The sequence below is a fragment of the Oncorhynchus keta genome, chromosome 36, assembly GCF_023373465.1.
Source record: "Oncorhynchus keta strain PuntledgeMale-10-30-2019 chromosome 36, Oket_V2, whole genome shotgun sequence".
Taxonomy (NCBI): Eukaryota; Metazoa; Chordata; class Actinopteri; order Salmoniformes; family Salmonidae; genus Oncorhynchus; species Oncorhynchus keta.
In genome coordinates, this window is record NC_068456.1 from 5,885,153 (window position 1) to 6,029,331 (window position 144,179).

Genomic DNA, 144,179 nt, shown 5'->3' on the forward strand with positions numbered 1-144,179 from the left:
GAGAGACCGGGCAGGCACTGTGTTACGCAGTGGTGCGCACGGTGTCCCCAGTGCGGTTGCATAGCCCGGTGCGGTATATTCCTACTCCTCGTATCGGCCGGGCTAGAGTGGGCATCGAGCCAGGTAAGGTTGGGCAGGCTCGGTGCTCAAGAGCTCCAGTGCGCCTGCACGGTCCGGTCTATCCAGTACCACCTCCACACCCCAGCCCTCCGGTAGCAGCTCCCCGCACCAGGCTTCCTGTGCGTGTCCTCGGCCCAGTACCACCAGTGCCAGCACCACGCATCAGGCCTACAGTGCGCCTCTCCTGCGCTGCCGGAGCCTCCCGCCTGTTCAGCGCTATCAGAGCCTTTCTCCTCTCCTGCTCTGCCGGAGCCTCCCGCTTGTTCAGCGCAGCTAGAGCCTTCTTCCTCTACAGCACTGCTGGAGTCTCCTGTCTGTTCAGCGCAGCCAGAGCTGTCAGCCTGCATGGAGCAGTCAGAGCTGTCAGCCTGCATAGAGCAGCCAGAGCTGCCAGTCTACATGGAGCAGCCAGAGCTGTCAGTCTGCATGAAGCAGCCAGAGCTGTCAGTCTGCAAGGAGCTGTCAGTCTGCAAGGAGCTGCCAGTCTGCAAGGAGCTGCCAGTCTGCAAGGAGCTGTCAGTCTGCAAGGAGCTGTCAGTCTGCAAGGAGCTGTCAGTCTGCAAGGAGCTGCCAGTCTGCAAGGAGCTGTCAGTCTGCAAGGATCTGCCAGTCTGCAAGGAGCTGCCAGTCTGCAAGGAGCTGCCAGTCTGCAAGGAGCTGCCAGTCTGCAAGGAGCTGTCAGTCTGCAAGGAGCTGTCAGTCTGCAAGGAGCTGCCAGTCTGCAAGGAGCTGTTAGTCTGTAAGGAGCTGTCAGTCTGCAAGGAGCTGCCAGTCTGTAAGAAGCCGCCAGAGCTGTCAGTCCACATGGAGCAGCCAGAGCCGCCAGTCAGCGTGGAGCAGCCAGAGCCGACAGTCAGCATGGAGCAGCCAGATCTTTCAGTCTGCCCAGCGCCACCAGTCTGCCCAGCGACGCCAGTCTACCCAGAGCCGTCAGTATGCCCAGCGCCGCCAGTCTGCCCAGCGCCACCAGTGCCGCCAGTCTGCCCAGCGCCGCCAGTGCCGCCAGTCTGCCCAGTGCCGCCAGAACTGCCAGTCGGCCAGGATCCGCCAGTCAGCCAGGATCCGCCAGTCTGCCAGGATCCGCCAGTCAGCCAGGATCCGCCAGAACTGCCAGTCGGCCAGGATCCGCCAGTCGGCCAGGATCCGCCAGTCAGCCAGGATCCGCCAGTCTGCCAGGATCCGCCAGTCAGCCAGGATCCGCCAGAACTGCCAGTCGGCCAGGATCCGCAGGTCGGCCAGGATTCGCCAGTCTGCCAGGATTCGCCAGTCTGCCAGGATCCGCCAGAATTGCCAGTCAGCCAGGATCCGCCAGTCAGCCAGGATCTACCAGTCAGCCAGGATCTGCCAGTCAGCCAGATTCTTCCAGATCTGCCAGTCAGCCAGAATCTTCCAGATCTGCCAGTCAGCCAGGCTCTTCCAGATCTGCCAGTCAGCCAGATTCTTCCAGATCTGCCAGTCAGCCAGAATCTTCCAGATCTGCCAGTCAACCAGGCTCTTCCAGATCTGCCAGTCAGCCAGATTCTTCCAGATCTGCCAGTCAGCCAGAATCTTCCAGATCTGCCAGTCAACCAGGCTCTTCCAGATCTACCAGTCAGCCGGGATCTGCCAGAACTGTCAGTCAACCAGGCTCTTCCAGATCTGCCAGTCAGCCAGAATCTTCCAGATCTGCCAGTCAACCAGGCTCTTCCAGAGCTGCCAGTCAGCCAGACTCTTCCAGATCTGCCAGTCAGCCGGGATCTGCCAGAACTGCCAGTCAGCCAGGATCTGTCAGTCGGCCAGAATCCGCCAGTCAGCCAGGATCTGGTAGATCCATCAACCTGCCTGAGCTTCCTCTTACTCTTGAGCTTCCTCTTACTTCTGAGCTTCTTTTCACTCCTGAGCTTCCTTTTCACTCCTGAGCTTCTTTTCACTCATGAGCTACCTTTTACTCCTGAGCTTCCTTTTACTCCTGAGCTTCCTTTTACTCCTGAGCTTCCTTTCACTCCTGAGCTTCCTTTCACTCCTGAGCTTCCTTTCACTCCTGAGCTTCCTTTCACTCCTGAGCTTCCCCTCAGTCCGGAGCTTCACCTCAGTCCCGAGCTTCACCTCAGTCCCGATCTGCTCCTCAGTCTAGTGGGGTTCTGGGTGAGGACTACTAGGCCATGGTTGGCGGCGAGGTTGGACTATCCAGGGACGCAAGGAGAGGGGACTAAGACATTAACTGAGTGGGGTCCACGTCCCGCGCCGGAGCCGCCACCATGGACAGACGCCCACCCGGACCCTCCCTATTGATTTGAGGTGCGTTCGGGAGTCCGCACCTTAGGGGGGGGTTCTGTCACGCCCTGGTCGAAGTATTTTGTGTTTTTCTTCATGTATTTGGTCAGGCCAGGGTGTGACATGGGTTTTTGTATGTGGTGTGTAGCTTAGTCGGGTGTTCTAGGAAAGTCTATGGCTGTCTGAAGTGGTTCTCAATCAGAGGCAGGTGTTTATCGTTGTCTCTGATTGGGAACCATATTTAGGCAGCCATATTCTTTGGTTGTATTGTGGGTGATTGTCCTGAGTGTCTTGATGTCCTTGTTTGATGTTAGTTGACACAAGTATAGGCTGTTTTCGGTTTTCGTTTCGTTTATTGTTTTTGTAGTGTTCGTGTTTAGTCGTGTTTACGTTTGTCTAAATAAAGATGGATCGCAATCGACACGCTGCAGTTTGGTCCGACTCTTCTTCACCATATGAAAACCGTGACAGCCGCCTTTCTGGGAAGAATTTCCACTAGATGTTGGAACATTGCTGCGGGAACATGCTTCCATTCAGCCACAAGAGCATTAGTGAGGTCGGGCACTGATTTTGGTCAATTAGGCCTGGCTCTCAGTCGTTCCAATTAATCCCATAGGTGTTCGGTGGGGTTGTGGTCGGGGCTTTGTGCAGACCAGGCAAGTTCTTCCAAACTGATCTCGACAAATAATTTCTGTATGGACCTTGCTTTGTGCACAGGGGCATTGTCATGCTGAAACAGGAAAGGGCCTTCCCCAAACTGTTGCCACAAAGATGGAAGCACAGAATTGCCTAGAATGTCATTGTATGTTGTAGCGTTAAGATTTCCCTTCCCTGGAACTAAGGGGCCTAGCCCGAACCGTGAAAAACAGCCTCAGAACATTATTCCTCCACCAAACTTTACAGTTGCCACTATGCATTGGGGCAGGTAGCCTTCTCCTGGCTTCCGACAAACCCACATCCGTCTGTCGGACTGCCAGATGGTGAAGAGTGATTCATCAATCCAGAGAACGCATTTCCATTACTCCAAAGTCCAATGGCGGCGAGTTTACACCATTCCAGCTGATGCTTGGCATTACGTGTGATTATCTTAGGCTTGTGTGCGGCTGCTCGGCCACGGAAACCCATTTGATTAAGCTCCCGACGAACAGTTCTTGTGCTGACGTTGCTTCCAGAGGCAGTATGGAACTCGGTATTGAGTGTTGCAACCAACAACAGACTCGGCGGTCGCGTTCTGTGAGGTTGTGTAGCCCACCACTTCGCGGCTGAGCTGTTGCTCCTAGACGTTTCCACTTCACAATAATGGCACTTACCATTGACCGGGGCAGCTTTAGCAGGGTAGACATTTTACGAACTGACTTGTTGGTAAGATGGCATCCTACGACGGTGCCACGTTGAAAGTCACTGAGCTTGGGCCTCCTGAGTGGCACAGCGTTTAAGGCCTGCATCTCAGTGTTGTGGCGTCACTACAGCCCGGAGTTCGATCCCAGACTGTGTCACAACCGGCCATGGCTACGAGTCCACCCAAGCATCAAGATCAGGATTGCCTGATCTGTAGATGTCATTCTGTGTCAACATCAGTCTTCAGCCAGTTGTCTGCTGGCTGAAAATAATCCCTGCCCAGGAGGAGAATCAACCCCACACACGTTGCCTATGACCAAAACACTGAAATCATGACTTTGTTTTAATGACCCTCTGCGTCATAACATCTCCAAATTCCAAAGCTGTATTTCCTTCCAGATGAATGCAGCCTGTTCAGAGTAGTCAGCGCTGCGTGGTAGTGTTTAGGCCCGGCACCATGAGATAAATGTGAGATTTAAATAATTTGCGAGACTGCAGAGGAGGAGAGAGAGAGGCAGACAATTTGACTAATAACATAGGACTCTGACTGCTCCAAAGGAAACTATTTCTCACTCCAGAAATACCCATGTCCCTACCAAAAGGACTTTCATCCTGTGGCAGGGGGAGGGTTTCAATTCATTACCAGCTTTTCTTGCCCCAAAACTGGAATAAAAAATGTATTAATTGAAATAAATGACGGAGTAACATGTAAGAGAAATGTTGACTGTGAAGTTATAAATAGGGCTGTGGGTAAAATTAAGTATTTGACCTCTGGAGGAATGGACATTGCACTAATCTTCAATATTATTCTATGCCAGGGCAGATATAATGTACCTGACCTTAAAGGGGCACTATGGGATACATAAGACACCCCGCCATTTTGATCAAACAGCTGAGGAATGAGACTGGAGAATTGTAATCACTCTCAAATTCGTAGACAGATCTATGGATGAAAGGACAATTATAGTTTTAACCATGTTTTTGGGCTACACAGTGTTTGTTTACATTTACGTCGCTTACAAACAATGGGAGTAAAACAAGCTTACATTTTGGGTTCTGGTGGAGTACGACTGTTGAACTAAGCAGTCATATTGGGTATATGTCATCATACCCATTATACCAACAACAAAAAATACAATCCTGAAATGTATGTAGCAATGGCAGATTTCCCCTTTAAAGACATACTACTATGGATATCGACCTGGGAAAGGGTTTTAGTATTATTAAGGTTGGCCTATTCAGTATTTTTTAAGTCACACGCGTCATTTGAGACACCCTTGAGTGAACCCCACTGTTCGAGACAAGCAGTGTCATTTTCACAACACCGGTTATCAGAATCACTCTAATGAGGCTATTTTTGACACCCTTGAGTGAACCCCACTGTTAGAGACAGGCAGTGTCATTTTCACAGCACCGGTTATCAGAATCACTCTAATGAGGCTATTCTTTTTAATCACAGCACTTTTAACATGTACTGTTCTTGGGGTGTTTACATTAGCTAAATCCAGTCGGAGTAAAAAACCATCCATCATCACTAGGACAGCCTAGATTACAATGAATTATCTCTCAAGAGCATCGATAGGCCTACATTTGGCCACAATAAACAATAGTGATTGAGATGACCATATAATTGACAAGATACTATTTAATATTGAAGAGTTTCAATTTATTTACACAAACCTTTACATTTGAAATGGTATGTGATGTATCCGATGTATTTTTGCTCCACTGCACACAATGAAACAGCTCTTTGTAGGCAGCACAACAACATTACCAGATCAAGTCCTTCACAAATGAGCTATCCTTTGTGTATCCAACTGACATAATTTTCTTTCTTCAAATTAAAAGTCAGCTATTTCATATGTAGTCTCTTGTGTCAAACTGATAGCACTATCTTTGATTGAATACTCAACATGCAACTACTTCAACTGTATTATATTATTGTCCCCATCCATAGTTGTTTTGTCCAAGAAAAGGGCTTTGGTAGTATCACATGTCCACAAGTCCTAATTGTAGGCCGTTGTGTACTGTCAGGCTCCTGACTCCATCTAGTGATCATTTCTAAGTACTGCTGAAATTCAATAAGAAGGCCCACTGTGCAGTGTGCAGACACACGGATGGGATCACATGTAGTACAGGCCTGGTTTTGAATATATTTTCTTATTTAGAATTTCCTACAAATTACAGGGGAGGTCTTTTCTCCCAATTCCCCTTCCTTCGCATAGATACTTTTTGTTCAATGTCACACACCACTCGAACCAGCCCTGAAGGCCAATACACTGTAGGCCTAAAAACCATACCTATAAATTCACTTGAAGTGTTTTATAGCTACACTATTATACTATTTAAATCAATTGTATCTTATTATTATTATCTCTCTCTGATTAAATCAGGTAGCCTAGTGGTTAGAGAGTTGGGCCAGTTACCACAAGGTTGCTGGATTGAAACCCTGAGCTGACAAGGTAAACATTGGTTGTTCTGCCCCTGAACAAGGCAGTTAACCCACTGTTTCCCAGTAGGCAGTCATTGTAAATAAGAATTTGTTCTTAACTGACGTGCCTAGTTAAATAAAGGCTACATTTTATTTTTTATTTTTTTATCCTTGACTTCATTAAAAACTTGAAAGGCTGCTCATCTTTCCAAGTCAGTAATTTGACCCCAGCAACCAACAATACCAGTCTCCAGGAAACAAGAGACACAGAACAGTCATACCTGCCTTGACTTTGTCATAGTTAACCAACAAAGGCTCTGTGACTCAAGCGAAAGTGGGACTAATTCATGTTTTCTGTCGGTCTGTCACCCGGTGTCTGACTTGATCGATGCCTGGAGTGTGCGCTCCATCTGCGCCATCCTCTGCGGACTCGCACCAGATCAGACTTGTGCGATCAAATGTAAACTAAGCTGGTGCGAGATGGATGCAGAGGGACGATATGACTTTAACAGCTTACTAGAAAAACATAGTAATAGTAATAGTAATTTTACTATGTAATGCAATAGTAATTCCCAACATAATAAAATCTCTGGCCCAGCTATGTGCATTGTTACCCATTTTCTTATAGGCTACAGTGCATTATTACCCTTTTCCTTACAGGCCACAGTGCATTATTACCCTTTTTCTTATAGGCTACAGTGCATTATTACCCTTTTTCTTACAGGCTACAGTGCATTATTACCCTTTTCCTTACAGGCCACAGTGCATTATTACCCTTTTTCTTATAGGCTACAGTGCATTATTACCCTTTTTCTTATAGGCTACAGTGCATTATTACCCTTTTTCTTACAGGCCACAGTGCATTATTACCCTTTTTCTTACAGGCCACAGTGCATTATTACCCTTTTTCTTATAGGCTACAGTGCATTATTACCATTTTTCTTATAGGCTACAGTGCATTATTACCCTTTTTCTTATAGGCTACAGTGCATTATTACCCTTTTTCTTACAGGCCACAGTGCATTATTACCCTTTTTCTTACAGGCCACAGTGCATTATTACCCTTTTTCTTATAGGCTACAGTGCATTATTACCATTTTTCTTATAGGCTACAGTGCATTATTACCATTTTTCTTATAGGCTACAGTGCATTATTACCTTTTTTCTTATAGGCTACAGTGCATTATTACCATTTTTCTTATAGGCTACAGTGCATTATTACCCCTTTTCTTATAGGCTATAGTGCATTATTACCCCTTTTCTTATAGGCTATAGTGCATTATTACCCCTTTTCTTATAGGCTACAGTGCATTATTACCCCTTTTCTTATAGGCTACAGTGCATTATTACCCCTTTTCTTATAGGCTACAGTGCATTCGCAATATTCCTCACACAATAACATGTGGTCCTTCTGTAGCTCAGTTGGTAGAGCATGGCGCTTGTAACGCCAGGGTAGTGGGTTCGATCCCCGGGACCACCCATACGTAGAATGTATGCACACATGACTGTAAGTCGCTTTGGATAAAAGCGTCTGCTAAATGGCATATATATAAAAACCCGGGTAGTACATTCCTGAAATTCAACCCACTGGCCCAGCCATCTGCCGACAATGCTCTCTTGGCACCTTTAAAAGATGAGGTCTTGCTGATTGATTCATGCGATGGGCATCTATGGCTGCTTGTACCCAGGCAGCCCAACTCTAATATTTTTTTCCCCTCACAAATCTGACCAATCAGATCAGCTCTGAAAAAGATCTAATGTGAAAAGATCTGATGTGATTGCTGATCAAAAGACCAATTAGTGGAACAAATTGGGCTGATGTGCAGGGGCTGAGGTGGATTTGGCAACTTAAGGAAGACAACGATTTCTAGATATCCCTTATATTCCCTCTCGGTTATAGGTCGCCCCTGGTTCCAGAGAAAGGCCCCAGACACCCCCAGTCAGGCCATCATAGGGACTTGCGACCTGTCAGAAAAGAACACCTGGACATAACATTTGAATTTCAATAAATGTAAGGCTAAATGTGAAGTACATTTATAAGGCTGGTAATTACCTACCTATTACCTACCCGGGATTTCTCAAATGTATTTATTTTTGTTATTAAGATTTTATTATATGTACATTCAACATTTCACTGTAGCTTATGCCAAATAGGCTTACAGTTTCCCACACTTTAATAGTCTATAATGTCGCTATGCAACCTGGTCTCAAAGCATTTCATTTTATCACGAGACACTCCATGTAGTATGGAATAGCCCATCCGTGACAAGGATTGATAAGTTGTGCATTCCGAGGTGCCGTTTTGCACACCAATGTTGTACTACGCCGTTATTTGTCTGTTTGTGGCCAGCCTGTTAGCTTGCACAATTCTTGCCATTCTCCTTAGACTTCTCTCATCAATAAACTGTTTTCGCCCACAGGACTGCCGCTCACTGGATGTTTTTTGTTTGTCAAACCATTCTCAGTGAACCTTGGACACTGTTGTGTGTGAAAAGCCCAGACGGGTGGCCGTTTCTTCGATACGGGATCCGACGCGCAAGACACCGACGATCATGCCGTGCTCAAAGTTGTTTAGGCCTCTTATTTTGACATTCTAACGTTCAATCAAACAGTATCTGAATGCCTCTGTCACGAGTGGCGCTCGGCGGTCGTCGTCACCGGCCTATTAGCTGCCACTGGTTGTCTTTCCTCTCCCTCCTTGTATGTTTAGTGGTAGCACCTGTTTATATATGATTAGTTTGTCTTTATTAGACAGCCGGCCCGCCTGGTTGTTGTGCGGGATTATTTCAGTGTAACCTTCGGCTCTGTTGTAGAGGTACGTGTTAGTGCCTGGTCGTGACTTTTCCGTTGTACATTCTCATTCCCTGTGTTTGGGGCCGTTACTATTGTGAGCACCCTGTGGTGCGTTGGTGCTATTAAAGACGCACAGCTTTGCACTCACTGTCTCCTGCGTTTGACTCCACACACCTACGACACCTGAAGCATTACAGCCTCAATGCCAGTCCGCCTGCTTAGCAAGTAGCAAGCCGCGGCTACGTCTGTAGGAGCGATCTTTTCTTGGAACGGGGTGGTGTACCTAATAAACTGTCTGGTGAGTGTAACTAGGAATGAAATGAAACCGCAACAGGATAGACAATAAACAGTAGCAGCAGAATATGTGATGAATAAAAAGAAGTTAGTGCTAAAAGGGTCAATGCAGGTACTATTTAATGAAGCTGCCAGTTGAGGACTTGTGAGGTGTCTGTTTCTCAAACTAGACACTCTAATGTACTTGTCCTCTTGCTCAGTTGTGCACCGGGGCCTCCCACTCCTCTATTCTATTCTATTCTGGTTAGAGCCAGTTTTCGCAGTTCTGTGAAGGGAGTAGTATACAGCGTTGTGCGAGATCTTGAGTTTCTTGGCAATTTCTCGCATGGAATAGCCTTCATTTCTCAGAACAAGAATAGACTGATGAGTTTCAGGAGAAAGTTCTTTGTTTCTGGCCATTTTGAGCCTGTAATCGAACCCACAAATGCTGATGCTCCAGATACCCAACTGGTCTAAAGAAGGCCAGTTGTATTGCTTCTTTAATCAGAACAACCGTTTTCAGCTGTGCTAACATAATTGAAAAAGGGTTTTCTAATGATCAATTAGCTTTTTAAAATGGTAAACTTGGATTAGCTAACACAACGTGCCATTGGAACACAGGAGTGATGGTTGCTGATAATGGGCCTCTGTACGCCTATGTAGATATTCCATCAAAAAATCTGTCGTTTCCAGCAATCTGTCGTTTCCATCATTTCCAACATGAACAATGTCTACACTGTATTAGAGAATGTGTCTCTTAGTGTGACTGGGCTTGCTTTGGTGTGAGTCCTCTTTACTTCATTACTGTGATGAGGTGATGAGGCGGGTCCCAAGAACATGTACAGCATAGCTACAACGGGAAATGACTTCCCCTGGCTATGCAGCAGACCTCCTAGCCCCCATACACTCCCACAGCACAGTATGTATCTTCATGTACCTTCACTGATCATTATACACCACACTGCCCAATATATATACAGTATATATTTATTCACCTTTATTTAACCAGGTAGGCTAGTTGAGAACAAGTTCTCATTTGCAACTGCGACCTGGCCAAGATAAGGCAAAGCAGTTTGACACATACAACAACACAGAGTTACACATGGAATAAACAAGCATACAATCAATAATACAGTAGACAAATCTATATACAGCATGTGCAAATGAGGTAGGATAAGAGGGGTAAGGCAATAAGTAGGCCATGGTGGCGATGTAATTACAATATAGCAATTAAACACTGGAATGGTAGGATGTGCAGAAGATGAATGTGCAAGTTGAGATACTGGGGTGCAAAGGAGCAAGATAAATAAATAAATACAGTATGGGGATGAGGAAGATTGGATGGGCTATTTACAGATGATGTACAGGTGCATACACCTACAGTGGGCTACATGCGATACATGAATAATGTGCAAATGTACAAAACTTGATTCTCTAGCATTTTTGTCCCAGCCACCCCACCATCCCTTGAGACAATTGAGACATGGATTGTGTATGTGTGCCATTCAGAGGGTGAATGGGTAAGACAAACGATTGAAGTGCCTTTGACTGGGGTATGGTAGTGGGTACCAGGCACACCAGTTTGTGTCAGGAACTGCAACATGGGTCAGCTTTCAACACCGTGTAGAGGGGAGTGCAACTCAGTATTAGGAAAGTGTTCCTAATGTTTAGTATACTCAGTGTATGTGAAACAAGTGTATTTTTCCCCCCATTCACATTGGACAAGGCTTACTTACCACTATAATCCATTAGAGGGCATCCTAAACTCAATAACATAATGTGCCTCAGGCTATGACTATGACTGTAAACCCCAGGGCATCCATGGATTTGCTCGGGATTGAGAATTGACAATTCCTTGAAAACAAAGTGAACGTTTATAGGAGTGTACAACCAGCTTGTGAGGGACCTATGGTACCTTTATTGCACAAATTAATATTGTGTTTTCCCCTTGAGCTGCATCAGTTCAGAACCACAGCAAGTAACAGAAAATTATGTTTTTATTTGAATAATAATCCTGCAAAAAATCTATACATTTTCTGCTTGAAATAAATGAATAACTGCCCTAGGTTATTCTGACAGGTGTGATTCCAAATTAGTTCCAAAGTAAAAACGACAAACGTGAAATGAAAATAAGTTACATTTATGTTTGTTAGTGAACTGTGGAAATGATGTCTCAAATAGAGTTTACTGTCTTCCTTTTAATCTGAAAAAAGACATATTACAACCTATGTGTGGTGATAATTGCGTTGTTTGCTCTATAACCTGTTAATTCATATGCCTTGCAACTGTGATATATATAAGAGTAAATTCAACCACACCTTTGTTTTATCACAAAACCGGATAGCACCCTCTGCGAATGAAGTCCACAAAGCATATTGCATGTACAGTAACAGACAGCAGCTGCCCCCACTATTCCAGTACCATTTCAACTTCAACATTTCAACAACAGTGACAACTAAAAGATACCATAAACAAGCTAAATATGATGTGGCTCTCCATGGGTCTGATTTCTCTCTCTCTCTCTCTGTGTGTGTGTGTGTGTGTGTGTGTGTGTGTGTGTGTGTGTGTGTGTGTGTGTGTGTGTGTGTGTGTGTGTGTGTGTGTGTGTGTGTGTGTGTGTGTGTGTGTGTGTGTGTGTGTGTTCAGGAAAGTAGAAAACATGTTGACTCACCCTACTTGTAGAGAAACATCCTCCTCTCTTTCATGTTTTTCATGTTAACGAAACGGTCTATCACTCTGTCATACACTACATGCTTTAATTATTTGTTGTCCTAGGCTACCTGGCTAAAATGCTTGCTCGCTAGCCTAACTTCCATTCATGGGCAACGTTAGCTATTTAACATTAGCCCTCTACATCTAGCTACATATTGAACTTCCATCCTCTCAGACCAGGGACACAACAATGTATGAATTAATGGTTGGATCAGAATCATTGTTATAATCATTTGCCAGTACGGAGAATTAAGTAAAACCACAAGTCCAAATCCCTATCTCCATCCATGGCTAATTTAGTTGGAAATGGGGACCATTTTAGCTAGCTGGCTAAAGCATATATTATATTATTAACCACCAGAGGACAACAGCACAACGAGATGCAACAATTAAACTGTTTCTGTCACTGACGTATGCTCTCAATGGGATTTGATAGGAGTGATGCCAAATCCGAGCTGGCTTCCCTTGACACTTTTGTTTTAGTGTGCCAGGACCAATCAGCTCAGTGCTGATTGGCAAATTTTTTATGCTTGTTTTGTTAATGCAGGCCAGATGCTCGCTGGCTTACTTTGTCTTCAATGCTATGGGTGGCAACAATGTCATACTCGTTTGGACCAGACTGCATCAGATAGATGGCCTACAGGTACAGTAGGGAGACAGAGGGGCGCTGTTTCGCTCTCTCGGATGCTTTCTCTTGTGATACATTCAACTTCTTGCGAATTGAAGATACATTATGAAACAGAGAGAGAGACGAAAAATACATTTTTATTATGAATTATTATTTTTTGTCAATTTTTGGGGGAAGCCTGGCTTCTCTTGGCATCCATGAATATACGCCACTGGATCTAAGCAGCTAGCTGCCAGTCGTATCACACAGTTTTTTGGAATCCACAAGATTGGATCCTACATGGCTACTTCTTTATCTAATGGAGAATTTGTATATTGTCTCAAGTTTTCCAAGTCTTGTCATACCATAGCAATTAGCACAAAGCAGAGTTTGGATTTCAGAATGTTAGAAACGTTTTCCAAAGGTTCTCATGGTGTTTTTATAGCTTTCATAGTAATGTTGCCAGAACACAATCTGGATGTTTTTAGGGCCAAGTCTCTGCGTCTTTTTGTTTTTTTCCTTTCAATTAAGACCTAGACAACCAGGTGAGAGGAGTTATTTAGTCATTTGCGACCTTAATTCATCATTCAAGTACAAGGGGACGAGCAAAAACACGCAGACAAAAACAGCCCAGTCAAAACACTCTGGCCCCCTGCGTGGAACAAATCACGACGCCAGGACAGTCAATTTGACACCTGAAACCCCACCTCTTCAAGGAATTTAGGGGATAGTGTAATCCTTCTCCCCCAACAAGATTTAGATGAGTGGCTGTTCCACTGGTTGTCATAATGTATGCCATTGTTCTCTTATCCAGAGCATGTAAATGTAAATGAATGAGTTTGACCCGTGGTTTAAGGGATAGACTTCCAGTCATTGTGCTAATGCTAGTTAGCATTGCCGATCGAAACTACCTCCAACTTTCTTCAAACTGCACACAGAGACATACAAATGGTATGCACAAGTTCATTTGACTCTGGGTATGCAGAAAAATGGCTTAATTGCAAGAATCTTGCACTATCCATTTAATGTGTCCCCAATATACCTATAGAAACTATTTTTCCGGGGGGTTGTAAAAGTTTTTTTAAACAAGTTTTTTTTTTCATTTCACTTCACCAATTTGGACTAGTTTGTTTGTGTCCATTACATGAAATCCAAATAAAAATCAATTTAAATTACAGGTTGTAATGCAACAAAATAGGAAAAACACCAAGGGGGATGAATACTTTTGCAAGGCGCTATAGAGCTCACCAGTAGTGGGTTTGGCGTTGAAAAGAGAAATCATATACAGAAAAGAACCCCATGCCTACTGTAAAATATGGTGGAGCTTTGAGGTTTTGGGGCTATTTTGTTTCCACTGGTGAACGTTACCCATTACCAGAACATTTTAGCCAAAAACTTGGTTGTGTTTGCCAGGAGGCTGAAGCTTGGCCACAAGAGGATCATCCAGCAAGACAATAACCCCATGCACACATCAAAATCCACAACGAAATGGTTAATTGACCACAAAATCTAAAATTGCACTGGCAATTTTGCCTTCTCCAGACTTGAACCCCATTGAAAACCTATGGTTTTTATTGGCAGTCCATAATATACCAAAGGATATCAAGGATGTAGAAAAATGAGTAGCCTATATATTCCCATAGATTTACAAAGTAGCCTGCTAATTACCATAATTTCGGACAATTCCTGTAACTATGGTCAATTACCGGGAGTTTTGCAAACCTACGATTGCAACATTTCCTAAACAAAAGTGGCTTCCTCAAATGTCTATATTAGTCTTTCAGGAAAATTCATAGTCCATTGTTCAGATGACGTTTTGCTTCCCATGTTTCTGTTAGATCAACTGTACAAGTTAACACTTGTCAGCATTTGTGTCGCTTTTGGAAATACAGTTGGTGGCTAGCACATGACAGTGTCGCCTAAAAGACTAACAACGACAGTTGTGACACAGGAAAAACAATGGTTGACATTAGCACAGAGGGAGCAGAACCACACCGCGAAAAGAAGGAAGTCTGGGAGAAAAATCAGGAAGAAAGAACCATTCATCATACTGCCAAACGTATCCAAGTTTAACGTTTAAGCGTTTTTTAATATTTATACATACTTTCAAACTTTTTTCATCGTGACCAAAACATGTATGCACTTTGTATGTGGAAATCAACATGAAACTCAGATACACAAGCTTAAACTGTACTCAAATGACAAAAGAAGAAGGCCTGAACACAAATAATGATTAGGATTGGAACCTATACAGAAGTATCAAATGGAACATGTAGTGCACACTTTAGGCTACAATTACAAATAAGCAGAGGAAAACCATCCCCCCAAAGTCAGGGAGTCTTGTGTGTTGTCGAGGATGTAAAACCTGTTTCCTAGTTGGGCCCCAGTTGAGCGAATTTTACCGGCTTTTGGAGCACCTCTCTCCAGATGGTTGAATCCAGAGCAGCTCGTGGTAATGGTGGTTTTTCACAACCCAGATCCATTTTCCTGGTGCCCGACACCCTGTGAGATCTGTTTCCTCTACTGATTAAGCTGGCCTCCCATCTTTTTCCCACAAAAGGTTATCAGATGACTGATTATCAACGGCAACATTCAGAGGCCTCTGGACTCTGGCCTAATACTGTTGTTCTGATGTGCTTTTCCCCTCCAATTATCTTTTTACAGTTTTGCTCAATTGCGTACAAGTGAACAATGTTGCCGATTTTTTTGTACTCAAAACACAGAACTCTGTGGCTTTTTGCCAAACAGTAAATGCATTTTCAAAATGTACAGTAGTTGCCTCCACAAAACATAAATGCATTCACGAAAACTACATGATAAAGTGTAAAAGAGCAGAACCAACTCGCCTGCTTTTTACACTGATTTGACTATTGGATGTTCAATATTATTTTTTGGGGAAAAGGAATGACAAAGGAATAGTTTTACCACGCTCGAGTTCAGTTCAGGTCACAGGGTTGACCTTACACCTGAGACGTCAATGTCCAATGTTGGTGAAGTGAGGACTGTAAAAACTTAAGATGAACTCCATGTGAAGTTTTGCTTCCCGTTCATCATAACAATTGATTATCTCTTGAATTGTGCAACATTTGATTTTGTATGGTCAGAAAGAGTCACAGTTAAGGGAGTATGTGTTCGCATTCTGCTGTTTATATTATTTATGCTCTAAAACTAACTGCCTCGGTGTTGATGTGTTTCACAGGACCACTCAGGATCGACGGAATCCTCCCGCTCATGCTCGCACTGCACCCCTGTCCAGAATGGTGACCACTGTGCCTCCACGAAACCTATTTATGCACCCCACACAACCAGTGTTTCCTATCTAATGCTTCCTCAAGAACACATGAGAAATATTAAACAAAGCACATGAGAAAGTTTGGAAGGTGTCAGTGGCTCTTTTATGCCATCCAATCTGTATGTGTGAATAGATCTATAATGATGTGATGTAAATGACTGATTCTGGCTGAGTTGGAGAATAATGAGAGGCCTCATTGGCATAATATCCCTGATTTAGATGAGTGGTTTTGTGAATTCAGGGCTGTGAGCTTTTTGCTATCATTGTCCTCTTAAATTCCTGTGTGTGTGTGTGTGTGTGTGTGTGTGTGTGTGTGTGTGTGTGTGTGTGTGTCTGTGTGTGTGTGTGTGTGTGTGTGTGTGTGTGTGTGTGTGTGTGTGTGTGTGTGTGTGTGTGTGTGTGTGTGTGTGTGTGTGTGTGTGTGTGTGTGTGTGTGTGTGTGTGTGTGTGTGTGTGTGTGTGTGTGTGTGTGTGTGTGTGTGTGTGTCTGTGTCTGTGTCTGTGTCTGTGTCTGTGTGTGTGTGTGTGTGTGTGTGTGTGTGTGTGTGTGTGTGTGTGTGTGTCTGTGTGTGTGTGTGTGTCTGTGTCTGTGTCTGTGTGTGTGTGTGTGTGTGTGTGTGTGTGTGTGTGTGTGTGTGTGTGTGTGTGTGTGTGTCTGTGTGTGTGTGTGTGTGTGTGTGTCTGTGTGTGTGTGTGTGTGTGTGTGTGTGTGTGTGTGTGTCTGTGTGTGTGTGTGTGTGTGTGTGTGTGTGTGTGTGTGTGTGTGTCTGTGTGTGTGTCTGTGTGTGTGTCTGTGTGTGTGTGTGTGTCTGTCTGCCTGTCTGAAAAATAAGAGCGAGGGAGAGAGGAATAGGAAGATTTTTTTGTTGTTGCAATTTCCTTATCCTAATCGTGGGGTGAAACCGGACGCATTTAGCTTACATCATGACAACATCACATGTAGCATGTAGCCTAGCCATGTCTACACATTGCATTTGGGCAAAACAATCTGCGTTTTAACCATAAATAACATGCAACTGTTGTTTCCCTTCTCAATGATCATACAACACTGAATCCTTGATTAACACCTCATTGAAATTTGCCATGGTAGCCTGTTCCACCTCTGGGCAGCCTAACTAGCACATGTGCAGAAGGTACAATTGTTTAGCTATCGGGAAGAGGCACCCAGAGAATACAGTCAACACAGTTACTCAGAATTGGGGAAAAACTTTAATGTCACGTGCACAAGTACAGTGAAATGCCTTTCTTGCAAGCTCTTAACTCAACAACTCAGTAATAAATGTCAATGTAGTATTAAAAATAACATAAGGTAGAACAAAAACACACAAGAAATAAAAAATAAGAAATAAGAAGAACACTGAAAAGTAAGAAGCGACATACAGGATCAGTTCCAATACCATATGTACAATGTGCAGGGAAACTGTGGATATCAGTGGAGGCTCCTCAGAGGAGGAAGGGGAGGATCATCCTCCTCAGTGAATTTCATAAAAATACAAATAGTGAAATATTTATCCTTTTTAGATGAAAGTATACTAAATATATTCATGTCACCAAATAATTGTTTTGCAATGAATGTCTACAGTAGCCTCAGCAGCACTCTGTAGGGTAGCACCATGGTATAGCCGGAGGAGAGTTAGCTTCTGTTCTCCTCTGGGTACATTGACTTCAATACAAAACCTTGGAGTCTGATGGTTCACACCCCCTTCTATAAATTGACACAATAATTATGACAACGTCCGGAGGACATCCTTCAACTTATCAGAGCTTTTGCAGCAAGAACTGACATGTTGAGAAAGAGAGAGAGATTCCTATTTCGTAGTATATTTATTTTCACTTACTTACTTACTTACTTATCTACCATTGGATGCGCCAATTCTGTTTGAAAAATGCGTCTTAAACGGAAACAAACGGATTGAAACAGGGATAAAAATACCTGAATTCGTCCAATAGAAACTCTCGTTTGCAACTGCTGGACAAAGGATTACACTCTCGATCAGCTAGATGCAGACAACAGTGTGCAAGGCGGTACTGAATGTGTCACTGTCTGTCACCTTGATTACTCAAAATTCTCTTGACCTGTGCACCTACGTTGTAAACTTTCATTCATAGGCTAGGTTGTAGAAAGCTCATAATGGGTACAGGGAAAAATTGTAGTAGCCTAAACCTATCAATATTACATTGAGCTGGGTGTATGGAATATGAATGACAGTCATCCAATATGCTGTAATAGAAATAAGGTCGTGTTAATTAATGAGAATTATATTCCTCCCTCGTCGTAATAAGGATCTGACCCTTTTTTTCCCATTTTCGCCTAAAATGACATTCCCAAATCTAACTGCCTGTAGGTCAGCACCTGAAGCAAGGATATGCATATTCTTGATATAATTTGAAAGGAAACACTTTGAAGTGTGTGGGAAAGTAAAAGTATTGTAGGAGAATATAACACATTAGATCTGGTAAAAGATAATACAAAAGGCAAAAACACGTGTTTATTATTATTTTTTTTTATCATCTTTGAAATGCAAGAGTATTCAATTCAGATAGTCCGTATAACCATTTTGTTTAGCTATTTAGCAGTCTTATGGCTTGGGGATGAAAACTGTTCAGGAGTCTGTTGGTGTCCGATTTGATGCACCACTTGCAGTACAGAAGCAGAGAGAACGGCTTGGGTCGCTGGAGTCTTTAACAATTTTCCGGGCCTTCCTTTCACACCACTTGATATAGATGTATAGTGAGAGCACTAACCAAGACTCAGTTCTTTAGGAAGTGTGTCGTCTACAATGACATCCCCAAAAGTGATGACTTGTACTGTAGGTACATCATGCAGGCATACCACTTATTCAGTTAAGAGTGATACAAGGATAGGGGTTATTTTTGAAGTGCGTGCTTCGATCTGCAGTAAGATGAAAAAGAGTGCTGGTGCAGGTTCATGTGTTGACAGGAAAATGGGATGTGCTGCTTTCCTGTCTCTTCTCCATTGTCTACCTTATGTCTGCGTTTAAAATCGTCTTGCCAGGATTTGACTTAGTGAGAGTGACTCGAATGTGCATGTTGTTACGTCTCCAAAGTAGTACAAACCATCGAAAGCAGTCTGTTGCACAGGGGTAGAAGAAATTGTAGGAAGGTTTTGAAGAAAATCACTGGGAACGCACTCCTAAAAATGTTGAGAACTCACCATAAAAAACAACACACTTTTACATGTCAAACGGATTTTACTCAGTTTCCACATGTTCTGGATCAATACCACCCATGGTTATGCGCCATAATAAATGAAAATATTTTTCAATTCAATAATCAAACAGTACACAAGGATAGTTTTTGATTTAGATCCCCATTAGCTGTTGTACATGCAGCAGCTACTCTTCCGGGTGTCCACACAAAACATAAAATACATGACAGAGTAAAATAGTTCTAGACAAGAACAACATAAGATAATATTACATTAAATAAAACATTTACATTTTTTAAGGATTCATATATTGATTGTACAAAACAATAGGAACCCCTGCTCTTTCCATGACATAGACTGACTAGGTGAATCTAGGTGAACCCTATGATCCCTTACTGATGTCACTTGTGAAATCCACTTCAATCAGTGTAGATGAAGGGGGGGAGTAAGGTTAAGGAAGGATTTAAAATACTTAAGACAATTGAGAAATGGATTGTGTATGTGTGCCATTAAGAGAGTAAATGGGCAAGACGAAACATTTAAGTGCCTTTAAAAGGGGTATGGTAGTAGGTGCCAGGGGGCAATAGTTTGTGTTAAGAACTGCAACGCTGCTGGGTTTCTCAGGCTCAACAGTTTCCTGTGTGTATCAAGAATGGCGCCGGGGGAGATGGCTACCGTTTTACGGGCTCCTAACCAATTGTGCTATTGTGTGTTTTTTAGCGTTATTTGTAACTTATTTTGTACATAATTTTCTGCCACTGTCTCTTATGCCTGAAAAGAGCTTCTGGAAATCAGGACAGTGATTACTCGTACTGGATGAAGATTTTTTCTTTAACGAGTCGGACGCAAATGATTTACTTCAGACACCGGACAGGGCCCTCATCATTCGCATGAAGAAGAGACGGAGATATCAGGGACGTAGGTCAGTGTGCCTTGTAAGGATCTGACGGAGAGTGGGTAATCCACCTCTACCATCAGTCCTATTAGCCAACGTGCAATCATTGGATGTTAAAATGGATGAGCTCCGATCAAGACTAACCTACCAACGGGACATTAAAAACTGTAATATCTTTTGTTTCACCGACATGTTTCACCAACACAACATGGATAACATACAGCTGGCTGGGTTTTTCGTACATCGGCAAGATAGAACAGCTGCCTCCGTTAAGACAAGGTTTGGCGGTCTGTGTCTATTTGTCAATAACTGCTGGTGCACTAAATCTAATTAAGGAAGTCTCAAGGTTTTGCTCGCCTGAGGTAGAGTATTTCACGATAAGCTGTAGACCACACTATTTACCAAGAGAGTTTTCTTCTATATTTTTCAGTGCTGTCTATTTACCACCAAAAACTGACCGCACTCAACGAACTGTATAGGCCATAAGCAAACAAGAACATTTTGATCCATAGGCGGCGTTCCTAGTGTTCAGGGACTTCAATAAAGGGAAACTTAAATCCGTTTTACCTGATTTCTACCAACATGTTATATGTGCAACCAGAGGAAAAACAACTCTAGACCCCCTTTACTCCACACACAGAGACGCGTACAAAGCTCTCCCTCGCCCCCTAACCAGAATTCTATGCCCCGAATTCCTGCTTATAAGCAAAAGCTAAAGCAGGAAGTACCAGTGACTCGGTCAATAGGGAAGTGGTCAGATGACGCAGATTATAAGCTACAGGAGTGCTTTGCTAGCACAGACTGGAATATGTTCCAGGATTCTTCCGATGGTATTGAGGAGTACAACACATCAGTCACTGACATCAATAAGTGCATTGATGACATCGTCCCGACAGTGACTGTAGGTACCCCAACCAGAAACCATGGATTACAGGCAACATCCGCACTGAGCTAAAGGCTAGAGCTGCCACTTTCAAGGAGCAGGACTCTAACCCAGGTGCTTATAAGAAATCCCGCTATGCCCTCCGACGAACCATAAAACAGGCAGAGCCTCAATACTGTCATGCCCTGATCTGTTTCACCTGTCCTTTTGATTGACTCCACCCCCTCCAGGTGTCACTTATTTTCCCCAGTATATTTATCCCTGTGCTTCCTGTCTCTGTGCCAGTTGGTCTTCTATGTTTCCAAATCAACCAGCTTTTTTCCCTTTCTCCTGCTTTTTGCATTCTCCTTTTTCTAGTCCTCCAGGTTTTGACCCTGGCCTGTTTCTGGACTTTGTACCCGCCTGACCATTCTGCCTGCCTTGACCACGAGCCTGTCTCCCACTCTGTAATTCCTGGACTCTGATCTGATTTTGACCTTTTGCCTGTCCACGACCATTCTCTTGCTTGCCCCTTTGGATTAATAAACATTGTAAGACTCCAACCATCTGCCTCCTGTGTCTGCATTTGGGTCTCGCCTTGTGCCTTGATAAATGCAGGACTAAGATTTAATCGTACTACACACACAGACACTCGTCGTATGTGGCAGGGCTTGTAAACTGTTACAGACTACAAAGGGAAGCACAGCCGCATGACAAGAGCCTACCAGATGAGCTAAATTACTTCTAGGCTCACTTCGAGGCAAGCAACACTGAAGCATGCATGAGAGCACCAGCTCTTCCGGATGACTGTGTGATCAAGAGCTCCGCAGCCGATGTGAGTAAGACCTTTAAACAGGTCCACATTCACAAGGCAGCAGGACCAGACGGATTACCAGGACATGTACTCCAAGGATGCGCTGACCAACTGGCAAGTGTCTTCACTGACATTTTCAACCTGTCCCTGACCGAGTCTGTAATACCAACATGTTTCAAGCAGACCACCATAATCCCTGTACCCAAGAACACCAAGTTAACCTGCCTAAATTACTGTCGACCCGTAGCGCTCACATCTGTAGCCATGAAGTGCTTTGAAAGGCTGGTCATGGCTCACATCAACACCACTATCCCAGAAATACTAGACCCACTCCAATTTGCATACCGCCCCAACAGATCCACAGATGACGCAATCTCACTCCACACTGCCCTTTTCCACCTGGACAAAAGGAAAACCTACGTGAGAATGCTATTCATTGACTACAGCTCAGCGTTCAACACCATAGTGCCCTCAAAGCTCATCACTAAGCTACGGGCCCTGTGACTCAACACCTCCCTCTGCAACTGAATCCTGGACTTCCTGACGGGCCAAAACCCCAGATGGAAAGGGTAGGTAACAACACATCTGGCACGCTGATCCTCAGCACGGGGGCCCCTCAGGGGTGCGTGCTCAGTCCCCTCCTGTACACCCTGTTCACCCATCAATGCATGGCCAAACACGACTCCAACACCATCATTAATTAAACAGTGATAGGCCTTATCACCGACAACAATAAGACAGCCTATAGGGAGGAGGTCAGAGACCTGGCAGTGTGGTGCCAACATAACAACCCCCACCTCAACATGATCAAGACAAAGGAGTTGATCGTGGACTACATCACCCCTTTCTACGGGGCTGTAGTGGAGCAGGTTGAGAACTTCAAGTTCCTTGGTGTCCACATCACCAATGAAATATCATGGTCCAAAGAGGGTAGTTCGTACAGCCCAGTACATCACTTGGGCCAAGCTTCCTGCCATCCAGGACCTCTATACCAGGCGTGTCAGAGGAACCCCCTAAAAATTGTCAAAGACTCGAGCCACCCTAGTCAGAGACTGTGCTCTCTGCTACCGCATGGCAAGTGATACCGAAGCACCAAGTCTAGGTCCAAAAGGCCCCCTCCATATAGCCTCCACATTGACTCTGTACCGGTACCCCCTCCATATAGCCTCCACATTGACTCTGTACCGGTAGCCCCTCCATATAGCCTCCACATTGACTCTGTACCGGTACCCCCTCCATATAGCCTCCACATTGACTCTGTACCGGTACCCCCTCCATATAGCCTCCACAATGACTCTGTACCGGTAGCCCCTCCATATAGCCTCCACAATGACTCTGTACCGGTAGCCCCTCCATATAGCCTCCACATTGACTCTGTACCGGTAGCCCCTCCATATAGCCTCCACAATGACTCTGTACCGGTAGCCCCTCCATATAGCCTCCACAATGACTCTGTACCGGTAGCCCCTCCATATAGCCTCCACATTGACTCTGTACCGGTAGCCCCTCCATATAGCCTCCACATTGACTCTGTACCGGGTAGCCCCTCCATATAGCCTCATTTAACATACATACATTTAAGTCATTTAGCAGTCGCTCTTATCCAGAGCGACTTACAAATTGGTGCATTCACCTTATGACATCCAGTAGAACAGTCACTTTACAATAGTGCATCTAAATCTTAAAGGGGGGGTGAGAAGGATTACTTATCCTATCCTAGGTATTCCTTAAAGAGGTGGGGTTTCAGGTGTCTCCGGAAGGTGGTGATTGACTCAGCTGTCCTGGCGTCGTGAGGGAGTTTGTTCCACCATTGGGGGGCCAGAGCAGCGAACAGTTTTGACTGGGCTGAGCGGGAACTGTACTTCCTCAGTGGTAGGGAGGCGAGCAGGCCAGAGGTGGATGAACGCAGTGCCCTTGTTTGGGTGTAGGGCCTGATCAGAGCCTGGAGGTACTGAGGTGCCGTTCCCCTCACAGCTCCGTAGGCAAGCACCATGGTCTTGTAGCGGATGCGAGCTTCAACTGGAAGCCAGTGGAGAGAGCGGAGGAGCGGGGTGACGTGAGAGAACTTGGGAAGGTTGAACACCAGACGGGCTGCGGCGTTCTGGATGAGTTGTAGGGGTTTAATGGCACAGGCAGGGAGCCCAGCCAACAGCAAGTTGCAGTAATCCAGACGGGAGATGACAAGTGCCTGGATTAGGACCTGCGCCGCTTCCTGTGTGAGGCAGGGTCGAACTCTGCGGATGTTGTAGAGCATGAACCTACAGGAACGGGCCACCGCCTTGATGTTAGTTGAGAACGACAGGGTGTTGTCCAGGATCACGCCAAGGTTCTTAGCGCTCTGGGAGGAGGACACAATGGAGTTGTCAACCGTGATGGCGAGATCATGGAACGGGCAGTCCTTCCCCGGGAGGAAGAGCAGCTCCGTCTTGCCGAGGTTCAGCTTGAGGTGGTGATCCGTCATCCACACTGATATGTCTGCCAGACATGCAGAGATGCGATTCGCCACCTACTCATTGACTCTGTACCGGTAGCCCCTCCATATAGCCTCGCTGCTGTTATTTTGTTGTTGCTCTTGAATTATTTTTTTATTTTTCTATTTTCTTATTTTAAATTTTTTAATTTGATTTATTACTTCAGTTTATGTTAGTAAATACTTTCTTACACTTATTTGTCTTAAAACTGTATTGTTGGTTAAGGGCTTGTCAGTAAGCAGCCAACTTGACACAACTGTGGGAAGCATGGGAGTCAACATGGGCCAGCTTCCCTTTGGAACACTTTCGACAACTTGCAGTCCATGCCCTGACAAATTGAGGCTGTTCTGAGGGCAAAAGGGGGTACAGCTCAATATTAGGAAGCTGGTCCTCATGTTTTGTTACACTCAGTGTATGTTTCAAATGTATGTGTAGGTAGGCAAAAACACTTTACCAATATGGTTAGCCACATGTACTGTAGGAATGGCTATAAACTCTTCCCACAATCTCTGATTCATAGCCTCTTGTTACTACAGAGGTGGCATTGTAAGTCTGAAATTGATTGGTCGTGTCATACCGGACCAACTTCCTCAATGCAATTAACTGTTCTGTTTCCCTTCATCATAGTGACATACAGACTGTGTCCGAAATCTGGCTTGCCTACTCCTTACTTAAACTGCATACTGTGTACTAATTGTACTACGTACTATTTAGCACGCAATGTTTATAAAATGATGCAGTATGCCACAGACAAAACGAAAACAAACCAGATCAGACTGGGGAAAATCTTGACATCGGTGTCCTTCAGGTCGGAGAAGTCGTGGCTTCAGGATGATGCCCGAGTTTCTGACCCAAGATTTAAGTGCCTTTCAATGGGGTATGGATGGTAGTAGGTGCCAGGCGCATCGGTTTGAGTGTGACAAGAACTGCAACACACACAGTTTCCCGTGTGTATCAAGAATGGTCTACCACCCAAAGGTTATCCAGCCAACTGGACACAACTGTGGGAAGCCTTGGAGTAAACATGGGCCAGCATCCCTGTGGAGCGCTTCCGACACCTTGTAGAGTCCATGCCCTGATGTTTGGTATACTCAGTGTAATGTATATTGTCAAGGCATCAAGACAGAACAACAACAGATGTATTATACACTATTCATATAAACATATTCATACAGTATTAGATGTTAAGAAAGAGGAGAGGTGCTGTGATACAAGTGCTGTGTTTTTTTTTTAAGATAAACTTCCTTTTTGCCTGAGTAACCTCTGGCGGCCGAGCATTCCATGATGTCATGTCTGATGGGGTATGTCTGTTTGAATTGTATGCAAATAGATTATACAAGTGGTTAGGGATTTTCAACACACAAATGTTTTTCAAAAATATTCCAGGGGAAGTAGTCCATTTCTCCTCAACCCTCAACCAGGAAAGACTTTCATTCTCACTGAGATAGTGTTTCCAAACCCTGGTCCTCGAGCACCCCCAACATACACAGTTTTGTTGTAGCCCTTGACAAACACCTCTCATTCAACTCATTGAGGGCTTGATGATTAGTTGACATGTTGAATCAGGTGTGCTTGTCCGGGGTTACAATAAAAATGTTTACTGTTGGGGTTACTCGAGGACCTGGGTTGGGAAACACTGGTCTATATCATGCTCACACTGAGGTAGCGCATGTATCTTAGTGTGAAGACGGGTGGGGCCTTAACCTCTTGACCAACCTCAAGCACTTTTTGTCTGTATAGACTTTTCATTCAACATTCCCCATTCACCCTTGTGTATACTTGTTACTGAGACACTCATCTTGGTTAACCCAGAACTAAGATCTTGCGGAATTTGGTCAGATGCTCGATTAAGGTACCAGAATGTTTACCTCGTCTGTCCACCAGAGATCACTGAGACAGCGAAAGCCAAAGTCTTCCTCTGCGCAGTCTTCTGTGCTTGATGTTAATTAATAGCTGTGCCACTCTGGGTGTGGGCCTGTCTGCTGGACAGTAATTGACATGTGTTAACCACCGTTCAACTGTAGGGTTCTGCTCTGTTCCTGTCTTTGACTGAGGGAATCAGACGTCTCTGACTAGCCTGGTCCCAGATCTGTTTGTCTTTGCCAACTCTTATGGTCATTGTCACAAACAGACCTGGGACCAGGCGTCTTTGACTAATCAATATAGCTCAATGTCACAAGTATCAGTCTGTCTTACTTGTATTTGATAGAACCGCTTTCCAATCCCAATTTCACAGCTAGAAATGTAATGTTTTTAAATGAAAAGTTTAAATGGGTTTAGACTCTTGTTTTCATCCCCAGTTTTTTACTGTGCAGTTTGTTACCAATTGCCATAGTAGCAGTTTAGCAGCAAACAATACAACTTTCCTAAGGCTTCATATACCCAGGCATGCTTGAGAGGCTGTGTGCTCAGATAATAAAAGCCCTCCAAAATTGAGATTACAACAAAATGTATATCAACATTCCTCTTCATTGCCAAGGAGCATATTGATATTTTTGCTTTAGATATAAAAACAACATTCCTTTCCCACAAGGTTGCCAATGGACTGAATCTCATTATTGGTCCCCTTTTCAAAACAGGGTTACAAAACACAATGACTGAATCACCCACTATCATTCAGGATCTCCTCAATGCCTGCCTAGCCAGGAGATTCATTTCTCTAACCTCATGTACATTTTTTTTGTCTTCATTTCTCTATACAGAGGCTAAATGTCAAGCTTGCCTGACTCCTTCTAGTGACACATCCATTCCAGCAGATAATTACCAAAAGGAAAGTGATGCTTTAGTGTGCCGAGGGGAATTTAATTTACTCTGAAATAAAGAGTTTTTCACTTTCCAATTGACGTTTTAGATACATGTGACTATTTAATTTGATTACCGGTCTTGAACATCTTTGACTTATTAAGGTGTTGAAACCAATTAAGGGTTACATGCTGTTCGTGCTTCCAGATTATAAACTGTGAATACTGCTTAAAGATCCATGAAATAACAAACAGGCTGAATATTTTGTTCATTAGTCTGTTGGCCACATAGAGATGCTGTTAGTATGAGGCAATCCAGGTAATGATGTTTAATTACAGCAAAATGCTTCACGATACGTTGAAGAACCTAAAGTAGTGTAGGATTGTGTTTGGTGTATGTCGTCTGGTCTATGATGATCATGTATGTTAATGAAAGCCACTGTGTGAAATAAAACATTGCTATGAATCAGAGTTTCCCATTTGGCAGCACATGGTCCAAATTTGGCCCTTCTGTGATTTTATTTGGCCCCCCAAGTTTTCTGAGCAAAAAAATATATATATATATTTTTTACATCGTTGTACACCAACAAATCAGATCCAAGTGATTTTCATTTGTAAATATTTTCCCATGGAAACTAGAGAGATACTGTATATGTGATTGTATACAAATGTAAGCAAGGTTTGAGATGATTGTGTTTTAGTGAATTATTATAACTGTTTGGGCTTGTAATTATGTTCCAGGCCACTGACCATCAGCGCAAGAAAAAATCATATTGTCACGTTCTGACCTTAGTTCCTTTTGTTTTGTCTTTATGTTACGTGTGTGCGTTTTAGGTAGAGGTGTGTCTTTTCTGGACTTTTCTGGCACCCTGTGTTTTGGGTGGTCACTTTTACTGTCTGCGCCCTGTGTTGTTGGGCTTGTCTAATTTTGTGTGCCTTATGAAAGAGCACTTTTTTTCCCAGTGGAACTCTCTGCGCCTGACTCCTTCCTCACCCACCTAGTCCCGCGTGACACATAAGGTGTAGAAAATGTTTAACTGACTGAAAAGGGCTTTTATCCAGTCAGGATCAAAACATTTTGTTTAAATACACATGCTTTTTCAAAGTCTTTACAATGCATTATAACCCCATCATAACGCATTAAACCTGTTGGCTTTATTAATGTTACTGAAAGTTTCAAAAATAGTGGTGTTCAAAAACAAAACTGTACCACCTGCAAACATTGTGATTCAACCTCTCTTTAAACTAGACTGTGTCCTTGTGTCCTGGTGTAAAAGCCCCACACACGTTGAGTGAGAAGATCTGCTGTGTCACTGGGATAGGGTGGTATCTCTACGGCTGGGAAGACCATGCTCCTCTGCTGGTTATGATTGGAGCGTGCGTTGTCATGGGTCACGCCTCTGATCCAGGATTCCCTCTGTCTGGCCTCAGGTCAGGAGTTGGCCTATGGGGGGGGGGCTTTAACGCCATGACACAACTATTAACATTGGCTTCTCACTCACAGTAAGTTCCTTACTTGACCTGTACTGTAGCTGAAGATACTTTTATAGAGGCTGGATCAAGATAACTCTTTTGGAGACTGTTGTAATCCATACTGACATGTGGAAACAGCAGACCAAAAAACACACACTCCTGTGAAAAGTTCCTCTTTTGCACCATGACCAGACCAACTGCCTGTGAATGTTGTGCTGTTTTGTAGATAAGGGCTGCCGTCCACTGTAGGTGACTCAGCTATCCAGAACACGCTGCATCTCCACAGATAATACCAGTCAGAAAGGTCCGAAAAGAATGGGATAATGGGGAACAACTGTCGCTTTTCTCCTAGCATACTTGCAGCAAAGATTCCCTGTCCCCGAAACGTCATTTAAGGTATTATAATGACAAAACATGGCAGACAAAATGAGCCCACTTGTTTGAATAAAATAAGAGGTATATTACTCATTATTTATTGACCATTTTTATAATTATTAATCCACAAAAGATTTTGGCTTTGAATAATTTGAGGCAATATCCTATTTGTGCTCAACACTGTAATAAACCAATGTTCTGAACATGAGTTTAAAAAAATATATACATTTGACTTTGAATTCTGAGAAAAAGAACAAAAGTTAATGGGCCCTAAACTATGTTGGCTGAAATGTTTCTACTATGTTGGCAGAATATGAATTCAATGCACTAGAAACAAAACAATGCAATTATAGAGGCAGTACTTCAAGAATCCATTCAGCCTTGTGCACAGTCTGCCTGTGGAGGGACATGCCGAGGTATCCCTCAACAAGGATGCAGCTGATTTACAGAGACACAGTATCATTGCGTCAATGGGATGCTTGTCTTTAAGAGTCTGTTTAAATTGTGATTAGGTGTTTTCGCACGTTACTTTTCTTCCCGTTATTCCAATGGCAGTGCTGCTTGGAAATAAATCATGTCAAACGACACTTCTAGAACAGATCGTTGTCCTCAAACTCATCGCCTGATCTAGACAGAGCTCCCTTTTCTCTCTTTTCCCTATTTTACCTCAAAGGCATCTGTCCTACTGAAAGGATGTAAACAACGTGAAAACTTGGGTGATAGCCTTTTTTAGGCATATAGGCCTATTAGCTAACGTTCCCGAAATGTCATTAAATTATGCATTTTTTAAATAATGAAATAAGTGTTCAAATAGTATACAAGTATAGGTAAGTATATGAGACTGTATTCATTTGTTGATACGTAACCAAAAGGAAGGATGCAACTTTCTACAATGATTGTCGGCTGTTGTCAATGTAATCAGTCACAACAGTTGTTCGAATATAATCGGGAAACCAACACAGTTTGTTATTTTAATCGCACTGTGGCTATTATAGCATGCCAGAACAGGTGACTGAAGGGGCGCTGCCAATGCAAGTGAGGAGTCTCCATCCTTCTCTACGAAGTAAATAAATAAACAATGAATCGTCCAGTCTCTTGTGCGCCCAGCCTGGTGCGCCTCATCCCATCTCATGCATGGCTGCCAGTAATGGTCTACTGGGTGTCAGCTTTTATTTGCAGGACACAAAGCAAGTGCCAAGGGCTGCTGCATCGACTCCCCGAGCAGACTCGGCCTCTGGATAAAAGCAAGCAAAATGCTTCAGTCGAGCACAGAAACATAGAAATGTTAGGCTGGAAAGAGGAAGTACAGTGGAGAGGGGAGGGACCGAGGGCAGAGTTCCATGGGGCTGCCGCGGCGCTTCGAACTTCTACACATGGAGCGGGGGGGAGTTGGAAGAACTTCATATTGCAAACTCAAGGAATAGCAGGTATAGTAACTTTCACGATGCTTGTTAAGTTCAATGTCATTTAAAGTGTTTATTCGTATTTCTAAATGGTAAGAAATGAAATATCGTTACTCTTTAAAAAAAAATGAACTATGTTAAACAGATTGGAAAACATTGTCCTTACGTCTGGGGCAGGTGCGTGAGTGTGAGCGTCTGAAATCCTGTGACGCGAGTGGTGAATGTAACCGAGTTGACTAAATTAAGGAACATTTTAATGTTACATGAATGTTATACAATTTTGATACGCATTATAATTAATATCGAATGTATTTTCTTTGGAAAATAATGGAATAATGGAATATTTTCCTCCTTTCCCAAACTAATTTTAGGAGATCACAGGAATTGCTCACAATTATCTTAACCATATCGAAGCAGTAGGCTATATGTCTTGCCATTGACAATTAAACCTTTTAGAATTAGGCTAAACATAAAAACAAAAAAATACATTTCCTTGGTTTCAAAGTTTTCTAATGACTCGTTTCACTTTTCGTGCCAGATTGCCACCTGTTGCAACTAGGCGCATCCAGAATGAATATCTGAAATCTACCAACCATTTTACATCATGACATTCAAGCTGGAGTTCTTATTTCAGAAGTCCACTTTCCATTATTACAAATGAAACCAAGTCAATTTAAATAGCATGTATAAAATTGATCTGAACAGTCCTCAATGAAAGCGACAGGAAATAGGCTATAACTGCGTTGCCGAGAGTCTTGAAAAACGTAATCTGTTTCTATGCCCTTTTCAAAGTTACATGAAAAAGACACACACTTCAAAATTCCTTTTCAAGATACCCAAGACGGTCTGAATTATTGGTCGATCTGATCCGAACCTGACACGTGTGTTGATAGTATTGGTGGGCAGGGCTCAAGTATAGCCTACTGTTAACATGTTGTGAAACTGACATTCAACAAGAACACCATAGAATATTAATTGTAAGAGAAATAATGGGGAAACAACTCCACAATACTTTCCTCACACAATTGTGCGCTGGGACAACATTTTACAAGCTTCAACACGTATGATATGTTATTATTGTTATGGAGAACTATAACCATAAACAATGAAAAATCCTACTCAAGTCGGCTAATTAATTTGGTTAATATGGAATAATAAGATATCATATTTTCATTACTACATTGTCTAGATTGTCCTCACAAAACTTCAAAAGCAATGTTGATCTTGGTTTTAACTTGATTTTAATGTGTTGTTAACAATAGTATTTCCATTTTGTTGACAGTCCAAACTGCCCTACAAAGGCCAAACGCAGTAACTACGTTTTTTATAGATTTTTTTATCAAATCTGATTTCAAAATCTTTTTATGTCTAGACAGACAGCAAGCAGTTCCATGATATATTTTAATCAACTGGCTTGTTTTTGTGTCAGGAAACTATACACCACATGAATCAGAAAACACCCTTGGCCATTTCTGAACAACTCAACATTTATGACCAAATTCGTAGTTACTGCGTTTTGCCTTTATAGGGCAGCACAGCCTACCTCCTCATTCAGTATTGACATTGACAAGGTTAGGCTACTCACCTTTTTTTTAAATATAGGGCAGCCAAACACTTGCATTTCAATTTGATAGCAAGGTTTGCTCTTTTCAAGCAAACCACTGCCACCTCAAAGGTTTCTGTTCTACGGAAAAGATGAAAAAACAATGTGAAAACTTGGGCGATGGCCTTATTATGGTAGGAATGTGATGAGTTATTTTTGAATGAAACGTTCATTTTGAAAACGAATCCAAAATTAAAAACACAGCAACCTGTACAAATGGACTCACCCTCAAGAAAAAAAACATGATATATTTCAATTACTATTGGTAAATTAAGCAATGAATTGCAACCCACCCCATAGCACAATGACATTTGATGTATCTGCTTCTTCCTATTGAGGAGGGTTGGAATGCTGCAAATACACGTTTGTGGACACGTCAGCATCCTTGTTATTAGCATACTGAGGAAGGAGACAGATAAATAAAGGCTGTTATTAAAATGATTCTCACTGAATACCGGTGTAATGAAGTGTGTCAGATGCAAATGAGGACAATAAGGAAACTCCTTTCAATGCCCCTATACTGTAGCCACTCTAACCCACAATAGGTGCCAAAACATCAGCTTAGTACGATTATCATCTTTAAATTTATGCCTGCACGTTTCATTAATTGCTAATGAGTATTCTCTCTATAATTTTCAGATTTAAAAAAATGAAAACGATGACTGTTTTGAGTGTTATGTTACGTGGTATAATGTAGTAGGGCATGGTTCCCCAAATGGTGGTTTGGGACCCACAGGTGGGTCGTTGCTAAGGCATGAGTGAGTTGTGGCACAAATACTGTTTTGTTTCACACTGGAATGAATGAGGTGGGTCTCAATACACAAAAAGTCATTAATATTCACTCTTACATCTCAGTATCAAAATATATTAAATTAATCAAGCTGATTACATTATTTTGGGGGGATAAATTAGCAACAACAGTCAGGTGTCTTAATTTGTTGTCCAAATGAATGATTTTCTGGAGAAACAAATGATGACTTTCGAGTACCGTCTTTAATCACACTTCTCACAGAAACAGCTTATACTTATAATAGTTTGAAGGGAAAAAACATTTCAATAATGATACCTGATATGATATAATTCTTTAAAAATAAGTTATTAGAAACTTAGCCTAATGTTCTATATCACCCCTCAGATTGTATTGATTTTCATATGACTGTTTTATTCATTCATATAGACCCCATATTATTCACATATGTTTTATGTTGATATTCCTGACATTTAAGGAGAAATATGTGTTGCCAAATTATATTTACATTATAAAATCCTGTCAGTCGGTTTTTACTTCCTCCCAGTATCCAAAGTTTGCTGTTGTTGTGCACTTTGGCTGTTTAACGGTTTGACTGTTTCAGTCTCCACCCTGCTCCCTGTCGTGTGTTCGCACCCTGCTCTGCACAGCCCTTCCACCCCACCCGCCATCCATCCACACACACACACACACACACACACACACACACACACACACACACACACACACACACACACACACACACACACACACACACACACACACACACACACACACACACACACACACACACACACACACACACACACACACCCTTGAGTTAGGACTGGGGGTGTTGTGAACCCACAGCCCTCATCCTGCCTCTCCTCCCCTTACTGAGCACACTCAGACCCACTGCCATGACTCTTCCTGCCCTTTGTGAGGCACTTTCAGAAAGTAGGTGTTGCCCTTAGTGCCTTGTTTTGTCATATTTGACTAAGGTGGTGTCATTCTGAAATAATGTCTGAATGAAACCATCCACAAAACACAAAATATATTGAGAATTGTCAACAAGAAATGAACTACAACATAACATGTCATTAACATATCCAACTAATTGGGTTTTGTTACAAACACCTGTGGTTTATAATGAACCAGGAAACAAAACGATGATAAAACAAATAAAATAAAATACATGTAATCTAGCATAACTAAAAGTAATAACCGTGTTACTTTGGGTGAATATACAGCTTCCTGAATGCCTTAACAACTGTGGTGTGGTTAAACATGGGAATGCATTTCTCACTTCTGTGAAAGTCCCCCACCAACACGATCAGTATTTCCCTTCGCACCATCCGCCCAGAAAAAAAGGCACATGAGAATACCACCCCCTCCCGACCTCCAAACTCCAGATGCTAAAGAATGATGGTGCCGGCAGGGCCTCTTAGTCCTGTATCGACACACCAGCATCTAACACCCACTGTGCTCGCTGCGCCAGCATCTTCTGCACCAATGACCTCTGCCCTTCCTACCACCTCCCCAACCCACCACCACCTCCCCCACTTGGGTCCTGGGTGTTCGTGGGTTGTCGAACCTCTGACTTGACTCGCCTGTCCGCTGAACATTGGGCGTTGCGACCGCAGAAGAGGCTGCTTGGTGGCTTCCCACTATTTGTTCCAAATGTGTGGAGCCATCTGTCAGTAAAACAGGAAGGCCTAGGTTCCCCTTCTCCCTCGGGCTCGCTTCGCTATTTTAGGGAGCTTCACTTCTCCCTGTGTGGCTGGCTGGGCTGGGAAAGCGGCTCCACCAAGGGCCTTCTTGAAGTGGCGGAGCCGAGGCTGAGGCTGTTGTGCCCATCTGCTGCAGGCTTGAGGCGGATGCATTATTAATGGGGCCACGCGCACTGGTGACTCCTCAGATATGCAGCAGGCCCCTGGCCAGGGGATGTGCTCTTCTTCACTAAATTCCCCCCTCTTGTGCGAAAGAAACTTACTTTGGTGCCCCTTGGCCTTCTCCTTCCTCTATCGCTCTCTCTCTGTCCCCTGGTTCTCTCTCTTTACTTTCGCTCTCTGATACACTCCCTGTCTGTCTTGGTTCCCTCCCCTCTCTATCTCTGTATCCCCCCCTCTCTCCATCTCTGTCTCTATCTCTCTCTCGGGGTCCCTCTCTATATTATCTTTCTCTCTCTCCTCTCTCTTTGTTTCTGATGGTTGCATCTCTCGCACACGTCTTTGCTCGGGTAGTGGCGCGCTCAGCGGTGCATGCTCAGTAAATTAGAGTGAACATGGGCGTCGATCAGCTGGGCACGACAAACAGCCGTATCCTCAGTGACCTTGGGCCACTGAATTTTCTGCTTAATTTTGCGGCAGTCGGTATGCGTTTTTGGATGATTAGGTGGCAGGAAATTAACAATAAATAACAAACGTGGTCTGAAAGCTCCTCATCACCATAGCCCGTCATGCAGGGCCAAGCCACTCTCCCAGCCCATCCTCTCTGTCAGACATGTAATGAAAATGTCTGTAATTCATTGTAATGTAATGGGACAGCAGTGTGTCTTTCGGTGTGACAAAAGGGATCTTGCCAGGGTGACAGAGTTGTAAAGAGAGAGGTCATAGCTTTCGTCAGTTGTGGCTTTTTATAATGTTGTCTTTTTCAGCCCTGCTGTGCCGTTGATACAATTTAAACACATCTACATCTCTGTCTCTCTCTATCCCATTAGAGTACCTGCACCGAATGGAGACGGAGGAGGCACAGGAGATGTCTCAGACGCCAGGTAAAAGCCACTGTTTTCAGACCTCAGAGTGAGTTGCACAGAGCCCAAGCCGAGTGGCACAATTCACAGCACATATAATGGATTATAGATGATTACGGTTCTACCATATGAGCAATAACGAACCATGTTCTGGTGACTAATGGGTGTTTTCTGGTGTTTACCCATGCAGGCAGGGACAGCCCCCCTCCCAATGATGTGTCTGAGGACCAAGACGAGGCCATGCCCGTCCCAGAGGACCTGTCTGCCAGCTCCAATTTGCAGCACAACAATAGGGGTGACAAAGGAGGCATGGGTGAGTGACAGTTCCTATAAGTCTGTGCCACATATGTTTAAATGAGCCACTCCCACATCAGTAGGCCTATAACCAGTTATTACACCTAGAACAGTATAGCCATCAAACCTTCACCCGTGTGCCCCAAAACCTAGCAGTTTCCACAGGAACTTCAGAAATATGTATACCGTCACAAGGACAAAAGCAGTAGTATGGTCCATACTCCTCATAATGAAAATAAAATGATTTAAAAAGAGCAATTATCATAATATATTAATAAATGCCATATGATGAATACATCTACAATAATTACATGCCTGTTACAGCTGCCTGCACTAGATATACAACAGCAAAAGTTCCACCCCCTTATTTTTTTTAACGGTAAAAGAAACCAAAACTAAATTTCATAAAAACAAATGTGTCGGTAACTTAACTATTTTGTGTTAGTAAAATAACAATTTTGTAACGGTATCCCAACCAGTAGTTAGCACACGAACAACAAATCCCTTAGTTCCACTCATTAGTTGCAATCTAGCGCTTAATCGAGCTTAGTCCTTTTGAACATGTAGTCTTGATGCATTTAGGTCATTGGCAGGAACGGTTGGACATTTCTCTCATCCGTCACATGATGTGCAAAACCTTAAGGAATGGCTAATGTGGCCTTGATATGAGGATGTAACTAAATTAAGCCAGGGAATACCATTATCTGATCTACAAGTTAATTGAAACTCGGGACATGACTGGCATGTCAGGGGACACCAGGCAGCATTTACCAGATGAAGTTTTGGAATTCAAATGTTTTGCTTCATGAGAACATCTGTGAACCCCCCCCCCATATCATGTTGTATACGTAAAAGTACAGCATCTCATACAACCAATATCTATGGTAGGTTTATGGGACGTGTTAGTGGTTGTGATAACTGGGGTACACGATAAGTGTTACTATAATTTGTGGTGTAAAAATGGAACGTCCTTTCATATTAGCTCCAGATAGCTGTGTGGTGTAGTTTACCCTTGTGCGTCGAGGCTGCATTTAGTCAGAAACAACATGTCGGAGCAGAGGAAACTGAAATAGGATGTGCAAAGAGTTTCCTAAGAAGAACTTGCCATCAGGCAGTTTCAACACTCCAGGAGATAAAGACTTCAGGAGCAGAGCCAAGATCGGAGATCAGCATTGCACATCACCAGTGCATCTCACCACCACACAGCCAGCGCACCTGCAAACACACTCACCACTTTCACTCCAACTGTCAAGCGTTTAACTCCGCAGCACACATAAGGAACTCCAACCCTTCGCCAGCATTGCCATAGTTTACGACATGCGCCAGGAATCTATTGTAACTGCCCTGCTGACCATGAAGTGCACATTTATCCTCATCAAAAGTCACTTAGTCAATGTGACAACGTCTGTCAGCATTGAGGTGAAATCATCGTACAATATTTTGAGGCTTTCACCTCCTGCAGCTGCAGTTCCTGTGGTTTATCCATGAGCCACCAATTGATTGACTTTCTGAAGCATTACATGGACTATACTAAATGCTCCTTTTTTAGGGCTTTGTGCAAGTTTGCAGTTGAGTTAGCGCTGGAAGTGGAGGCCATAGGTTCAGTCCAGTCAGGCTGTTCTTTCTCCATATGACTGTCTTTGTGGTTGAGCCTATGATTAGTCATTTCACTCGCCAGATTTGACATAACTAGGGAAAACTGCTCAAATGACTAAAATATTCACTGATGCACAATGGGGACCATGCCATAGGGATTTCAGTCAGACAGTCAACATTTTTTACATACCTAAGAAAAATGAATGACAATTGTCAATCAATTTGGGAATGTGGTTACAGACATTATTCCATATTCCACCAGAAATAAAATGTTATAGTGTCTTCTTTGGCGAGTTAGTTTTTTAAGCATGTGTTGTATGATTCCTAACCTCTTTATCTGGTCTTATAGTATTTTGAAACACAGGAAGAGGTCCTGAATCAGGAGAGAGGTCTGCAGAAACATAGACAACAATGTGTGTGTGTGTGTGTGTGTGTGTGTGTGTGTGTGTGTGTGTGTGTGTGTGTGTGTGTGTGTGTGTGTGTGTGTGTGTGTGTGTGTGTGTGTGTGTGTGTGTGTGTGTGTGTGTGTGTGTGTGTGTGTGTGTGTGTGTGTGTGTGTGTGTGTGTGTGCGCGTATGTGTGTGTGCGTGTGTGTGCGCGTATGTGCGTGTGCATGTGTGTGTATGTGTTTGTTTGTTTGTAAGTGTTTGTCTTTGAGTGTGGGTGAGTGTAAGTGTTTTTGAGTATGTGTTGCTCTGCACTCCCTAAAGATCTAATCACCACTGTGAGAGGAAGTGGCTGTTATGCTGTATCTATGCAATGCATCACTGGCTCTCTGATAAACCCCAAATGCATCAGGGAGTTATTATTATCTGTTAGGATCATGTGGTACAAAGGCTATTGGCCTGAAGTGCAGGACGCAAGCAGGACTGTGTAACTGAGACAAGGAGGCTGCAACTATAACGGAAGCTCAAGACCTCAAAGCCAGGTTGTTTGTTGCAGTTTTCCATTCACTTTCCAATGCTAACATACTGTAGGTTTGTCCTACACAGCTTCTCTAGTTTCATCCTACACAGCCTTCATCATACGATTCAAAAAGCCCCAAATGGATTTCCCTTGTGTGGGAAGGACAAGACACATTGTCACAAAAAGTTGCCTTACTAATGAAATTGTCTGAAAATATTTTTTGTGAGTACAGTCACACAGACACCTAGTTTCTTGAATCGGGGTCGCAAATGACATGTCACAGTATGCCTGTCCGGTGACACAATTTCTCTTTCAGTAGGTATGAGTAATTAGGGCTATCCAGTCTTCACTACAATCCTGTCTATTTCAGACTGAAGATGTAAGCTTTTGAGTTCCCGAAAATACTAGGTTCGAGTTTCGAAAGAGTGGGGAAAAGTACACTTTGTTTTTGGGGCTCCTTATCGAAACCGACACACCCAATGGAATTGTGTTCAGTATGGCGTCTACGTGGATTTACACACATGTGGTTGGTCCCACAGCGGAGTTAGCACACACTGGGCTATTTTCATCACTGAGAAAAGCAGCTCTGTTGCAGGAACCTCCAACAGGCTCTATTTAACTTCCACACTGCATAACTGAGCCATCATCAATGGCTTGTTATCAGTTACCTGTGTTTCCTTTTTTTGTTGTTGCTACTTCTGTCAGAGTAGATTGTGCGTTTCAGTGGGTGGTCTCTTTTGTACCTGTGAGTCCAATCAATGACACTGGAGCTGTCACTATGTATATGGTAGCCTACAATGTTGAAAATGATGTCTTTAGTTAAACTTTTTATTTATTTGATTTTTTTTTTTACTTCCAAGCAAAGTAAATAAGCCTCGGGTTTTGTCACAGAAGGTCTCTGGAAAGATACTTCAGTTTCAGTGGTCTACACCAACCCTCATGTTGTCATTCTGGCCCCTCTTTAACCCACCTTTTCATAGCTGAGCTAGACAGCGTTGACATCGGCAAGGCCGAGGGAACGACTGCTGCTGTGCTGCAACTTCTCAGGGACATATGGGGAAGTTGTGACTAAATTGGAGATGGGAAGAAGGGCTTGTACTTTATATCATGCTTGTCACACATCCTGATTTACTCGTTTTGGGAAGCAAGTGTCAAATCTCACAGGAAAGGACCAAACAAAGAGGTAGAGCAATAAGCCAACAACAGTGAATCACTTAGATCCGACTCTCGATTTCAACGCCAGACATTTAAGTCGAATGAACAATGCGTTTTTTACTATGAATAATATTGAACCAAAAGGCAACAGAAAGTCTCAGTGAGATTCTAAAGGGTAACACCACTGCAACAAGAGCACTTTCTGTGAGTGAAATATTTTTTCTCTCTCATTACCGTAATCACATAGACGTTTAAAAAGAAAATGGCTGTGTTCATGTTGTAGCCAAACAACCCAGTAATCCTCAGGTCTATGATTCTGGCTGACCAGTAGGTCTAACATGCTTGGGGAGATGCAGGCCTTAACTCAGCACCTGTGGTTAGTGATAATATGATCTTTAAGGTGATCAGTTATCAGGTGTTCTCTCTATGTCAGTAGTAATCTGTGCCTTTTCTGCTTTCATCTAGCTAACTTCCTTTGTGCCGGGTGTGCGATTTCTATAAGCATATGGTTTGTGTTTCCTTCATCTCGCCTGCTCGACAGAAAGACATGTCGTGGTCTATGTGTCCACTCGCAAAGAAAAGTCGCAACAGGCAAACAGACAAAATGTGAGGGGGGAGCAGTTTTTTTTCTCACAAGGCTGCCCTGGACCTAGAGTATTTCAGCAGTTAGCATAACGTAACTAATTCTAACGTTATTTTGGTCTTTGGTCTGTCCACTATCACCAAAGTGGCGCTTACGTGTATTATTTGAGTAGTTAGCATAGTACTGTATACCAAAGGCTGATTTTATCCAGTATCACCAAGTTGGTATTAAGTTAATACTGAAGTATCATCTGAGAGCAACAAAAAAAAAAGTCCAAAAAAGTTCACCCAAGTTGCCTTTCCTATCTCACTGGATGAATCATGCATTACGGGAGCTTGTTCCCTAGGAGTGTCAGTGAAAACAAGAGTCCCCACAAAAGACGGTTTCAGTTACACTGTTTTACAATTCCTTGTCTGTGCTTCCCTTTCTGTCACTTCACCATAATGATTGGTATTTCAGTTAGGTAGGCCCTGTGTCTGAAGCTTCTCCTTTTTCCCTATAGATTCCTATATTTCATTATTTCCACTCCTTCCTCTTCGGGTGTACAAACAAGTTAGACACATGAGGAAATCAACCAACATGACATGCAAATCACAGGCTAATAGTTGAGGGATTGTCGAGGCTTTAAGTGGTTTAAAGTAAAGTCCAACAAATTGAGGAACCAGTTACTTGACCTGATATCCCTCCAATACTCAATCAGATGCCTGTCGTCACATTTCCTTTACATCCGCTACTCTTTATAGTTGTGCTTATTGAGATGATAGATGTTGATTAAATTATGGTTAAACAAAATGTTTGTTGCAAATGGATTGTCATGCCATAGTCTGGTTACAAAGTTAGTGAAAAGAACAGTTCCCACTGGACAAAAAAACCTGTTTGAATCAATGTTGTTTCCACATCATTTCAACAAAAAAATTGAACGTGAGGATATTGAATCAATGTGGGAAACTAATTGAATTCGCAAGACGTTAGCAGCGTAAGGGCATTTAATCTTTTTTTCACCCAACTTTTAACCTAAATCCAATGACATGGAGAATTCCTTTGTTGATTTCACGGTGAATTCATGTTAGTTGACAATTAAACCAAATGTAAATCAAAACTAGATGTTGAACAGACGTCTGTGCCCAGTGGGTTATATCTATAAACCAAAAATGGATGGTGTTACACTTAGAATGCAAGCGTTTTTGGATTATCACTGACATTTTTTACATTTATTATTTCTCCCTTACTTGTTTGGTGTGCGAGTGTTAGTGTGTGTTTGTTTACCGTAGTTTGTTGGACTAGTTTACACCGCTGCCGTCCCTCGTTTCACACAACTTCCTGTGTCTCTGTTTCCTGTTTATCTTGCTGTCATTTTCACAGTGTGTGATGATGAGAGATGCAGTATGAGTTTCCCTATTTCCTTTAGCAAAAAGTACAAATAAAATGTGATATATATATATATATATTATCCATCTGTTATGTTTGATCTGGAGCACTGATCACAAGAACCCACTGCATGAGTTCACCAAATTTGTTTCAAGGTTTTGCCCGAGTGTGCTCAGCCAATCAAGTTGAATTGAGGATTGCTGCACAGAAAGTGCTGATTTACATGGTCTCACTCTGCAATGAACTTTTGCTATCAGTAAGGTCATTGGAGGTGAGGCATACCATCACAGATACATATTCATAGACTAAAACAACCATTCAAGCAGAGGGAGAAACCGACACATGCCCTTAAACTAATAGTCACATATTGACCCATAGACAGTCAAAGATATACATGTACTCCAATAGCAACATAGTAATGTACTCATATTTCTACACAGTAATGTAGGCTATAGTCCCCCAGAAACATGATCCTATTCTAAACAGTGGCCCACTGCCCTCTTTTCCAGCCTGTAACATTAAAGTTGAGGCTCGCAGTGACGAGGAGAATGGGCTCGCCTTTGACATGATGATGAATGGCGAGGAGGAGGAGGAGGAGTGTGCGGAAGACTTGCGCGTGCTCGATGCCTCGGGGGCCAAACTGAACGGCTCCCATGCAGGCGGCCCCGACAGCAAGGGCCCCTACTCCTCGGCCGGGGGTATTCGCCTGCCCAACGGGAAGCTCAAGTGTGATATCTGTGGGATAGTTTGCATTGGCCCCAATGTGCTGATGGTGCACAAGCGAAGCCACACTGGTAAGCCATCTGCGATACCCATCGCCCTTACTTTGCACCCACGCTCACTGGTAGGTAGCCTTACAGAGAGAGATCATGTGTATGTGGAGTGGAGAAGCTGAGATGGATTCTGTCAGTGTTCTGTCAAAGTTTTACTCCAAAGTTGTCCGCAAAGCATAGGCTACAACACAAGTCATTGGGTTTTCACACTATTTTACAGAAATGAATTAAATGCTTATCACCTAATAAGTATGTTTTTGTATATTGGAGAGCTAAGCACCACTAAGTAAGATACCATGCTACAGTGCAATTGGTATCCACCAATTGTGTTGAATTCTGTAAGATAAGGACCTGGAGGTGCCAACTGTTACCATGTACTTTCTCAGTAAGTGAGGTGCAATGAAGCAGTTGAATACTCGTTTGGTAAAAGTTATTGCTTAACCAATAGGAGTTAATTGATGATGGAAGAGCTTAACATGAGGAGATCAATTCCATTTAGTTGATGTGGATAATATAGAGCTTTCACTGGTTTGTAGTGGTCAAATGGGTTTCAGAGGTGTATTTTCACATAGTTACTGTGCTATAGTCAATATATTGGTCTGTAATGTTGGCAACAGGAGTTTTAGAGTAAAATATGGAAGTATTAGTTAAGTACGTCATGTGTCATGTGTAGTATCTAGATATTCTGTATGGGTGACTTTTGGGTGACTTTTGGGTGGTCGGTCTATTTGTTGTGTGATAAAATAAAAAAGTAAGATGAATATAGTCCCTAAACATGACCTTAAATCACAGTTGAAAAACAGGATATCAGCAGCAATGAAAAGGAATCTCCACAAAATGGCAATTATCCGAGTATTACAACTTTTTCCAAATTCAAAATTGATATTCTATTGAAATGAACCCAAACCAGTGGGGGGGAACACTTTTTAAAAAGGCACTTAACTGCCAAGCTTTAGAAACTAATGAAACCCAAAATGGAAGAAAGGAACACTAGACTAAATGTAAATGCAAAAGAACGTATAATAAAATATATAATGAAGTGCCTCCTATTTAAATAGAAAATATTCTGTGGTGAGTCTGCTCCTGAAATGCATTTTTAATGAGTTTCCTTTTTTCTATATTTTTGCTGCTTCACTGGTGAGTCTTATTTTATGGGGGCCTTTTGAGAAGAAAAAAAAAGCCATATTAAAACCTTCTCACAGAATGCCACAACACACGGAGAGGATGGATATTGGTTTATTCCAGAACCACTGATCAGGAAGACTGGCTCTCAACACAAAGTGTTTCCTTCGCTTTATTCAAATGAGCTTGAATTTGCATTGTGATGGGCCGCTCTTATTTTAGAGCCAAAGAAGAGAGGGAAAAAATTAGATTTTCAGATCAAATTGACCCAGGCACTGGTGCATTACGAAACTGGCAGCCTTAGTCTGAAAGGCTCTTGTTCGATCAGAGTGGTACTCGGCTCTGAGGTGCAGGGCCGGGGAGAGCACGGAGAAATGGAGTGTCACTCCGCTTTCAAACCCTCCTAGGCTGGTTGATTGGGTTGTGCTCCGAGTTCCTCTATCATCCACTGTGTTCAAGTACTCGGGATTCTTTTAGTACAGTGACCCCGAATTCACATCCACAGTGGCGCTATTTGGGATGCTTTAGTTCCTGCATCCACGTAGCAAAATTCAGTCAATGGCTTTATACCTAGCCTATTATTGTCTGAGGAGTATCTGTTCGCGTTGAGCTGAGCTGACATTGGTGTATCTCAAAGCAAACTAGAAACTCCCAATGGTTGATAAACTGATACAAACTACAAATTGGTCCATCTCATGCTGTAGGGTGACAAAAAAGAAAGCCCATTCGTACATTCACCTTACACTGTCAACACTCTGCATTAACCCTCGTTTATCTAAAACCAATAGAATTCCATTCATATCGGCCGACTCTTACAAATAGAATACTCATTTGCTATATTATTGTAATTTTGTGTCTGAGCTCACAACACAAGATTTAGCTGAAAATGTTCCTATTTAAAGTTAGCACCTACATACAGTAACTTACAGATGCCTATACTCCAGTTGTGTGCTTGTTAGTGAAAAATATCCAAACACTCATTTGCAATCTGCCAATTACATTTAAAGTGTTGATACTGTAGATGAGTGGCAGCTGTACCTGTGTGAGGGCCCTCACAGCGTGCTGTGTGGTGTTTCTTGTCCTCAGGAGAACGTCCGTTCCAGTGCAGCCAGTGTGGTGCTTCTTTCACCCAGAAAGGCAACCTGCTGCGCCACATCAAGCTCCACTCAGGAGAGAAGCCCTTCAAGTGTCACCTGTGCAACTACGCCTGTCGCAGGAGAGATGCCCTCAGCGGTCACCTGCGCACCCACTCTGGTGAGTTAGGAGGGTAGGAGTAGTGGTCAGTGTGCTGTGGAAATGGGCTGTGTTCATTAGGGCATGCATTTTTAAAACCATTTTGCAACAGAAAATGAATTTCTCTTATTGGACAAGTCAATGTAGTCCCTCCTTGTTTCAGTCAGTTTTCTTCTATTTAGGGCCAAATTAACACGGCCATGGTAATTACCAGGTGGAATTGTGAGAGAACACCTACAGTGTGCTCTGTGAGATGGATATCTTCTCTTATTGTGGAGTGGGAGACATATCTGTCATCTGCAAAGAAATTATTGTAAAACCATGACATTTATCGTGTGAATGAAACATGTGCCTGGGTGTACTGGGGAATGACAAAACAGCCCCGTCATAACTCAAAATACAACACACAGTACACACCACTCCACAATATGGACAGTACTATGGAACCGCTCACATGCACTTGAACACCGCTCTCAATGCATTGCTGCCAGTGCTCACCGCTCTAGCAATGTCACGTCTTACAGTTGGAAAGCCCCACAAGTGTGCCTACTGTGGGCGGAGCTACAAGCAGCGTAGCTCTCTGGAGGAACACAAGGAGCGGTGCCACAACTACCTCCAGTGTATGGGGCTGCAGAACAGCATCTATACAGGTTAGTGTCTGTCTCTCACCTTCCGCCCACGCTGTTGACCTACTGTGCACTGTAGTTGACTCAGGACTCTCTCTGGTAGCAAACGTTAATGAACCAACAATGTTGCAATTAGAACAATGCTCCTAGCAGGTCGGGACAACATTTTATGACATGTATCTGCACGATAAATGCTGTATCTCTATCAGTAAGGCTTCCATAATGCATTGGACAGGGGCTTTTGGCTGTTTCTGTTGACTCATAACCCAGTTATTCTAAAAGGGGGAAAAAATGTCAAAAATAATTCAGTAAAGAATACATTTTCTTGGATGCCGGGTCTTTAGGTTTTACTACTTCATTCTGTGAATCAACGAACCATAAATAAGAGTCTGACGTCTTTTCCCTTGTAATCTTTTCAGTTCGTGTTTTTGTAAAAATAAATAAAAATGAATGGACAGTTCTGCTTAAATCTAATAATAATTTCCTGAATGTGGAACACGGCTTAAGGTTAAATATAGTGAGAGAATGTGGCTTTTGCTCACGTTAAAATAACTCTTATACAAACGATCCATTGAAGGTGGATGGATGTACATGTAACCTACTGATCTGACAACATTAGGAAGTGGGCCGAGAGAACAGGGGTTTGTATTATTATAGGAGGAAATTATCAGACAGGTTTATCACTCTCCTTTGCTTAGTCAGTGTGTGCCTTCAGAAAGTATTCACACTCCTTGAATTTTTTCACATTTTGTTGTTTTACAGCCTGAATTTAAAATTGATTAAATTGAGATTTTATGTCACAGGCCTACACACAATAAATACCCCATAATGTCAAAGTGGACAATTTAGAAATGTTTACAAATTAATAAAAAATGAAAAGCTGAAATGTCTTGAGCCAATCATTTGGAAGGTGTATCAATACACCCAGTCGCTACAAAGATACAGGCATTCTTCCTAGCTCAGTTGCTGGGGAAGAAGGAAACCGCTCAGGGCCAATAGTCCCAACATCCTTGAGATGTTTCTACAACTTGATTGGAGTCCACCTGTGGTCAATTAAATTGATTGGACACGATTTGGAAAGGAACACACAACTGTCTATATCAGGTCCCACATTTGACAATGCATGTCAGAACAAAAACCAAGCCATGAGGTTCGAAGGAATTGTCTGTAGAGCTCTGAGACAGGATTGTGTCAAGGCACAGATCTAGGGAAGGGTACCAAAAAATGTCTGTAGTATTGAAGGTCCCAAGAACACAGTGGCATCCATCATTCTTAAATAGAAGAAGTTTGGAACCACCAAGACTCTTCCTAGAGCTGGCCGCACGGCCAAACTGAGCAATCGGGGGAGAAGGGCCTTGGTCAGGTAGTTGACCAAGAACCTGATGGTTACTCTGACAAAGTTCTTCTGTGGAGAAGGGAGAACCTTCCAGAAGGACAACCATCTCTGCAGCACTCCACCAATCAGGCATTTATGGTAGATTGAATAGATGGAAGCCACTCCTCAGTAAAAGGCACATGACGGGCCGGTTTGGAGTTTCCCAAAAAGCACCTAAAGGACTCCCATACCATGAGAAACAAGATGCTCTGGTCTGGTGAAACCAAGATTGAACTCTTTGACCTGAATGCCAAGCATCATATCTGGAGTAAACTTGGCACCATCCCTACGGTGAAGCATGGTGGTGGCAGCATCATGCTGTGGGGATGTTTTTCAGCCGTAGGGACTGGGAGACTTGTCAGGATTGAGGGAAAGATGAATGGAACAAAGTACAGTGAGATCCTTGATGAAAACCTGTTCCAGAGCGCTCAGGACCTCAGGCTGGAGCAAAGGTTCCTCTTCCAACAGGACAACAACCCTAAGCACACAGCCAAGACAATGCAGGAGTTGCTTCGGTCTCTGAATGTCCTTGAGGGTCCCAGCCAGAGCCCGGACTTGAACCCAATCGAACATCTCTGGAGAGACCTGAAAATAGCTAGGCAGCAACCCTCCCCATCCAACCTGACAGAGCTTGAGAGGATCTGAAGAGAAGAATGGGTGAAACTCCCCAAATCAAATCAAATTGTATTAGTCACATGCGCCGAATACAACAGGTATTACAGTGACATGCTTAATTACGAGCCCCTAACCTACAGTGCAGTTTCAAAAAATACGGACAAGAATAAGAGATAAAAGTAACAAGTAATTGAAGAGGAGCAGTAAAAAAAGAACAATATATACAGGGGGGTGCCGGTACAGAGACAAATACAGGAGTGCCAAGCTTGAAGTGTCATAACCAAGAAAACCAGAGGCTGTAATCGCTGCCAAAAGTGCTTCTACAAAGTACTGAGTAAAGGTTCTGAATATTTATGTAAATGTGATATTCCCGTTTTTTGTTGTGGAGTATGTCCTTTGTCATTATGGGGTATTGTGTGTAGATTGATGAGGATTTTTTTTATTTAATCAATTTTAGATGAAGCTGAAGCATAACAAAATGTGGAAGGGGTCTGAATACTTTCCGAATGCAATAAATGTATTCAGTATATACAGTACCAGTCAAAAGTTTGGACACACTTACTCATTCTGGGGGTTTTCTTTATTTTTACTATTTTATACATTGTAGAATAATAGTGAAGACATCAAAACTATGAAATGACACATATGGAATCATGTACTAACCAAAAAAGTGTTAAACAAACCTAAATATAGATTTTAGATTCTTCAAAGTGGCCACCCTTTGCCTTGATGACAGCTTTGCACACGCTTGGCATTCTCTAAACTAGCTTCATGAGGTAGTCACCTGGAATGCATTTCAATTAACAGGTGTGATTTGTTAAAGGTTCATTTTTGGAATTCATCAGTTGTGTTGTGACAAGGTATGGGTGGTATACAGAGGATAGCCCTATTTGGTAAATGAACAAGTCCATATTATGGCAAGAGCAGCTCAACCCTGGAATGAGTAGGTGTATCCAAACTTTTGACTGGTACTATATATATATTTATACTCTTACTTTTTAGATTTGTGTGTATTGTTGTGTATTAGATATTACTGACATTTTGGATCTAGGAACATAGATATGTGTATGCGACCAATAAAATTTGATTTGATAGGAGAAAACAGAGGATGGACTAACAACAATTGTAGTTACACCACAATACTAACCTAAATGACAGAGTGAAAAGATGGAAGGCTGTACAAAATAAAAAATACTCCAAAACATGCATTTTGATTGCAATAAAGCACTAAAGTCAAACAAAAAAATGTGGCAGAGAAATCAACTTTATGTCCTAAATATACAACACTTTATATTTGGGGAAAATCCAACACATTATATCACTGAGTATCACTCTTCAAATGTTCAAGCATTGTGGTGGCTGCATCAGGTTATGGGTATGCTTGTCATCTTCATGGGAGGTTTTAAGGATGAAAATAAACCAATAAGAGCACAGGCAAAATCCCAGAGGAAAACCTGGATTAGTCTGCTTTCCAACAGACACTGGGAGACAAATTCACCTTTCAGCAGGACAATGACCTAAAACGCAAGGCCAAATATACACTGGAGTTGTTAACCAAGGTGACATTGAATGTTCCTGAGTGACCTAGTTACAGTTTTGACTTAAATCGGCTTGAAAATCTACAGCAAGACTTGAAAATGTCTGTCTAGCAAGGATCAACAACCAACTTGAGAGAGCTTTAAGAATTTTTCTAAGTTGTAAATATTGTAGGAACCAGGTGTGCAAAGCTCTTAGAGTCTGACCCAGAAAGACTCAAATCTGTAATTGCTGCCAAATGTGATTCTAACATGTGTCGACTCAAGGGTGTGAATACTTACAGTTGAAGTCGGAAGTTTACATACACCTTAGCCAAATACATTTAAACTCAGTTTTTTCGCAATTCCTGACATTTAATCCTAGTAAAAATTCCCTGTCTTAGGTCAGTTAGGATCACAACTTTATTTTAAGAATATGAAATGTCAGAATAATAGTAGAAATAATGATTTATTTCAGCTTTTATTTCTTTCATCACATTCCCAGTGGGTCAGAAGTTTGCATACACTCAATGAGTATTTGGAAGCATTGCCTTTACATTTTTAAACTTCGGTCAAACTTTTCGGGTAGCCTTCCACAAGCTTCCCACAATAAGTTGGGTGAATTTTGGCCCATTCCTCCCGACATAGCTAGTGTAACTGAGTCAGGTTTGTAGGCCTCCTTGGTCGTACACGCTTTTTCAGTTCTGCCCACAAATTTTCTATAGGATTGAGGTCAGGGCTTTGTGATGGCCACTCCAATACCTTGACTTTGTTGTCCTTAAGCTATTTAGCCACAACTTTGGAGGTATGCTTGGGGTCATTGTCCATTTGGAAGACCCATTTGCGACCAAGCTTTAACTTCCTGACTGATGTCTTGAGATGTTGCTTCAATACATCCACATAATTTTCTGGCCTCATGATGCCATCTATTTTGTGAAGTGCATCAGTCCCTCCTGCAGCAAAGCACCCCCACAACTGAATGCTGCCACCCCCGTGCTTCACGGTTGGGATGGTGTTCTTCGGCTTGAAAGCATCCCCCTTTCCCCCCCAAACATAACAATGGTCATTATGACCAAACAGTTGTATTTTTGTTTCATCAGACCAGAGGACATTTCTCCAAAAAGTATGATCTTTGTCCCCATGTGCAGTTTCAAACTGTAGTCTGGTGTTTTTATGGCGGTTTTGGAGCAGTGGCTTCTTCCTTGCCGAGCGGCCTTTAAGGTTATGTCGATATAGGACTCGTTTTACTGTGGATATAGATACTTTTGTACCTGTTTCCTCCAGCATCTTCACAGGGTCCTTTGCTGTTGTTCTGGGATTGATTTGCACTTTTCGCACCGAATTACGTTCATCTCTAGGAGACAAAACGCTTCTCCTTCCTGAGCGGTATGACGGCTGCGTGGTCCCATGGTGTTTTCCTTGCAGACTATTATTTGTACAGATGAACATGGTCCCTTCAGGCATTTGGAAATTGCTCACAAGGATGAACCAGACTTGTGTAGGTCTACAATTTTTTCTGAGGTTTTAGCTGATTTCTTTTGATTTTCCCATGATGTTAAGCAAAGAGGCACTGAGTTTGTCAGTAGGCCTTGAAATACATAATATGTCTGTAAAGAATTTTGGGAAAAATGACTTGTGTCATTCACAAAGTATATGTCCTAACCGACTTGCCCAAACTATAGTTCGTTAACAAGAAATTTGTGGAGTGGTTGAGAAACAAATTTTACTTGCTCCAAACTAAGTGTATGTAAACTTCCGACTTCAACTGTATGTACATTTGATATTTCTGTATTTAATTTTCAATATATTCGCAAAAAAATCACTGTCATTATGGGTTACTCTGTGTAGATGGGTGAGATAAAAAAAATCGCTATAATCAATTTTGAATTCAGGCTGTAACACAATAAAACGTAGAATAAGTGAAGGGGGATAGATACTTTCTGAAGGCACAGTACACCAACTGTCTCTCAATAAAAGCATCCTCATCATTGCGCCCTGTAAGAAATCAACTTTTCAGGGATACTTAAGCCAATACCTTAAGCAAGATACCCTGTTATACAATAATCCTACATTTGATCGGGTCAGATTTTACTACTTTGATTCTGAAACCTACTTTTCTGTCTTGCTTTCCAGTAGTAAAGGAAGAAAGCAACCAGAATGAGCAGAGGGAAGACTTAAGCCAGACGGGATCTGAGAGAGTCTTGGTGCTAGAAAGACTAGCTAATAATGTAGCCAAACGTAAGAGCACTATGCCACAGAAGTTTGTAGGTAAGGGATAAAGTCTGCTTCCCTTTGTATACCAACAAACATTGCTTTAACTGCAAAGCACACGACTTCGGTTCTAAATGTGAGAATTGCGTATTTCAGTTTGATGCATTCTGAGTTGCCACGATTGCGCTGCAGAATATGCTGTTTAATAAAACAACACATATTCAGCATGATCACCCTTGTGCCTGGAATCTGTTATCATTAGAACAATGTTTGAGCTTTATTTAAGTTGATCAATCATAATATTTCCATTGAATTAAACTTTAACGCTTTGTGTATTATACATTTATTTGAAGATGACTCTTACTTAAATTAAATTAAGTAAATATATTAATAAAAATATGCTGACAAAACATGTAAAAAATGACAATAAATAAAACAAAGTAATCAGCCATGAGACACTAAGGAGAACAATGTAAAGAATGGAAAACTCGAAATAAGGAGAATCACCAATCAATATCAGTAAAATTGTGACCAATCCATTTTGGGGCGGCAGGTAGCCTAGTGATTAGAGCATTGGACTAGTAACCGAAAGGTTGCAAGATCAAATCCCCAAGCTGACAAGGTAAAAATCTGTCGTTCTGTCCCTGAACAAGGCAGTTAACCCACTGTTCCTAGGCCGTCATTGAAAATAAGAATTTGTTCTTAACTGACTTGCCTAGTTAGATAAAGCTAATTCTATTTGAATTGTAACATTGGTAATTGATCTGTTTTCCCTTTCTAATCCTCAGGTGGGAAGCGTCTCTCCGACCTCTCCTTCGAGGGCAACCCCGGGGAACTGATGCAGCCTCATGTCATCGACCAGGCCATCAACAGCGCCATCAGCTACCTGGGTGCCGAGTCCCTGCGACCTCTCATCCAGACCTCCCCAACCTCCTCTGAAGTGGGGCTCATTGGCTCCATGTACCCCCTCCACAAGCTGCCTCCAGAGGGACAAGGGGCGGGGGGCCACGGCCTGTCAGCCAAGGACAGCGCAGCTGAGAATTTGCTGCTGCTCGCCAAGTCCAAATCAGCCTCCAGCGAGAGGGACGGCTCCCCCAACCACAGTGGCCAGGATTCCACTGACACGGAGAGCAACAATGAAGAGAGGGCAGGTGGCGGGGCATCGGGCCTCATCTACCTGAACAACCACATCACGCCTGTGGTGCGTAATGGCGTGTTGCCCCTGGCAAAGGAGGAACAGCAGCGGCAGTACGAGGCCATGCGGGCCAGCATCGAGATGGCCTCAGAGGGGTTCAAGGTGCTGAGTGGAGAGGGGGAGCAGTTGAGGGCATATCGCTGTGAACACTGCCGCATCCTCTTCCTAGACCACGTGATGTACACCATCCACATGGGCTGCCACGGCTTCCGAGACCCCTTTGAGTGTAACCTCTGTGGCCACCGCAGTCAGGACCGATACGAGTTTTCCTCACACATGACCCGAGGGGAGCATTGCTACTGAGTGGCCCACTGAACACACACTACCACACGAACACACACACACGCTCACACAGACATACCCCCCCACACACTTGCTTATTTGAAAGTGGCGATTTTTATACATTGTCAAGAAATTGCATGTTTGAAAAACAAAGAACAAGAGTAGTTTATGTTAACTTCACATGTTCAGGAGGAAAAGGGAAACGATTCCTCCATCTGCTTTTTAGAAAACAAAAGGTGGTAAAATAACTGTTCAGTGAACAAAACAAACAACTTAAAAAATGATTGTGATTCAGCAGTAAGTATCATGTGTCACATACGGTATAGTTTTAAGTCTTTGATCTACCCTTTGATGTCTGTATACATTAAATAAACGTCTCTGTTTTCTGATAGCCTACCTGGAGAAATATCTGATAGCCTACCTGGAAAATTATCTGATAGCCTACCTGGAGAAATATCTGATAGCCTACCTGGAGAAATATCTGTATATTTTATTCTAAAGAATACAATCATACAATAAAGTTGTTTTTTAAATGGCAAGGTATTGCTTGACATTTACGTAAGGGGTAATCAACAAGAGGCTATGCGTTCTATGGAAAATAATGAAAGATGTGGAAGGTGTGTTCCACAACGCGGCAGAGGAGTGGAACTAAACCTTCCACTGAGTTGCATTATTATCCAGAGAACGCATAGAGCACCAAGTTGAATATCTCTTTTATACCATGGCTGTAATTTAGCACATTTGACACAAGACATGTGTTACTTTGCAGGTAGAAATGTGTTCGACATTCACTGTAGATTTTACTATAACTACAGCAGTTGCTGTGGTAACTACATTTACATTTAAATTTAACTAATGTAACTAAACAAACAGACTTTTAAAATTTAACCAGGCAAGTCAGTTAAGAACCAATTCTTATTTACAATGACTGCCTACACCGACCAAACCCAGGCGACGCTGGGCCAATCGTGCACCACCCTATGGAACTCAAAATCATGGCTGGTTGTGATTCTGGTTGTGTGCCACTCAGGAGCCCATGCCTGTTTAGCTAACCAAACCATCAGTACTAGCTTGCTATTATGAAAATTGGGAATTCAACAATACCAACATTGTTTTCAATTTGACTTTTGCTTTCAAAATGAGCTCAAACAAAACATGCAAGAATGAACTATATAATGAACTACATCCATAAGCAGTATATGTAATATACCGTGCATTATTTAACCAATAACAAAAAAAAACACGCCCGAGGGGGTGTTATATATGGTCAATATACCACAACCCCCGAGGTGCCTTATTGCTATTACAAACTGCTTACCAACATAATTAGAACAGTAAAAATAAATATTTGGTCATACCCGTGATGTACCATGGCTTTCAGCCAATGAGCATTCAGGGCTCAAACCACCCAGTTTATAAAGGCAATTATAAACTGGGTGGTTCGAATGTTGATTGGCTGACAGCTGTGGTATATCAGTCTGTATACCACGGGTATGACAAAACATTTATATTTACTGCTCTCATTACGTTGGTAACCAGTATATAATAGCAATAAAGCACCTCGGGGGTTTGTGGTATATGGCCAATATACTGTACCACGGCTAAGGGCTGTGTCCAGGCACCCAGTGTTGCATCGTGCTTAAGAACAGCCCTTAGCTGTGGTATATGGCCAATATACTGTACCACGGCTAAGGTCTGTATCCAGGCACCCAGTGTTGCATCGTGCTTAAGAACAGCCCTTAACCGTGGTATATTGGCCTTATAGTGTACCACACTCCCTCTGGCCTTATTGCTTAAATAATGCACGCTCTAGAATGCCCTTCAAGCCAATCAGAAATGAGAATTCAGCAATGCCGTGGTATAAAGTTTTTTATGCATTATTTATGCTGTGTACACATGCACGTGTTTCTTTTTGTAATTTATTAGTTGGTGTTAGGGTTTCCTATGTTTGATTTGTTCAGTTCAAACATTCCCTACCATTAATCAAATGTGATAGATGGATTTGAGTTGAATAAACGAATGACCGAACTCGAGTGTTATTTACTGAAATATATTTTTGTTTGATATAAAGTATGGATGGTATTCAGTTTTGTCCCAGCTTTTGACCTCGGTGGCAGAGACAATGTTACTCTCAATTTGAACTGAACTTTTAAAGTAACTTTACTCATACTGTATATTATCATGCTTGCAAATATCAATAAAGGATATTTTACATACCCCAAAATAATACTGATATTAGTTGTTTTTTTTCATAGTAAGATTCACCAGTGGAAGGTAAAATTGAGGATGCACTGTATTTTCCCACTGGACTCATGTCCATAGCAAACGTTTCACACTATTCCATTTCTACACGTGGATATTTGAATGAAAATTAATTGTAGTTATTAAAAGCAATTCAGAATCATCAGGGTGCAACATCTGGCACATTTATACATTTAAAGCAAATAATATTGATCTGACAATATACCATGGAATAGAGAGCTGTGTTTGCTCTGTACATTTCACTCATTGAGAATAGCCTATAGGCAAAACTAGACGTGCAGTACATGACCCGAAACACTTGAGTGAGCAAACCTCTCAATACTTTCATTACTGCCATGATAACCAAATGGATAAATACATTTATAGAAATATGAAATGTAATTGCACTTTCTCAAACGTTTCTAAATTGGTAAGTTCACAACGTGCCAGTTATTCAAAATGTAGCCGCTACTTGTCACGGAAAAAAAGACTGAATGACATATTCCCGGTGAAAATATATATATTTTTTCAACGCAAAAACATTGCAGCCAACTTGAATTAATGCTGAATAAATGAATGCTTATTGTATTTAAACTACGCGTAAGATACTTTTCATGACTTCTAACTCCAACATGGGCTTGCTAAAGGGTCCTGCGTATCAGGTTAAAATAGAAATAGATGAATGATATAATGAAACCACATGAACACCAAGCAGCGGTACACTGGGGCTTGAAGGACAGAGGATTTGATTAGGTAATTTACTGTAGTTCAAAAAGATCTAGCAATAGAGGAGTAAGGCTCAGAATTCAGGAAAATATCTACAAGGCAGGGCACTGAACACTGGACATGATCACCTGAGAGAAAAGAGTGCTTACACACAGAACCAGACAGAATGACTGCCGGGGGGTGCTAACACACAGAACCAGACAGAATGACTGCCGGGGGGTGCTAACACACAGAACCAGACAGAATGACTGCCGGGGGGTGCTAACACACAGACCCAGACACAGAACCAGACAGAATGACTGCCGGGGGGGGGGTGCTAACACACAGAACCAGACAGAATGACTGCCGGGTGGGGGTGCTTACACACAGAACCAGACAGAATGACTGCCGGGGGGGGGTGCTACACACAGAACCAGACAGAATGACTGCCGGGGGGTGGTGCTTACACACAGAACCAGACAGAATGACTGCCGGGGGGGTGCTTACACACAGAACCAGACAGAATGACTGCCGGGGGGTGCTTACACACAGAACCAGACAGAATGACTGCCGGGGGGGGGTGCTTACACACAGAACCAGACAGAATGACTGCCGGGGGGGGTGCTTACACACAGAACCAGACAGAATGACTGCCGGGTGGGGGGTGCTTACACACAGAACCAGACAGAATGACTGCCGGGGGGTGGTGCTTACACACAGAACCAGACAGAATGACTGCCGGGGGGGGTGCTAACACACAGAACCAGACAGAATGACTGCCGGGGGGGTGGGACAGAATGTGCTAACACACAGAACCAGACAGAATGACTGCCGGGGGGGGTGCTAACACACAGAACCAGACAGAATGACTGCCGGGGGGGTGCTAACACACAGAACCAGACAGAATGACTGCCGGGGGGTGCTACACACAGAACCAGACAGGACTGCCGGGGGTGCTAACACACAGAACCAGGGATGCTAACACACAGAACCAGACAGAATGACTGCGGGGTTGGGGGGGGTGCTAACACACAGAACCAGGAATGACTGCTAACACACACAACCAGACAGAATGACTGCCGGGGCTGGGGGGAATGCTAACACACAGAACCAGACAGAATGACTGCCGGGGCTGGGGGGGATGCTAACACACAGAACCAGACAGAATGACTGCCGGGGTTGGGGGTGCTAACACACAGAACCAGACAGAATGACTGCCGGGGTTGGGGGGGATGCTAACACACAGAACCAGACAGAATGACTGCCGGGGTTGGGGGTGCTAACACACAGAACCAGACAGAATGACTGCCGGGGCTGGGGGAATGCTAACACACAGAACCAGACAGAATGACTGCCGGGGCTGGGGGGGATGCTAACACACAGAACCAGACAGAATGACTGCCGGGGTTGGGGGTGCTAACACACAGAACCAGACAGAATGACTGCCAGGGTTGGGGGGGATGCTAACACACAGAACCAGACAGAATGACTGCCGGGGTTGGGGGTGCTAACACACAGAACCAGACAGAATGACTGCCGGGGCTGGGGGAATGCTAACACACAGAACCAGACAGAATGACTGCCGGGGCTGGGGGGGATGCTAACACACAGAACCAGACAGAATGACTGCCGGGGGGGGTGCTAACACACAGAACCAGACAGAATGACTGCCGGGTGGAGGGGTGCTAACACACAGAACCAGACAGAATGACTGCCGGGGTTGGGGGTGCTAACACACAGAACCAGACAGAATGACTGCCGGGGTTGGGGGGGGATGCTAACACACAGAACCAGACAGAATGACTGCCGGGGTTGGGGGTGCTAACACACAGAACCAGACAGAATGACTGCCGGGGCTGGGGGAATGCTAACACACAGAACCAGACAGAATGACTGCCGGGGCTGGGGGGGATGCTAACACACAGAACCAGACAGAATGACTGCCGGGGTTGGGGGTGCTAACACACAGAACCAGACAGAATGACTGCCGGGGTTGGGGGGGATGCTAACACACAGAACCAGACAGAATGACTGCCGGGGTTGGGGGTGCTAACACACAGAACCAGACAGAATGACTGCCGGGGTTGGGGGTGCTAACACACAGAACCAGACAGAATGACTGCCGGGGTTGGGGGGGGATGCTAACACACAGAACCAGACAGAATGACTGCCGGGGTTGGGGGTGCTAACACACAGAACCAGACAGAATGACTGCCGGGGCTGGGGGGATGCTAACACACAGAACCAGACAGAATGACTGCCGGGGTTGGGGGTGCTAACACACAGAACCAGACAGAATGACTGCCAGGGTTGGGGGGATGCTAACACACAGAACCAGACAGAATGACTGCCGGGGTTGGGGGGGCTAACACACAGAACCAGACAGAATGACTAACGCCGGGGGGGGGGGGGAATGCTAACACACAGAACCAGACAGAATGACTGCCGGGGCTGGGGGGGATGCTAACACACAGAACCAGACAGAATGACTGCCGGGGTTGGGGGTGGTAACAGACAGAATGACTGCCGGGGTTGGGGGAGGGGATGCTAACACACAGAACCAGACAGAATGACTGCCGGGGCTGGGGGGGATGCTAACACACAGAACCAGACAGAATGACTGCCGGGGTTGGGGGGAGGGGATGCTAACACCCAGAACCAGACAGAATGATTGCCGGGGTTGGGGGGGGGGATGCTAACACACAGAACCAGACAGAACGACTGCCGGGGTTGGGGGAGGGGATGCTAACACACAGAACCAGACAGAACGACTGCCGGGGTTGGGGGAGGGGATGCTAACACACAGAACCAGACAGAATGACTGCCGGGGTTGGGGGGGGAGGGGATGCTAACACCCAGAACCAGACAGAATGACTGCCGGGGTTGGGGGAGGGGATGCTAACACCCAGAACCAGACAGAATGACTGCCGGGGTTGAGGGGGGGTACTAACACACAGAGGACCAGAGAAAGGAATGCCAGGCCAGAGAGAAGATGTGGGTGAATGCTACATATAGCACAGAGATAACCTAGAAGAGTGAAATACATGACCAAGGGGGGGACACAGAACAAGAGAGTGGACAACTAGCTAGCTAGCACACTGAGGATGAGGCAGTGGAGCATGAGGCTAGGGCCAGGGCTCAGAGGACCAGGCCTAGCTTCCTGGAGAGAGAGGCGAGGCCCAGCAGAGAAGCTCATCAGGGCTGTGCAGCGACAACGGTGTCCTTCCAGATGGCTACTATGTGATTCTGCAGAAATGGGAAGCAGCTGTGGGCAGCGACAAGGCTCCCTCCACGCTTCACTGGGACCTAACAGGGGAGGGAGGACATTTGCATAAAAGGGATAATCTGGCCAACACCCCCCCTGCCAGAATCCCAAATGTCACTTCCCCTTTCGGACAGTTTACTGAAATAGGCCTACTCTACCATTTAAGAATCAGTGAACTATTCCATTAGGGAGGATCCTATTTGACCATGCCAGATTATGTCCAGTGTAAAAGATCATGGAAAAAGCATCAGAATTTAACATGTCCACAAGTCATATCTATTAATCTTAGGAATTGTTGGAAAAGCGTTTATCCATGGACTGCAAATGTCATACTGGTCCTCACGGGTTTAGATTACATGCGCAGACCGTGGGCGACCGTGATCATAGCTCAAACTGGGACAAATAAAAGGGCATACTACTGTGAAACATGGATGTATGGGCCTATTTGGCAGTCAGCAACTAAAATAATACACAAGACATGTTTATCTCCAGTGTATCATCTTATATCTTCTTGACAGGGATCATTTTCCTTTGTAGCCTAGTACTGTTCAACTTCAATTCAAAGCCATAACTCAACCCAACATTCCTAGACATATAACATAAGGTGTTAAAGATACATGACGTTAGAAGATGACATTATTCTTGGTGTCAAGTGGCTGGATCTGCCAGCGCCTGAGGAATTCTGTGCATCTGGCCTGGTCCAGCTGCAGGGAGCCCCACTGTTCTGACAAGCTTCCACCAGCCCTCTGGGATATGCTCAGTACTTGCATTGCTGGCTAATTTTACAAAGTTTCAACACTGAAGCCAGCCCCAGAACTCTGAAATATTAATCAGCGACTTGACAAAAAGATGAAAAATACATGATACTTTTTTCATGGTCTTCCAGTTTTTCAAAGATTGTTTCATGAAAATTACATTACAATTTCATTTCATGTGTGCACAATCTATAATCGTCTACTCCTCGACCAGTGGCAGTCTATGTCCAGAAAGGCGTTCAACTGAAAAGGAGATCAACTACATTCAAAATCTCTGTTGACTCCTTGTGCATCTGGAGGACCAAGAATTGGCAGAGAAGGAAAAAAGTTGTGGCTTTCAGGAGAGGACAGTCTTGCATTTGGTGAAACCTGACTAAATAGCTTTGTGAGGTCAGCAGGATACCAAAAGTACCTGTTTTGGGATAATTCAAATATGGATTCTTACACAAACATTAAATGAGTTTTCCTGTTTTGTCAAGTACCAGTTTAATAGCACATAGTCACTGTGGCAGGAAGAGAGGCAATACAAAGCAGATCTGTGGGCAAGCCTTAACATGAGACCAGGATACTCTCAGCATTAACCAACTTCCCCAGCCATGGTTGGCACATCCATTAGTTAAAAACCCCTTACGGTTATCTTTTTTTTTTTTTACAATGAAAATGGTCAAAAAAGGAGAAAAGAAAAGGCTTCTCAGCAAAGACGAATTTCTTAAGCAAGAATTTAGCTAGGTCTGTCTGGGAGTTGTCTGAGTGAGAAGCCCAGTTGCATGAGACTAATGGGAGGGATCAGTAACCTGAAAACTAGATGTTATTGGTAGAGGTTTGAAACACTCTTTGTTATTCATCTATTAAAACTTTTTGGGCGACCGACCAGACTCACATAGAAATATGCGTTATAGATTTGTCATTCTAATTGAAAGTCTAAGAAGCGGTAGATCTGTTCTGTGCTACATTTCTATGCCTCTCATTCTTAAATTTCATTTCTTCGTCTTTTACTTTCAGTTTTGTACACTAGCTTTAAACAGCTGAAAATAAATATTTTTTCCAAAACCAAAAATATTGTCACAGCGGTTTAGATGGCACAACAATTCTCTACACTATACTTGTTTTGTCACAAACTGAAATTAGGCAAAGTATTAGAATTTTTACAACCAGCAAATGCCGAGGCGATTTCTGCATAGTGTACCTTTATCTTATACCGCCTGGTGATCTCGCCAGGCAGGCCAAAACTCCACCAAACCAGGCTCAAATTTCAGGCGGTCTTCTCAAACAGCCTTTACACTAAAAGGGCATTATCATCATCATCACAGTATTACTCCAACCCCTTAGTGTGGAAATATATATAAAACACAGTAAATAGACCAATAAGAGTTTCAAACCTCTCTGCCAATAACAGCTAGTTTTCCCCTCCCCACTCAGACCACTCCCTGACAGTCCAAGCTAAATTATTACTTTAGAAATTGCTATTTTTATTTCTTTTTTTTTACCATTTTAATTGAAAACAAATCACAGTAAGGTACTTCATTTTTACCCAGAAATGACTTGATAGAGATAAAAACAGCTGCATTGGACCTTAAACAACCCGAGTTGATGAGAAACTGATAGCTGATGTAGGCCTATATTCATCTACTTCGGATAAACAGGTAGCAAATGGAGTGAAAAGGGAACATATGGCCACATGGCCCCATAACCCACCCTCAGAAAAACGCTTTGCCACATTTCCTCTGTGTACAAAAGGAAAAGCTGTTAGCAATGCATTACCCAAAAAATTCAGCAAGTTTATTAACAACATATTACTTACACCAAAATCTTATTTAGTGAATCCAAGTGTAAAAAAACTAATAACATATATTTGTGAATAGATATACTGTGCCATGGATCAGTAATTGAAAAATCAAGTTAACACTCAGAAATAATATTTTAAAAAGCCTAATCTTACGGTAGGTAGTCTGTCACAGGAAAACTAACATTTAAATGAAAGGTAATTTACTGAACAAAACAAATTAAATATATCCCCAACAGCAGTAAATGTTAAATATAGGCTGATATTGGTAATGTGAGTCTATACTGCTGCCCAGATCAACAACCACAACCAAAAGTCTTGTTCCACCCCTCATAGAGCTCCAGGTCTTTGGCTGAGACGCTGGGCCTTACTGTCCTCAGGGCCTCCTGGAAGTCACAGTGGAGGATGGGCCGCACCTGGTCGGGGGTGATGGTGGCAATGTCACGGAGCTGGATGCGCCGGATGGGGCCAAGCGCTGCCTCCCGAAACAGAAAAGCCCTCCGTCCCTGTGACCACGGTCTCCAGCTCGTCCTCTCCCAGCTGGCTCTTCTCACAGGCCATGAAGTGAGAGACTATCTGCCGTCGGGCAGCTGCCTCGGGAGGGGGATGTAGAGACGCTTGGCAAGGCGGCGCCGGGCCGCTTCGTTTATCTCCTGAGGGCGGTTGGTGGTCCCCACCACCAGGACGCGGTCGTCGGCTGAGGTGGATGCCCCGTCCAGCTGAACCAGGAACTTTATCCGTCGGGATGAGTCGTGCTCACCGTCCGTACGCTGGGACAGAAGAGTCGATCTCGTTGATGAAGATAACAGCTGGCTGATGGCAGAGGAAGATGGCGAAGAGTGTTCTAACCATCTTCTCTCCCTCCCCCACCCACTTCGAGGTGAGAGACGAGGCACTGATGCTGAAGAAGGTGGCCCCTGACTGGCAAGCAATGCACTTCCCGATCAGAGTTTTTCCTGTGCCCGGGGCCCGAATAGGGGGATGCCTTTGGGTGGACCACGGAGGCCAGTGAAGATGTCAGGCCGAAGCATAGGCCACACCACAATCTCCTTGATCATGGCCTTTGCAAACTCCAGGCCAGCGATGTCGTCCCAGGCTACGGGCGGTCCATCGTCCATAATTTCACTGATGATAAGCTCGATGATTTTGGGCTCAAAGTTTTTCAGATGCTCGTCTACTGGCTGAGTCTCCTGAGCATTGCTGCTACCGACAACACTCTCTTTGTCCTCTGGCCTCGACATGGGGGACACAAATTTGGAAAATGTCCCCTGTGGTCTGTTGGCCCCCAGTGACTTCTTAGTGGCACCCCCGATGGCAGCTGCCATCACAGGGGGCTGCTGGGCTCTCTGGGACTGGTGGCGGTGTTTTTTCTGCTGATCAACAATAAACTGCTCCCTTGCCGTTTTGAAGTTTGTGCCACCACAGCATGGGTCTTGCCTTGCCTGGCCTCCAGATGCTCCCCCTCTGCCATTCTCTCCACCAGAGTTGTAAAACGTCTTCCTCTTGGAGGTGTTAGAGTTTAAGACAGACTGGTGACCTGCAGGGGCTGGGTTTGGTTGTGGTGGAGCTGAGGAGTGCTGGCAAAACAGAGACTGAGCCCATGCTGAGGGGCCAGCAGAGGAAGAGGGTAGCTGGGGACTCCCTGAGCGCCTCTTGGTCTTTCTGCTGTAGCACTATGTAAAATGCTGAAAGTGCTGTTGCCCTCAGGCTTGGGCCATGATGAGGTTCCCAATGCTTTGAATGGAGTCTCTGCAGCTTCGAGTCTAGTGGAAGGAAGAGACAGGGCGCTGCCTCTGTTCTCTTGTCCAACGAAGATGTTAACATCTGCAGGTGCCACAAGGGACTTTCCACCCCGTCCCAGCCCGAAGCATCTTCCGCACGCAAGGCAGCTCCAGCACACCCGCAGTTGTCAGGGACGATTCCCATTTGTCGCTGTGGTTCCTGACTGCAGGCCAGGTTCAGTACGCTCTCTGCATAGTTGTTAAGCCCCGTGCGAGGTTCTTCCGAGTCCAGCACTGCAGCATAGCGCTCCGAGTAGGTCCTGAGCAGGGAGCCCGTGCCGGCCTGAGAGAGCTGGGCGCTCGCCCATGCATATTGTATGGCAAGGATGTGCACCCGATAGGCGTCTGCCGTCTGTTCAGGTGTGCAGGTGCCAGATGAAATGTCAAAGGATCTCCTCTGCCACTCGCCCAGGTGTGCACCACTCATGCCTGGCGTGCTCCCGCCTGTTTGAGGAATGGGGGACAGGAGTCATTAAAAATGCATGACACAAGAAGCAGCCAAGCAAACAACAACACACACACATTTTACAAGTCTTAAAAAAAAGACATCACCACATTATAACACTTATTCAATATAAGTCATGTCTAGACTTACAAGTAGCTAAACTTACATAGCCAGCTATGACATATTGTGATGATGAATATACCGATAAGTGAAAGATAACGTAGTGTCAAATATGTACCCCTTAGCATTGGCTCCAGCCTGTGGCAGAAGACAGCTTGCTGTTTCCCCTAAATTACTGTTGTCATTTCTCACTCACGCTGCGCATATTCTCATAACAAAGCCTTGATAAATGCTGCGCGACTGAAACAAAACGACTTGGAACACAATTTACATTTAGGATGCTCATTTTCTCAGGAAAGAGGGATGCGCTAGCCCGGGTTTCCCCCGAACCAGCGCCAAATTCGAGCTATGCCATGGAAACGGGGCTCCATTGTTGGCTAACGTTAGCTCACGGTTCCTAGACTGTTTAGCTAACGACTGTAGTACCGGCTAAACTACTGTAGTACCAGCTAGGATAGCAAGATCCAAGTTAGCCAGTTGACTTAGCTACTAACCTACTGTACCTGTCGTGTTCGACATATCTCGACTTACCACAGATAAGTAACAAACAGTTGTAGCTTGGAAAATAGAGAGCATAACTTTTTGCACCACGGAAAAGTTGTTATATCAATATCACATTCGCAGCTGGAAGTACAAAAAATGATTCCCGCGCCAACTCGTTGAAATCACCCCTATGTTATTTTTGGGACGTCAGGTGACCTTTCTTCTTCTTCTTCTTCATTTTTAAAATTATTTTTATGTCTTCTTCTTCAATGATATCATGGCGGACCGCAAACAAACTTTAAAGTGCATGCTGCCATCTATTGTGCTGGAATGTATTCTGCCCAATTCTATACTATTTTTAAAAATATATATATTTTTATTTAACCTTTATTTAACTATGGAAGTCAGTTAAATTTGTTTATTTACAATGACGGCCAAACCCAGACAATGCTGGGCCAATTGTGCGCCGCCCTATCGGACTCCCAATCATGGCCGGATGTGATACAGTCTGGATTCAAACCAGGGACTGTAGTGACACCTCCTGCCTTAGACCGCTGCACCACACATACTGCCATGAAAATACATTTCTAAACCAAATAAATCCCTACCAACTCCCCAACCCCCAACCCCATTAAACTTGATCTAAATCATGCTGAAAAACTCCACCCTTGTTCAGCATGTCAACAGCCATATCAACAGTAACATCTGTTACCCCCAATATCACTTTTGCCGTCTCCACAATAACCTTCAACCTGGCATTTCTGCTTCCCACAACCCAAATCTTATTGATAACCTTACCAATAAAAGCTATGAAGTCAACATTGGCAACGCACATTCATGAACGCAAGATTTCGGAACCATGCCAGGACCATCAGAAGCACCAGCCCCAACAGTAGGTCCACTTACTACAGGAACATCCTTATAAGCTCCATCAGTCCGCGCTGTAGTTCTACCAATCTGTCTTACAGCCTCTGCATATAATACAGCATGACTGATCCTATATCTCTGAGCCGCTCTAGTGTCTCTCTGCACCTGTCATCCACCAAATGCTACACTGAGTTCTCCCCCACAATTACAGCACTTAACCATTGCTTCAACATTCACCGTAATCATGGCACATATTTTCTTTCCTTTACAATGAGCAGCTACATGTCCCATTCTTTGGCATCTAAAACAGTGCAGTGCATATGGGACAAATTCTCTAACATTGAAACTAAGGAATCCTATATGTACTTTTCCAGGAAAACTTCCTCAAACCTCAGCATCCCTGATAAGCTTTCACTTCTTTGACCCTCTTTCCTACTGATCAACCTTTAGGACTCAATCACTCTGCCTCCCTTCAAATTTTCTTTAACATCATCTATGGACATAGATATTGGAACCCCAGTGATGACTCTCCCCAATATACCATGGGGGTCCTGAGTGGCACAGCAGTCTAAGGCACTGCATCTCAGGGCTAGAGGTGTCACTACAGATGCACTGGTTTGAATCCAGGCTGTATCCCAACTGGCTGTGATTGGGAGTCCCATAGGGCGGCGCACAATTGACCCATCATCTGGGTTTGACCGTTGTAGGCCGTCATTGTAAATAAGAATTTGTTCTTAACTGACTTGCATAGTTAGATATAAATAAAACTAGGTTTTACATGGTTTTATTGGCATACTCCATCCAAAAAGGTGTATTGCCACCACCAACTGGGTGGGGTAAAATACTTTAACGAAAATAAAATACAAAAATAATAATAAATAAATAAAGCTAAACAAAAATCAATGTAATCTTCCACTTACTAAAATGTACTTAGATCCCTACACAGGCTCTGGGGCCTGAGAGGGGGAAGCATCTTCAGAAAATTAAATCTAGAATTGGCTTCCTATTTTGATACAAATCATCCTTCACTCATGCTGCCAAACATACCCTTGTAAAACTGACTATCCTACCGATCCTCAACTTCGGTGAAGTAATTTACAAAATAGCCTCCAACACTCTACTAAACAAATTGGATGTAGTCTATCACAGTGCCATCCATTTTGTCACCAAAGCCCCATATACTACCCACCACTGCGACCTGTATGTTCTCGTTGGCTGGCCCTCGCTTCATACTTGTCGCCAAACCCACTGGCTCCAGGTCATTTTCAAGTCTTTGCTAGGTAAAGCCCGGCCTTATCTCAGTTCACTGGTCACCATAGCAGCACCCACCCACAGCACGCGCTCCAGCAGGTATATTTCACTGGTCAACCCCAAAGCCAATTCCTCTCCTTCCAGTTCTCTACTGCCAATGACTGGAACAAACTGCAAAAATCACTGAAGCTGGAGAGTCTTATCTCCCTCTCTAACTTCAAGCACCAGCTGTTAGAGCAGCTCACAGATCATTACACCTGTACATAGCCCACCTGTAAATAGCTCATCCAACTACCTCATCCCCATACTGTTATTTATTTATTTTGCTCCTTTGCACCCCAGTACTTGCACATTCATCTTCTGTACATCTATCACTCCAGTGATTAATTGCTATATCGTAATTACCTCGCCACTATGGCCTATTTATTGCCTTACCTCCCTTATCTTACCTCGTTTGCACACACTGTATATATACATACTTTTTTCCCTACTGTATTACTGACTGTATGTTTGTTTATTCCATGTGTAACTCTGTGTTGTTGTATGTGTCAAACTGCTTTGCTTTATATTGGCCAGGTCGCAGTTGTAAAGGAGAACTTGTTCTCAACTAGCCTACCTGGTTAAATAAAGGTGAAATAAATCAAATAAATAAACACAGTATTGTCTGAAATGTTTCAGCTGTGAAATCTTGGAGATCAAAGAACCTTTTAGACACTTTCACAATGATTTCCAGTTTTTTTGATTTTTTGTTCAATTGTCCTGTACAAATAATCACTAGAGCAATAAACGCAACAAAATCAACCTTCTTCACAATTAATATTCAGGATCATCAACTGACTGACATCCACAGACTGTTGGGCATCATCCACTGCCATAGCAGTGTGTTTCCAGCTACTCTTCTGGACTGTGAGTTCATTACGCTTCGTAAAGAAATTGACCTACCAACTAACCCTACACCCATTAAAAAACCTCACCACTATTCCACTACTTGGCCCGAACTGATCCTACACCAGGCCGGCAGCCTGGGAGGACAGGACACAATCACTCAACACAGCTTATAACTCTTCTGCATTAAAATCTTGTACACCAAAGTACATCTCTGCAGCTGTCACCAACACAGCTGCTATCTGTGATTTGTTCCTGCTGAGGCAGGTAGCCTAGCGGTTAAGAGTACTGGGCCAGTAACTTGAAGGTCACTGGTTCGAATTGCTGCAACACAACCATAAGCTTGGCATACGTCAGGTGATGTCACTCCTACGCAACACTCGTTTCTCAATCATGCAGGTATTTGTAGATCTATGTAGCTATACGTAGGGCTAGATGGGACTTATGTTTACACCTCCTGTGAACACTTGTGTAAGGGAGGTAAGGCACTATAGTCTAGGGTACAATTCGAACTGGGCCTAACCCTGAGCCCTCCCCTCTCAAATCAAGTGCATGACGCCATCTGGTGGTGAAGATATAGCTAAATACCAGAAAACTGCTACTGTACTTTGGAAATTAAAATATGTTCAGTTTAATTAGGGATAATCTTGACAAATCCAGAAAATCCAGTCCAATAAGTTCAGTTCACGTTCAGTCAGTCCAGGCCAATTAGTCCAGTCAAGTATACTCCAGTCCAGTCTAATCAGTCAAGTCTATATACGGTACCAGTCAAAAGTTTGGACACACCTACTCATTCAAAGGTTTTTCTTTATTTTTACTATTTTCTACATTGTAGAATAATAGTGAAGACATCAAAACTATGAAATAATACAAGTGGAATCATGTAGTAAAGCAAAAAAGTGTTAAACAAATCAAAATATATTTTATATTTGAGGTTCTTCAGGGTAGTCACCCTTTGCCTTGATGACAACTATGCAAACTCTTGGGATTCTCTCAACCAGCTTCATGAGGTAGACACCTATAATGCATTTCAATTAACAGGTGTGCCTTGTTAAAAGTTAATTTGTGGAATTTCTTTTCTTCTTAATGCGTTTGAGCCAATCAGTTGTGTTGTGACAAGGTAGGGGTGGTATACAGAAGACAGCCCTATTTGGTAAAAGACTAAGTCCATATTATGGAAAGAACAGCTCAAATAAGCAAAGAGAAATGACAGTCCATCATTAGTTTAAGAAATGAAGGTCAGTCAAGGTGTAACATTTCAAGAACTTTGAAAGTTTCTTCAAGTGCAATCGCAAAAACCATCAAGCGCTATGTAGAAACTGGCTCTCATGAGGACCGCCATAAGAAAGGAAGACCCAGAGTTACCTCTGCTGCAGAGGATTAGTTCATTAGAGTTACCAGTTTCAGACATTTCAGCCTTAATGGTCGAATTGCTGCAAAGAAACCAGTAGTAAAAGACACCGATAAAAGGAAGAGACTTGCTTGGGCCAAGAAACACGAGCATTGGACATTAGACCGGTGGAAATCTGTCCTTTGATCTGATGAGTCAAATTAGAAATGTTTGGTTCCGCTGTGAAGCATGGAGGATATGATAGTGTGGGGGTGCTTTGTTGGTGACACTGTCAATTATTTATTTAGAATTCAAGGCACACTTAACCATGGATACCACAACATTCTGTAGCGATATACTATCCCATCTGGTTTGCGCTTGGTAGGACTACATTTGTTTTTCAACAGGACAATGACCCACAACACACCTCCAGGCCGTGTAAGGGCTATTTGACCTAGAAGGAGAGTGATGGTGCTGCAACAGATGACCTGGCCACCACAATCACCTGACCTCAATCCAATTGAGATGGTTTGGGATGAGTTGGACTGCAGAGTGAAGTAAAAGCAGCCAACAAGTGCTCAGCATATGTGGGAATTCCTTCAAGACTGTTGGAAAAGCTTTCCTGAAGCTGGTTGAGAGAATGCCAAGAGTGTGCAAAGCTGTCATCAAGCCAAATGGTGGCTATATTTTGATTTGTTTAACACTTTCTTGGCTACTACATGATTCCATGTGTTATTTCATAGTTGTTATGTCTTCACTATTATTATACAATGTAGAAAATAGTCAAAATAAAGAAAAACACTAGGCGTGTCCAAACTTTTGACTGGTACTGTATGTCCAAACAGTGTTGGACCCCGGACATTGCTCTGCATTGCATTTAACTTTATAATGTTATGTCTCATTATTTAATTAATATAATCTGCTGGGTATTGAATAGGAGGCAAGTTCAACTGACCATTATGAGGCCCATGCTTTCAAGTGAACGAGATACATTCAATCTGGACATTTGTTCAGGGGTTACATCTGTATCAATTTCAAACAATCAAAATAGAGGTTTCTCTTTGACCAAAAATAAATGTTTCTCTACCAAAACCTCTGGCCCTTAAATCTCTGCCCTTACCCTTTAAAATATATTATATGCTTTCTGGGATATACAATTACAACAATATTTTCGTTATACGCAAATTGAAATAGAAATTAAATGTTACCTTATTGCTTTTTGCTCTACAGAAGGTATTTAATCTGATAACCTCAAGTGAGGTACCAGAATAGAAAGACTACATCAACCACAATCCATTGCAGGTCATGTTTATCCACGTTCCATGTGACGACAGATGATGGATGACAGCTGTGGGCCAAGAATAAAAGGACCGTTGATCTGCAACAGAACATTATGGATCTCTTCTGTTTGGTCGTTTTGTCCTCAAATTGAACAGCTGAAATCTTATCAAAGTAGCAGTTTACATAGTTAACCAGTCAAACAAAAAATTCTGAAGAAAAATATCCAGCTACCAGAGTAATCGACAGCAATATACTGCTTTGACAGCTAAGCTAGCTAGTTAGCACACCAGATAGGTTCTCGACCAGACGTGTGACCAAGTAGTCACACCCTAATCTGGGGCAACATGAGTGAAATGTAGACCAGAATAATGCAACATGTAGTAGGACTTTTGTCATCGTGAAAGACATTCATTTTTTTCAGAATCTGGACATGGCTGCCTCATCATGCTACAGCCGCCCGCGAGATAGCGCTTGCCAGCCAGTCCGCTAAATCAACTAGCTACATCGGAGCTTGAAAACAATTCGTTTTTTTGTTGCACATATAATATTGTGGTATTATGAATTCACCCATGTATACATTTGTCGCCCGAGACGACAACAGTACTATTTATGCTGAAGTTTCCAAAATTCTCGTCGCTACTGGACAATGGAAGAGACTGAAAAAGGATAATCCCCGATTCAACTTGATGTTGGGCGAACGGAACAGACTGCCATTTGGACGGCTTGGTAAGAGTTAACACTTTTGGCATACGCAGTAAATGGTCTTACATTGCATTGCATGCGTTTTGTTGCAGTGTCAGTATTCCTGTTCTCGCCCTCGAGCAAAACCCATGAATTGTGTCGCATGAAACCGCTGATGTAGACCTCTGATGGAGGCCCATAGGCTGATACACATCACAAGTGCTAATCTGACACTCACTGCAATGCGCCCAGTCTCCTTGGGAGTCAAACCAAGACCTCTACATTATGCAAAAGTAAAAAGAAAGTTACTCCCTTAAACCACTGATAATTTTCCAGAATTACTCATTTGTGTCCCCACCCCTGTCTCAGTTTATGATCAAGAGTTTGGCCTTGACTATCCTGGAGCTTATTGTCTATTGCTACTTTGTTACAAAATTCTAACCATATTTTGGTGATATCACTGTATCCACATGCATCCTTGGTCACTGAATGCCACAAGTAGGCTATATTGGACACACTGAAATGCCGTGTCTGACCTCGGAGAAGGACCTAAACAAATTCTTGTTTACACCGCCCTATTGTAATCACTTTCATCCTTTTTTTATTCTGCATGCGTTTGTTTCTCCTCCACAGGTCATGAGCCTGGACTGATGCAACTGGTGAACTATTACAGAGGAGCAGACAAGTTGTGCCGCAAAGCATCTTTAGTCAAGTAGGCATTTTCAAACCTTGACGAGTTGAAAAGGTTCCAGTGTAATAATTTTCACTTTGATGCTGTAATTTTCACTAAATCCTGCTGATACTGTAAATATCCGCTTACTTTGCATTGTGCAGGTTAATCAAGACTAGCCCGGAGCTTCCAGATCCCGGCAACTGGTTGCCTGAATCGTATATCATCTATCCTACTAACCTCAACACTCCCATTGCGCCTGCAAAGAATGGCATAAGCCACCTGAAAAGTAACCCCAAGACGGATGAAAGAGAAGTTTTCCTGGCCTCTTATCACTCAAGGAAGGAAAGCGGAGAGGGAACAGTGTGGATCGCCAAGTCATCTGCTGGAGCAAAAGGTACCAAACAGTCATCATGTCTAGAGGCTCATATTTCTACTAACAGCTAGTACTGCTACATTCTGTAGTCACTTGGTATTATGGGGGTGGTGTATTATAGTATTGCTGCCTAAAGAAGCTCTCTTTTTAAGCTAATGCATGCCTCATATTTTTCAAAGTTTCCTTTGACTACCTAGGGAGTTACAAACACTTTGTTGGCAAAATATCTATTCCAAGGATTGTATACAAAGATGAGGCTTGGGTTGGTTTTCTTGTTCCAGGTGCTGGGATTTTGATATCCCACGATGCAAATCAATTGCTGGAGTTCATTGATAATCAAGGGCAGGTTCATGTCATTCAGAAGTACCTAGAAAGACCACTACTGTTGCAACCTGGCAACCGTAAATTTGACATCAGGTAAGCAGCTGATACTATTACCTTTGAATGATAGCACATCTAGTGTGTTTATTACACATTTATTACCAACAAAGACTATATAGGCTTCTAATACACAATTGAAGCTGTCTGAGGAACAGCAAAATAAGAAATGTTATCGCTGGTGTTTTTCCCAGTAATCTGACTCTGCGGGTTTGCTGTTGTGTTCTTAGGAGCTGGGTGCTCGTGGACCATCAGTACAACATCTACCTTTACCGTGAGGGTGTGCTGCGGACGGCCTCGGAGCCCTACGACAGCTCCAACTTCCAGGACGTGACCAGCCACCTGACCAACCACTGCATCCAGAAAGAGCACTCGCAGAACTATGGCCGCTACGAGGAGGGCAACGAGATGTTCTTCGACGAGTTCCGGCAGTACCTGCTGAGCACCCACAACATAGTGCTGGAGACCAACATTTTACCTCAGATAAAGCAGATTATAAGGTAGCTACTTCTCCTCCGGTGCTGTTTTTTACTCTGTTGAAGGAGATGGAAAAATACAGTTTTGTTCAATGACCTTAAACGTGGCCTTTCCCTTAACATTGCGAAGTTCTACAAATAGTTATTTCTAGGTATTTGCTTCACAGCTAGGCTATACTCTACTTAGACTCCTGACAATGGTTGTTCTGTCTGGTCTCCTAGGAGCTGTCTGACATGCATTGAACCTGCCATCAGCACTAAGCACTTGTCCTATCAGAGCTTCCAGCTCTTTGGCTTTGACTTCATGGTGGATGAGAGCTTCAAGGTGTGGCTGATAGAGATCAATGGAGCTCCGGCCTGCGCACAGTCAGTCCTATTTTATATTCTTCTCCCAGTGGTCATAAAAACGTAGCAGGTAGTAAATAGGCTATAAAACTGTGTCTCTTATATTGTCCTGTTTATCCTCTTCCTCTTGCCTGCACTCGGTTGGGTCATCCTCTACATCCGTTAGACCTGTTATTCATTACATTTTATTCATAGAATCTTTGTTGATTTAAATGATTTGAGACCTGTGCATGGTGTGTGCTCTACTCAGACTGACCGGCAGTTGTTTGTTCATTCACGCCAAGAGGTTTGGGCTGAAATGTTAATTCCTTTGAAAATGTTTTCTGTTGTTCAAGGCTTAGAGTGCTTTAATAACTTTTCATGTTAGGATTTAATGGATGTTTTATTTTAAGATCTCTGACTTCCCGGTGAATCTGAATGTGCTTGAGTGTAAAATTGTCCTTTGAATTGATTTTCCATGCTAGATAAAGTTTCTGGACTCTTGATCATTAATTCCTCCCTATATAATCTGACTGATTTAACTGGCATGGCATCTTATTAATTGCGCTGTTAACTCTCCCTCCTCTAGGAAACTCTACCCGGAGCTATGCCAAGGTATCGTGGATGTGGCCATCTCCACTGTCTTCACACTGAACAACGATTCCGAACCACGATCATCTTCCTCCTCCCCTGCTCCCTACTCCTCCTCCCCCTCATTTTCTGCTCTCACCTCATCCTCTTGTTCCTCTCCGAAACTGAGAGGACCTCTCCACGTGGGCCCATTCACCCGATTGTAAGTTTCCCCCCGCTTCAGAAGTTCCACCCTCCGCTCCTCATTTCTAGGCTTTTCTGAGAGGTCCCACAGGTCTGGAAGCTTGCCACCTCATTGGTTCTTGTTTGGCAAGTCTCAAAGTGGTTTGCCCTTGTGATTGAATGTGGGACCTTCTCGTATGTGATACCAGATTTTCTTCATACACCACAATGGAAGGGCATTTCAGAGGAAAGCCTGGGCAGACATGCAGAATATGAATGTGGAGACTTGGTGAATGTTTGGGTGATGATGATGGAATGGGCGACAGACTGATGACCGGTTTGGGGGTCCCAGAGCAATGAGAGAAGCCCTTGTGTTCCAGTGCTGCCACTGAGGCTCCCCTAGACTGTGTATGGATGACCTCTGAAGATGGAGGGGATGCTTTACTTATTATACAGACTAGTGCCTTACATCTCCACCCATACCCACTTAAAGATGCAACCTGATGAATTAGCATAGCATTTCTGCTACTGTGTGTTACGTGAGCCAGTGTATTGTCGGTCAGGCAAGTGTATGTGCGATGTAGACTTTTTTTTTTTTTTCTCTCGGTTTGTACATCTTTGGGTTTATCCACAAAAGTTATCATTCCTACATCTTTGTTTCATATCATGATTATTCACAAAGCCCCGGAGAGTTTTGTGTACTGCAGTTTAAAAAAGTATTAAAGCAAAAAATAGGAGGCATCCAGTTTCTATTTTATTGCTATGTAAATTGTATTATAGCTATTGTTCTGCGCATGCCGTGGAGTTTTTTTAGGTCTTCGATTTGAGACCTTTTTTTCCCCAAGTTAATTTAGTCAGTGTTGTTAATTCCCCCCTTGTATAAGAGAAGATTCATAGACAGATTACTTATATTTCTGTCAACAAAGAGTATTTGTTGAATGACTAGAGATAAACCTTCCCTGTCCAACTGAGACTAGATTTGCAACTTTCTAACATTTCAAACTATTTTGAACCTTCTATGGTTCTGCCAGTAAAACTGTTAGAATCAGTCACTTTTATTCTCCCAAGAACATTTACATATAGGCCTACTTGGAATTTGATTCGGTGAAATGGTGCTGCCACAGTAAACAGAATCAACAAACATAATATAGATGATAAACATACAGATGTAATATATCGACAAGGAATTTACGAATCCACGTACACAGTTACGCACAGGGGACCTCCGATACAGCTGTAAATCAGTTTGTTTGTCATCTTAAGAGGGACTGCATGTTGGTGTGGATGCATGTCAGTGTCTTACCTCCTAATGCAAGTAGGCCTACTCTCCCCTTTTGCCTCGAATACTGAGTTCTTAGCCAAGAACTTCCTTTAAAATGGTCTCTTTCTACTTTTTACCTTCCCAATAGGTCCATGAGATGCACCTGTTTGTCAAGAACTGCATTGCATTTTGGCACCAGATGTTTTGAAATAGATTTGCCTAGTTTTGCGTAGTTCTACACCAATTGCTTTTGCAGAAATGTTTGTTTAGTGTGTGTTGGTGACGCTTGCTCAAAGAAAATGTGTTTCTTGTTAGTTTTTGCTTGTTTATTTAAAACATGTAGTGAACTTGAATTAAACAAAATAGCTTCAACCCCAGAATTGACTTAATGTCAATGCAAGTTTTTAAAAAGATCAAAAATTAAGCGGCAATCCATAGCAGTGAAAAGGCCGCGTCCATTTGCGATCTTACAACAGACAAACACTGTTTCTTTTACCCCCCTCGGACATCATTGCATGTGCGATAGAACCGCAGTACTGAGTTTTTTATTTTTTTACCACGATGCTGGATGCTCCTTTCTTCAAAACGATAACAAAATGCGCCTGGGGCGGATCCCAGATTTTAAGTGTATTTTTTAAAAGTAGTTTAAGACTATAAACACAGTCAGTTAGGTTTTTAACACCGCTTCCATGATGTTAAGTGAACTTGTGATACCTGCCTGCTAGAAAGTTGTTTTCCCTGCCCCTTGTCTGTTTCTGTGTTTACACTGTGATATTCAATGTAGAACACCTGACCACATTCAGTTTACAGATGCTTTGTAGCATTATCACCCACAGTTATCCCATAGATTAAGTTACTTTGTCCTATGTTAAACTTTGTTTTAAGTATGAGTTAGTCCCTTAACCACCAACTCCTTTCTTCAATATCACACATTTTCGAATATATTTAGTTGAGGAAATGCTTCAACATGTTTGAGTGAAACACTACTTAAGGGACAACATTGAGACATTTAATCACTGTCTTTTTTTTTTAATGAAGTATGGTGTGAATGACTGCTTGAATAGTATCTGTTTGATATTCACATGGTCAAAGCATACAATGTTTATGAATTATAATCTATTTGTGGTTAAATGTTTGGTTAGAGGGGCACAAAAAAAAGGTATTGGTTTCTAGATTGTTTTGCAAAATAAAAAAGACCAACTGTATTATTCAACACATTGCTTGGGAAAACAACCAAAGGAAATGATCAGTATTATTATACAAATTGGGGAAATGTCTTTCCATCAAAGGGAAGGGGTGCCTTAGTGGGAATTGCCTCTTGATGTTTGGAAGAAGCAATAGACCTCCTGCATATAAATGCACCTTTCATTTGTTTGATTGTAAAGATGTGAATTTGCCTATTGCTATTTGGCATATGTGTCTGACTGTTTTATTTGTTCAATCTTTTGTAATGTCTGGTTGTACTCATGCAGAGTTTCTTTGCACTGAACGTTTCCCATTTTTTTTATTACCTGCTTGGTAGGTTATGAATTCTTATTTCTTATCAATGAGAACTTGTTTGTATGTCAAATCAATCCCCCCTCAGTATTACTTCCCCAGCTATGAAATCTGTGGGTTTGATGTATTTCAAGTCCTTTAAAGTACACTCAAATGAAGATAGATTGAATCATGGCCATGGGAGACAAAGAAGTTAGATTGCAACTTTAAATCAATCATTATCAAACATTTTCACTAAACCAAGGCAGCCAAGAATAAATAAATCGGTTGACACACCAACATTGACACATTGAAATGTTAACCTCTCCCCCAGTCAATGATTTAACTGTATTTAGTCAGATGAATGCCTGTTTCTTTTAGCTAATGTTTATCAAACTTTTGCATGAAAACTGTCACATTATCATGAAGAATAAAATGTATCGTTGATCTGAGTCTCCTGACTTCTCTTGTGGCGTAAACTGATAAGACCCGGGGATTTACACTAGATATGACATGAAAGAAAATCATATAGATGTTGTAAATGACTGCCACCATTGACTTTATCCAACTGAATAGCAGTCATGACTGCAATCGACCAACACAAAGGGCGAGTTCGACATTGCAGCCGACTTTAAAGGCGAGTCGAGATTGACAGATCTCCAAATGTCCTTGCATCGTAAATAACTACTCTGTTGGTGCGTTCCTTTGCCAAATCTTACAATGCCTGGATAGGTGTTTTAAATATCGGCTAACCACAAATGTTAGCAATCTGTCAGTTAATAACAGACGTGTTGGTCAAGTTCCGCTGATCAGATGTTGGGATGCATCAACCAATGGTTGTGTGCTACGTGAGACTGACATATTTCTATAACATGATGTGGTTGGCTTATGTAAAATACCTATCCAGGCATTGTAAGATCTGGCAGGCGACGGCTGGGAAGAGAAACACGCCCGTTGTCAGTCAGTCACAATTTACCCATTTATCACGGTTTTGATGCTCTCGAACACGGCCACAATCACTACATAGAGCAACTGAGATCTGATATCTATAGACCTCTAGCTGTTTGGTTACAGTGGACATGATCTTTGATGCTGAAAATGATTTAGACATAGCATTACACTTTAGATGCTGTTTGGTAATTCCTTTTTCTCACTTCTATGAACCAAACTAATACAATTACATTTAACAAGACGGTTTTGATTTTGTTTGATAGCTCTGAAAATTGGATGCTGTCCCTTTAAAGGAATTGACCTTTCACTCACTTCCTATTACAACGATTGTACTTCCTGTGTAACTATGCGCATGTGGTAAACAAGAATAAGCATGGATTTTGCGAGTAAGTGGAGTAGTTTACTGACAAGTCCAAGCCTTAAACATTTAACAGAAGCAGGCTACGGCATACCGAAGGAAAAACAACATGCCGCTGTTCAGGACCTAACGAAGGCTCATATTGAGTCGTTTGACCAAGCAGTTTCAGAAGGACTGTGTCGTGCTGTACAGGTAGGCGAACTTTCACGTGGGACAGTCAGTGCTGTGTCAGCCGTGCCTCCCCAAGCCACAATGTTGGCCAAACGTATATTTTTAATATGTCTTGTGTCCACTTGCAAGTGGTGCGTTTAGGATTTTGAAAATGCTCCATTATTGAAATAAATAAATATTTTGCTCCATGAAGTAATCAAATCAAAGTTTATTTGTCACGTGAGCCGAATACAACAACCTTACAGTGAAATGCTTACAGGCTTTAACCAATAGTGCAAAAAAAGGTGTTAGGTTAATAAGAAATAAATAAAACAGTAAAAAGACAGGTTATAGTGTTAGGTTAATAATAAGAAATAAATAAAACAGTAAAAAGACAGGTTATATACAGGCACCGGTTAGTCGGGCTAATTGAGGTAGTATGTACATGTAGATATGGTTAAAGTGACTATGCATATATGATGAACAGAGAGTAGCAGTAGTGTTAAAGAGGGGTTGGCGGGTGGTGGGACACAATGCAGATAGCCCGGGTCGCCACTGTGCGGGAGCCATTTGAATACCCGTTCAGGAGTCTTATGGCTTGGTGGTAAAAACTGTTGAGAAGCCTTTTTGTCCTAGACTTGGCACTCCGGTCCAAGCCACAGAACAGTCTGTGGTTGGGGTCTTTGACACATTTTTGGACCTTCCTCTGACACCGCCTAGAGGTCCTGGATGGCAGGCAGCTTAGCCCCAGTGATGTGCTTGTCTGTATGCACTACCCTCTGTAGTGCCTTGCGGTCAGAGGCCGAGCAATGGCCGTACCAGGCAGTGATGCAGCTGTAGAACCTTTTGAGGATCTCAGGACCCATGCCAATTTTTTTTTTTTGTCGTGCCCTCTTTACAACTGTCTTGGTGTGTTTGGACCATTCTAGTTTGTTGATGTGGACACCGAGGAACTTGAAGCTCTCAACCTGCCCCACTACAGCCCCGTTGATGAGAATGGGGGCGTGCTCGGTCCTCCTTTTCCTCTAGTCCTTAGTTTGGTTATGTTGAGGGATAGGTTGTTATTTTGGAACCACACGGCCAGGTCTCTGACCTCCTCCCTATATGCTGTCTTGTCATTGTCTGTGATCAGGCCTACCACTGTTGTCGTCTGCAAACTTAATGATTGTGTTGGAGTCGTGCTTGGCCATGTAGTCGTGGGTGAACAGGGAGTACAGGAGGGGACTGAGCTCCCACCCCTGTGGTGCTCCAGTGTTGAGTATCAGCGTTGCGGATGTGTTGCTACCTACCCTCACCACCTGGGCGCGGCCCGTCAGGAAGTCCAGAATCCAGTTTCAGAGGGAGGTGTATAGTCCCAGGATTCTTAGCTTAGTGATGCACTTTGAGGGTACTATGGTGTTGAATGCTGATTCAAGGAATAGCATTCTCACATAATTGTTCCTTTTGTCCAGGTGGGAAAGGGCAGTGTGGAGTGCAATCGAGATTGCATCATCTGTGGATCTGTTTGGGCGGTATCTAAATTGGAATGGGTCTAGGGTTTCTGGGATAATGGTGTTGATGTGAGCCATTACCAACCTTTCAAAGCACTTCATGGCTTCGGACGTGAGTGCTGCGGTCTGTAGTCATTTAGGCAGGTTGCCTTTGTGTTCCTGGGCACAGGGACTATGATGGTCTGCTTGAAACATGTTGGTATTACAGACTCAATCAGGGACATGCTGAAAATGTCAGTGAAGACACCTGACAGTTGGTCAGCACATGCCCGGCGCACAGGTCCTGATAATCCGTCTGGCCCCGCAGCCTTGTGTATGTTGACCTGTTTAAAGATATTACTCACGTCGGGTACGGAGAGCGTGATCCCACAGTCGTCCGGAACAGCTAAATGCTCTCATGCATGCCTCAGTCTTGCTTGCCTTGAAGCCAGCAAAGAAGTGATTGAGCTCATCTGGTAGGCCCGTGTCACTGGGCAGCTCGCAGCTGTGCTTCCCTTTTGTAGTCTGTAATAGTTTGCAAGCCCTGCCACATCCGACGAACGTCGGTGCCGGTGTAGTTTGATTCAATCTTAGCCCTGTATTGACGCTTTGCCTGTTTGATGGTTCGTCGAAGGGCATAGCTGGATTTCTTGTAAGCTTCCGGGTTAGAGTCCCACACCTTGAAAGCGGAAGCTCTACCCTTCAGCTCAGTGCGAATGTTGCCTGTAATCCATGGCTTCTGGTTTGGGTATGTACGCACAGTCACTTTGGGGACGACGTCCTCGATGCACTTATTTATTAAGCCAGTGATTGATGTGGTGTACTCCTCAATGCCATCGGAGGAATCCCGGAACATGTTCCAGTCTGTGATAGCAAAACAGTCCTGTAGTTTAGCATCTGCTTCACCTGACCACTTTTTTTTGATAGACCAAGTCACTGGTGCTTCCTGCTTTAATTTTAGCTTGTAGGCAGGAATCAGGAGGATAGAGTTGTGGTTGGATTTACCAAATGGAGGGCGAGGAAATGCTTTGTACGCGTCTCTGTGTGTGGAGTACAGGTGATCTAGAATTTTTTTACACCTCTGGTTGAACATTTAACATGTTGGTAGAACTGATTTAAGTTTCCCTGTATTAAAGTCTCTGGCCACTAGGAGCGCCGCCTCTGGGTGAGTGGTTTCCTGTTTGTTTATTTCCTTATACAGCTCACTGAGTGCGGTCTTAGTGCCAGCATCTGCCTGGTGGTAAATAAACAGCCACTAAAAGTATAGCTGAAAACTCTCTAGACACCCCTCATCTTACCTGAGTTTGCTGTTCTGTCTTGCCAGTGCAGAGTATATCCCGCTAGCTGAATATCCATGTCGTCATCCAGCCACGATTCCGTGAAACATAGGATATTACAGTTTTTGATGTCCCGTTGGTAGGATATTTGTGATTGTACCTCGTCTAATTTATTGTCCAATGATTGCACGTTGGTGAGTAGTATTGATGGTAACGGCAGCTTTCCCAGTCGCCTTTTCCGGGTCCTGACCCGGCATCCGGCTCTTTGTCCTCTGTACCTGCGTCGCTTCCTCTTGCAAATAACGGGGTTGTCGGTCCTTTGGGGTGTTTGGAGAATGTCTTGTGCGTCGTCTTTGTTGTAGAAAAAATCTTTGTCTAATCCTAGGTGAGTGATCGCTGTCCTGATATCCAGAAGCTATTTTTTGCCGTAAGATACGGTTGCAGAAACAATACGTACAAAATAAGTTGCAAACAACGTGAAAAACCCCCACATAATAGCACAATTGGTTAGGAGACCGTAAAACTGCCATTTCTTCTGGCGCCATTTTGTTAATCCAACAACTTGTACACCGCCGTCTAGTCTATTTCAAATCTTGTCATTAATTAAGACAGGGGTGTCATGACATGCAGCACTTTGGGGAAGACCCACCTGTTTCAATCAATGAGAGATTTGAAATTGACATGGTCAAGGTTGGTTGAAAATGATGTGCTACACAACCGTACCTAACGTGTAATTCACAGTAATGGATACCAACATTTTTGGGTTGTTACACCAGATAATGTGAAGTTAATCTGTAACTATGCAGCAACCTGGTTGTAGTTTATATCTGTCATGCAAAACCATGGGTTTGGAGAGTTCATGTAAAAATGTTTGTTCCTTTTCTCCTTTTCAGGCCATCCGTCCCTTGGAGTTTATGTTTAAAAATGACCGGATCAGCCTGGCATTTGTGGAGGCCACCATCTTTAAACCAGTGGTGGGCAAAGGAAGCATCTGCCGGGACCTGAGGGTGTTCCCAGCAGAGTGCAGAGGGAGACGCTGCTCCTACCGGGGGAAGCTTGTGGTAAGCTTGCCTGCAAACCCAACACCTGTACCATATGGATTGTATATGACGGTCAAGACGAGGTCTTTCTACAATCTATCACAAGACTTGCCCATTGTGATGAATTTAAGTTTTGTGCTGTGATTCTTCACAGGCAGATGTCAGCTGGTCCGTGAATGGGGTTCCCAAAGGCATCATCAAGCAGTCTCTGGGCCAGTTGCCCATCATGGTGAAGTCTAGGCTGTGTAACCTACATGGGCTCCCTCCCAAAGAGCTCATTGAGCACCATGAGGAGGCTGAGGTAGGAGAATGGCACGCTTCCTACCCATGCTGTGGCAGGGTTTCCTTTAGCCGGTAATAGCTGGCTTTTGGGCGTAGAAAAATAAAGCAGTTAAATAAAATTGCCATCGACCAATTGTCTGGGAGAAGAAAGAAAAAACCCATTGCGAAATAAGGCTTTTTAGCCTATTCATTGATAGAAATACCAGTTTATGTAAATACATTTGACCGGTCATGCTTGTCGGTCTATGAGTTAATTTGCATAAATCCGTGGAATTAAATTGCCATGTGTGCATATTAGTTATCTTATCACATGGGCACGGCATACAGATACAGAGCCTTTGAACGGAAAATCTGTCAGGCAGCACTTTTACACGCCCAGTCATTGTGCAACGATTCTAAATGCACTCGTGTGTTAAATATAGCTAATATTTTTATTTCTCAACTGGTAATTGAAGCGGCCTCTCCATTCGCCATTCAAATGCATAGTCAACAGAAGGCAGGCTTCATCAGCGCATCACACACCACTTTGCAATGAGCTGGAGGCAGTATGCATTTTGAAAACCTATAGCTACTTAATTGTTTGAAACGGTAACGTTTTAGTACATATTATGAGGCATGTTTTACCTTGCTTTAAAGTAGCCTAGGAAAAATCTGACCAAATCCGTGAAGGCAGTTATTTCATAGACTTCCATATGCCATTGAAACCAGTAGCCTAATTCTCATTTTCTATTGGTTTTCAACTATCTTTCATTGTCCAGTAGCCAAATGCATTACTCCGCTGCTGATGTTAAGAAGTAATAGTTTATCAACATTTTTAAACTAAACATTCTGATCTGATGCATCAGATATATTGCTTTTTAACATTTTATTTTTTTCATGTAACCTAGGCCTATTGGTTGTGTGAATTTGATCTATATCGTCCCTGAGTCTGTTTGGGCTATTTCCTTCTAGGCAAGCTGACCAATAGAATATGTAAACTTTTCTTCTATGGGGATAGTAGACTAACAGGCTCATAGGTTGCTGTTTTTTTCCATCCAAAGAAATCTGCGTTATTATTAGCCTAATTTATGACTATTCCGTCTACTTATTACATTATGAATAGTAGGCCTGCAAATGCGATGATACATGGAATGCTTTATTAAATGGTGCATTTTAATGGTGAAATTCATTCCCCAAACTTTAACGTCACGCTCCCTGGGTGGCCACCCAAATCAGGTTATGTACCCAATGCATACATGTCCGGTAAATTAAAATGCTGCCGGTCAAATGTCCTGCGCTACATTTTCACAACGGAAAACCCTGATCTGTGGGAACCAGTCAATCTGATCATTTATGCTTTGACGCAAAAATCAAGGCACATTTTTCTGCTTTTACACTTACATTTTACAGTTTGCAATGCGTCTTTACATTTCTTTAGATTCAATCTCTCTTTCTCTCCATCCTCATTGAAACAGGAAATGGGTGGTTATTTTATTGTGAATGGGAACGAGAAGGTTATTCGCATGCTGATCATGCCAAGGAGGAACTACCCTATCGCTATGTCAAGGCCGAAGTGGAAGAACAGAGGCCAGGGATACACTCAGTATGGTACGCAAGGCAGTTGATGTACAGAATGTAGAGGGTGTTAATGTACAAGCCGAACATTGCATTGTTGGAGCAGTTGAGTCCCATGGCCTACTATAAGTAGCCTAACATTTGATTATCGCAGTCCTATCGCCTTGATGCAGACATAAGCTAAAGCTATTCTTTGTCTGTCTCCCCAGGTGTCTCAATGCACTGTGTGAAGGAGGAGCACACCGCTATCAATATGAACCTGCATTACCTGGACAATGGGACTGTGATGCTCAACTTCATATACCAGAAAGAGCTCTTCTTCCTCCCCCTGGGCTTTGCACTAAAGGTGAGATGGAGCAGTGATATTTGGAATAGGACTTTGCATGTGACATTAGTCTGTCCACTAGGTTTTTATGCACGCAACACATAAGAATGTTATGAGAATTGGGACATATGGCCTATACTGTATGAAATTACAGTATATATTTAACATTTTAACCACATTGCCTTTCTGTTTTGGCCAGGCTCTAGTGGACTTCACAGACTTCCAGATTTACCAGGAGCTGATCAAAGGTCGTGAGGCGAACTCCTTCTACAAGAGCTGTGTGTCTGAGATGCTGCGACTCGTCATGGAGGAGGGCTGCATCACCCGTGGCAAGGTGCTCAACTACCTGGGCGAGCGCTTCCGGGTCAAGATGAACCTGCCAGAGTGGTACACCCATGAACAGTGTGCCAACTACCTGCTAGAGTAAGTGTTTGTGTGTGTTATTAAAAACTTCACCATGCTCAAAGTGATATTCAATGTCTGCTTTTAATTTTTTTTTTTACCCATCTACCAATGGGTGCACTTCTTTGCGAGGCATTGGAAAACCTCCCTGGTCTTTACAGTTGAATCTGTGTTTGAAATTCACGGCTCGACTGAGGGACCTTACAATTATCTGTATGTGTGGGGTACAGAGATGAGGTAGTCATTCAAAAAGTAATGCAGTCCATGCAACTTATGTGACTTGTTAAGCAAATGTTTACTATTGAACTTATTTAGGCTTGCCATAACAAAGGGGTTGAATTCTTATTGACTCAAGACATTTCAGCTTTTCATTTTTAATTGCATTCTAAAGACATTGACCGGGTCAGCTCTAGCATGGCAGAAATTTGGTGAACTGAATTGTTGGAAAGGTGCCATCCTGTGACAGTGCCACGTTGAAAGTCACTGAGCTCTTCAGTACGTGCCATTCTACCTCCAATGTTGGTCTATGGAGATTGCATGGCGGTGTGCTCGATTTTTATACACCTGTCCGCCACTGGTGTAGCTGAAATAGCCGAATACACAAATTTTAAGGGGTGTCGACATACTTTTTGCCATGTAGTGAATGCCTATAGCAGATACTTATTATGATGACTTAGTCATGAGTGGGTATATTTTATTTTTTTGGTGTATGGGTGATCCTTGGAATCTAACCAACTATCCTGACGTTGCAAGCACCATGCTCTACCAACACACACACACACACACACACTCTTTATGGAATGTGTCGTATCTCTCTCTGTTCAGCCAGTGCATCTGTATCCACCTGAGGTCGGACGTGGAGAAGTTCTACCTGCTGTGTCTGATGACGCGGAAGCTATTCACATTTGCCAAGCAGGAGTGCATGGAGGAGAACCCGGACAGTCTGATGTGTCAGGAGGTGCTCACGCCAGGACGGCTCTACCTAATGTTTCTCAAGGTCAGTTCAGACATCAGGACAGCCCTGCGCTGGACTACTGACAAATGATGAACAGTTCTGGATCTGACGTATTGGTGAATCAAAAGCAATTTATTGTCAATATACTACAACATTGTGGGCAACAGAAGTTGTCGTGTTTGGCATGGGTAATGTAAAAACACCACAACAATGTCAGGCCAGAATGCTAGCGGTGAAACCTTGACTGTAAGGCCTTGGTATTAAAATCACACTCTAGTTGTCCTCCAGGTCATATAATTTGTCTGTCGGATGTGTTTTAACCATTTGCAATGTGATAATAGGAGAAGATGGCTGCCTGGATGGTGTCTGTGAAACTGTCCATGGACAAGAGGGCCCATAGGCTGACTGGTGGGGTGAGCTCTGATAATCTGGTGAAGATGTTCAACATGGGCTCTGATGTTACCCATCCCTTTGAGTATCTGCTAGCCACTGGGAATCTCACTTCGAAGACGGGTATGCTGTGATACAAAACATTCTACTTATTTGTCATTACAACGTATCCACTGTTCTATTTTTCTCTATTTTACTTGGAGTTATGCAGATATACATGACGTGTATAAGTTACCTAGAAACACATGCTGGTCCTGAGATCCTGTTCCTCTTCCCTCCTGCCGTCAGGTCTGGGCATGCTCCAGAACACGGGACTGTGTGTGGTGGCCGACAAGCTCAACTTCATCCGATACCTGTCCCACTTCCGCTGCGTGCACAGAGGGGCAGCCTTTGCCAAGATGAGGACCACCTCCGTACGTCGTCTGCTGCCCGAGTCCTGGGGCTTCTTGTGCCCCGTGCACACCCCCGACGGAGAGCCCTGCGGCCTCATGAACCACATGACGGCCCACTGTGAAATCATAGCCCCGGCCCTGCCCACCACCACCCTCCCTGCCCTGCTCTGCTCCCTCGGTGAGTACAGACAAACCTGGGAATTGTGAATGTGCAGCTAGCTGCCTCACTATGGCGTCCTCCATGACGTAGCCCATGTTGGAGATCAGAGACGATGCTGTTGGTTCCAATGGGGTAGTTGTACATGACAAACACTGAACATGTGTCCAAAGTGAAACACAAAGGCCTGGGATTCAACGTGACAGGATATTACAGACAGACAATTAGCATGCAGCTGGAACCTATTGGGTCATAAGGTTTATTCGTACATACATGTGAAAATGCTCAGTCATTTATATGCGGTTGTGTTGTCCCATCGTTCTCCTCCAGGTGTGACTCCTGTGGATGGTTCTCCTGGCAGGGCCTACACTGACTGCTATCCTGTGCTCCTGGATGGTGCCATGGTGGGTTGGGTAGAGACTGATCTGGCCCCCTTCCTCGCAGACTCCCTCCGCAGGTTCAAGGTAAGGCAGGGCATCTCACAACCATCTGCAGTTATAACATGGGTTTGATCATCACTCACTTACGTAATAGGTCATTCATCACACATGAATAGTGGCAGCTAGTTAGGTTTTTCTGCCTCTTACTCATTCTAGTTCATGCCATTCTCTTGCAGGTGTTGAAGGAGAAGAAGATCCCTCCCTGGACTGAGATAGTTCTGGTTCCCCAGACCAGCAAGGCCAGCATGTACCCAGGCCTGTACCTCTTCACCACCCCCTGCCGCATGGTGCGGCCTGTCCACAACCTGGCCCTGGGCCAGCAGGAACTGATCGGCACCTTTGAACAGGTACTACAGTCGCAAACTGCTTAAAATGTCTCAATTCCTGGGCATCCTTAGTAAACCCCCTAGTTACTAATCATAGCCTCTGGGACAAGGAGGGATGCTAGATCAAACTAGTTTTCAAGCTGAGGGTCTTGTCAGTGATTCTTTGTTTTGTCAACTCTGGGACAGACATTACAGTAATTGTTGGAAGTTGTTTCTTGAGTTTGGTTGGTAGTGTCATGTCAGTACCTAGTTACTTGTAGATGGTTCGTCTGACCGTGGCTTCAGAAAGTATTCATGCCACTTGACTTATTACACATTTTGTTGTAATAAAAAAAAAAAGAATTTCGCCCATCTACACACAATACCCCACAATGACAAAGTGAAAATATCTTGTTATAAATGTATTAAATGAAATACAGAAATCACATTTACATAAGTATTCACACCCCTGAGTCAATTCATGTTAGAATCACCTAACATGTATTGAATCAGCTTTCTGGGTAAGTCTGTCTTAGAGCTTTGCACACCTGGATTGTACAATATTTGCACATGTTCTTTTTTAAGTTCTTCAATCTCTATGAAGTTGGTGGTTGATCAATTTTAGACAGACATTTTCAAATCTTGCCATAGATTTTCAAACAGATTTAAGGCAAAACTGTAACTTGTCCACTCAGGAACATTAATGTTGTCTTGGTAAGCAAGTCCAGTGAATATTTGGCCTTGTGTTTTAGGTTATTGTCCTGCTGAAAGGTGAATTTGTCTCCCAGTGTTTGGGTGTTGTTGAGCAGCTAATAAGTAGAATCAGATGTGTTAAATTAGGGTTGGACTGAAAACCCACAGGACGGTAGATCTCCAGGAAGAGGATTGGGAAGCCCTGCTCTATCAGGTTGAATGGGGAGCATTGCTGCACAGCTACAGTGGGCAAAAAAGTATTTAGTCAGACACCAATTGTGCAAGTTCTCCCACTTAAAAATACGAGAGAGGTCTGTAATTTTCATCATAGGTACACTTCAACTATGACAGACAATTTCATTTATGCACCCAAATCTACAGTATGCTGTGATTGCTTCTTGTGTGGACAGTTCGAGACAGTACCTTATTCTGTTCGAGTACACAGAAACATTTGTGAATTAAGCTTCTCTCTCCTGTTTGACAGCTCTACATCAACGTGGGCATCAGTGAGGATGAGATCGAGCCGGGTGTGACCACCCACCAGGAGCTCTTCCTCCACAGCATGCTGAGCGTGGTGGCTAACTTCATCCCTTACTCGGACCACAACCAGAGTCCCAGGAACATGTACCAGTGCCAGATGGGTAAGGGTGCACCAAGTTTTCAGAAGCAGGCACCTCTGGTGTTTTCTGAGTTCAGATACCCTTAGATACCTTTTTGTGAGTTTTTTTCAGCTAATTCCTATACAGAGAACACTACATGTGAAAAAATGTGCTTTATTCTTCTAGAATGCCTGACTTTTTAAAAATGATCCTGTAGATGTTAGTGTAACTAATTTTCTCCTCCACAGGTAAACAGACCATGGGCTTCCCCCTCCACTCGTTCCAGGACCGCTCGGACAACAAGCTGTACCGCCTTCAGACCCCTCAGAGCCCTCTGGTCAGGCCTGTCATGTACGACCACTACAACATGGACAACTACCCCATCGGCACCAACGCCATTGTCGCTGTGATCTCCTACACTGGCTACGATATGGAGGACGCCATGGTGAGACAGCTAGCTCTACATAAATTCACTTTTTATTTACCCATTGGCTGATTTCACTGTACCGGGTGTGTGTAGAATACGTGTGTGTGTGTGTATATATTTGTACGAGTTCTATTTTAATTCCGTTTGCGCCTAGATCCTGAACAAGTCGTCATGGGAGAGGGGCTTTGGTCATGGCTGTGTTTACAAGACTGAGCTGGTGGACCTGGCACAGAAGATGAAGGGCGAGGACAACCTGGTGTTTGGGGTCAAACCCGGTGACTCCAAGGTAATGGACAAACTGGACGCTGATGGGCTGCCCTCCATCGGCGCAGTGCTACAACATGGAGACCCCTTCTACAGCTACATCAACCTCAACACCGGACAAACCTTTGTCAACTTTTACAAGTGAGTTATCCAGTTTGGCCTAATGTTCTTTCCATTGTCATACCATAGTGTTGACTATTTCTCTACTCTATGATGATGAGTTGGCCAGATGCAGCGGCTAATGCAATTTTATAACCTGCTGTCTTTCCCTCGCTTTTGTAGGAGTCAAGAAAGCTGTGTAGTAGACAACATCAAGGTGTGCAGCAATGATGTGGGCTCGGGCCGCTTCAAGCGCGTCTGCATCACCGTGCGAGTGCCCCGTAACCCCACCATCGGGGACAAGTTCGCCAGCCGCCACGGGCAGAAGGGTATCCTGAGCCGCCTGTGGCCTGCCGAGGACATGCCCTTCACAGAGAGTGGGATGACCCCCGACATTCTGTTCAACCCTCACGGCTTCCCCTCCCGCATGACCATCGGCATGCTCATCGAGAGCATGGCCGGCAAGTCGGGCGCCCTCCACGGCCTGTGCCACGACGCCACTCCCTTCACTTTCTCCGAGGAGAACTCTGCACTGGAGCATTTTGGGGATATGTTGCGCGCTGCCGGCTACAACCACTATGGAACCGAGCGCCTCTACAGCGGCCTCAGCGGCCTGGAACTAGAGGCGGACATCTTCATCGGCGTGGTCTACTACCAGAGGCTGCGTCACATGGTCTCCGACAAGTTCCAGGTGAGGACCACTGGCGCGCGGGACAAGGTGACCAACCAGCCGGTGGGCGGAAGGAACATCCAGGGGGGCATCCGCTTCGGGGAGATGGAGCGCGACGCCCTGCTGGCCCACGGGACCTCCTTCCTGCTCCACGACCGCCTCTTCAACTGCTCTGATCGCTCTGTGGCACAGGTGTGTGTGGACTGTGGTAGCCTACTGTCCCCTCTACTGGAGAAACCACCACCCTTCTGGTCGGCCACACGCCACCGCAAGACTGTCTGCCTCCTCTGCGGCAAGAGTGACTCCATCGATACGGTGTCTGTGCCATACGTCTTCCGCTACTTTGTTGCCGAGCTGGCGGCGATGAACATCAAAATCAAATTGGACGTGAAGTGAATTCAATGTGAAGTTTGTTCAGTCTACCTACCAGCCACAGACAGTGCTATATTGTGCACAGGAAGTGTGTCTTCTCCCGTGTGACTGGCAGTGTTCAGATATTAGGCCTTATGTTTTGTATTAAACGCTTTATCTCCAAATATAATCTGTCACATGTAAAAAACAAAGCCATACTGCTCCCCAGAATGGCCAAGTGCTTGAGGTTTACCCTCTTGTTGTCCAGAATGGTCTCTACCTATCATAAGTTATGGCTAAATTGAGACTTGGGTCAAGGATGGATAGTACTTTCCAAAAATGTTCAGAAGTTACAAAGATATTGTGCAGTAACTGTCTAACATACACAATATTGTTTTGTAAATCAGTATATTTAGAGTGAAATCCGCTAAGAAAATACATTGTGATGGTGTACATTGCGCATGAGACAGTCGATTGTGACTACTAGGTAATAAAAGGTTTTGTCAATGACTAACTACACTTTACTCTTCAGAATGACAATAAATACACGTTCAAGTTGTTCCTGTCATAACCAGCACTTTTGAAGGAGACAATGTTGTTCACAGGGCTTTAGCTTCTTGTGTCCTGTTTCTTAGACCTACCAGAAGATGCTGTTAGAGGACAGGCTCATTATAATGGCTGGAATGGAATCGATGGAACGAAGCGTTGTTTCCATTGGTTTGATTCCGTTCCAGCCATTTACAATGAGCCGCTCCTCCCACCAGCCCACTGCTACCTACTTCCCCTAACAGATAAAGTAGTCAAGTGTATAATATATATTTTTTTTAAGAGTAGACAATGAACAATGCAATAGGCCATGTCATTTGGTATGTAAACACAATTATTACACCCTTTCACCCACATTGAAGATGAACGAAAAGCAGCTGATTTGATTTTCACAATTCCCTTTTTACAAGAAACCCATGTCATTAATGCAGGCCTTTGGAAACAATCTTCATTTACAGTACATTTGGAAAGTATTCAGACCCCTTGACTATTTCCACATTTTGTTACATTAAAGCCTTATTCTAACATTGATTAAAATTTGTTTTCCCCCCTCAATCTACACACAAAGCAAAAACATTTTTTATTTTATTTTTAAATTTGCAAATGTATTAAAAATAAAGACGTAATCACATTTACATGTATTCAAACTATGTACCCAGTACTTTGTTGAAGCACCTTTTGGCAGAGATTACAGCCTTGAGTCTTGGGTATAACGGTACAAGCTTGGCACACCTGTATTTGGGGAGTTTCTCCCATTCTTTTCTGCCGCGTCGCTGCACCTGGAGCAGGTTTTCAAGAATCTCTGTACTTTGCTCCGTTCATCATTCCCTCGATCCTGACAAATCTCCCAGCCCCTGAAAAACATCCCCACAGCAGGATGCTACCACCACCATGCTTCACCGTAGGGATGGTATTTGCCAGATGATGAGCGGTGCCTAGTTTCTTCCAGACGTGACGCTTGGCATTCAGGCCAAAAAGAGTTCAAACTTAATCAGATTTGGGCTGTGGCAGTCACAAAATTGTCTACCCGTGACTGTTAACATACACATTTAGCATCTCCTGGCTTCCACACAGCCTAAAAGCCACTGAAGCAGACCTTTGGAACGTCTACAGTATAATAAATCCATGTAATATAGCCCACATCTTTACAATAAACCCATGATTTATTTTGGACAGGTCTAAAGAAGCATGATATGAAGAAAATGTTACGGGGGGGCCTGTTACGCGAATGCAGTAAGAAGCCAAGGTGAGTTGCTAGTTAGCCTTAAACTTAATCATAATCACTAGTTATAACTACACATGGTTTATGATATTACTAGTTTATCTAGCGTGTCCTGCGTTGCATATTATCGACGCAGTGCGCATTCGCAAAAAAGGACTAGTTGCTCCAACGTGTACCTAACCATAAACATCAATGCCTTTCTTAAAATCAATACACAGAAGTATATATTTTTAAACCTGCATATTTCGCTAAAAGAAATCCAGGTTAGCCGGCAATATTAACAAGGTGAAATTGTGTTACTTCTCTTGCGTTCATTGCACGCAGAGTCAGGGTATATGCAACAGTTTGGGCCACCTGAGTCATTGCGAACTAATTTGCGCAAATTTTACGTAATTATGACATAGCATTGAAGGTTGTGCAATGTAACAAGAATATTTAGACTTATGGATGCCACCTGTTAGATAAAATACGGAACGGTTCCGTATTTCACTGAAAGAATAAACGTTTTGTTTTCGAGATGATAGTTTCCAGATTCGACAATATTAATGACCTAAAGGCTCATATTTCTGTGTGTTATTATGTTATAATTAAGTCTATGATTTGATAGAGCAGTCTGACTGAGCGATGGTGGGCACCAGCAGGCTCATAAGCATTCATTCAAACAGCACTTTAGTGCGTTTTGCCAGCAGCTCTGCTGTTTATGAATTCAAGCCTATCAACTCCCAAGATTAAGCTGGTGTAACGATGTGAAATGGCTAGCTAGTTAGCGGGGTGCGCGCTAATAGTGTTTCAAACATCACTCGCTCTGAGACTTGGAGTAGTTGTTCCCCTTGCTCTGCATGGGTAACGCTGCTTCGAGGGTGGCTGTTGTCGTTGTGTTGCTGGTTCGAGCCCAGGGAGGAGCGAGGAGAGGGACGGAAGTTATACTGTTACACTGGCAATACTAAAGTGCCTATAAGAACATCCAATAGTCAAAGGTTAATGAAATACAAATGATATAGAGGTAAGTAATCCTATAATAACTACAACCTAAAACTTCTTACCTGGAAATATTGAAGACTCATTTTATAAGGAACCACCAGCTTTCATATGTTCTCATGTTCTGAGCAAGGAACTTAAACGTTAGCTTTCTTACATGGCACATATTGCACTTTTATTTTCTTCTCCAACACTTTGTTTTTGCATTATTTAAACCAAATTGAACATGTTTCATTATTTATGAGGCTAAATTGAATTTATTGATGTATTATATTAAGTTAAAATAAGTGTTCATTCAGTATTGTTGTAATTGTCATTATTACAAATAAATGGGAAAAAAATTGGCCGATTAATCGGTATCTGCTTTTTTTTGTCCTCCAATAATCGGTATCGGTATCAGCATTGAAAAATCATAATCGGTCAACCTCTAGTCTTATCCAACTCCAAGGTGCATATTGAAGATATTGGAAGAACTGTCCACATTTACTTTTCATCAGCCAACAAGATGAGTAGGCATAACGAACAGCAAAAGCACTAGCCTATGTCAATCTACTATCACCCATAGTACAAAAGTCAACCTATTCTGTGCGAGAAATAAATATTCCAAACATAGTCTGGGACACTTTACATAAGTACAGCAATGTGCACATGGCAGTAGGCTATAAACGGGAATATTCCATTAGTGGGAAAACACCATTATCAAAAGTGACCGCAAATTTTTTATGGGGAAAATTATTTTCCCCAAACTTGAAACACAAGCTGCTTATGTATGCCAGTTAGGCTCTAAACCCCTTGTAAAGCAGGTTAATGTGCTCAATTTTAATAGGTGATACAAACCTTATAAAAACGTATAGGCCTATGGGCTCCGCTACATGAGGTGTGTGACTATGATTTGAAAAAGTTTTTTTTTTTTAAGGCTGTTTCCTATGCTGGGCATCGTTCACAAGTGATAAAATATTCGTTTTTATTTATTTAACCAGGCTCGTCAATTAAAACCAAATTCTAATTTACAATGATGACCTAGGAACTGCCTTGTTCAGGGGCAGAATGACAGATTTTTACCTTATCAGTTCGGGATTCGATCTAGCAACTTTTTGGTTACTGGCCCAATGCTCATCAAACCACTAGGCTACCTGCTGCCCCTTCACAAATGATAGGCTAATATTGTCACCCAATATTAGTAGAGGCCATCACTGTTTTCTCACACAATTGCATAGCCTATAGAAACGTTGCGCAACATGACCTCATGGGCTCTCGTGAACTGTTTGAAACTATTTGCATTGATGTCAGAGTGATTAGAGGGACAATAGAGTGCTGAGTGCCAGGCAGTTAGCACGTTTGGTAGGCTACTAATGACCATAAACTGCATCAGAGCTTGGAGAAGCCTAATTACCCAGAGAAATTTGACTCTCTTCATGACTCATGACCGCCGGTGTTGCGGTAATAAGGTCACCACAACAGGATTACCTTGGTGTAACGTTTTGATAAACGTGTAATTCTCTCTTGGTCAACGTGGTTTTATCAATATATTTCCCTAGTTCTACTCTCCAAAATGTTAATTAGGAACAGAGAAGACTACGAGGCTCCTGCACGTCATCTCTTGTTGACACGGTCAGCGACAGAACCGTTCACCTGCGCGAGCAGAAATGTGCCCAACCCGTGACGAATCCATGCCCTGTATCGAAATGAATTGAATAAAGTGTTGAACTTCTTCCGTACCCGTTCTCTGTCTTCGCTAGCCACTGACTACACTTTAGCTAGCTAGTTAGAGGACTAGATCAACAAATATTTTTGTATTACTTAGCCTAGATAATTGTACTGTATGTCGACTTTGGTGTCTATTTCAGGGATGAGCATAAGAGCATTAAAAGGGGGAGAAGATCACGAGAAGTCTGGTCATGTGGAGAAGACCACTATAAGTCTGGCCACTGGAGAGGTGCAGCTATGGTGAGGGCCAATTTACTGGTTTGGTCAGGACCAGCATGAGGGTTAAAGTTTATACTGTGTCGGTGAGTGTAGCTATTAAGTTAAGTTTCAGCATCTTAGCAATACAATGTGTTCTATACAGCTGTCCACATTCTACAAGGAATGAGCCACTTAATCAATGATATAACCATCAAGCAGATTACCCCGGATACCAGACTTCGATTAAGCAATAGGGCCCAAGGTGGTGTGGTATGGCCAATACACCACTGCTAAGTGCGATATTGGCAATATACCACAAACCCCTGAGGTGCCTTATTGCTATTATAAACTGGTTGCCAATGTAATTCGAGCAGTAAAAATAAATGTTTCATCATACCCGTGGTATACGGTCTGATATACCACGGCTGTCAGCCAATCAGGGCTCGAACTACCCAGTTTATAATGAGTGATAATTCCGTTCTAGAATGTTGTCATTGATGAGAATTCATCTAAATATCTATTGACATCCACAATTGACTTTGTTTAGACATCCAGCCTGTATAGTAGTTTCATGACCAGAAACAAATATTCAAAGGCAAAGTATTTATTTATTCGGAGTGGTACATGCATTCACACAGTCTTGATTTATATGATCCTTCCCATATGATATATCAAGTGTTGAAATCACAAGTTGTCATTTAGGTTAATAAGGTTATGGAAAAACTGCACTTGTCCTCATGAAAATGACACTTTATTAAATATCCTACATCCGTAATGGCTTCAATCAAATCAAACTTCATATATGTAGCACATTTCTTACAACAAATGTATTTCTAGGTGTTTAAAGTCATGCATTGAAAGGCATGTGGCACTTAACATCATTCCTCTGGCCAGGTCTCTATAGGTGACCAGGGGATTCTCTCTACCACATGCGAAGGCCTCCGTGGAGCTCATAAGTGCAGCCATGCAGCTTAATTTGGCGGTTCACAATATCAGCGGTACGGATATAGAATGCGAGTGGAGGGAGCCAGCCGTGCCCAACCAGTTGCAGTCAGTGGAGGACCCGTACCCGGGCACCAGGGGCATGCAGGCATTTCTGGCTGGCATGGCGCTGTCGGTGGAACAGCAGGAGGCTATAACGGCAGGCAACAGTTGGACAGCTCACCAACACCAACTGGCACACCATGAGGAGAGGGAGGTTGACGGCCAGCAATTTTGGAGCAGTGGTTAGGGCCAAGTTCGTTACTCCGTTGCTGCTAAAAAGGGTCCTCAGATCTGTAAAGTGGGGCACAGATAACGAAGAGGAGGGCATCAAGGCATTCAAAATGGCTACAGAGATGGATGTGCAGGAGTCAGGGCTTTTGGTTCACGGGGTCTGGCATCCTGGGCACCACAGTAGTGATAGAGGTCAAGTGTCCCTATGGTGCAAGGGACCTTACCATTGAAGAGGCAGTGAGGCAGACTCATATTGCTCCTCCTGTCAGTACCTGTTTTCAGGGAAGCCAGTGGTCCAAAAATATTCCACATAGTTCATACACACACACTAGGCTCTCAGAATTGGTTATATTACATAGAGGCTTTGTTCAAAGCAGCCAACTAAAGTAATGTAATTAACTATATCATGGGCACAGTGGGAATTTACATATGTGATGTTGTAATTATTTCTTAACCCGTGTGTCTTACTTTCTGAAGGCCCCAGTCATCCCAGACATTGTTGAAAAACAAGTTAACAATGATTAAAGATCATACACAAACAATAGGCTCCTAGAATAGGTTATATTACATTCAAGTTTTGCTTCAAGCAGCCAACTACAGTAATGTTGTTAACCTAAGTTCAATTACAAAGGCTGGTCGGAGTGCATCTCCTCAGTTTCAGTCAGTATTACAAGACAATTCACATTGCATTTCATCAGTGGGAATTTATATCTTTGATGTTTAAATTACTTATCCCCAGAGTGAGAGAGTATGTCACTTCCTGCAGATATCCTTGCCGAGGGTGGCATTGATCATGCACTGCTTCTCGTGGGGTGAGCCTGATGTTCCGCATGTCAATATTGTTTCATATATGAGTTACTGACCTGTCCATCAACAGGCTCAATGTGCTCTCGTCTCCACAACTAGACGCTCGCTCTCGAATCACACTGGTGTAGCACATGGCGATGTATGAAACTTACTCCTCAGCCTTAAGTGTCCCGCGCTTGCGTTGTCTCATTAGCTAGCTTTTCACGTGGTGCTGACTGGTAAGACCCTTAAGGAGGGCGCTCACGGCAGAGGTCCCAAGTTCGCACCAGGTATGGTGCCGAATCGGGAGGAAGTGGTCCTTTACAGTGATGCCTAGTGACTTGGATCTACAGTTGCACTCAGCTCAATGTTGCCGTTGAGTGAGTTTGAGGGGTGAATGTAGCACATGGGGATGTGTGAAATTTACTCCGCAGCCTGTTCTGCTTGCTGTCACCTCATTAGCAATGTTCCCTCCAATTCTTTGGAGCACTGAGCAAATTTTAAGTCTTGTGATCAGAAACTTGAATGCTGTGAGAATTTTGTGCCACCTCCGGCGCTCGTTTACAGTGAACACTGAGGCTGTACCCTTACAGTTTTAGGCAGTAGCCAATAGGCTATTGTGACTATTTGAGCACAATATAGGCATACCAACAAAAAAAACAAGGAGCAAATCCCGTAACATTTTCACATAGAAATAGCTTTTGATTTCTATGGTGTTGCTCCATTTAAAGGGATATAAACCAGATTCCTTTTCCTATCGCTTCCTCAAGGTGTCAGTCTTCAGACTTGGTTCAGGCTTTTATTTTGAAAAATGAGCCAGAAAGATAACATCACGTCAAGTGGTGGCATGAGTTTTGCTCGCGCAACAGAGTTTGGACAGCCATTGCTTTTCCCTCTCCTACTGATAAAGACATTTGCGGTTGATATATTATCGATTATATATTTTATAAACAACCTGAGGATTGGTTATAAAAAACGTTTGACATGTCTCTGTGGACATTACTGAAACTTTTTGGAATTTGTCTGCGTTGTCGTGACCGCTCTTTCCTGTGGATTTCTGAACATAACGCGCCAAACAAACGGAGGCATTTTGGATATAAAAATAATCTTTATGGAACAAAAGGAACATTTCTTGTGTAACTGGGAGTCTTATGAGTGAAAACATCCGAAGCTCATCAAAGGTAAACGATTAATTTGATTGCTTTTCTGATTTGTATGACCAAGCTACTTGATGCTAAGTGTACATAATGTTTTGTCGAGCGATCGATAACCTTACACAAACGCTTGGATTGCTTTCACTGTAAAGTATACGACAGGTGGATTAACAAAAGGCTAAGCTGTGTTTTCCTATATTGCACTTGTGATTTCATGAATATACATATTTTTAGTAATATTCATAGAATGTGGCGCTATACAATTCAGCGGTTGTTGATGACATCCCGTTGACGGGATTGCAGCCATAACAAGTTGTTTAACTAGCTAGACAAATATCCCTTCCCTGATGGGCTAACATTAGCTAACATGTCACCACGTGAAAAAAGTAGTTTGCTAACTCACTGAAGACTTGACAATAAAAAGGTCACAACAGTCATTATGTTAGCCTATGCTGGTTTTCTTTTTACTTCAAATCAAATTTTATCACATTTTATTGGTTACATACACATGGTTAGCAGATGTTATTGCGAGTGTCGCGAAATGCTTGTGCTTCTAGTTCCGACAGTGCAGCAATATCTAACAATTCCACAAAAACTACCTAATACACACAAATCTAAGTAAAGGAATGGAATAAGAATATATACATATAAATATGCAATGACAGAGCGGCATAAGCAAGATGCAATAGATGGTATAAAATACATATGAGATGAGTAATGCAAGATATGTAAACATTATTCAAGTGGCATTATTAAAGTGACTAGTGATCCATTTATTAAAGTTGCCAATGATTTCAAGTCTTTATGTAGGCTGCAGCCTCTCTGTGTTAGTGATGGCTGTGTAACAGTGATGGCCTTGAGATAGAAGCTGTTTTACTGTCTCTCTGTCCCAGCTTTGATGCACCTGTACTGACCTCGCCTTCTGGATGGTAGCGGGGTGAACAGGCAGTGGCTCGGGTAGTTGTTCTCCTTGATGATCATTTTGGCCTTCCTGTGACGTCGGGTGCTGTAGGTGTCCTGGAGGGCAGGTAGTATGCCCCTGGTGATGCGTTGTGCAGACTGCACCACCCTCTGGAGATCCTTGCGGTTGTGGGCGGTGCAATTGCTGTACCATGCGGTGATGCAGCATGACAGGATGCTCTCAATTGTGCATCTGTAAAAGTTTGAGGGTTTTAGGTGACAAGCCAAATTTCTTCAGCGGCGTTGTTGCGCCTTCTTCACCACACTGTCTATGTGGGTGGACCGTTTCAGTTTGTCCGTGATGTATACTTCGAGGAACTTAACTTTTAAGGAAAGTAATGTGCGTTGTACGCTTAACTACAGTCAGTGGGTATCTAGCTAATTTTCATAAGCACATAGCTATCCACAGATCTTTGATCTAACCAAAATAGTTTGTTAGCAAACAGGGCTTACCTTATCACACACAACTCCAGTGGTGCCTCTCAATTACAGAGGTCAGAAAATGACAAATTAGGGTATTGGTTACAATCCACTTCATAGCACAAAGCCATCCTTGCTTCTGATTGACGGAGAGACCGAACGTTAGCTAGTTTTCTACAAAGGCCAGAGGGTAATTTTTAAAAATTATAGTAATTAGAAAATGCTAAGGTAGCTAGCTAGGTATTTTGAAAAATGGTAAACAAGAATACACATGACTAATACACAATATCAATTATTTACAGGAGAAACTAAAAAGGCTATAATATCTACTTGCTAGGTTACTTGCTACCTCTCAATGAGTTGGAGAAATATCCCTTGAAATATCCCTTGAGTCAGGATGTATAGTCCTGTATGATAGCCACATTAGCGGCTAATTAGCATTTCAATGGGGGGGATTACAGGTGAATATATTGCTAAAAGTGACCTTGTCCGAGAGATCGGCATTGTCATCAAAACGTCACGCCAGGGTAACCCTACATGAAACACAGACCTTTTTATGAAGTCGCTCTAAAATCACAGATGGAAAAATCAATGGTGAAAAAAAACGATTGGACCCTTTTATAGGTTTTACCGCTAGGTTTTATGGGTATTATGACTCATACTGTAGTCCTCAATATGGCAACCGGAGTATGGGCGAGTGGGTGTGTCGAAAGGAAAGCAGTGGGGTTGTGGAAAGGAGTGGGTGTTTTGAAAGGAAAGTAGTGGGTGTATGGAAAGGAGTGGGTATATCACAGGAGGTTGGTGGATCATTAATTGGGGAGGATGGGCTCGTGGTAATGGCTGGAGTGGAATTGGTGGAATGGTATCAAATACAAGAAACAGATTGTTTCAATGTGTTTGATGCCATTCCATTTGCTCCCTTCCAGCCATTATTGTGAGCCGTCCTTCCCTCAGCAGCCTCCACTGTCAGTCGAAAGGTTAGATGGTTTTGATTTCAGTTTCTTTTCTTACTATCGTACTCTGAGTTACCATACCTCGAGAGTTAAGTCTGAGTATAACTGAACAATTGTTTATTTTGGATTAAAAGTATTGATGGGTGTATTGTTGCTTTATGCATTGTATGCATGTGTGTGCTTCAGTAGAGGCTGGTGGGAAGAGCTTTAAGAGGACAGGCTCATTGTAATGGCTGGAATGGAATTAATGGAACCGAGTCAAACTTGGTTTCCATGTTTGATACCGTTCCATTAATTCTATTCCAGCCTTTACAATGAGCCCATCCTCCTATAGCTCCTCCCACCAGTCTCCTCTGGTGTGCTTACTGTGACTGTCTCCCTGATATTGGCTACTAGGTAGCCCCACTTTGTTGTTGGACTGTAGTTCTTGTCAAGCTGGAGCAAAGGTGTCACGTTGTTGTTGCAGTTCACGTCCTTCCCATTGAGTAGTGTACTGTGGGTTTTTCTCAAAAATGAATACTACCGCGCACGCAAATTGGAGCATGGGAGGGTCGGAGTCAGAGCATTGGGGCGATTGAGTGGTGGGAAATCCAGCTCATCAGGCTCCTACCCTCCATGTCTTTTCCTACCACTCCACTAAAAAGCACTCTGCGGTCACAGAAAATAAAAATGGCACTCCAAATTTGCTCCATTCATTAAAATCACAATTTAACCAACACCAATCTATTCTTGTGACTACCGGGATGTACCAATTGGTTTTAAAATATTGAAACTAAACCATATGGATTTGAATGAAAAGTATTTTAATAAACATGAAAATGTGAATGTAAGATGCGAACAATTTCAAATAGGCTACATGTCATATTAAACAGCATATAAACACTCTAAATAGGTCAGGAGCCAGTCAGGGAGCCTAAGAAGGAAGGCACATTTATTATTTAGGCTGTGTTATTTCAAGGCTATACCCTACAAAGAAATACATTGTGAAGCATTTGCAAGTGCGACACATTAGGCTGGTAGGGACATAAAGCACTCTGCATTAAAACATTTTGTTGTATTAAATCATTATAGTCTATAAATTGTGTATATAGGCTGTGACTTACTTAGAATTAAATACCAATTAAACAAAAATGACTTAGTGCCTTTTGAATTCATTTTTAGAAACAGGAGTTTGGCCAGTCTATTGCTTCAGGCAAATGCGATGGTGCCTGGGGAGTCAGCCAGCAGCAGACAATATTCTCCACACTTTCAGAGTCAGTGGGAATGCGAAGCACCCTTTTGGCCACTCTTGCCAGGTTGGGCAGAGATGCAGAGTTGTTTCGTTTTTTTGTCAATAGGTAGGCCTGAAGGTTTTAAGACAAAATAACCCCGTCTAAATGGAAGGCACCTTGATTATGCCCTATTGTAGATAATAGAACAACATCTTTGAAGAGATCAGATGTTTGTCTATAAATACTTTGCTACAATGATACACTTCTTTATATACCCACCTCATTCCTTTCTTTTAGCATGTGCACATGGTAAGTACACCATCATGCTTTTTGAATAAGTGTCTTTTCAGATTCCACATTGATTCTTTAGTTGTGTTGTAGTTGTGTCTCTTGCTCCTCATCTTTGTAAGTCACCTTGATTTTGCACTGTGTGTTTTATCAGCTTCTTTATGATAATATTTAGCTAACTCCATGACAGTAGCTAAATTGGAAGGCCAAATCTCGCTCCAGTCAAATTGGGCACGCACAGCTCCTGGCTCTGCTGCAGCTTTGTTCTGCTCAGTAGGAAGCACTTCAAGACAGCAGGCACATTGATACAACACAGGCGCGTGCACTGGTCGACTCGTCGTGCAGCCCAATCGGAATGGCAACAAATCTGCCCAATTAGCTGATTCGCTTTCCATACACCCACTCCTTTAGACATGCCCACTCGCCCATACTCCCCTGCACTCATCCTTCCTTTCCTGGCATTTCTTTGTGTTCTTCTTCAGGTAGTTTCAGTTTGTCCTTTTAAATGGCACATATTCAAAGTGGATGGCCCTTGATAATGGCCCTCTCACCTTACAGTCCATTATGTCTTTGTCCATTTTCCTACCGGTACACCAGCAGCATGAGAGAAGTTTGGACTGGATCTCTCTTGCTCACTCTACATGGACTCATGTCACACTCCTGAGAGAAAAAGCATGAGACAAAATGCAGTTGTTAGCTTCTGGGTGCTGTGTACAGGTTGCTGGCTCGGACTCAGGTCTGAACACCATTTTCACCATTTTCAGACGGTTCAGATGGGGTGTTGAGGTTCACAGTGTTCTGTTCTCGGCCAAATTATCTTCCATGCATCTAGATACCATCTGTGGTCACCTTCGCCATAACCTAGAGAGACGACACCATAACAACAGTTTAGGGCATTTGTAATTCAGGAAATCCAGACTTCTAAGACAAATGTCTTAGAGAATAACAACTAACAACTTACCATCTTGTTTCATTCATGTGACTGACCAATACTGGTACATAACATGTGACAGACCAATACCTCACACACCAATACCTCACAAGACTTTGAAACTGAGATATCTTTAGTTCGTTTTTAAAACAAAGTCTGGGCGTACCGCCAAATTGCAGATACTGATAAGTGAGTATTCGTTAAATCAGTCACTTTCATGAACACATCAATTGGTTATTAGAACAGTACTTGAATATAACACAGAAATTAGTTATAAGAAAAACACAAACATTAAAATTCCCATTACAATAGTCTACGCAGGTCCCTTTTAACTTGTAGGTTGAGATTATGTTGGTCATTTCCTATTTGATCGTAAAACTTGATTCTGTACATACCTCATTGTCATTCAAGACTGATATGCTTACACAATGAGCCATTGAAACCAATAACCATGTGAGCGTGTTGTAATAATCAGTTCTGGTCAGTGATATGGTATCATCAAAATTAGCAAGTAACTGGCTAACATCAAACATTATCAGTCATAGAAAGGGCAAGTTATGATAAAGAAAAATCCCATAAGCTAGCCACCTTCCATAGTATTGCAGCTGCATGACCGCAAGACTTCGACCTGGCCTGCAACAGAAGAACACCTTGCAGTCGCCACCGTGTCGACATATGATACAAGAAACCAGGCAGAATGATGGTGTGTTTTTGTAGCTCCTCATCGCTGAGCCATCCACACATGTCGCGGAGAACGTAATTGACCAGGGCCTGGAACACTGCTGGGGTGTTGGTAAAGCCAAATGGCATGACCAGATATTCGTAGTGAACGCTGGCGGTGTTGAAGGCAGCCTACCACTCGTCCCACTCCCGTATCCGCTCCAGATGGTAGGCGTTCCGCAGGTCTTGTTTGTCCGGTACCATTGCCCCACCTCTAGTTTACTGACCCCTGCCTGCCTTGACCTGTCTTTTGCCTGCCCCTGTTGGATTATTAAACCATTGTTAATTCAACGCTGTCTGCATCTGGGTCTTACCTTCATACCTGATAGTACGAATTGGCCATGACTGACCCAGCAGACTCGGGCCAGCTGCGCAATGCGATCTCTTCCCAAGGACCCTCTGTTGGTAGGCACAAGGAATTGCTTCGTGGTCTTATGGAGGGGGTCCAAACATTGGCTGAGCGCCATGACCGGGCGTTGGACATGCTGCTGGAGCAATTCTGCAGGTTATCTGGGGGGCAGCCTGCCACGGTGGTAACCCCACCACTCCTCAGGAACTAGGCAGTAAGCAGCGCCGCCCCACCGGCCACTCCACCTTTCCAGGTGCCCCGTTTACTTCCCCAGAAATGCTTTATTGGAAAGCCGAGCACCTGTCGGGCGTTCTTAGCTCAGTGTGCCCTCACTTTCGAGTTTCAGCCCTTCTCCTTCCCCTCGGATCGCTCCAAGAGCCTACCTCATCAGATTGATGTCTGGGAGTGCTCTCACCTGGGCTACCACTGTATAGGAACAACAGCCGGCCATGTGCGTGAGTCTGGAGGGGTTCATGGGAGAGGTGAGGAAGGTTTTTGATACCCCATTCTCCGGGAGAGAAGCTGCCCGGCAGGACGTCCGCAGGGTGGCCAACTATGCAGTGGATTTCCGCATGTTAGCAGCGTAGAGTGCGTGGAACCAGGAAACACTGTTCAACATGTTCCTGTACGGCATCTCGGAGGAGGTTAAGAACGAGCTTGCTGCTCTGGAGTTACCCACCAATCTTGAATCCCTCATCTATTTGACCATCCACATTGATGGGCGATTGCGGGAATGATGGATGACAGGAAATTCGATTTCGCTCGCATGTCCAGGTATTCCACCTCACCTCTGAGTCATCCCGGAAGTCCCCTACGGTCTAGTTGCTCAGAGCACCCAAGGTTTCCTGACCTTCCTCGAGAGTCACCGAAGACGGCCGAGGCACTGTTTCCCAAGCCTATGCAACTAGGCAGAGCTGGGCTGTTGCCAACGCAACGGCAACACAGGATCAACACCAGGAGCTGTCTGTATTGCGAGACTTTTGGTCATTTTGTATCCTCTTGCCCGGTAAAAGTCCAGGCTCCCCGCTAGGAGCGAGTACTCTGGTGGGCCATATGGAGAACTTTTCTGCTTCCCTTACTCGCACCCCTTTTCATGTCATTCTGCTGCGGGGAAACCAGCCCAAATCTCCCTGGGTCCTCATTGACTCTAGGACTGATGAGATCTTTTTGGATGCCACACTGACTTCCGAGCTGAACATCCCCACTCATCTCCTCTCTATTCCCGTAGATGTTAGAGAACTGTACGGGCGCTCTATAGGTAGGGTCACCTATAACACCACTCCCATCAACCTACTGCAAGACTCAATAGAAGACAAAACAAGGAACAAGCCAAAAAAGACAGGCTTTTGAAAAATTAACTATTTTTCATAAAATTGTACAGTTATCTTAGCTAGCTGAATTGCTAGCAGAATTGTTTACTTGTTGCTAAGCAGTTGCTAGGGACTCTCCTGGAAGAAGCTAGCTAGCTTACAAAGAATAACAACAAAAAATATCTAGTTAACAGAAGAAAGGAAGACAAAATAAGGACAAAAGAAGGACAGAAGAAAAAGGAAAAGAAAGAGGACAACAAAGTGAAACAGTCAGCACTTCTATTGCAACTTCGTATTTCGTCGTCCTAACATAGTCTACACTGCTATCTGCCCAGCAGCTAGCCAGCTAGCAAACGTCCACCGTCTACCGAATAGCAGCACTGTAGAAACTATTACACTCAACTGAACGACTTGATTAGTGTAGTGTTAGCTAGCTACATAGTTGTCTTTGCTGTCTTCGTATCCAAGATAATTGTGTAGTTTAGAGCGTGTAGTCTTAGAGTGATTATCTTAATTTACCGAGGTTAGCTAGCCAGCTATTTGTCGTCCTTAACATAGGAGACACTGCTAGCTAGCCAACAGCTAGCCAACGTCTACTGAATAGAACTTCCGCACTCAACAATCCGGTCGCATTCCGCTTCGCTCCACAGGTAGTATCACATTTTCATTTCATTTCATTACCGCACAACGGTTTGATTTGTTTGATCGTAGCTAGCTACATAGCCGTCTGTGTATCAAAGATAATTGTGTAGTCTAGAGCGATTTTCTAGGTTAGCTAGCCAGCTATTGTCGTTCTTTTAACGCAACGTAACGTAATCAACACTGCTAGCTAGCTAGCTAGCCCCCGAATAGCAGCACTGTAGAAACTATTACACTCAACGGAACGACTTGATTAGTGTAGTGTCAACAACGCAGCCACTGCCAGCTAGCCTACTTCAGCAGTACTGTATCATTTTAATCATTTTAGTCAATAAGATTCTTAAGCTTAACTTTCTGAACATTCGAGACGTGTAGTCCACTTGTCATTCCAATCTCCTTGCATTAGCGTAGCCTCTTCTGTAGCCTGTCAACTATGTGTCTGTCTATCCCTGTTATCTCCTCTCTGCACAGACCATACAAACGCTCCACACCGCGTGGCCGCGGCCACCCTAATCTGGTGGTACCAGCGCGCACGACCCACGTGGAGTTCCAGGTCTCCGGTAGCCTCTGGAACTGCCGATCTGCGGCCAACAAGGCAGAGTTCATCTCAGCCTATGCCTCCCTCCAGTCCCTCGACTTCTTGGCACTGACGGAAACATGGATCACCACAGATAACACTGCTACTCCTACTGCTCTCTCTTTGTCCGCCCACGTGTTCTCGCACACCCCGAGAGCTTCTGGTCAGCGGGGTGGTGGCACCGGGATCCTCATCTCTCCCAAGTGGTCATTCTCTCTTTCTCCCCTTACCCATCTGTCTATCGCCTCCTTTGAATTTCATGCTGTCACAGTTACCAGCCCTTTCAAGCTTAACATCCTTATCATTTATCGCCCTCCAGGTCCCCTCGGAGAGTTCATCAATGAGCTTGATGTCTTGATAAGCTCCTTTCCTGAGGACGGCTCACCTCTCACAGTTCTGGGCGACTTTAACCTCCCCACGTCTACCTTTGACTCATTCCTCTCTGCCTCCTTCTTTCCACTCCTTTCCTCTTTTGACCTCACCCTCTCACCTTCCCCCCCCTACTCACAAGGCAGGCAATACGCTCGACCTCATCTTTACTAGATGCTGTTCTTCCACTAACCTCATTGCAACTCCCCTCCAAGTCTCCGACCACTACTTTGTATCCTTTTCCCTCTCGCTCTCATCCAACACTTCCCACACTGCCCCTACTCGGATGGTATCGCGCCGTCCCAACCTTCGCTCTCTCTCCCCCGCTACTCTCTCCTCTTCCATCCTATCATCTCTTCCCTCTGCTCAAACCTTCTCCAACCTATCTCCTGATTCTGCCTCCTCAACCCTCTCCTCCCTTTCTGCATCCTTTGACTCTCTATGTCCCCTATCTTCCAGGCCGGCTCGGTCCTCCCCTCCCGCTCCGTGGCTCGACGACTCATTGCGAGCTCACAGAACAGGGCTCCGGGCAGCCGAGCGGAAATCGAGGAAAACTCGCCTCCCTGCGGACCTGGCATCCTTTCGCTCCCTCCTCTCTACATTTTCCTCCTCTGTCTCTGATGCTAAAGCCACTTTCTACCACTCTAAATTCCAAGCATCTGCCTCTAACCCTAGGAAGCTCTTTGCCACCTTCTCCTCCCTCCTGAATCCTCCTCCCCCTCCCCCCCTCCTCCCTCTCTGCAGATGACTTCGTCAACCATTTTGAAAAGAAGGTCGACGACATCCGATCCTCGTTTGCTAAGTCAAACGACACCGCTGGTTCTGCTCACACTGCCCTACCCGGTGCTCTGACCTCTTTCTCCCCTCTCTCTCCAGATGAAATCTCGCGTCTTGTGACGGCCGGCCGCCCAACAACCTGCCCGCTCGACCCTATCCCCTCCTCTCTTCTCCAGACCATTTCCGGAGACCTTCTCCCTTACCTCACCTCGCTCATCAACTCATCCCTGACCGCTGGCTACGTCCCTTCCGTCTTCAAGAGAGCGAGAGTTGCACCCCTTCTGAAAAAACCTACACTCGATCCCTCCGATGTCAACAACTACAGACCAGTATCCCTTCTTTCTTTTCTCTCCAAAACTCTTGAACGTGCCGTCCTTGACCAGCTCTCCCGCTATCTCTCTCAGAATGACCTTCTTGATCCAAATCAGTCAGGTTTCAAGACTAGTCATTCAACTGAGACTGCTCTTCTCTGTATCACGGAGGCGCTCCGCACCGCTAAAGCTAACTCTCTCTCCTCTGCTCTCATCCTTCTAGACCTATCGGCTGCCTTCGATACTGTGAACCATCAGATCCTCCTCTCCACCCTCTCCGAGTTGGGCATCTCCGGCGCGGCCCACGCTTGGATTGCGTCCTACCTGACAGGTCGCTCCTACCAGGTGGCGTGGCGAGAATCTGTCTCCTCACCACGCGCTCTCACCACTGGTGTCCCCCAGGGCTCTGTTCTAGGCCCTCTCCGATTCTCGCTATACACCAAGTCACTTGGCTCTGTCATAACCTTACATGGTCTCTCCTATCATTGCTATGCAGACGACACACAGTTAATCTTCTCCTTTCCTCCTTCTGATGACCAGGTGGTGAATCGCATCTCTGCATGTCTGGCAGACATATCAGTGTGGATGACGGATCACCACCTCAAGCTGAACCTCGGCAAGACGGAGCTGCTCTTCCTCCCGGGGAAGGACTGCCCGTTCCATGATCTCGCCATCACGGTTGACAACTCCATTGTGTCCTCCTCCCAGAGCGCTAAGAACCTTGGCGTGATCCTGGACAACACCCTGTCGTTCTCAACTAACATCAAGGCGGTAGCCCGTTCCTGTAGGTTCATGCTCTACAACATCCGCAGAGTACGACCCTGCCTCACACAGGAAGCGGCACAGGTCCTAATCCAGGCACTTGTCATCTCCCGTCTGGATTACTGCAACTCGCTGTTGGCTGGGCTCCCTGCCTGTGCCATTAAACCCCTACAACTCATCCAGAACGCCGCAGCCCGTCTGGTGTTCAACCTTCCCAAGTTCTCTCACGTCACCCCGCTCCTCCGCTCTCTCCACTGGCTTCCAGCTGAAGCTCGCATCCGCTACAAGACCATGGTGCTTGCCTACGGAGCTGTGAGGGGAACGGCACCTCAGTACCTCCAGGCTCTGATCAGGCCCTACACCCAAACAAGGGCACTGCGTTCATCCACCTCTGGCCTGCTCGCCTCCCTACCACTGAGGAAGTACAGTTCCCGCTCAGCCCAGTCAAAACTGTTCGCTGCTCTGGCTCCCCAATGGTGGAACACACTCCCTCACGACGCCAGGACAGCGGAGTCAATCACCACCTTCCGGAGACACCTGAAACCCCACCTCTTTAAGGAATACCTAGGATAGGATAAAGTAATCCTTCTCACCCCCCCCCCCTTAAAAGATTTAGATGCACTATTGTAAAGTGGCTGTTCCACTGGATGTCATAAGGTGAATGCACCAATTTGTAAGTCGCTCTGGATAAGAGCGTCTGCTAAATGACTTAAATGTAATGTAAATGTACATGTGTCAGGGAATCACAGCGAGACCATTCAATTGCTGCTCATCAAGTCCCCCCAGATTTCCGTGGTTTTGGGATTCTCCTGGCTCCAGCAACACAATCCTCTCATCAACTGGTCTATGGGTGCTATCATGGGCTGGAGTCCGTTCTGCCATGCCCATTGTCTGAATTCTGTAAAACCTGCCTCGGGACGTCTTCCTGGAGGTTCGGAAGTTGTTCTGGACCTATCCGGGTCTCTCGCCCTTTGAGTGTTCCTTGGGATATCAGCCTCCTTTCTTCCCCGAGCAAGAGGAGGAAGTCAGCAATCCCTCTGCCCAGATGTTCAGCCACCGCCGTACCTGGAAAGGAGCCTGGGCCGCTCTGTTGAAGACCACTTCCAGTTATAGGCGACAAGCGGATCGCCACAGGACCCCTGCTCCACGCTATCGGCTCGGGCAGAGGGTATGGCTCTCCACCCGGGACCTGCCCCTCCGGGTGGAGTCCTGTAAACTTTCCCCCCATTTCATTGGCCCGTTCCCCATCTCTAGAGTCATTAGCCCCACTGCTGTTCGTTTTTTATTACCCCGTACCCTCCGTATTCACCTTACTTTCCATGTGTCTAGGATTAAGCCCGTGTCTCACAGCCCTTTGTCTTCTGTTTCCAGGCCCACTGCTCCTCCCCATGTCATCGATGGCCATTTGGCATACACGGTGAGATGCTTCCTGCCACTTCATATGTTTACATTCCCTACATACTCATCTCATATGTATATACTGTACCCGATACCATCTACTGCGTCTTGCCTATGCTGTCCTGTACCATCACTCATTCATATATATATTCATATATTTTTATGTACATATTCTTCATTCCTTTACACTTGTGTGTATAAGGTAGTTGTTGTGAAATTGTTAGGTTAGATTACTCGTTGGTTATTTCTGCATTGTCGGAACTAGAAGCACAAGCATTTCGCTACACTCGCATTAACATCTGCTAACCATGTGTATGTGACAAATAAAATTGGATTTGATTTGATTTTGAGTGTTCGGCCACGGGGCAGGAGTTTCCAGTACCTGGGAGGATTAAGGCCATGAGGAAACCCACTCGATACATTCTGTACCCAGCCCTCATCGCCTACTTCGACCGCCGGCACCCCGGTCAATATACCTGTGTTCTCTGTTTGTCTGTTGCTAGTTCGTCTTGTTTGTCACGTCAACCAGCGTTTTTGTTTCTCAGCTCCTGCTTTTTCCAGTCTCTCTTTTTCTCGCCCTCCTGGTTTTGACCCTTACCTGTCCTGACTCTGAGTCCGACTGCCTGACCACTCTGCCTGGCCCTGACCATGCCTGCCGACCTGTACCTTTGCCCCACCTCTGGATTATTGACCTCTGCCTACCCTGAGCCTGCCTGCCGACCTGTACCTTTGCCCCACCTCTGGATTATTGACCTCTGCCTACCCTGAGCCTGCCTGCCGTCCGGTACCGTTGCCCCACCTCTGGATTATTGACCTCTGCCTACCCTGAGCCTGCCTGCCGTCCGGTACCGTTGCCCCGCCTCTAGTTTACTGACCCCTGCCTGCTTTGACCTGTCTTTTGGATGCCCCGGGTGGATTATTAAACCATTGTTAATTCGACATTGTCTGCATCTGTGTCTTACCTTCTTACCGGAAATATGAAATAAATAGGGATTCTATATGTAATTCTACACCTAAATTATATAAAACAAATTGGGGGTAAGAAAATACATTTAAGGAAAGGTAAGAAATTAAACCTACTTTCACACCAGACAGTAAGTGTGTATTTTGTATTTGTTAAATTATTTTGATTTAATATGAAGGTAAAGGAATTTATGTTCCTAGAACCGTACCGCAATTGTTTAGATGGACTATTTGGCTGTTTTGGCTTCCAGAGCCAATTCGACAATTTAAACAGATTATGTAAAGTCCTTGTACTAAGGAGTAACGTTAGGCTCCTTTAGTCCAATATTGGGCTAGGCACCCGCTGTGTCAACGAATCAAGCAATATCACCTTAATACCTTTATAGTCCATTTTTATTTTTTTTATTTTATTTAACCTTTATTTAACCAGGTAGGTCAGTTGAGAACAAGTTCTCATTTACAACTGCGACCTGGCCAAGATAAAGCAAAGTAGTGCGACACAAACAACAACAGTTAGTTATATATGGAATAAACAAACATACAGTAAATAACACAATAGAAAAGTATATATACAGTGTGTGCAAATGAGGTAAGATTAGGGAAGTAAGGCAATAAATAGGCCATAGTGGTGAAATAATTACAATTTAGCAATTAAACACTGGAGTGATAGATGTGCAGAAGATGATGTGCAAGTACAGATACTGGGGTGCAAATGAGCAAAAAAAAACAGTATGGGGATGAGGTAGTTGGATGGGCTATTCAAAGATGGGCTATTTACAGGTGCAGTGATCTGTGAGCTGCTCTGACAACTGGTGCTTGAAGTTAGAGAGGGAGATATGAGTCTCCAGCTTCAGTGATTTTTTTTTGCTGTTCGTTCCAGAGAACTGGAAGGAAAGGTGGCCAAAGGAGGAATTGGCTTTGGGGGTGACCAGTGAAAAATACCTGCTGGATCGCGTGCTGCTATGGTGACCAGTGAGCTGAGATAAGGCGGGGCTTTACCTAGCAAAGACTTATAGATGACCTGGAGCTAGTGGGTTTGGCGACGAATATGAAGCGAGGGCCAACCAATGAGAGCATACAGGTAGTATATGGGGCTTTGGTGACAAAATGGATGGCACTGTGATAGACTGCATCCAATTTGCTGCATCCAATTTGAGTTTTGGAGGCTATTTTGTAAATGGCATCGCCGAAGTCAAGGATTGGTAGGATAGTCAGTTTTACGAGGGTATGTTTGGCAGCATGAGTGAAGGATGCTTTGTTGCGATATAGGAAGCCGATTCTAGATTTAATTTTGGATTGGAGATGCTTAATGTGAGTCTGGAAGGAGAGTATACAATCTAACCAGACACCGAGGTATTTGTAGTTGTCCACATATTCTAAGTCAGAACCGTCCAGAGTAGTGATGCTGGACGGGCGGGCAGGTGCAGGCAGCGATCGGTTGAAGAGCCTTACTTGCATTTAAGAGCAGTTGGAAGCCACAGAAGGAGAGTTGTATGGCATTGAAGCTCATCTGGAGGTTAATTAACACAGTGTCCAATGAAAGGCCAGAAGTATACAGAATGGTGTCGTCTGCGTAGAGGTGGATCAGAGAATCACCAGCAGCAAGAGTGACATCGTTGATGTATACAGAGAAAAGAGTCGGCCCGAGAATTGAACCCTGTGGCACCCCCATAGGTCCGGACAATAGGCCCTCCAATTTGACACACCCAGGTCGCAATTGTAAATGAGAACTTGTTCTCAACTTGCCTACCTGGTTAAGTAAAGGTCAAATAAAATAAATAAACACTGAACTCTGTCTGAGAAGAAGATGGTGAACCAGGCGAGGCAGTCATTTCAGAAACCAAGGCTGTTGAGTCTGCCGATAAGAATGTGGTGATTGAGTCGAAAGCCTTGACAAGGTCGATGAATACAGCTGCACAGTATTGTCTCTTGTCGATGGCGGTTATGATATCTTTTAGGACCTTGAGTGTGGCTGAGGTGCACCCATGACCAGCTCGGAAACCATATTGCATAGCGGAGAAGATACGGTGGGATTCGAAATGGTTGGTAATCTGTTTGTTAACTTGGCTTTCGAAGACCTTAGAAAGGCAGGGTAGGATAGATATACGTCTGTAACAGTTTGGGTCTAGAGTGTCTCCCCCTTTGAAGAGGGGGATGACCGCGGCAGCTTTCCAATCTTTGGGGATCTCAGACGATACAAAAGAAAGTTTGAACAGGCTAGTAATAGGGGTTGCAACAATTACGGCGGATCATTTTATAAAGAGAGGGTCTAGATTGTCTAGCCCGGCTGATGTGTAGGGGTCCAGATTTTGCAGCTCTTTCAGAACATCGGCTATCTGGATTTGTGTGAAGGAGAAATGGGGAGGCTTGGGCAAGTTGCTGTGGGGGGTGCAGGGCTGTTGACCGGGGTAGGGGTAGCCAGGTGGAAAGCATGGCCAGCCTTAGAAAAATGCTTCTTGAAATTCTCAATTATCATGGATTTATCGGTGGTGACAGTGTTTACCAGCCTCAGTGCAGTGGGCAGCTGGGAGGAGGTGCTCTTATTCTCCATGAACTTTACAGTGTCCTGGAACTTTTTGGAGTTTGTGTTACAGGATGCAAATTTCTGTTTGAAAAAGCTAGACTTTGCTTTCCTAACTGCCTGTGTATATTGGTTCCTAACTTCCCTGAAAAGTTGCATATCGCGTGGGCAATTCGATGCTATAATGCATTACGCCACAGGATGTTTTGGTGCTGGTCAAGGGCAGTCAGATTTGGAGTGAACCCAGGGCTATATCTGTTCCTGGTTAAAAAATAAATAAATGGGGCATGCTTAAGATGGCGAGGAAAGCTCTTTTAAAGAATAACCAGGCATCCTCTACTGACAGAATCAGGTTAATATCCTTCCAGGATACCCGGGCTAGGTCGATTAGAAAGGCCTGCTTGCTGAAGTGCTTTAGGGAGCGTTTGACAGTGATGAGGGGTGGTCATTTGACCACGGACCCATTACGGACTCGGGCAATGAGGCAGTGATTGCTGAGATCCTGGTTGAAGACAGCAGAGGTGTGTTTGGAGGGCAGGTTGGTTTGGATGATATCTATGAGGGTGCCCGTGTTTACGGATCTGGGGTTGTACCTGGTAGGTTCATTGATAATTTGTGTGAGATTGAGGGCATCTAGCTTAGATTGTAGGACGGCCGGGGTGTTAAGCATGTCCCAGTTTAGGTCACCTAACAGTATGAGCTCTGACGATAGATGGGGGGCAATCAATTCACATTTGTGTCCCATGGCACAGCTGGGGGCAAAAGGTGGTCTATAGCAAGCGGCAACGGTGAGAGACTTGTTTCTGAAAAGGTGGATTTTTAAAAGTAGAAGCTCACATTGTTTGGGCACAGACCTGGATAGTAAGACAGAACTCTGCAGGCTATCTCTGCAGTATATTGCAACTACGCCCCCTTTGGCAGTTCTAACTCGTCGGAAAATTTTATAGTTAGTAATGGAAATTTCAAGGTATTTGGTGGCCTTCCTAAGCCAGGATTCAGACACGGCTAGGACATCCGGGTTGGCAGAATGTGCTAAAGCAGTGAATAAAACAAACTTAGGGTGGAGGCTTCTAATGTTAACATGCATGAAACCAAGGCTTTTATGGTTACAGAAGTCAACAAATGAGAGCGCCTGGGGAATGGGAGTGGAGCTAGGCACTGCAGGGCCTGGATTAACCTCTACATCACCAGAGGAACAGAGGAGGAGTAGGATAAGGGTAAGGCTAAAGGCTATAAGAACTGGTCGTCTAGTGCGTTCGGAACAGAGAGTAAAAGGAGAAGGTTTCTGGGCACCGGAGAATAGATTCAAGGCATAATGTACAGACAAGGGTATGGTAGGATGTGAATACAGTGGATGTAAACCTAGGCATTGAGTGACAATGAGAGAGGTTTTGTCTCTAGAGACAGCATTTAAACCAGGTGAGCCTCCTCAGGCTTTTACGTCAGCAGACTAGTCGTGATGAATCAGCAGGGCTCCGTGTAGTAAAAGGATCCAGGCCAATTAGCAAAATAGGTATTGTAGCCCAAGAAAATTGGCTGATGGACCTCTTCAGCTAACAGTCCGATATGCTCTAGACAGCTATTGGGCCATGGCTAGTAGGCTAGCAGATGGGCATTCAGTGGGCGTCGCAACGGAGGAGCCTGTTGAAAACCCCCTCAGGCGGATTACGTCGGTAGACCAGTCGTGAAGGATCGGTGGGGCTCTGTATCGGCAGTAACAGGGGTCCAGGCCAATTGGCAAAATAGGTATTGTAGCCCAAGGAGTGGCTGATGGGCCTCTTCAGCTAGTCGGGAGATGGGCCGAGCATAGGCTAGCTCCAGGCTAATTGGTGCTTGCTTCGGGACAGAGACTTTAGCCAGGAGTAGCCACTCGGATAGCAGCTAGCAAGCTGCGATGATCCAGGTGAATAGGTTCAGAGATTGCGGTAGGAATCTGAAGATGTGGGGAAAAGAGTCCGGTATGCTTTGAGTTGAATCATGCTGTGCAGACTGGCAGGAGTACTCCAGGCTAAAGGTTAGCTGATGACTGCTAGTTAGCTGGCTAGCTTCTGTTGGGGGTTATGGTTCTAAAGTAAAGAAAATAGCAGATCCATACCACATTGTGTGAGGCAGGTTGCAGGAGAGTATGTTGGAGCTGAGGTTAAAAATGTATGAAAAATATATACTAAATATATGTGAAGGAAAAAATATATATACACGACAAGACAAAGACAAAGACATCTGACTGCTACGCCATCTTGGAGTACTTGACATTACAGTCCATGGCAGCTACTTATATCAACAGGTTACACAGAAAGTAAATGTTAGTAAAGCTTTGACTAGTTGAAGCGGGCTACTAGCTAGTTACTGTAAATGCATACCTTCAATGCAGAAATGTTGTCAATAAATAAATGCATTATGGCAACTGTAGGTTTTCAGAGAAACACATTTTTTGTTTTGTCCACTAGAGGGTGGCAATACATCACTTAACACAATGTATACATTACAGACACATAGATCTAAATGCAATCCATTTTAACCCAGATAATCACACTTGACATCATGGTTCTTCCTTTACTAATTGCTACCATTTATGTGGCATGAGATAAAGAAAGAAGTGGTGAAAGTGACTGAAACATTTTAGCGAGCAAGTGTGTCATAATACTGGTAAGCTGCACAGGCTGCAGACCAGGGCCTTGGGAGGGAGAGTCCTGCTGCCCTAATGGACCACATCAAGTGGAGGGGAAATAATGGTGAAACAGAACACTCAATAAAAAAAGGGAAGCCTCATATAACAGTTTCCAGCCAGCGGTTGACTGGCCAATTTTTCCAGCCACGATCGGAGGGTGAATTAAGGTGGTTGTCCTTGGGGGATACCCTGAGAAAGAGAATGCTTTATTAAAATCACAGGTAAAAAATACATGTTAAATTGAGCTTTTAAGGTGATTCCAAGGATTTTAATTTGTTGGTTTCCCAGATGGACTTTTCCACTTGTCTATATTATGTTCACCAGATGACAGCTTTCATGTTTTTATCAACATGTAATCCCATCAAATCATGATGGACCTCGGGAAACTGTGACAGAAAGATTGCCAGCAGTCATCATCTCATATAGACCAAGGACTCCCACAAAATATGTGTTGTTTCCCGTAGTTTTGGCATCAGTTATCGGGCTGATACTGTAGCTACATTCCTCTCCTCCTAGAGCAGCATTTCCCAAACTTGGTCCTCGGGATCCCAAGGGGTGCACGTTTACTTTTTTGCGTTTACTTTTTTAAATGAGCTGTGTAGCGCTAGGGGGAAAGGACACAAAGTGCACCACTTGGGGTTCCAAGGACCGAGTTTGGGAAACCCTGTCCTAGAGCCTTCCTGCAGTATGGCAGTAGCAAGTTTCCAATCTAAACAAGACAGCATTGCACCATTTTCCTGGAGGGTGAATGATAATACAAGCTATGGTTTATAGCTATGGTATTTAGATGGATGTATAGCATTGGATTTATATCATTCATATGTGGTAATTGTTTGGGCCGGGTTGATCGTTTTATCGGAGCTGGGCTCAAGCTATCGACATTCTCTGCTGGTAAAATATGGAGGTGCGTCAGATTTGCGCCGGACACTCACACTACTTATCACAGGCTTTATCTTCTCCAGAGAGGAGGGAAATGAATATACTGTAGAACATTTACTCTCCACAGTGCCAGCACTCTGGCTGACTAGATGGAGGAGTGTAATGTTATGGCATTGTAACCCCCCTCTCCCTCTTTTACACACGCACACACACACACACACACACACACACACACACACAATTAAATTCCTACACATTATGTAACCAGTTCCTATTTGCTTTGCGTGCTTTCACACCTGGACAGGTGCCAAAGGTTCACACGCAAAACTGTGATGCATACTCTTCCCTTACCTAACCCAATCAGAAATCATAGCTCACATGTTTGGCTCTGTGTAACAATTCCACTTATGTCAATTACCTTGGGCTAAAACACAAAGTAATATAAACTTTACATCAGGGAATGGTGTGTGAAATACTACCCTACCTTCATCTAGAAGTACAAACAATGCCTGCAGGTTGCATGCGAAGGAGGAATATGGTTGTATAAATGACAGACTACCAAATTAACTCCAAGCTGTTATCGTTAGTCTATAGAAGTAAGAGGAATATAAACAGTGGATACATAAAGAATGTATGAATATGAAACGGAATTTCCCCGCTAATAAAAATAAATACATTTTCCCAATACTTCATCATGAGTTCTAAGAAACTACACGCATCTAAAGGAGTCACGGAGCCTGTTTTCTTTATCTACTCTGCTTGCAGACAGACACCATCATTCCCCTTTTATCTCTGTGGGTGGTTATGGCTGCACAGTCACACACCATCTCTTCTCTCTGCTGGGCACTCCCCTCTCCCAAACTGATAATGCTACTCCATCTGTAACACACCACATCTTATCCAGAATATTTAGATAAAACCTGGACATCTGTCTCTCTTTTTCCAGACTCAGATCACTGATAGAGAAAAGGTAACTTGCGAAGCACAAGCGGAGGTCGGGCACCCCAGATAGCATATGAACGTGTCATAAGCCATATGTCTTAAGCTCAAAGATTCTTGAAAGTCGGGATGTTCCGGCAGGGAAACTTGGATGGATTTTGTTGCATTATTTGAGTTTACATTTACATTACATTTAAGTCATTTAGCAGACGCTCTTATCCAGAGCGACTTACAAATTGGTGCATTCACCTTATGACATCCAGTGGAACAGCCACTTTACAATAGTGCATCTAAATCTTTTAAGGGAGGGTGGGGGGTGAGAAGGATTACTTTATCCTATCCTAGGTATTCCTTAAAGAGGTGGGTTTTCAGGTGTCTCCGGAAGGTGGTGATTGACTCCGCTGTCCTGGCGTCGTGAGGGAGTTTGTTCCACCATTGGGGGGCCAGAGCAGCGAACAGTTTTGACTGGGCTGAGCGGGCCAGAGGTGGATGAACGCAGGTGCCCTTGTTTGGGTGTAGGGCCTGATCAGAGCCTGGAGGTACTGGAGTTTAAAATATACATTTAGTGGAATTATATAAGGAAAATATTTGTTATTCGAATTTTCCAAATACTCTCAATACTATTAATTTCCATGTCCGGTCTATGCTTGGAGCAAAGGATCCCAATTTCAAACTCTTAAAAAAGGTGTTTAAGGCTCTGACGGAGTTGACAACAGATATTCAAAACAAACACATTTTTACCTCAAAAAAGAAAAGTTCAATAAAAACTGAAGTAAAATATGGAAAATTATTTATGAATGGTGAATGAATGGTCTTGTTGCACCATGAATGGTCTTGTTGCACTTACATGTAATGATGACACAACTGCTGACTCAGTTACAAAACCTGACTCAGTTACACCAGCTCTGTCAGGAGGAATGGGACAAAATTCACCCAATTTATTGTGGGAAGCTTGTGGAAGGCTACCCGAAACGTTTGACCCAAGTAAACAATTTAAAGGCAGTGCTACCAAATACTAATTGAGTGTATGTAAACTTCTGACCCACTGGGAATGTGATGAAAGAAAAAAAAGCTGAAAAAATTAATCCTCTACTATTATTATGACATTTCACATTCTTAAAATAAAGTGGTGATCTTAACTGACCTAAGACAGGGACTTTTTACTGGGATTAAATTTCAGGAATTGTGAGAAAAAAAACGAGTTTAAATGTATTTGACTAAGGTGCATGTGAACTTCCGACTTCAACTGTAAGCGTTGTGTACTGTCTCAGCTGTACCAAACTGCCTGAGTAAGAGGACATTCCCAAGGCAGTTTGTGTTGGGCAAATAACACAACTCACCAGTAAATAGCTTCTGTAAACTCATAGAAGCAGAATGTTTCAATAGCACCGAACTGACTCACAGAAGAGGTATGCGTTTCCTAAAGTAAGGGCTAGATTCAACCTGTAGCAGAAGCTCTGCATTATAGAGCAATTTAAATGTAAAGATCATTTCAGATTGGGGCGACATGCAGCATTTACCGTGAATGCAGTCTCCATGAACCTAGAAACATTTAAATCTTGGATATTTTAACAATATGCATTGAATCCAGCCCTTAATCTACTTCTGACCACCTGAGATTGAACTACTTCTTGGCCCTTAATCTACTTCTGACCACCTGAGATTGAACTACTTCTTGGCCCTGAATTTGAATTTGATGACAATCACACCACCAGAGGAGCTGGATCAAACCACAGCACCCCAAGGGGCCAATTTTCAAGCTGACTGGCCAATGTTTGGACAGGCTCAGGCAGGTGACTGGAAGAGGTGTGTGTCTCAGAGCCTTTGATGCTCTTCATTGACACGCTAACAACACAAAGCAGTCAAACCCAAACACATCCAAACCCAAACACACCCAAACCCAAACACACCCAAACACATCCATGTCTACTGTTGCATTGTTTTGTTTGATTTCGAAGCAATCCAAAAGTTTAAGGACTAGTGGTAGACTGGTAACACCATACACTGCAACTTCTGGGCAAAAGGGGAGTGTGGTCCCCTGGTTTATCAAGAGCATAGATACGGGGGCCATCTTGAGCCATTCCATTCTCTCTGTCCGAGTGTAAATAAGTCTCCCCACTGATGTACCCCGTCAAGGGTTGAATACGGTTTACAATAGACTTCTTTTTCACAATGGTACTCCTCTCAAGGATTGGAAAACAAACCAAGTAAAGTCCCTATTGCTTACACTCTATGATTGGACCAATATGTGTACGAGTCGCTTCAATGCAGAAATACTTGGGATATGGGAGTGGAGGATGAATGGGCAAATGGAACGGCTGCTTTACGTGTACAGTGGTTCAATCAATTTTACAATCCAATATTTTTTTCCTTCAGTAGAGTAGGAAAGGACTGTTTCGAGACATGCCCAATGCCAAGTGTGGTGGTTTTAGGAGTTCTCTAGATGAATGGTCTTCATGTTGACGTGTAGCAGATGTGATGCCATGTGGATGCTGTGTGTCACTCCTCTAGTCATGCTCAGAGCTAAGGCTCCACTATGATGTCGCTCAATTCTTACACTCTTAAGGGTTATTCAGCTATCCCCATAGGAGAACCCTTTTGGGTTCCATGTAGAACCCTCTGTGGAAAGGTTTCTACATGGAACCCAATAAGGTTCTACCTGCAACCTAAATGGTTCTACCTGGAACCAAAAAGGGTTATTCAAAGGGTTCTCCTATGGGTACAGCCAAATAACCCTTTTATGTTCCAGATGGCAACTTTTTTCTAAGTGTGTACCTCTGACATATGACTTAGAGTTAAAGGCTGCAATTTTGTAAGCTGTACTTAATTCCTTGTATCAGGATCTAGGCGGCTGTTGCCGAATTAAATACAAATGCGCTCAAACACCCGCTATACAATCAGTGTACAAAACATTCTCTGCCTTGACACAGACTTACCAGGTGAATCCAGGTGAAAGCTATGATTCCTTATTGATGCCACCTGTTACATTCACTTCAATCAGTGTAGATTTTTAAGCCTTGAGACAATTGAGACATGGATTGTGTATGTGTGCCATTCAGAGGGTGAACGGGCAAGACAAAAGATTTCAGTGCCTTTGACCGGGGTATGGTAGTAGGTAGCAGGCGCATTGGTTTGAGTGTGTCAAGATCTCCAACATTGCTTTGTTTTTCACGTTCAGCAGTTTCCCGTGTGTTTCAAGACTGGTCCACCACACAAAGGACAAAGGAGGCTGACACAAATTGTGCAGAGCAACAGATAGGCTACAGTTAATCAACTGACAGTCCAGTATAACATTGGTGCCCAACGACCCATAAAATAACTTGTCGTCCCTTGACACGAATGGGGTATGGTAGCCAAATACCTTATAGAGTTCCACTTCTTTCAACAAAAAACAAGAAGGTGCGATTGCAGTGGGCAAAGGAACAAAAACACTGGACACTGGAGAATGGGAAAACAATTGCCTGGTCTGATGAATCCCAGTTCCTGCTGTTTCACGCTGATGGGAGGACTAAGGTATGGAGAAAACCACAAGTACATGTATCCATTATGTCGCATGTCAACATTGCAGGCTGGTGGTGGTGGTGTGATGGTGTGGGGTGTGTTTTCATGGCACACATTGGGCCTCTTGATAAAAGTGGAGCAATGTTTGAATGCCACAGGATATCTGAACATCATTACCAATCGGTCGCATCCCTTCAGGGCAGCAGTGTATCCATCTGCAAATGTATTTCTTCAGGAGGATAATGCCCCATGCCACAAGGATTGTCCAGGAATGGTTGCACAAACAACAGTGAATTCAGCTTACACCAGATCTCAATCCAATTGAGGATCTGTGGGATGAGATAGAACAAACTATGCGGAGTAGAGATCCACTACCAGCCAACTTGACACGACTGTGGGAAGCATTGGAGTCAACCCTTCTAATTTAGTGTAACCTGCGCGCACAACCCATTTGGAATTCCTAGTCTCTGGCAGTGTTCGGAACTGCTGATCTGCAGTTCAATAAAGCTGAGTTCCTCTCAGTGTATGTTGCCCTTCAGTCCCTACACTTTTTGGCCCAAACGGAGACATGTATTTTTCCCAAGAGAACACTGCTACTCCACTACGACGAAGGGAAACGGAACTATTAATTGCATTGAGGAAGTTGATTCTGTATGGCATGACAAATTGATTTCAGACTTACAGAGCCACCTCTGTAGTAGCAACAGGCTATGAATCCGAGATTGTGGGAAGAGTTTGTTGCCATCAATACAAATACAGTACACTTGGCTAACTATATCGATCAAGTATTTTTGCCTATCTATGCATACATTTGAAACATATACTGAGTGTACAAAACATTAGGAACACCTTGTAATATTGAGCTGCATCCCCTTTTTTCCCTCAGAACAGCCTCAATTTGTCAGGGCCTGGACTAGAAGGTGTCGAAAGCGTCCCCACCATGGTCCCGTGTGGCTCAGTTGGCAGAGCATGTCACTTGCAATGCCAGAGTTGTAGGTTTGATTCCCACAGGGAACCAATATGAAAATGTATGCACTCACCTACTGTAAGTTCCTCTGGACAAGTGCTTCTGCTAAATGACAACAAAAAAATGTAAATCAGGGTAGATGAAGGGCACGAGACAGTAGAAAATGGATAAATGAATAGCTACAAATAAAATACATGTACAATACACTGGACAAAATTATAAACCCCCACATGTAAAGTGTCGGTCCAATGTTTCATGAGCTGAAATAAAAGATCCCAGAAATGTTCCATAAGCACAAAAAAGCTTATTTGTCTCAAATGTTTCTCACACATTTGTTTACATCCCTGTTAGTGAGCGTTTCCCCTTTGCCAAAATAATCCATAGACCTGACAGGTTTAGCATATCAAGAAGCTGATTAAACAGCATGATCATTACACAGGTGCACCTTGTGGTGGGGACAAGAAAAGCCCACTCTGAAATGTGCCGTTTCTTAACACAACACAATACCACAGATGTCACAAGTTTTGAGGGAGCGTGCAATTGGCATGCTGACTGCAGGAATGTCCACCAGAGCTGTTGTCAGATAATTGTATGTTCATTTTTCTACCGTAAGCCGTCTACAATGTTGTTTTAGAGTATTTGGCAGCACGTCTAACCGGCCTCACAACCTCAAACCACGCGTATGCTGTTGTGTCGGCGAGCGGTTTGCTGATGTCAACGTGGTGAACAGAGTGCCTCATGGTGGCAGTGGGGCTATGGTATGAGCAGGCATAAGCTATGGACAACAAACACAATTGTGTTTTAATCAATGGCAATTTGAATGCACAGAAATACTGGGACGAGATCCCGAAGCCCATTGTGAGACCCATTGTTTTTAAGGTATCTGTGCCCAATAGATGAATATCTGTATTCCCAGTCATGTGAAATCCATAGATTAGGGCCTAATGAATTTATTTCAGTTGACTGATTTCCTCATATGAACTGTAACTCAGGATAATCTTAGAAATTGTTGTGTGTTGCATTTATATTTTTGTTCAGTATAATTATCAGCTTTTCTCAAAAACAAAACGAATATGACATCCGGGCATTTAAAGTATACTCAATTTTCGAAATGTCACAAACTATAAAACATTTTTTTTTCACATACTGAAACATCCTACTATTTAGGACGCAAGTATGGGTATTTGGACGAGGCCACAGTATTACAAGCTACTTACCCAACTGTCACTACTGTACTACCAATAGACTGTGAGACACATATAGTATAACAACCCACAAACACTAAGCGGCAGGCCCCAGTCAAATAGTAAACACACACACAATATAGTGAAAGCAGTGTACATTAGTTGTCAGGCATGATTACTGGGAGCTTATATTTCTCTGTGGTCAGTCCCTGGACACATACCTCCCAACAATAGCTGGAAAGAGCTGGTCCGTGACAACTACATATGTACAGTAATGATGCACAATGGTGCATATTATTTGTGATGATGGAGGAGTGACGATCCATGCATGGGGTAGTATTCCATGTATCCTTACACTGCACTGAGTGGGAAAAGTCTGCAAAGAATTCTCCTTCTGGGAGTGACGACAAGGCTTATGACATTACATAATTGGGATCAACTGGATTTAGTTACCAGGGTGCTACAGGTACAGTATGGCTCAATATACAACATCACTACTGACAAAGTAGCCTACTTCTTCTAGCCTATCTGAACTAACTGAGAGAAAGCTCTGACATCATGACATGAACGCCTGTATAAAATAGTGAATAACAGCCCCATTGACACAGGCACTTCTTTTCAGATGGAGGCTGAATGATACAATTAGGCATGTCCTTGGTACCCCAACAGTAACACAGCAAATATAGATATAGAGAGAGTCTCATGGGGTGCTCTTTCATGGCTCAGAGTCCCGGACAGGCCCCAAGGAAAGGCCTGAGCGGATGGGAACAGAGAAGAGTTCAAGAGGAATAGGGAGATTGACTCCGCTGTCCTGGCGTTGTGAGGGGGGTCTCATGGGGTGCTCTTTCATGGCTCAGAGTCCCGGACAGGCCCCAAGGACCCTGATAAGGCCTGACAACAGATGGTTATTATCCGTAGTGAGGCTGATAGCCTGACTGCTCCTTATCTCACCTAGCGGATGGGAACAGGACCTCCAACCCCTAGAAGGTCCCCAAAAGAACCTTTGTTGTCAGCATGACCGAGCAGAAGGTCAAACAAAGAAGCCCTCTATCTTTACAACGATTCTGGAGGAGGACAATCACACCTGTGTCTATGTGTCACAGTATAGAGTAAACCGAAGTACCAGTAGATAGATGTATTGTGTAAAGGCCTATTTGTTGCAAATATATGTTGAAAATGTTTCCTAGTTATTTTGAAATGCACATAATAACAGTGTAAACTACTTCCTTCCGATGGAAATGAGGATGGAATCAACGTGTGCAGAGCCTGAATGTGATGATAGAAGATCAAATAGGAGCTGATCATGAGTTTTGGGTGATTGGGAACATCCATTTTGTATGTTTAATTTAAATAAAGAACAGCTCCATGTCCAATCAGAGCACTTATCCTTGTAAGGGGCTAAACCAATCAGAAACAGGAGTGGTGAGATCATGGTATAATGGCACCGGAGGAGATGGCTGCCGTTTTACAGTCCCCTGACCAATTGTGCTATTGTGTGTTTTTTCGAGTTATTTGTAACTTACTTTGTACATAATGTTTCTGCCACCGTCTCTTGTGACCGAAAAGAGCTTTGAGATACCAGGACAGCAATTACTCATCCCGTACTGCAAGAATAGTTCATTAATTTAACGAGTCAGACGCAAAGGATTTACTCCAGACACCAGACAAGGCCCTCATCCTCATCATTCGCAGGAGAAAGAAATTGAGATATCGGGGAGGTCTGGGTGCCTTGAAGGGATCCGACGGTGAGTGGGAAATCTAATCTGCCAATGTAAAATCACTGGATAATAAAATAGACGAACAACAAGCACGTATATCTTACCAACGGGACATAAAAAATTGTAATATCTTATGTTTCACCGAGTCGTTGTTGAACAACGAAATGAATAACATACAGCTGGTGGGTTTTTCACTTTTTCAGCAGGATACAACAGCTGGAGGACGAAATCTAAGGAAATCTCTAGGTTTTGCTCTCCTGAGGTAGAGTATCTCATGATAAGCTGTAGACCACACTATTTACTAAGAGAGTTTTCAACTATATTCTTCGTAGCTGTCTATTTACCACCACTGATAATCGCACAAAGACCGCACTCAACGAGCTGTATTAGTCCATAAGCCAACAAGAAAATGCTCATCCAGAGGTGGCGCTCCTAGTGTCCGGGGACTTTAATGGAGGGAAACTTAAATCCATTTGACCTCATTTCTACCAGCATGTTACGTGTGCACCAGGAGGAAAAAAACTCTAGACCACCTTTACTCGACACACAGAGACGCGTACAAAGCTCTCCCTCGCCCTTCATTAGGCAAATCTGACCATAATTCTATCCTCCTGATTTCTGATTACAAGCAAAAACTAAAGCAGAAAGCACCAGTGACTCAGTCAATAAAAAAGTGGTCAGATGAAACCGATGCTTAGCTACAGGGCTGTTTTGCTATCACAGACTGGAATATGTTCCGAGATTCTTCCGATGGCATTCAGGAGTACACCACATCAGTCACTGGCTTCAACAATAAGTGCATTGATGACGTCGTCCCCACAGTGACTGTATGTACATACCCCAACCATAAGCCATGGATTACAGGCAACATCCGCAAAAGGCTAGAGCTGCCGCTTTCAAGGAGTGGGACTCTAATCTGGAAGCTAATATGAAATCCCGTTATGCCATCAAACAGGCAAAAACAACAATACAGGACTAAGATCGAATCGTACTACACTGGCTCCGAAGCTCGTCAGATGATGCAGGGCTTGCAAACTATTACAGACTACAAAAGGAAGGACAGCCGCGAGCTGCCCAGTGACATGAGCCTACCAGACAAGCTAAATGACTTCTTTGCTCGCTTCGAGGCTGTTAAGGTTTTCTTCCGTCGTAAGAGAGGAGGACCAAAATGCAGCGTGGTTAATTGTAAACATCTTTAATAAAGATGAAAAATACAAACAGTATACAAAAACAATAAACGTGAAAACCCAAAACAGACCTATTTTTTTTAAATAAAAAATTATTTATTATCTTCAATACCATTCATTCTTTACAACTCATAATGTTCATACATACTCAAATAATGGTATTTTAATTAAACTAATTTAAATAAACATAAACCCCAAACAAAACCTCAGGGGAGCATCTTCCCTCCCCGTCACTCTACAAAATACCTTACCCTATCTCCCCGTCCCTCATCTATCCCCTTACAAATCTAAATGACACCCAGCCCTAAACCCCCCTTCCACCTCTTCCGAGCAGCATGCTGCCCCCACTTCCTCTCCTCCCTCTTCATCCTCCCCCTCAAATCTCCTTCCACCCTCCTCACTATCCCTTCCACCCCCCAATCTCTCCCTGTCTTCACCATGTTCTGCCTGGCTTCCCACAGCCCCCGTTTAAAGACACTCATGAGAAGCCAGAGCAGAAACCTGTCCCTATCCGTCCCTCTCGCTCTCCCTACACCTCTCTCTAACCTGGCCCACGTCAATACAAAATCCCCCCTTACCAAACCTAAAAACACCCGTGCCCTAGCCCATACTACTCCGGCAAAGGCACAGTCCCAAAAGACATGACACACAGTCTCCTCCCTGCCACAAGAGGATCTTGGACAGGTGGGGGATTGCACCAAACTATACATGATGGAACGTACCGGCAAGCACTTATGGAGGCTCAACCAATTCAGGTCCTTGAGCCTGTTGTCCAGACCCCGCGCCTGCACTCCCTCCCAGACCACTTCCGAGATGCCCATGACAGGCGCCAGACTCCCTGCCTTTCTGACCTCCTCATACAGGTGCCTTGGCCGCATGACCAAAGTGCCACGGCAGCTGTTCCGCCCGAGGACCCGTGTTAGACCACACCATTACGCTTCTCGCCTGATACGAGAAGAACACCCGCAGGAGGTAACCGGACAGGTGTATCACTGGATGAGCAAGCTCCGTTAACAAGAAAGAAACAAAAATTGTGTCCAGCTTGAGGGGGAAATGTGGTACCCCCCTACCTCCCTCCCTGATGGGACAGATCATGCGTGCCCTGGCAACCCACTCGCACCTGCCACTCCACATAAACTGAAACACAAGCCTCACTAGAGGCCTCCTCAGACAAGCCGGCAATGAGTAGATGTACGCCAAATACAAAAGAGACGGCAACACATCCACCTTTAGGACCAGGACTTTGCCCATAAAAGACAAATACCTAGCCTTCCACATTGCTAGCTTCCTCTGTACCACTGCGATATGCATGTTCCAATTTAGCGTCGCTGAGCCGGAGGTCTCAAAATGGACCCCGAGAATCCTCAGGGCCCCCTCACAGAGAGATAACCCCCCAGGCACATCCGTTCTACCGCGCCATCATCCGAAAAACTTGACGGAAGACTTTGCATGGTTCAGAACTGCTCCCGACGCTCGGGTGAAATCCCCAAAGATGGCAAGGGACCTTGTCAGGCACGAGTCCTTGCACAGCAGCAAGGAAGTGTCATCGGCGTACTGCGTCATCTTAACACGCAGCCCACCACTTCCAGGGATCAACAAGCCTTCCACCCCTGTGTCTGCCCTAATGGCAGCCCCCAGAGGCTCCATGTACAGAATGAAGAGGAGAGCCGAGAGTGGGCACCCCTGCCTGACCCCAGACGAGAGGTCAAAAACGTCACCCAAGTGACTATTTACACTAACTCGGCACTCCGCTCCGACATATAATGTACGAATCCATCCTATGAACTTCTCCCCAAATCCTAATCGACCTAACACTCTGAATAAAAAGGATCTATTCACGCGATCAAAGGCTTTCGCCTGATCTAGCGCTGCTACCATTAAAGGCAGTCCTCTATCTTCAACCCAAGCGATAGAGTCCCTGATTAACTGTAGGTTCCATCTAATAGAGCGGCCCTCTACCCACACGTCTGATCCTCATGGACGACGTAGGGAAGGGCTGTGCGCAACCGGTCTGCTAAAACCTTTGCAAGTAGCTTGTAATCTACACACAGCATGGTCAACGGCCGCCAGTTGCCAAGGTCTGTTACTTCCCCCTTCTTATATAAAAGTGACAGCACACCAACAGCCATTGATTCCCCCGGGACCCCCGTCTCAAGGATGGCCTTCAAGACTTCGAGGACCACTGGTCCAAGTATACCCCAAAACTTGACATAAAACTCAGCCGGCAGCCCATCCATCCCAGGCACCTTCCCTTTTCCCATCCTCCTAAGAGCGCTCTCAACCTCTTCTAGTGAAATCTGGGCCTCCATCACTCCTCTAATGTCCTCCGGCAACCGCCTGGACAAGTGTTCTAAAAACACATTTCCCTGCTCTACATTTATTTCCCTTTCCTTAAATAAACCTTGGAAATGATCAGTTGTCACCCTGACCATATCCTCTGGTTCTCTAACTATACAACCATTTTCTTCCCAAACGCCATGCATTACCTTCCTACTCTGTCTGGCCCTAACCGACTTAAAGAACATAGCAGAACAAGTCTCATTATGTTCTAGAAAGCCACTATGCGGATCTCTCCCAGTCAAATGAACCGCCGAGATTGCCTGCCTTGTATTCGAGTTCAATTAACCTTTGGATACGATCCACCTCCCTCCTCTCCTCCCTTTTTTCCCTCTTGCAATACCCTATTATAAAAGCCCTAATCCTCACCTTAACTAATCTAACAAACCCCTCGCACATGGACCGGAGGCCTTCAAGCCTCCAAAAGAAACCATAAAACCCGTCAACAAAAGCCTGCTCCTCCAGCACATCCCGATCTAACTTCCAGTACCCCCTACCAAAGAGGCAGACTGGCGACCCCACCTGCAGGAGCACCCCGTCGTGACCCGAAAAGAAAACAGGCAACAGCCGACAAGACAACTTACCCAAAGACCTGGGTACAAAAATATAGTCGAGCCTCCGCTCAACCCCCCTGGAGTTGCGCCATGTAGGACCGGCCATTTTCGGAGTAGTGTGCAGACCACCATCTACCAGACCATGGAAAGCCATTAGCCCGGCAATGGCACCTGCACTGCTATCCCCCCCTATTCCTAAATCTGTATTAAAATCCCCCCTATCACTAATTTCCTATTTGTGACACACAGGGGCGTCAGACAGTCCACCATCTCCCTCCTGTCTGCCACCACCTGTGGCCCATACACCACCACTAATCTAAATTTACAATCCATTATCCGGACATCCACCCCTATAACCCTCCCCTGCATTACCACAAAAGAATCCTCCACTTTTACCTCCCTGTGCCCACACAAAATCCCTACCCCCGATGAGTGCACCCCCCCAATACCCCAAACCGACTCCCCCTTGTCCCACTCCCTCTTAAACCTAGTAACATCCCCTCCATCCCTCAGGTGAACCTCCTGTAAAAGACAAAAATCAAACCCCACACCCTCCAAATAACTAAAAACCGCCCTCCTCTTAACAAAATCCCTTAAACCCCTTACATTTAAACTAACAAAAGTAAAATTAGACCCCATGAAAAAATAAAATAAAAACATGTAATACACTCAAATTCTAAACCCAGACAGAAAAAAACAAAACCAGGAGACTCACCCGATGCTCCCCTGCTCCATATCTACCGGTGAGAACACCATCCGTACTCCCGACATCCCCCCCTCTTCCTCCATCTCACCAACCCAGGATGCAGGAATAGTGTTTGGCTCCGGGGTGCCCTGCACCCTGGGTCTACCCCCACAATCCTCCTGCTGCAGCTGGATTGGAAAAAAAATCAGGGAGGCTGAGTCCCCAAACAAAAAACTCCCCACCTTCTCCTGTACCCAGTCCTGAGTCTTGTTAGGTGTGTCCCCACCCAACAGAAGTTGAGGGCCTGGGGAAACCAGCAGCAACCCAGAGGTTTCTCCCACCCCCATCACTCTCTTGGCCATCCCCTCCCTCTCACTGTCGGCCAATCGCACCCTCCTCTTCATTCTCTTCTTTGGTGATGGCGGCAGTGGAGAGATACCACCCCCCCCCCCCCAGCTCCTCCACCATACCCCTCATTTCTTCCACCAGGGCACTTTCCCTCCAGTACACTTGCTCTTCCACAGTCTCCTTCTCCAACACTCCTCCCTCGCTTTCTTCTCTCTCATGCTCCTCCACTCGGTTGCCTTCTTCCGCCACTTTTCCTGGTTCTCCTACTCCCGTGCCTTCCGTTTCCTTCTCTCTTCCATCCGCCGCTTCTTGCTCCTCCTCCTTCCTTGCGGCCTTCCCCTCTGGACCTGTACTCTGGTCATGAGGCCCTCTGGACCTGTACTCTGGTCATTGGGTCCTCCCTGAGGAGTGCCTGGAAGCCTCTCCTCCCATTCCAAAACCCAAGGGAGTCTTTGAGGTGCCTTGCTGAGGAGACGTTATCCATGTATCTCCCCAGAAAGGCCCTCACCTCTTCGTCCTTAACGTATAGGTTGTAAATGTTGACAGTTACAACCCTAAAGTTGTTCTTCGCCAGGCTTGTTATTTCATAGTGGCTCATCATGTGGCTCAGTTGGTAGAGCATGGCGCTTGTAACGCCAGGGTAGTGGGTTCGATTCCCGGGACCACCCATACGTAGAATGTGTGCACACATGACTGTAAGCCTTTGGATCGTCAGCTAAATGGCATATATTCATCGGCCTCTCACCTCCCACTGCTCTTGCCCTTCTCAGGATATCATCGTGTTTCTCCTCTGAATATAGTGCCACGTCGTATGCTCCCTCCAACGAGTTGCCTTGGAAACAAAACACGTCCTTCACCGTCAGCTTTAGAATCCCCATCAATATTATCCTTCCAAAAGTTTCCCGTCCTAAAGGGTCCAACTCCTTTTCCTTCCAAGCAAACCGAATCGTGTTGGCCAGCCCAATCCCAGGGACCGACCGTGTTGATGTATTTTGCACCATCTCCGCAAGGAGAATGGAGCTCGTTCTCTTCTCTTCCAATACAAGGAAATAAGAAAAACCAAAGTGACTGAGCCTATCTTGTGACAACAAACACAGAGACAGGAACAATCACCCACGAAACACTCAAAGAATATGGCTGCCTAAATATGGTTCCCAATCAGAGACAACGATAAACACCTGCCTCTGATTGAGAACCACTCCAGGCAACCATAGATTTACCTAGACAACTCTACTATACCACAATCCCATAACCTACAAAACCCCCAAGACAAAACACACCACATAAATAACCCATATCACACCCTGGCCTGACCAAAATAATAAAGAAAACACAAAATACTAAGACCAGGGCGTGACAGAGGCAAGTAACATTGAAACATGCATGAGAACACCAGCTGTTCTGGACGACTGTGTGATCACGCTCTCTGTAGCCGGTGTGAGTAAGACCTTGTGGCCGATGTGAATAAGACGGGTCGCCCCCAGGTGGTAAGGGTAGGTAACTACACATCTACCACACTGATCCTCAACACGGGGCCCCCTCAGGGATGCATTCTCAGTCCCCTCCTGTACAACCTGTTTACTCATGACTGCCGATGACAACAGTGGTAGGCCTGATCACCAACAGCGATGAGACAGTCTATAGGGAAGAGGTCAGTGACCTGGCCGTGTGGTGCCAGGACAACAACCTCTCCCTCAATGTGATCAAGACAAAGGAGATGATTGTGGACTACAAGAAAAGGAAGACCGAGCATGCCGCATTATCATTGATGGGGCTGTAGTGGAGCATGTTGAGAGCTTCAAGTTCCTTGGTGTCCACATCACCAACAAACTATCATGGTACAAACACACCAAGACAGTCGTGAAGAGGGCACAACAAAGCCTACTCCCCCTCAGGAGACAGAAAATATTTGTTATGGGTCCTCAGATCCTCTAAAAGTTAAACAGCTGCTCCATCGGGAGCATCCTGACGGGTTGCATCACTGCCTGGTATGGCAACTGCTCGGCCTCCGACTGCAAGGCACTACAGAGAGTAGTGCGTATGGCCCAGTACATCACTGGGGCCAAGCTTCCTGCCATCCAGGACATTTACATTTACATTTAAGTCATTTAGCAGACGCTCTTATCCAGAGCGACTTACAAATTGGTGCATTCACCTTATGACATCCAGTGGAACAGCCACTTATACCAAGAAGTGTCAGAGGAAGGCCCTAAAAATCTTCAAAGACTCCAGCCACCCTAGTTATAGACTGTTCTCTCTGCTACCGCACAGCAAGTGGTACCGGAGCGCCAAGTCTGGGTCCAAAAGTCTTCTTAACAGCTTCTTCCCCCAAGCCTCGAGATTCCTGAATAGCTAATCGAATGGCTACCCAGATTATTTGCATAGCCACCACCCTCTTTTACGTTGCTGCTACTCTGTTTATTATCTATGCGTAGTCACTTTAACTCTACCTACATGTACATATTACCTCAACTAACTATTGCTCCGCACACTGACTCTGTACCGGTACCCCCTGTATATAGCCTCACTACTGCTATTTTACTGCTGCTCTTTAGTTATTTGTTACTATCAAACTACTTTCTTAACACTTCTTTTTTTTAAAAATACATTGTAAGTAAATATTTCACTGTAAAGTCTACAACTGTTGTATTCGGCGCATGTGGCAAATAACATTTGATTTGATTGATTTGATTAATCTAACATGACATGGCTCCTTGATATCACTCTAAACAAAGGAAGATCTAGCCTGAGCAGTGGACCTTGGTGGGAGGAGCTATAGGAGGGCTCATTGTAATGTCTGGAATGAATCAATGGAACAGAGTTAAACACGTTGTTTCTGTGTGTTTGATGTTTGATACCATTCCATTTATACCATTCCAGCCATTACAATGAGCCTGTCCTCCTATAGCTCCTCCCACCAGCCTTCTATGAGCCTGAGGTACCATAAGGTACGGTGTGTGTTGAAAGGGTTTTGGGCTTGGGTACATTTTTCCATGAGTCAGGATGAGTATGGAACTAACCCTGTAATGATGTGTTGCATTCTGCCCACAGGTAGGCAGGCCTACAGTATGCAGGTGAGCTAATGATGATCCCCATCTCAGAGGAAGATTTCCAGGATACAAATTATGTGAGTGACTCAATTTGGGTCATAGATGGAAACAGTATGTTTGGAGCGCAGGTATTTGCTGGCTCTAGTCACTCCCCGCTGCATCTTCATCTTGAAATAGTGACCTCTGGATGACCTGCTGTTTCGTCCACACTCAAACATCCCTTGAGTCCAAATAAAGTTCTTAAAAGTAACCTGAGAGCTTAAAAGTATGATAGAAACATTATGCATGAATCTCAAGCCACTTTCTCCCTTAAATTAAAGCAAGAATTGACAACTATAGAGGACGTTTGTTAAAAATATATATTTTCTATTAATCCTATTTAAGGGCAATGTCTACACAGCAAATTCTCCAGTGCTAAAATCAATTCTGAGATTGTTAAATGTAACACTTTTCCAGGAGTCTTCAGTGTATATAAGTCCACACAGATGCAATAAATCCTACCACTTAAAGATCAGATTAGTTTAGAAAAATGTATGTTATTCATCTTTGTGTTGTATAAGATTAATCAATCAAGGCAAAAACATAGATACATAGAAACAAACAATTCCAAAATATCAACCTGCAACAGAGCATGCTGAGAAATGTGATATTGAGTCCCCTCCCATGTCTTTTTTACTCTGAGAGAGTTAAATGGGAATGAACTCAACTCTGGACATGTAACACTTGGTAAATAGTCGATGTTTAACACTCTGGAGTGGGACATAGGTATCTGAGGCCGTGTTTAATCAACTCTTGAATCAACACCATACAACTCTAGAAATGTTACTCTGAAAATACTAGCCGACATCCGCATAGCAGTTGTTTTGGCGGTGCCGGAGGTGGAACTGTGTTAGAGCTGTTAAATCCTCATGTGGTTCCTTGCATTTCCTTATTGAGGACACTGCCATTGGATGCAACGAAACCATAAACAAATTAATATTTGACAAATCCCATACAGCCGAGTTAGAATTCATGCAGCCGTGTTACAAGTTCAAACACTCAAAAACTTTCAAGACACCTGCTATTTTCATGACATGTACTGACCAGGTGAATCCAGTTGAAAGCTATGATCCCTTATTGATGTCAAATGTTAAATCCACTTCAATCAGTGTAGATGAAGGGGAGGAGACAGGTGAAAGACAGGTGAAAGAATGATTTTTAAGCCTTGAGACAATTGAGTCATGGATTGTGTATGTGTGCCATTCAGATGGTGAATGGGCAAGACAAAGATTTAAGTGCCTTCGAACGAGGTATGGTAGTGGGTGCCAGGCGCACCAGTTTGTGTCAAGAACTGCAACGCTGCTGAGTTTTTCACACTCAACAGTTTCCCATGTGTATGAAGAATGGTCCACCACCCAAAGGACATCCAGCCAACTTCAAACAACTGTGGGAAACTTTGGAGTCAACATGGGCCAGCATCTCTTTGGAATGGTTTCGACACCTTGTAGAGTCCAAGCCCCGACGAATTGAGGCTGTTCTTAGGGCAACTCAATATTAGGGCAACTTCATGTTTTGTACACAAGTCAATGTGCACGTGTGCAAGGTAATTGAGGTAGCTATGCACATATAGGTAGGGGTACATTGACTAAGCAACCGGATAGATAATAGACAGTAGCAGCAGCGTATGTGGTGAAAGTGTGTGTGTGAGTATGTGTGTGACGTCAGTATGCATGTGTGTGCATGTTATGTGTGTGTGGGTGTATGTAGGGCGTGTGTGAGTGTGTATGTGTATGTGTGTGTTGGGGTGTCAGCGTAAGTATCTGTGAGTGTGTGGTTAGAGTCCTGTGTGTGCAGTCACTGCAAGAGACTTTGAGCAAAAAAGGGTCAATGCAGGTAGCCATTTGATTAGCTATTTAGCAGTCTTGTCTTTTTGCCTTTGAGGGAAATGTTGTCATCCTGGCAACACACTGCCAGGTCTCTGATCTCCTCCCTATAGGCTGCCTCATCGTCGTTGGTGATCAGTCCTAACCAACGTTGTGTCATCAGTAAACTTGATGATGGTGTTGGAGTCATGCATGGCAACTCAGTCGTTTAGCAGTCTTATGGCTTGGGGGTAGACGCTGTTCAATGTCCTGTTGGTTCCAGCACATCCGGCATGCTGACCATCAACATGGAGGCCCCTCAGGGGTGTTTGTTGAGTCCCCTCCGGTACTTCCTTTTCACCCACGACTGCGTGGCAGTGCATGACATTCCTATCGGATCTGTGGATCTTAATATTTTTCCTCATAATCCTGGACTATAGGACCACCATTTTATTACATTTGCAATCGCAACAAATAATCTGCTCAGACCCCAACCAAGGATCATCAAAAGCTGTGATATAAATTCCTAGATGCCCTTCCATACTCCCTCCACCTACCCAAGGACGTCGGAGTACAAAAATCAGTTAACCCCCTAACTGAGGAACTCAATTTAACCTTGCGCAATACCCTAGATGCAGTCGCATCACTAAAAACAAAAAACATTTGTCATAAGAAACTAGCTCCCTGGTATACAGAAAATACCCGAGCTCTGAAGCAAGTTTCCAGAAAATTGGAACGGAAATGGCGCTACTGCCACGTTCTGACCTTAGTTCCTTTGTTTTGTCTTTGTTTAAGTATGGGCAGGGCGTGAGTTGGGGTGGGCAGTCTATGTTTATTTTTCTATGTTGGTTTTTGAGTTTGGCCTGGTATGGTTCTCAATCAGAGACAGGTGTCGTTAGTTGTCTCTGATTGAGAATCATACTTAGGGAGCCTTTTTCCACCTGTGTTTCGTGGGTGTTTATTTTCTGTTTTGTGTGTCATCACTAGACAGGACTGTTTCGTTTGTTCGTTCTTCCTAGTTCAGTTGGGATTATATTAAAAATCATGAACATTTATCACGCTGCACCTTGGTCCTCACCTTCTCCTTCATACGACGACCGTTACAGCTACCCCAAACTGGAAGTCTTCCGACTTGCTTGGAAAGACAGTACCGTGCAGTATCAAAGAGCCCTCACTGCTGCTCCATCATCCTATTTTTCCAACTTAATTGAGGAAAATAAGAACAATTGATACTATCGCAAAGCTAACTAAAAAGCAGCATTCCCCAAGAGAGGATGGCTTTCACTTCAGCAGTGATAAATTCATGAACTTCTATGGGGAAAAGATCATGATCATTAGAAGGCAAATTACGGACTCCTCTTTCAATCTATGTATTCCTCCAAAGCTCAGTTGTCCTGAGTCTGCACAACTCTGCCAGGACCTAGGATCAAGAGAGACACTCAAGTTTTTAAATTCTATATCTCAAGATACATTGATGAAAATAATCATGGCCTCTAAAACTTCAAGCTGCATACTGGACCCTATTCCAACTAAACTACTGAAAAATCTGCTTCCTGTGCTTGGCCCTCCTATGTTGAACATAATAAACGTCTCTCTATCCACTGGATGTGTACCAAGCTCACTAAAAGTGGCAGTAATAAAGCCTCTCTTGAAAAAGCCAAGCATTGACCCAGAAAATATAAAAAACTATCCCGCCACTCGGACATATAGACTTCAAGGGTCTCCGGGATTCTTTGGAGGCAAGGTGGGAATCAAGGAAGACGGGACAGATTCCCTCTCCCTCCTATGTTCTCGATGCTGCCCATCGATCCGGATGGTTAAGGCTATGCAGGAGTCATGGTTCATGGGCAGCTCCCGGGCTTCAAGCAAATTTTTGATCACCTCCGATAATCCATGAAGGAACATGTCGAACAATCCTCAGCCACCAATATGCAAAAATCCACCTCACAGTCAGCCACACTACGGGAGTCTTGATGTAGCTGGAGCAGCTTATGAGCAGCCTCTCTCCCGGACAACTGAGAATCAAAACACCTTCTGAACTTCCGCCACAAACTCCTCCAGACTGAGGCAGATGGCGGACTGTTGCTCCCACACCACCGTGGCCCAGGCGAGTGCCCTCCTGGACATCAGCATTATGATGTACACTATCCTCAAGTGGTCCGAGGAGAACAAAGAACGCTGCAGCTCGAAAATGAAGGAGCACTGGAAGAGAAAAGTCTGCCAGTTTCCAGAATCTCCAGTGTAGCGCTCTGGAGGAGGAAAACATCGTTTTCGGGACACTGTGGTAGGCCGGGAGATTACGGGTGTGTCCCACTGCCTAGTGGGGAATTTGCGGAATTGCTTCAGCAAAGTCTTGAACGCCAGATCATGGCATTCTGCCAGGTTATGGAGCCCCTCCAAAAGACTTTGAAGTAACTCCTCATGTCGTCCAATGGTGGCTCCTTGCAGGGAGACAGCATTGTGGAGCTGGTCTGAGTCTGCTTCGTCGGTCATGGCCAGTTCGTACTATCACGTTTAGGAAGACTCAGATGCAGACAGTGTCAAAGTAACAAACGTTTATTACTAGAGCAGGGGGCAGGCGAAACGACAGGTCAATGAAAGGCAGAGGTCGGTATTCCAGATCAGCAGTCTCAGGGTCAGGGCAGGCAGAGGTCAATAATCCAGTCTGGTTGGGCAAGGTACAGAACGGCAGGCAGGCTCAGGGTCAGGGCAGGCAGAATGGTCAAAACCGGGAAAACTAGAAAACAGGAACTATAGAAAAGTTCAAATCTGTCAAAGCAAGGGGTAAAAACGTTATATTGATTACTGGCCTAAAAGTGTTAATCTGTGATCTACGAAATGCTCTTAATCTATGACAAAACGATACTGGCAACAGACAAACAGAGATTAGCACAGGTAAATAAATACACATGTCAAGAGGATAGATAATGAGGAAGAGGAGATGGGAGACACCTGAAGGGGGGGTGGAGACAAGCACAAAGACAGGTCAAACAGATCAGGGTGTGACAAAGTGGTACCATTCCTTCACTTGATCATAACATCTTCGGTCTGACATACGCTTACGTGACACCCAGAATGCATTGTATAATGTCAACAAACATGGCGCCACACATAGATGGCAAATCGCTTAGCATTAGCTCATTAGAATCAGTACAACCTTCAAAAAAGTATTTTACACACATCATAGGTGTCCATTATGCAATAATAGGAATGCTTTTTTTGTCATCAGTACTTGAAAACATGTGAATAAAACTGTTTATACATTATGCTTCATACATACAGTGCATTCGGAAAGTTTTCAGACCCCTTGACTTTTTCCACATTTAGTTACGTTACAGCCGTAAATCTAAAATGGAAAAATTAATTTTTCACTCATCGATCTACACACGATATCCCATAATGACAAAGCGAAAAATATATATTTTTATTTGTGCAAATGTATGAAAAATGTCAAACAGAAATACATTATTTATATAAGTATTCAGACTCTTTGCTATGATACTTGAAATTGATCTCAGGTGCATCGTGTTTCCATTGATCATCCTTGAGATGTTTCCACATCTTGATTTGAGTACATCTGTGGTAAATTCAACTGATTGGACATGATTTGGAAAGGTACACACATGGGTTGCAAAGGGAATTCTTCCGGAAATTTTCCATGGAACGTTAAGCCCGGGAACTTGGGGAATTTTGCTTAAATTCCTAAGAAAAAAGTTAGCATATAAGAGTGAACCTTTTTTTGTGGGATACATATAAGGCAATTCTAGGTCTTGTGGCATATTTTGGTTAAACTATCCCCAATTCAATAGAATTCCAACCCTCTGCATGCACTGTGCATTCTTCCATCACATGTACAGCTGATTCTCAAGATCTTGCACACTAATGAGATGCTATTGAGCCCACGCTACTACACTGTCTGAGCCAATGACTACATGCTTTCTGGTAAGTTTTGATAACAATAGTGGGTGGGGTGTATATTTTATATGACATACATAATTTTTTGTTAACTATTTATCTGTACATGGAATTGTATTTTGTTTTTTTAACTTATTTTTTTCTAATCTTTACAGGAAAATGCCACGGGCACCATCTGCTGTGTGGAGACATTTCACTGCCCCTAATGTAGAAGGAAAATCTGTGTACATTTGCAAATACTGTGCCAAATCCTATGTGAAGAATCCAACAAAGATGCAGAATCATCTGGTCAAGTGCATAAAGTTCCCTCAGCGCTCACAACAAGCAACCTCTGACAAAAGTCCCTCTACTTCTATTCGAGGTGAAAATGATTAATCAGACACCTTATCGATGGCGACCGCTCATGGTCCTCCTGGAATCATACGTTTTTGTGACTCAATGGAGGAACGTAGTCAGAGAAATGCTGATGAATGTCTTGCTCGAGCCGTGTTTGCAGCTGGTTCACCTCTGATGCTCACAGGCAATGTGTATTGGAAGAAATTTCTGAATGTTCTTCACCCAGCCTACACCTCTCCAACCAGACATGCTTAATCTACTCATTTTCTGGATGCAGAGTTCAACAGAGTTCAAGTTAAGGTCAAGCAAATCATAGAGAAAGCAGACTGTATTGCAATCATCTCTGATTGGTGGTCGAATGTTCGTGGGTAAGGAATAATTAACGACATCATCTCCACCCCTCCACCAGTTTTCTACAAGAGCATAGACACAAGGGACAACAGACACACCAGTCTCTGCATTGCAGACGAGCTGAAGGCAGTCATCAATGACTTTGGACCACAGAAGGTATTTGCACTGGTGACAGACAATACTACGAACATGAAGGCTGCTTGGTCTAAAGTGGAGGAGTCCTACCCTCACATCACATCCATTGGCTGTGCTGCTCATGCATTGAATTTCACTGTTGCTCCAAGCAGAGGAAACTGCAGTTCTGAAATATATCAAAAAGCGTGAAGACCTCTGCCTGAAGACCATACATGCCGCAGTGTACATGTTGGACCCCAAGTTTGCTGGCAAGAACATTCTTTCTAGTGCAGAGATCAACGAGGCCTATGGTGTCATCACTACCTTGTCTCGCCACTTTGGCCTGAATGAGGGCAAGGTTCTTGGCTGTCTGGCAAAGTACACTTTCAAGCAAGGGCTTTGGGATGGAGATGCAATATGGCAGCCGTGCCAACATATCTAATCAGCCACCTGGTGGAAGGGACTGTGGATCTGAGGCTCTTTCCCCTGTTGCCTCCATCATCCTCCAAATCCCATCAACATCAGCCACCTCAGAGCGCAACTGGTCCTTGTTTGGGAACACACAAACACCAAAGCACGCAACAGATTAACCAATACAAGGGTTGAAAAATTGGTGGAGACCAGGGCAAATTTGAGGCTTTTTGAACCTGACAACGAGCCATCCTCAACAAGGTTGGAAAGTGACAGTGAACATGAGGCCTCACAGTCTGATGTTCAAGAGGTGGACATTGAGGAGGTCCAGGGAGAAGACATGGAAGCCTGAGAGGAAGACAACCAAAGCTTTAGTTTCTAGACAATCATTATACAGATGTATGTTGAAAACGATTTGGGAGATGCGATGGATCATTGGGGATCATTCAATATTCCCTTTCTTTTGTTGTTAAGTGAAATCATCCCATGTGAAGAGTCAACTAATCTAATTAAAGTTCAATTCATAACTAAATAGTTTTTTTCTATTGGAAGGATTTAATCATTTGCAATTATGTCTACTTATGATAAGGTAAAGGTTTATGTTTCTGTCTCCGTATGATATGGTAAATATATCCAATGCAAAAAACAACATTTAAATGGTCTTAATTTCAATTTGCATATAGTAAGAGTGTCCATGATTGAGTCTTTGAATGATGAGATTGAGATAAAACTGTCCAGTTTGAGTGTTTGTTGGAGCTCGTTACAGTCGCTAGCTGCAGCGAACTGAAAAGAGGAGTCACCCAGGGATGTGTGTGCTTTGTGGACCTTTAACAGAATGGGCCTGGCAGAACGGGTATCTTCTCTGGGATATTCGGGACGGTAGCGTCCCACCCCACCAACAGCCAGTGAAAGTGCAGGGTGCCAAATTCAAAACACCAAAAATCTCATAATTAAAATTCCTCAAGCATACAAGTATTTTACACCATTTTAAAGATACAATCTCATTAATCCAGCCACAGTGTCTGATTTCAAAAAGGCTTTACAGCGAAAGCACCACAAACGATTATGTTAGGTCACCACCAAATCACAGAAAAACACAGACATTTTTCCAGCAAAAGAGAGGAGTCACAAAAAGCATAAATATAAATCAAATTAATCACTAACCTTTGATGATCTTCATCAGATGACACTCATTGGACTTCATGTTACACAATACATGTATGTTTTGTTCGATAATGTGCATATTTTTATCCAAAAATCTCATTTTACATTGGCGTGTTGTGTTCAGTAGTTCCAAAATATGCGGTGATTTTGCAGAGAGCCACATCAATTTACAGAAATACTCATAATAAACATTGATAAAAGATACAACTATTATACATGGAACTTTAGATAGACTTCTCCTTAATGCAACCGCTGTGTCCAATTTTGTAAAACTTTACAGAAAAAGCACACTATGCAATAATCTGAGTACGGCGCTCAGAGACCTAAACAGCCAAAGAGATATCCGCCATGTTGTGGAGTCAACATTAGTCAGAAATAGCATTATAAATATTCACTTACCTTTGATGATCTTCATCAGAATGCCCTCCCAGGAATCCCAGTTCCACTATAAATGTTTGATTTGTTCGATAAAGTTAATCATTTATGTCCAAATACCTTCCTTTGTTAGGGCGTTTGGTAAAAAAATCCAAATGTGATTGCAAGTCCAGCCGAGAAGTCGGACGAAAAGTCCAAAAGGTTATATTACAGGTCGTAGAAACATGTCAAACTAAATATAGAATCAATCTTTAGGATGTTTTTCACATAAATCTTCAAAAAGCAATGGAACGCAAGCAAAATTTCACATGACCACGCATCATGAGCTTGTGGCAATCTGCCAGACACCTGACTCATTCCCCCCTCATTCGGCCCCACCTCACAGTAGAAGCATCAAACAAGGTTCTAAAGACTGTTGACATCTAGTGGAAGCCGTAGGAAGTGCAACATGACCAATATCCCACTGTATCTTCAATAGGGAATGAGTTGAAAAACGACCAACCTCAAATTTCCCACTTCCTGGTTGGATTTCTTCTCAGGTTTTCGCCTGCCATATGAGTTCTGTTATACTCACAGACATCATTCAAACAGTTTTAGAAACTTCAGTGTTTTCTATCCAAATATGCTAAGTATATGCATATTCTAGCTTCTATGGCTGAGTAGAAGGCAGTTTACTCTGGGCACCTTATTCATTCAAGCTACTCAATACTGCCCCCAGTCACCAAGAAGATAAAGGAGCATTGGTGGAAAATCAGATGGCCGAATGGTAAAGAATATCTAGCCGCTCGAGAGCACCCTTACCTGCCAATCTATAAATTATGTCTCCGTAATCTAACATGGGTGGGTAGGATGGTCATCTGAATCAGGGTTAGTTTGGCAGCTGGGGTGAAAGACGAGCGATTACGATAGAGGAAACCAAGTCTAGATGTTTTGATATGTACTAAGAGAAGGACAGTGCAACATCTAGCCATACTCTCAAGTACTTGTATGCAGTGACTACCTAAAGCTCTAAACCCTCAGAGGTAGTAATAACACCTGTGGGAAGAGGGGCATTCTTCTTACCAAACCACATTACCTTTGTTTTGGAGGTGTTCAGAACCACGTTAACCTCTCTGGGATATGTGGGACGCTAGCGTCCAGAACTCCAAATTCAAATAAATTACTATAAAAATCAACACTTTCATGAAATCACACATGCATGAAATTACACATGCAAGATAGCAAATTAAAGCTACACTTGTTGTGAATCCAGCCAACATGTCAGATTTCAAAAATGCTTTTCTGCGAAAGCAAACTACGCTATTATCTGAGGATAGCAGCATAGTAAACAAAGAGAGAGAAGCATATTTCAACCCTGCAGGCGTGACACAAAACTCAGAAATAAAAATATAATTAATGCCTTACCTTTGACGAGCTTCTTTTGTTGGCACTCCAATATGTCCCATAAACATCACAAATGATCCTTTTATTCGATTAATTCCATCGATATATATCCAAAATGTCAATTTATTTGGCGCGTTTGATCCAGAAAAACAACAGTTTCAACGACAAAATATCTCAAAAGTTACCTGTAAACTTTGCCAAAACATTTGAAACTACTTTTGTAATACAACTCTAGGTAACAATCGGTAGCTAGCTTTTGGTCACGCACCTCTCAAACAATACATTTCAAGTTACCCTCATTCAAGATGGCCGTACTTCTTCATTGACAAAGGAAAAACCTCAACCAATTTCTAAAGACTGTTTACATCAAGTGGAAGAGACAGGAACTGCAAGAAGGTCCCTTAATTTGGATTCCCAATGAAACCACATTGAAAAGAGAGTGACCTCAAAAAACAAACAAATCTGAATTGTTTGTCCTTGGGGTTTCGCCTGCTAAATAAGTTCTGTTATACTCACAGAAATGATTCAAACAGTTTTAGAAACTTTAGAGTGTTTTCTATCCAAATCTACTAATATGCATATCTTATCTTCTGGGGATGAGTAGCAGGCAGTTGAATTTGGGCATGCATTTCATCCGGACGTGAAAATACTGCCCCCTGTCACCAAGAAGTTAAAGGTAGAGAAAGCTTGTTGGACACTAAGTAAGCTTTATTGGAGAGAATTTAACAAAACATCCGGGGAGGGGCTAGCTGAGTATAAGACTGTATCATCTGCATATAAACGGTTGAGAGAGCTTCCTACTGCCTGAGCTATGTTGTTGATGTAAATGGAGAAGAGCGTGGGGCCTAGGATTGAGCCTTTTGGTACTCCCTTGGTGAAAGGCAGTGGCTGAGACAGCAGACTTTCTGACTTCATACACTGCACTTTTTGAGAGAGATAGGTAGCAAACCAGGCCAAAGACCCCTCAGAGACACAAATACTCCTTAGCCGGCCCACAAGAATGGAATGGTCTACCGTATTAAAAGCTTTGGCCAAGTCAATAAAAATAGCAGCACAATATTGCGTAGAATTTAAGGGCAGTGGTGACATCATGGAAGACCTTTAAGGTTGCAGTGACACATCCATAACCTGAGTGGAAACCAGATTGCATACCCGAGAGAATACTATACACGTCAAGAAAGCCAGTCAGTTGATTATTGACAAGTTTTTCCAACACTTTTGATTAACAGGGCAAAATAGAAATATGCCTATAACAGTTAGGTTCAGCTTGATCTCCCCCTTTAAATAAAGGATGAACTGTGGCTGCCTTCCAAGCAATGGGGACCTCCCCAGAAAGGAGAGACAGGTTAAAAGGGTTGGAGATAGGCTTGGCGATGATAGGGGCAGCAACCTTAAAGAAGAAAGGGTCTAAGCCATCTGACCCAGATGTTTTTTTGGGGTCAAGTTTAAGGAGCTCCTTTAGCAAATCAGACTCAGTGACTACCTGCAGCGACTACCTGTAGCTGGGCAGGGGAAAAAGAGGGAGAAGCATCGGGGATAGTCACGAGGAAGGGGTGGGAGATGAGGAAATGTTGGACGGGCAAGGAGGCATGGCTGAGTCAAATAGGAATCCTGACTAAATGAAGTGGTGATTAAAGAGCTCAGCCATGTGCTTCTTGTCAGTAACAACCACATCATCAGCATTAAGGGACATGGGCAGCTGTGAGGAGGGTTTATTCTCCAGGTCTTTAACCATTTTCCAGAACTAGACCCACAGAGAGAGAATTAGACCCACAGAGAGAGAACTGCTCCTTAAAGTAACTAACTTTGGACTTCCGGATAGCCTGAGCGTACTTATTTCTCATTTGCCCGAACGATAACCAGTCAGCCTGCGTATGCGTGTGCCGAGCCTTTCGCCAAATGCAAATCTTGAGGTGGA

The 144,179-nt window shown here is 43.8% G+C and overlaps 3 protein-coding genes and 1 pseudogene across 8 annotated transcripts; 3 read left to right on the plus strand and 1 right to left on the minus strand.

The window, feature by feature from the left end:
• Positions 1 to 29,701: 29,701 nt before the first annotated feature.
• Positions 29,702 to 54,185, plus strand: LOC118369525 (DNA-binding protein Ikaros-like). Of its 6 annotated transcripts, none has more exons than XM_035753961.2 (8): positions 29,702 to 30,046; positions 35,072 to 35,125; positions 35,295 to 35,417; positions 41,516 to 41,800; positions 43,988 to 44,155; positions 44,659 to 44,784; positions 50,398 to 50,532; positions 51,264 to 54,185. In XM_035753961.2, the coding sequence occupies exons 1-8, from the start codon at positions 29,767 to 29,769 to the stop codon at positions 51,971 to 51,973; spliced, it is 1,881 nt and encodes a 626-aa protein (XP_035609854.1). In that variant the 5' UTR covers positions 29,702 to 29,766; the 3' UTR covers positions 51,974 to 54,185. The 6 variants fall into 6 exon arrangements, with proteins under 6 accessions (XP_035609854.1, XP_035609856.1, XP_035609859.2 ...); XM_035753963.2 differs by having other exon boundaries at positions 50,401 to 50,532; XM_035753966.2 differs by lacking the exon at positions 41,516 to 41,800 and having other exon boundaries at positions 29,708 to 30,046; positions 50,401 to 50,532.
• A 6,315-nt stretch (positions 54,186 to 60,500) lies between these two features.
• On the minus strand, positions 60,501 to 63,570 carry LOC118369526 (fidgetin-like protein 1; annotated as a pseudogene).
• A 5,594-nt stretch (positions 63,571 to 69,164) lies between these two features.
• On the plus strand, positions 69,165 to 75,986 carry LOC118369527 (tubulin--tyrosine ligase-like). Its single transcript, XM_035753968.2, has 7 exons — positions 69,165 to 69,870; positions 70,459 to 70,537; positions 70,660 to 70,892; positions 71,153 to 71,288; positions 71,480 to 71,749; positions 71,948 to 72,091; positions 72,639 to 75,986. Exons 1-7 carry the CDS (start codon positions 69,702 to 69,704, stop codon positions 72,844 to 72,846), a joined length of 1,239 nt encoding a protein of 412 aa, XP_035609861.1. The 5' UTR covers positions 69,165 to 69,701; the 3' UTR covers positions 72,847 to 75,986.
• A 684-nt stretch (positions 75,987 to 76,670) lies between these two features.
• Positions 76,671 to 90,276, plus strand: LOC118369528 (DNA-directed RNA polymerase I subunit RPA2). Its single transcript, XM_035753969.2, has 15 exons — positions 76,671 to 77,040; positions 80,638 to 80,805; positions 80,939 to 81,085; positions 82,521 to 82,653; positions 82,830 to 82,966; positions 83,145 to 83,368; positions 84,173 to 84,344; positions 84,644 to 84,815; positions 84,981 to 85,262; positions 85,572 to 85,705; positions 85,858 to 86,028; positions 87,164 to 87,320; positions 87,527 to 87,723; positions 87,860 to 88,110; positions 88,252 to 90,276. Exons 1-15 carry the CDS (start codon positions 76,864 to 76,866, stop codon positions 89,132 to 89,134), a joined length of 3,405 nt encoding a protein of 1,134 aa, XP_035609862.1. The 5' UTR covers positions 76,671 to 76,863; the 3' UTR covers positions 89,135 to 90,276.
• Positions 90,277 to 144,179: the final 53,903 nt, after the last annotated feature.

Coding starts and splice junctions, on each gene's coding strand:
- LOC118369525 (XM_035753961.2), top strand. CDS start 29,767: ATGGTCTACTGGGTGTCAGCTTTTATTTGCAGGACACAAAGCAAGTGC. Junction 35,126..35,294: donor GGAGATGTCTCAGACGCCAG/GTAAAAGCCACT, acceptor TTACCCATGCAG/GCAGGGACAGCCCCCCTCCC. Junction 44,785..50,397: donor GCAGAACAGCATCTATACAG/GTTAGTGTCTGT, acceptor CTTGCTTTCCAG/TAGTAAAGGAAGAAAGCAAC.
- LOC118369527 (XM_035753968.2), top strand. CDS start 69,702: ATGAATTCACCCATGTATACATTTGTCGCCCGAGACGACAACAGTACT. Junction 71,289..71,479: donor AACCGTAAATTTGACATCAG/GTAAGCAGCTGA, acceptor TTGTGTTCTTAG/GAGCTGGGTGCTCGTGGACC. Junction 71,750..71,947: donor CAGATAAAGCAGATTATAAG/GTAGCTACTTCT, acceptor CTGGTCTCCTAG/GAGCTGTCTGACATGCATTG.
- LOC118369528 (XM_035753969.2), top strand. CDS start 76,864: ATGGATTTTGCGAGTAAGTGGAGTAGTTTACTGACAAGTCCAAGCCTT. Junction 77,041..80,637: donor GACTGTGTCGTGCTGTACAG/GTAGGCGAACTT, acceptor TCTCCTTTTCAG/GCCATCCGTCCCTTGGAGTT. Junction 80,806..80,938: donor CCTACCGGGGGAAGCTTGTG/GTAAGCTTGCCT, acceptor GATTCTTCACAG/GCAGATGTCAGCTGGTCCGT.